The sequence below is a fragment of the Artemia sp. Qi Xiang Cuo genome, chromosome 9, assembly GCF_049724085.1.
Source record: "Artemia sp. Qi Xiang Cuo chromosome 9, ASM4972408v1, whole genome shotgun sequence".
Classification (NCBI taxonomy): Eukaryota; Metazoa; Arthropoda; class Branchiopoda; order Anostraca; family Artemiidae; genus Artemia; species Artemia sp. Qi Xiang Cuo.
In genome coordinates this window covers 27,522,515-27,662,913 of record NC_142802.1, presented here as the reverse complement: position 1 = coordinate 27,662,913, position 140,399 = coordinate 27,522,515, and the positions used below count along the sequence as shown (strand labels likewise).

The following is a 140,399-nucleotide window of genomic DNA, read 5'->3' as shown; positions in this document are numbered from 1 at the left end:
TGGTGGTTGCACTTATAATCCCCATGATTATTTGTGCATTCTTATATGATATGTAAGACAAATAGGTGAGTTAGGCCAAAAATTGGACAAACTTTTATTGTAGTTCAAATACCAGCATGCCATCTCATGTCTTCTGATGGAGATGTTTATATTAAAGACTCCCCCATTCATCACAAGTCAATCTTTTACCAACATGTTGTGATTTTATATGGTAACTATGATGGTTAACTGTGACAGAGACAAATCCACAAATATTACAAGTTACTGGTTTCACATCACCACCATGAATGGAAGCCTTATGGAACCACAGAGCACCCAAAGTATAAAATTGCTTATCATATACATCACATGATTTTGTGATCTTTGTCTTCACACATATGTTGACTAAGGCACTGCTTCCTTTAACTGAAGTTAGAGACAAATTTCATAGAAAATATTTGACCCTTATGCCCTTCAAAAACATAGATAATATTATCAACCCTTTTCAGTATATGAATTTTTTGGGGCTTTACTTCATCTGAATATGTATTTGCTACACAAAGTTCACAACTTTTGTCAGTGATTTTATTTCTTCTATCTAATTCAAAATCAATTGTACCTAACAGCTTGTTGTTTATTTTGCTTTTGTCCAGACTACAAGTTATAGGATTATCATAAGCATTCAACACTTTTACATTCATGCTGATATCATTATGATACCTTATTGTGTCTTCTTCCTTTTCAATTTTCTCCAATTTAATTAAAAATCAATTTTTTTTTCATCAACTATTTTCCCATTCACACCATGTTTGTGTGGATCTGTTCCAAGACAAAATGCAGAAACAATTGGGCTTTCCTTTGAAGATAACTTTGCTTTGAAGATATTTGAGCTAAGACTAAGAAAACCTTGAACTGGAAGTCCACCCATTGCAAACACAATGCCTGCAAGGAAAAAAGATTTTCTTAGTCTTTAGCTGTTAAGATATTGAAACAAGAGAGAATGGAATTTGACGGCAGCCCCAATGTTACAGTGAATTTTGCATTGAATCCCCCCCCCCCCCCACCTCACAAAAAGATCAATCCTTCACAGCTCTCAAAATTGATCTTTTCTGTATCTATTGCACAACTGTAGAATAAGGGGAAGCATATTTGAGAACCTTAAGGCAGAAGCTTCAAGCCCCTTTTTATAGAAGAGTTTGTATAAAAAAAACAAAAGAATAATGTTGATACATTTTCTTTCTTCTTCTAGGGGTGATTGTTTTGAACATATGGTTGTAAAATATCAGCAGACTTCCTCAATTGGAAATTAAAAACATGATTGCCTTTTATTTGTCAACAAGATCATGCCATTCCAAAGTCCCAATCTCCCCCCCCCATTATGCCATAAAATGAAGATCATGGCCACTTTCAGATCATTATGGAGAGTGGCAGAATTTACCCTTGCCACTTTGCAGAATTTACTATTTGCCTTGCTTCATTTTTAGGAATCTACTTGGACTAAGCACGAACTATACAGATACAAAGGGAATGATAGCTCCTATTGTTGTGGTAGATTTTAGCAAAAAATGTTGGTTTAAAACATTATAAAAAAAAAGCAATTTTAACATGGAAAGTCAGACTTTTACATAGTCTTTGATGGAGGCAATCTCCCTCATATTTAGTAAAAATAGTAATTTATTACGTGAAGAAAATTCACATAAATGAAACCTTATTCTCAAAACTTTGTGGTACAGAAATTAAGGTTTAGCAATATTAAAAATGAAAAAAAAATAAATAATGAAAATATGCCTTTTCAAATCAGAATGAATGCATTAGCAATGATGAGAGCCAAAAGGCTAGAGTTTATTATCTAAAGAGCCTCACATGAAACTGGGAGCCAAGGTCTCCCAGAGGCTGGGAAGCCACTTGCCAACAGAAAAAGAAAAAGAAGTACCTCCCATGCATTTTTTCCCTGGCCATTCTGTATTAAGCAGGATGGTTTACAAAATTTGAGAGGGGGCTCATTGGATTGCTTATTAGAAGTTATGGTTCACATTTGAAGAAGAGATTGGAGGGCATCAAAACTTGTGCCCATTTTGTCCCTGGGACCCCTATGGCATACAATCAAAATTTCCAGACATTTACTATCTTCAAAGTAGTCAAAAGGTAAAAAAATGCCTCAACAATGATATGACCCTTGCAGCCCTAGGGACAAGGGCCCCAAACTACTGTGATTACCAATTGTTAGTTGTTCCCCAGACCAAGGGTATCTAATCTTTTGCTGGGGGGGGGGGGCAAGGGGGATAAGAAATGGACAAAAAACATTATCATTTGTCATTTTGAAATTACATGCCTGTAATTCCAAAGGTCAAGGGGACTGCTGTCCACAACAAACTTAACTTGGGGAAAAGGTTCTCCATATGGCCAGAACTCAGCCAGAAGTCCTTGGACAAATGGGACCCCAATGCACAAAAAAAAACTAATGACCAAAACTGCTTTCCTGTGTGGCTTGTGAACTACATCTGTAAGTCCCTGGGCCAAGGTCACCTTAATATAAAACCAAATTTTTAAGTTTGGAGGCATGGTTCCAAAACCAGGACTTGGAAATGGCCCCCCATCTTTATTTACCAACCAGCTTAAGACTTTAAGGAACATTTCCCTGGGCCAAGGGACCGGGCGTAGAAGAACCCAAAAACCAACTTATCAATTTGTCCCTCTGATTGGTCTGATACTAACATCTGTAAGTGCCTGGTACAAGAATAACATTGATATAACTTTTAGGTCTGGGAAGCATGTATCCCCAAAGTCGGGACCTCTCAAACATAGCTTTTTTAACCTGCTTTTTGACAGAACAATATTTGTATGATGATTGTTTTAAACCATAGTCATGGAAGGATTCATCTGTATGATTCAAGATCTAAGTGGACCCTGGCCTCTGCTGCACAGGCGCACCACCAACATTTTAGTAGAAAAGGAGGCACAGACACTCTGTTCTAACTATTATCATATAAGGTAATCCATTGGTAAAATTGGACACATTACAAGGGTTTATGGCCCTCCAATACTCTCCTTCTTCCCTCCATTCTTTTGTGAAGGCAGGAGTGGTAGACCTTGTTTGAATTGGAATCACTCAGTTATTTTCATATAACAAGTTATTGATAACACCCCAATGAAATGCATGGTCATTGAAATCTCAATCTCTACTAATAACATGAGTTGCATGATTTGTAGGATGACACAATGAGCTTCAAAGCAAAATTTACAAGTGGTTCCAATATATATATATATATATATATATATATATATATATATATATATATATAGTTAGGTCAGTTTAAAAATATATAAACTGACCTAACAATAAACCCAATAAAATCAGCAAATTTTGGATATAGTCCAGGGCCATTTTTGGGAATTAGGGAGAAGGCTGGGATCCAGTTTAAGTGAATCACTCTGAAAGCCCAATAGATATTTATGAATGTTATGAACAAAGAATTTTGTTCTTATAGTAATATGACAGGTTGTGAACTGATTACAAACATTTTAACTTTGAACAACTACTATTTAAATTCATATTAAAATTGACTACTTCACATGCATTCACAATGACAAAAAATAACTACAATTTGCAAAGGGTTTTACCAGTGGGAATTCCTTATATAACTGCAATTTTGGTTTGGTACTTAAGCAGTTTCTTTTGTCTCTATATTGAAATCATTTTTGTTAACTGCAGTTTTATTTCTTAGGTATCAGAGCTGTAAAGAGAGCTCCATGGCATTATTTAAATAACTATAAGCATTACTTGGTTAAATTCTTAATTCCACTTTGTCAAAGTGCAGCTGCTGTTAGAGTAATAAAACTGATTACAGTAATGACTCAAAAAATACAGAACATAACTCCTGTTTGGGGCATGGTGTGTCTGCATATTGATCTATGTTCCCAGTGAGTAAAAAAAAACAAGTTCACTAGTCAAAAGAACCACAAGAGAACCCACAGTAGTGAAAAACTAACTAAAATTTATTAAGCTTTTCAAGAGCATGAACTCTTTTATAGCTGCAATTCTGAGTTTGCCACCTATGCAGTTTGTTTAATCTCTATAATTTATTTATATTCTTTTCCCTTCTTTTAAACTTGGGCTTTAGCTCACAAGCACCAGAGATGTAACAAGACCACCAAATCCTAGTCTTAATTATCATAACATTTAGTTCAGTAATACTTGAGTCTTAAGATGTGCAAGTTGATTGGTTTTAAATTATTGTTTAAAAGCATTAGGTAAAATTTACAACATGGGTACCAAGCAGTTACAATATGGACTAAATTGGATAATTAATTGTGTAAATGCATATCATGCTGATAATTCCCAAACCATCCAATTTTTAAACCTGCTAGCATCTAGATCATAAAAGTAGAAAGTGTAAAATTATTTGAGTGAAGTCTCCTTGGCTGCAGGTAACTAGTCATCAGATTTAAAGCAAATTTTGTGCTAACCATATTTTAAAATAAACATGGCTGTCTTTCTGTTAAAAACTTTATGGTAGTTGCTGATAAGAGAAATAATGGGTCCACCTTAGTCATCCACCAATACAGATTGAAAATTCTTGTGTAATTCTGGGTTATATACAGTACAAACTGCCCAGTTTTCTACTAAAAAGTTGTTAGTTGGATGGGTAGGGTTGTTGGCTTCAACTCTGTAATAATACAGATTGGTATTCTGTGCATAATTTACATTAAATAAAATGCTACATGTCTACTTTTCTTCTTAGAAGTTGGCAGAGGGGGAGTGGAAGGGCATGGGTTCACTGTGCTGTAATTAATATAGATTGAAAATTCCTGCCAATTAGCTTAAAATACAGTGTAACATTTCTACCCTTCAGATTAAAAGTTTGTGTGAAGTGTTTGACTGGTCATGACCTCACATAGTGCCTCCATTCATACAGGATGGAAATTATAGCAATTTTCTAATTTTAGCAGGGTATATTCAGACTCTTTTCTGCTAAGATAGGGTTAACTGTAACTTGGAAATAGTTTGTCAGGACATTACTTTTTTTCACAAAATCTGCTTGGATATATCTGCTTGGATATACTAAATTTGATGGTTTAATTTTCTTTTCCCTTTTCTAAAATAATGAAAGTTGTCTTGTTGGATAGAAGAGTAGAGCCAATAAATGTATTTGTCTATTATAGAGCAAGAAAGGTCATGTGTGTTAAGTCAATGCTATATACTTGTTATTGGGACAACAGTTGTATTTTGACAAAGGAAATTTAAAAGTAAGACAAAACTGGTGTGATCTCAAATTTTACATGGTGTAAACTTGAGTGAGTGGACCATAATACATAAGTACCAAAATTCCATCCCCCAATGGAAATTAAAAATTAAACTCAAATAAAATTCTCAAATTTGGAAAGCCTTATTTTCCACAGGTTTTTTTTTTTTTTGGGGGGGGGGGGAGGGGTATTTTCCACAGGGGGAGTATTCACTGGGGGGGGGGGGTAAATGCTGGCCACCCTAATTGCATCATGCTGTAGTAAAAAGAGGTGGTCCAAAAACCCATTGCTATTTTTCTGCAATGCCAAAGAAAAGTGATCTTTCCCAAAAAGAGGTCTTTTACACTATTTTGCAAGGTTTCCTTTTTTAAGTGACACGGGTTTTTAAAGGTCACCAAAGGTCAGGACCTTCTAGAGGAGAAGAAGTGAATGCAGGTACTTCAAAATACCTTCCCAGGACATACTTTAGCCTGTTGGCTAGACCCATCCCTGAAAGTTCTATTTTCCTAACCTAACCCTTTTCCAAGATAGCCAAAAGTAGCTAAAGTAGAATTTTAGGCAAAATACCTTCCCGGGACATACTTTAGCCTGTAGACCCATCCCTGAAAGTCTCATTTTCCTAACCTAACCCCTTCCCAAGATAGCCAAAAGTAGCTAAAGTAGAATTTTACCCCATATTTTACCCACGGAAAGAGTATGAGGATTTTTTTCCAATTTTTCAGGGAAAATAGGCTAGCCTACCAGAAAAGCCATTTGAAATAAATGTATGATTAGGCCAGTTGTGAAGGAAAAATGCTAAGAAAACAATTCTTACTTGATAATATACCAAATATTTTTGTTAATCATTACTAAAAACACTTCATTTTACACAAGTACAATAGGCCTAGGCTACTTCTATTTATGCCACTGGTCACAAGCCTAGCCTACAAGGGTCTATTTTAGATATACAAAGTCTCTTTCCCTACAATTCTTGAGATATTATAAGTGGACCACAAAATACTTACTTTTCTGATTTACATGAAGTTTGCAATAAATCAACTAGAATCTAGAGCAACTATTTTTTTTTTTATAAATTCGTCATGATAATACTAAACATCCGCAACATAAAGAAGAAATTGCTTAAATACTTGAATTGATAGATGGCATATAGAACTAGGGTTTATCAAAGACCTTTAGTCATTTCCACATTACTACTGTAGTAAAAAATTGCAACTAGCGTTTCATTTTACTCTCTTTAGTATTTATATAATAGAGGATTGCAATAAAACTTAATATTATATGTAATATGAACTATTTAGTGTTCAAAACCGGTTTGACGTCACCAAGCAATAGGGAAAACATGTCCCAGCCATGTTTTATTTAAGTTCCATTCTGAAATTATTTACTGCTAAATCTAGAATTCAGTAAGAGATACTTGGTTTTAAGCATGGATACCAACGGTGGTAGGAGGCCATGACCCCTCCCCCTCTGGAAAACAAGAATTTTTATAAGTGTATAAAATAAGAAGATGAAAACAATTATCATTAAATTTGACAATATTTGTCATATTTAAGCAGCGAATACCCCCCTCCACCTTGAACTTTTTTTGCGGCGCTCATTTTTCTAATGTAGACAAAATGAGAAGAGATTTCCTTGGCAAGTGACTTTTATTACAAAAAAAAGATACATATACAAATCGGATCTTTTCCGTTATACCCGAATCTCTATTTAAAATCCATTTGGAATCCACACAAGGTAAACAATTTTGCAACGGATCAAACAATGGAAAGAACAGCAAAAGAATATAATATTAGGGCAATATATGTGTCCATCAGAGGGAGGGGCTGAATTTTCAAGGTAAGGATTATTATGTCGAAAAAGAACACAACAGAAGGAACCTAATAAAACAATTCTCAGTTTGATTTAGTTTTTTAAACATACTAGGGGTATACATGGAGGTATTAAAAGAGTAGGGGTGAATTATCACATCTTTAACTAAAAGAAAAAGCATAAAATTAGTAATATAGAAATGCTTCTCTTTTTGTTTTACTGACGAGTAAACAACAAAAAAATGTATTTTAAATAGTGTTACAGGTATAACGGAAAAGGTCCTATAAATCCACCAAAAACTACAAAACTATGGGAAGGAACACAAAAATCACAGCCAAAGATTAATTAGACATGCATGGTCAAAATTGAAGTGATAAAAATGTCTTGAGTTAACTATGAAATTTAATACAAAAGGTATTAAAGTTGTGTCATAGACACATAGGTAAAGACAAGATGGAAAAAACTGTTAAAAATAATACGTTGAAAGGAAAAGTTAAAACTAGACAAAAAAAAAACTACTTGAACGGGACCAAGAAATGATAAGAACAGGGAAAAGGTGCAATTACTGTGTCCTATGAAAATCATAGGCAACGCTAGAGCGTTACTTACTGATTGGAAATCGAAAGTACTAGTTTCCCATTCTAAGAGCCAAAAGTGATCAGAGGGAAACATGTCCCCCTTCACGCCCTCTTTTCTCCAAATGCATCCGATTAAAAATTTGAGATAGCCATTGTGTTCAAAATAGTCCAAAGATTGTATGACAATGCCTTCAGGGTTTATACAACCCTCAGAGCCAGGGGACAAGGGTTGTAAGTTATAACCCAAGGGCACATCCCCCAGTTTCTTTTTTCTCCCAATTTCTTCAACAACTACATTATTGAGCCTCAAGATAGCTGTCCTTCATTATGCATTCTCAGTTCCATTGACATCTCCCTGGTATGCTATGCCGATGACACACTGAATATCAGCCAGACGCTTAACTGCCTTTCAGAAATATTCTCATGTCTGCAGTCCAATTACGAGAAAGTCGGTCTGAGATTTAACTCCCAAAAGTCGGAAAGTCTTGCTTTACAAGTGGAAGAATGACCCTCCTACTAATATCACACTAGGGGATTGCTCAGTAAAACCAATTGACAAAATAGCATATGAGAACATAATATGACTAGAGGGAACACAACACTACTAACAAAATGAAAGACAACAAGTCATAAATTTCTCATGTGAGCGCTTCGACGACTAGCGCAAGACTGATTTTGAAATCTGTGTAATAGTTACGGTCGCAATTGGTCTGCTCTCCTGAACTTATTGGCCTCGGAGGTTAAGTCAGCAGATACGCTTGTAAAGAAAAAATACACTACATGAGGTACATAATGCCTGGCAATGCATTTGCAACTAATAATAAGCTGTTTCTACATTTAAACAAGAACAAGGCAAAACTTGTTCTAATAAATCTTTGATAACGGACAGCTATAAATTGAAATAGCCAGCAGAAATTTTACACCTCACATTAACTGGGGGGATAGGGACACACAAATCGTACTACCCATGCTGAAATGTGATTTTCCTTGGTTTTCAAAATTGGAGGACAGTAAGCTTCCATGTAAGGGTTTCTAAGCCAATGTATAACTTATAACCTTTGCCCTGGGGACTGTGCGGAGGTTCTCATCCTCAAAGATATAATTTCTGGACTTTTAAACTACGTCAAACTAAATAAATATCTCGAAATTTTTATCGGAAGTGTTTGGGGAAATGATAGGCGTGGGGGGGGGATGGTTGCCCTCCAATCACTTTTGATTATTAAAGAGGGCACTAGCCCTCTCAATTTCCAACCGAATGAGCCTTTTTTGAAGTCTCTACGACGACAAAGGGCCATCTTAAAATTTCTATCAGATGCGTTTCGGGAAGATACAACGTGTGTGTGAGCGCTTGTGCGTGAGGGAGGAGTATCTGCCCTCTGATCACTTTGACTCTTAAGAAGAGCACTATAACTTCTCATTACCAATCTAATGAGCCCTCTCCGAAGTTTATACGACCACCCTTTCTATAAAACCATATATAACCCCCAGGGCGTAACTTACAACCCTTGCCCTGAGGACTATGGGGGTGGGGGGGTTCATCCTTAAAGACATAATTTATGGACCTTTCAACTATGCTGAACAAAATGGTTATCTAAAGATTATGATTGGATGTGTTTGGGGAAATGATTGGTGTAGGGGGAGGGGGGCTGGTTGACCTCCAATCACCTTTGGCTGTTAAAAAGTCCAATAGAACTTCTGATTACCAATCAATAGTGCTCCCTCCGAGATTTATACGACTACCCTTTGTATAAGAAAAACCTTATATCCTTCCAGGGCATAACTTAGAACCCTTGCCCTGAGGGCTGTGGGTTGGGGGGTGCCATCCTCAAAGTAATAATTACCAGACCTTTAAACTACGCAATATAAGATGGCTATCTCTAAATTTTGATTGGATGTGTCTGGGGAAATAATTGTCGTAAGGGGGGGGGGCTGGTTACCCTCCATGAGCTCTTTTTGAAGTTTCTATGATATTTCTTCCTGTAAGAAGTGCCCTGATCTTAACAAAACAGAAATAAATAATAAATTGTGCCCACCTCGTTCTTTACTTAGGCAGCACTATCATGCTGCCTATGATATTTTGTTATGAGATTCTATTATACAGCATTGGAAGTGCCAACTGGACCAGGTAAGCCGCTCCTAAAATTCAACCTATGGGCACCCATGGAGTTGGAGTATCTAGGAAGACTTGGGAGGGGGGGTGTAGAGGACTTCGGATTTTATGTTTGGCGAATAGGATGAAATGGCAAACATTTTTCGATCCCCTAAATCTTTAAAATATTTTTTCACCTGAAAATGGAACTCAGAAAGAAACTAACAATTTTTCCTAAAAAGCTTGAAACTTATATCCGTAAGTCCCTAGGTCAAGCATCCCTTATACAAAAAAAATACCGTAAGAATAATTCTTTTTCACCTGAAAACAAGGCAAAAACATTTTGTCCCGATCAACCGACACTCGTACAGTTTTTTCCATCCAAAAAGAGTAACTAAATTTTATACGTTTGCATAATCCCAAACCAAAAGACTACTAGAAAATTGACTCCCAAAAGCGAATCCGAAAATTTCGCGCCCACAGTTAGACCCCGGCGCCGCACCGGCAGATCGACCGAACGCCACCGACGAGAGGCCCGGTCGACCGTCGCCAGCAAAGGCGGTGGCGTTCGGTCGACTTTAAATTAATGTTGCGGCAATTCTTTATTGCGTCAACCGCAAAGTCGGAGCTTTTCCTTCTCGTGTGGTTTAGTATTTCAATTTTCCTGATTAGAAATCAAGCAGGGCTTGCACTATCCCCAAATTTTCGGACAGTTCTCCGAAAATCTATGCGTCACCCCGAAAAAAAATTTGGTTCCCCGAAACACCGAAAATCCCGCAATCACGGTGCCACCACTAGGGATTTATCACCAATGACTTTCCCTGCCAAATATTACTTTGCATACCATAATTCTGGACTACTCTCTTGTTCGTTAATTTTAGTCTCTTTTGTTACTTTGCATAAAAACCAGACAGATGCAATATGCAATTGCAATATACACAGTTCTTCATATGTTGACAAAAAAAGTATTGTCTTTATGAAATGAGTTTAAATAATTTCGAATGCAGTTTCCCAATTGTTGTTTCTTACATCATTCGTAGTCAAGAATTTTATTTTCAAGTTGAATAGAATTATAGAACGCATTCACTACTATACAGTCTCAGCCTTCAGTTGGATTTTGAAATTGACAGCCGACAGATTGTTTCTACAGCTGAATTGTAAGTTTGCAGAATTTTTTTTCTTTTGCTGTTTTTAGATAAGATTTTATTAATTTTTAATACTCAATTGTTGAACGCCGGATAGAAAGAACATTCTTTTTCCTGAAATATTTTTACCTCCCCCCCCCCCAAAAAAACAAACCCTTCTATTGAGACAAAATTTAGCTATAGACTAAGCTATGTACAAGGTTGGGGGATTAAAGATTGAAACAGAAGTTACCCCAAAAACATGATTAATAAATAAATTGTAAATTATTGCCTATAAGGGGGGGGGGGATAGGGGGTATCGTTTTAAATGATAATACCTCATTTTTTTTTACTGAAAGCACGGATGCCAAAAAGATAATTATTATTTTTCATTTAAAGTGGAGACAGAAGAAAATGATATCAAATTCCCTGGGAAACCATTGAAATATTTTGATAGACCCAGTTCCCCCCATTGGGACTTGTTCATTGTCCTGGGTATTTTGCAATTTCTCATAGGCTACCGGCCTAATTTGGATTTTGTGTGTGCTCCATTTTAATTAGATTCTTTGGATCTTATTGAATGCCATGGCGAATCTATGACTCGGTTTTTCGGTAATTTGAGGTATATCTGGATAATTTTGAAATTTTGTTGTTGTCTTTGTACCCCTTTACTCATACCCTCAATTTTTTTTCAAGGAACACTAAGCTGTTAATCGTTATTTTGCGTGTTTGTTTGAACCCTATAGTGACCTAGTTAATTATTAAGTTTATTATTTTTATAATGTGAGTCTGAGACGGTATCCCATCAAGTTGGTACCCGAAGGGGGGGGGGGTAGGGAGGTATTACATTTAATTGTCGATATCTCGGAATTGTTCTCATTTAAAACAAGGATGCCAAAAAGTTAATTTTTTTAATTTAAAGCAGAGACTGTATTCTATCAAGGTGGTATCCAGAGGGAGGGGGGTAATGAATCTATCATATTTAAATGATAATACCTCGATTTTTTTGAAAGCAGGGATGCCAATAAGTTAATTATTTTTTTTTTAATGCAGAGTCGGTATCCTATGAAGATGGTATCTAGAGAGGGGGGGGGCATAGGGAGCTATTATATTTAAGTGATAGAACCCTGATTTTTTTTTTATTGAAAGCAGGGATGCCAAAAAGTTGAAAGGTTGACACAAATTAAAGAGATTTTCGTGAGTTATACTTGATACAACACTAGTATAGTTTTATCGTCCAAAGGGAAAGGGACATATACGTCCAACCCGTTTTTTTTATTGATGAAACGGGTTTATTTTGAAAACATCCATTCATAAGTACCAGGCAGATTCACACTAAAACGAATTGGTGCGACGAAAGCGATATCGACATCCCCACCTAACGTTGCGCTCGAGTGATAATGGCGCCATTGGTCCAGTGCCCAAATAACATTAAAAGGCCAGGTCATAATAAAAGCTTTCAAATTGGGGGTTCAAGGAGGAGTCTTTGACAGTCTTATGACCTCAGGGTACTAGGTATTGCAACGTTCAGTGGTTTAAAAAATTTGATCACCCCACAAATGATTACCCAAAATATGCACAAATATAACAAATGTAACATTTGGAATATTATAACACTTTTTTTCAAAGCTTTGAAGAAAAACAAAAAAGGCTAAATACGCCTAACTACGCTTGAAAGCTATTTTAAAAAGAAACTCTTTGGAGATTCCCATGGATATGACCACAGCAGAAGCTTTGAGCCTGGGTGGGGATCAAAGAGGAGTCTTTGAGTAATTTGAACACAGGTGACTTATTGTTGCGAATTTCTTAAATTTGGTAATTTTTGTGAGCATTTGGAAATCAAAGATTAAACTCAATAACTGATACTAAGTGTCCTAACATTTTGCTTGGATTAAAAGTGAAGAACTAGGAAAAAAATCTCAACATCTTCCTGGAGCTAATTCAGTCTGCATATTATTTCATTTAATCACATCTAAAATGGTGAGCTTTTCATTTTTTACTTAAGAAAATAGCTGGCACTACATTTTTCTTCATACCGAATAAACCATTAAGTGTTATTTGTTTCATTGTAATTGAAGTGTTCTCATGTGAAGTGTTCATCATGTATTTTTCAATTTGATAAATTTTCTCCTTTTAGATGCAGTTTATAATTTGACTGATATTAGGCATTTATGAGTTTATAATTTGGAATGAATCCCCAAAAGAAAAAATGAATAATACCCAACAGAGCAGCCAAAAGCAATAAAAAAGCAGCAGTTCAGCCTTAGCCTTCATGACATATATTCTATAAAAAAGCCAAAAAAAAACTTTAAAATACATTTTTTTAAATTTTAATTAGAAACCAGTTTTTAATACTAGAATGCTTTTTAGGAATCCAAAAGAGCAAAAAAAAAAAACAATCAACACCAAAGTCGCCCATTTCAACTATTTTAAAGGTGACAAAACAGATACAGACAAAGGGCATTATAAAAAAATTAAGCTTCTAAGTTCAAAGTTATATTCAAAGTTTTTAGCCAGATAACTGACTAATTTTGTGATACGGTATTTGAAGTTTTGTACGCAGTGATGCTCGATGAAAAACAACTACTAATTTTGAAAATTATTTATGTTAAGAATACAGAGCTAATAGATACTTCAACTACTCGTATTATGCAAGGGTTCTGAAACGCCACAGCCATTTCGTTTCTACCAGATTTCTTCTTCTTTTGATGAATAACGAAGAAGACCAGTTTCCAGCCAGCGACTTGTGAATTTTTGAACTCATGAATAGGCTCGAATCTGTTGTAAATTGAAGCTGATTTGAGAAAGGCTGAAATTACATGAAATTAGGCCAATAAAATAGCTATCTCCGGTCGACTTAAACTTCAAAGTCATGTAGCCTGGAATGATGAGAGCTTCCCTTGGTCAAGATATGAAAAAAAATAATATAAAAATAATTAAATAAAAGTTGCATTAGAAGGGGCGCAAGAACTTACGTGGCATATGGACAGGGCCAAGAGTCAAGAGAACCCTACCCCAATAAAGGCAAAGAAATATTGAAAATTGTGTTTTTTTTTATAGGCACGTATTAGTTTTGTCTTTGGTAGGCTTGAAACTTACTAGGCATGTACACTAAGCAACGCACACCTACGAAAAACAATATTTTGAAAGACTAAAAAACATAACTTTTTAGCTATAATAACCTTGAAACACATTTTTTTAAATATATAATAGTTACAACAAAACAAAACATGAACAGATTCTTTTAATACTTAAAAGATTCTGAGAATATTCAAATGTGCCTACGAGGTGGGAGTCAGGATAACCCTATAGAAGGCCAAGTATTGTCCAGATTTTCAATTTGCATTGTTGAAAATCTCCCTTCTAATCAACCTTGAATTCTATTGCAATGCAGAACTTTGAAACTTCTTTCAAGTGCCATTCGCACATGATTGAAAACCAAAACAGGAAGGTCAATTCACAAAGATATAGGGGGATGTGTTTTCCAAGTTCTAGGGGACAATTTCACTGTTTTCGATTTTTTCAATGAAAATACAAAAAAAAAATATTTTTAAAAATTTAGGAGTTGGCTAAAAATCTCGAGGAAGGGGATAACTGCCCCCACTACATTATACCTCCCCACCCTCAACGGGTGCTCCTAAACAAGATATATCTTAAATTTTACCATTTATCATTATAACATTCAATAATCAAACTGCTGAGATCTCCTGGAATTAATACCCTAAATAATAAACTTAGTTCCAGTAATCTGTGTGTATTATATTTAATGTATTATATTTAAGTGATAGAACCCTGATTTTTTTTTAATTGAAAGCAGGGATGCCAAAAAGTTGAAAAGTTGACACAAATTAACAAGATTTTCGTGAGCTATACTTGATACAACACTAGTATAGTTTTATCGTCCAAAGGGAAAGGGACATTTACGTCCAACCCATTTTTTTTTATTGATGAAACGGGTTTATTTTGAAAACATCCATTCATAAGTACCAGGTAGATTCACACTAAAACGAATTGGTGCGACGAAAGCGATATCGACATCCCCACCTAACGTTGCGCTCGAGTGATAATGGCGCCATTGGTCCAGTACCCAAGTTACATTAAAAGGCCAGGTCATAATAAAAGCTTTCAATTGGGAGGTTCAAGCAGGAGTCTTTGTCAGTCTTATGACCTCAGGGTACTAGATGTTGCAACATTCTTGCATATCTACAGTGGTTTAAAAAATTTGATCACCCCACAAATGATGACCAAAAATATGCACAAATATAACAAATGTAACATTTGGAATATTATTACTTTTTTTCAAAGCTTTGAAGAAAAACAAAAAAGGCTAAATACACCTAACTACGCTTGAAAGCTATTTTAAAAAGAAACTCTTTGGAGATTCCCATGGATATGACCACAGCAGAAGCTTTGAGCCTGGGTGGGGATCAAAGAGGAGCCTTTGAGTAATTTGACCACAGGTGACTTATTGTTGCGAATTTCTTAAATTTGGTAATTTTTGTCAGCATTTGGAAATCAAAGCTTAAACTCAATAACTGATACTAAGTGTCCTAACATTTTGCTTGGATTAAAAGTGAAGAACTAGGAAAAAAATCTCAACATCTTCCTGGAGCTAATTCAGTCTGCATATTATTTCATTTAATCACATCTAAAATGGTGAGCTTTTCATTTTTTACTTAAGAAAATAGCTGGCACTACATTTTTCTTCATACCGAATAAACCATTAAGTGTTATTTGTTTCATTGTAATTGAAGTGTTCTCATGTGAAGTGTTCATCATGTATTTTTCAATTTGATAAATTTTTTCCTTTTAGACGCAGTTTATAATTTGACTGATATTAGGTATTTATGAGTTTATAATTTGGAATGAATCCCCTAAAGAAAAAATGAATAATATCCAACAGAGCAGCCAAAAGCAATAAAAAAGCAGCAGTTCAGCCTTAGCCTTCATGACATATATTCTATAAAGAAGCCAAAAAAAACTTTAAAATGCATTTTTTTAAATTTTAATTAGAAACCAGTTTTTAATACTAGAAGGCTTTTTAGGAATCCAAAAGAGCAAAAAAAAAAAAAACAATAAACACCAAAGTCGCCCATTTCAACTATTTTAAAGGTGACAAAACAGATACAGGCAAAGGGCATTATAAAAAATTAAGCTTCTAAGTTCAAAGTTATATTCAAAGTTTTTAGCCAGATAACTGACTAATTTTGTGATACGGTATTTGAAGTTTTGTACGCAGTGATGCTCGATGAAAAACAACTACTAATTTTGAAAATTATTTATGTTAAGAATACATAGCTAATAGATACTTCAACTACTTGTATTATGCAAGGGTTCTGAAACGCCACAGCCATTTCGTTTCTACCAGATTTCTACTTCTCTTGATGAATAACGAAGAAGACCAGTTTCCAGCCAGCAACTTATGAAGTTTTGAACTCATGAATAGGTTCAAATGTGTTGTAAATTTAAGCTGTGATTTGAGAAAGACTGAAATTACCTGAAATTAGGCCAACAAAATAGCTATCTCCGGTCGACTTAAACTTCAAAGTCATGTAGCCTGGAATGATGACAGCTTCCCTTGGTCAAGATATGAAAAAATATAATATAAAAATAAATAAAATAAAAGTTGCATCAGAAGGGGCGCAAGAACTTACGAGGCATATGGACAGGGCCAAGAGTCAAGAGAACCCCACCCCGTGGCCAGTTTCTTGGTTTGGGACGCGGATCAGTGGTCTGACCCTGTAAGCTTAGCCAGAGTCAACCCAGCTCTAAATGGGTACCTGGAGAAATCTGGGGAAGGTAAGCAGGAAGGGTGCGCGAAAGCACAGGATGGCTGGCCCCCCAGCCCCCCATTGCACTTCCTGGCTGAAGGGCCACGAAACGGAGATCAGCACCGCCGGTTTGGATCTTAAGGGTCTAGTGCCGTCATACTTACTTACTTACTTACTTACCCCAATAAAGGCAAAGAAATATTGAAAATTGTGTTTTTTTTCATAGGCACGTATTAGTTTTGTCTTTGGTAGGCTTGAAACTTACTAGGCATGTACACTAAGCAACGCATACCTACGAAAAACAATATTTTGAAAGACTAAAAAACATAACTTTTTAGCTATAATAACCTTGAAACGCATTTTTTGAAATATATAATAGTTACAACAAAACAAAACATGAAAAGATTCTTTTAATACTTAAAAGATTCTGAGAATATTCAAATGTGCCTACGAGGTGGGAGTCAGGATAACCCTATAGAAGGCCAAGTATTGTCCGGATTTTCAATTTGCGTTGTTGAAAATCTCCCTACTAATCAACCTTGAATTCTATTGCAATGCAGAACTTTGAAACTTCTTTCAAGTGCCATTCGCACATGATTGAAAACCAAAATAGGAAGGTCAATTCACAAAAATATAGGGGGATGTGTTTTCCAAGTTTTAGGGGACAATTTCACTGTTTTCGATTTTTTCAATGAAAATACAAAAAAAAAATATTTTAAAAAATTTAGGAGTTGGCTAAAAATCTCGAGGAAAGGGATAACTGCCCCAACTACATTATACCTCCCCACCCTCAACGGGCGCTCCTAAACAAGATATATCTTAAATTTTACCATTTATCATTATAACATTCAATAATCAAAACTGCTGAGATCTCCTGGAATTAATACCCTAAATAATAAACTTAGTTCCAGTAATCTGTGATACAGTAAACTTATATCCATACTTTTAATTTTTTTTATGCAAGCTCGTTTCAAACGCGTCGGGAATTATTTGGAAAATCCTTTATTGATTCACCAGTTGAAAATATTGCCTCAAAAACCTAACAAACTGCTTCAAAATCACTGATGTTCCTTTTAAAGTTAAAAATTAAATGTTAAATTGTGTCACATATGTATTTATTCAAATATATATAAAGAGAGAGAGAGAGAGAGAGAGAGAGAGAGAGAGAGAGAGAGAGAGAGAGAGAGAGAGAGAGAGAGAGAGAGAGAGAGAGAGAGAGAGAGAGAGAGAGAGAGAGAGAGAGAGAGAGAGAGAGAGAGAGAGAGAGAGAGAGAGAGAACGAGAGAACGAGAGAGAGAGAGAGAGAGAGAGAGAGAGAGAGAGCAGAGAGAGAGAGAGAGAGAGGCCCACTGTTGTTCATGGCTGCTCTTATTTGTAAACCCTGATTAGGATTGTGAGTTTATTTTGTTATTGAGTGCTATTAGTGTTACAACAAATAAAAAAATACTGCCCGAAATGAAAGTTGTTTTCAGCAAAGCATTAATGTTACTCTGTTTTGACGGCCTTTAGAGTGTTTAGTGGGGTAGCCCTACACATATTTGTAATAATTTCTGCTTATTTGAAGCTTGAGTTGATTATTCGTTTTAGGTTTCATCTATTCATCGACAGTAATATCTGTTATTTTTTTAGTCTGATGTGATTAATTATTTTAATTTATGTTCGTTCATTTATTCATTCGTAGTAATTCCTGTTATTTTAAGTTTGACTTCTTATATGACTTCATGTCTGCTCATTTTAAGTCTTACTATGCTCTTTACTTTTCTTTAGAATAAACTTTTTAAAATTAATCTGGAAAACAATATAAACCATAAAGAATAGTAACTATCTGAACAACTTTAAATGTTTTCTAATCATAAGGCACAAAACATTGCTGTGGCATTAGAAAGGAATCTTGCAATTGAATTTTGAGCAGTGAAATTTGTGGTATTTGGTGAAGTTTGGAGCAGGCCTTATAATCATAAATAGCTAACATCTCCTACAAATTGCAAACGAGAAGGTAATGAAAAAAAAAAAGTGTTACAGTTTTACAAGGAGTGGCAAAAAAGCTCAATCAGGCAAATTGACCATCATGTGCACATTTACCACGGAGGTATGAAATCAGAAACAACAATGGAACGATTATACGAACTAAAATTTATTTGAGACAATTTCCAGCTGATCAAAACTTTATTAAATTGGTACGCACTCTATATTACGTGCTCTATAAATAATGAAAAGGCTTTTCAACAAACATCACACTTATGGGTATTTTTTTCATCAAGAAGTAGCTATGGGTTTTATTTTTATCAAACTTGACAGATTTTCCTTTGAAAGTGTTTTTATCATTATATCTGAAAAACAATAACACGGCAATTACATAAACTATAATTTATTCAAGACATTTACATGCTGATTCAAAACCTTAGTAGATTGGAGAACTTGTTAATGACTATACCGCTTTATAAATAATTAAAAGACCTTTCCACAATCATTACACTCATGGGCATCTTTCTCATCATGATGTAGCTTCATATGTGTTTTCATCAAAATTGATGAGTTTTTCATCGAATGTATTTTAATTATCCTGTCAAAAAACAATAATACGGCAATCACATGTACTAGATTTTACTCAAGACATTTTCACGTTGATCAAAAACTTTAATAAAACGGTGTACCTGTCTATGACTCCGTAATTTTATAAACGAAGAAAAGACCAGCCCACAAACATCACACTTATGAGCATTATGTTTATCAAGATGTAACTTCATATGTATTTTCAATCGGGCTTTCCCTTTCAAGCCAAGTCCACATATTGTACAGAAGTTTACATCAGGAGTTGAAGGGTTAGTATGCATTTTCACATGTCTGTTAAGGGAACTTCCAATTGAAAAAATTTTCCCACAATATTGACAAATTAATCTAGTTTCACTGTGTTTTGCTTTTGTATGATAAGCATGATGTACTCTAGTCGGAGAAACAAATCCACATACTTCACAAGTAATTGGCTCAACATCACGACCATGAAGCGCAGCCCGATGTACTTTTAGCGCAGACGGTGCAACACAAGGTCTCCCACATACATCACATATATACTTAGGTTGACCTGATTTATTAATTTTCTTGGCTTGTTTTCCAACAAGCCCTCTTACAGATACATCATTTGACTTTTTCTTAAAGCTGGTGTCCGCTATTCTTACTGGTTTTACTTTGTGTATTTTTTTAAGCTCATGAACAGGTGTATCTGTTTCTTCCTCATTTTCATTTACAAACGAAGTTGATTCAGATTCTTCACATCCATTTGAACTACCATCCAAAGCAGATAAAAAAACAGACGATTCAACGTCTTCAGAGTCAATTTTTCCAATGCCATCCGACTTATGTGTCTCTTCTGACTTAATTTCATCATTGTTACAGAAAATGAAACTATAATTGTCATTATTTGCATCAGTTTCAGTCTCATCGCCTTCACTATTTACTGATGGCTCATCTGTGTGACAATCTGAATAATCAAACAGAACGCTCTCTTTGAGTTCTAACTTTGAATCTTCTACGCCAAAATAAGACTTGTTCAAACGATCATTTGTTTGACTTTCCAATTCTAAGGAACAATATCTCTCGTGGACAACCATTTTTCCATGAACAATGTGTTCATGAGGCCCAGGCTCAAAACAAAAAGCACACACGATTTTGGCCTCGTTAGGTGTTAATACAGCTTTCCAGACATTTGAACAAAGGGTAAGATAACCTTCCACCTGAAGTCCGCCCATCACCAGCTTTAAAACCTGAAAAAAAGGAAAGGATTTCCATTGAATACAGCAGGTCAAAAACAATAAACACAACGAAGATGTTTTCTGGGGTCCAGCATATTCCCCCGGAAAATCCATCCGACCATTACCCGTGGAAAAATCTCCCCATACGTAAAAATTGCACAACCAAAGGGAAACAAAGACAAACAAAATGAATTAACAAAAGAAGGGATTATGAAAATTCTACCTCTATTCCAAAATACATATAAAATATACATAAATTTTGTATACATACATATATTTATATGGTGTAGAATCAAGAAGGGACTCAGAATAATTGTAACGGTCAGGAATTTTGATAAGAATTAATACATAAAAATTGGCTTTCTATACTGATTCCAAATACATAAAGTTCATTAAGCTTAACGTTTCAGACCTAACGCCAAAAACCTGATAAAATTTGCCTGATTTTTGAAAAAATGGGGAAAAACACGTACAAAAAGGCAAGTAAAAATTACAGCAATAGCTTCAGTATACAAGAGAGTCCTACTGTGGAGGATTTAAATTCCTATCTGGGAAAACGTGGAATTAATTTTTTTCCCCAGAAGAAAGATCACGGATGTGTCTTCATTTGTTTGCCTTTTTATTTCCTAGGGGTGAATGTATCGAGCCGATAGTCCTATAAGATCGGGACATGGCTCATTCGAACGGAAATTAGAAATTCGATAGTCTTCTTACTGTGGGGGGGGGGGTCTCCTCATTAAAGACATAATATCTGGACTTTTTAACTACGTCAAACAAAATAACTATCTCGAAATTTTGATTGAAAGTGTACAGGGAAATGATTAACGTGGGGGAGGCCCTCCATTAGCTACTTTTGAAGTTTCTATGACATTATTTTCTATATGAAGTGCCATGGCCTAAAAATAATAAAAATAAATAATATATTGTGCCAACACTGCTCTTAGCTTAGGCAGCGCTATCGCACTGCCTATGATATTTTATCTTGACATTTCAATTATACAACATTGAAAGTGCCGATTGGACCAGGTAAGGCTCCCTCTAAAACTCAGCCTATGGGCGCCCATGTACGCATCCCCCAGCTTCTGCAATAATCGGTCAGTAGCATGATAATGGGAAAATGGGCTATATGGTATCTTGACTCTTGCAGCAGGGCGCCAAATGGTCTCTAAGACAAAAACAGTTTTCTGGAAATAGCAATTATCTATAGCACATATTTTTAGTAATGTATTGCAATATTATTTTATTGTTATTAGCCATACATTTATCAATTTAATCATATTAATCAGTTGCAATCAGAGAATCAGAAGATTTCCTGGAATCAGAATTGACAATAAGAAAATTTTATTGATTCTCGAAACAATTCCAATGTCAAGTCCTATTTGTAACATGAAAGACAACTGTAAATTAGTTTTCTATGTATAATCGGCCTATAAATATATTCATTACTAACTCCTTTTATGTTTCTGATTGAACATAAGCTAATTTTCTGACAATATTGAATATAGGCTAATTTCCTCCAATACAAACAATCAATTCCTTATTCCTTATAAATGAGGTCAACCCTGTATAAATTGTCATGAAATGCGCAGTTATGGACTTCCAAATTAAGCACAATACCAAGTTAATCATTTCTGTAAGTGTTTGAGACTGATCTTTGCCAGTTTTGATTACAGCTGTTCTGACAGCCAATCGTAGTTGATTAATGACGAACTTTGACAAATAAATCTTCCGAAGTGAGTCACAAAGGCACTAATGTTTGGCTTGAAACTAAAGGTTCTACTATATATTCCTTCGTTGATGTTAAATTGATAATTATCTGTTATGATGAGATTTCCAAGTATTTATTCCATGTCTGATATTAAACTGATAATTATTTATTATTATGTGACTTTTAAGTTTCGAAAAACAAATATAGATATATTTAGTTTTTTGTAGTTATGGTTGTCAAAAAGTAGCAAAATTTGCTACTTTTGGTAATGACTTTATAAAACTAATTTTTCGCAAAGTTACATCTGCAAAACACCGAACTAAAAAGATACTAAAACTGAGCATAATAAGTTTGCCGATGGTATTTATCGCTTCTGCTGCCCTAGATTTCGGAATACATTCGAGACTCATAAAATGATGTCAAGGACTCAAGCGAATCTATTTGTTTTGAATTCGCCGCTCGTCGTTACATTGCAGCCGAATTTTCAAAAGTCAAATCCCGAACGAAAAGTTGCCCCAGTGTAATAGCGCAAATCCAGAGGGAACCAGGGTTGCCACCAGACCAAAATAAATCGTAACGTCCAAGCTCTTAAAAACGTAACTTTTCCATAACTTTTGATAGGAAAGTCTCTTTTCAAGGCATGGGGCCTTTATTTCACTATCAAGGATAGCACTTAAAAAGGGGGAGGGAGGAGTGTTGCCTGTATAATTTGAAAACTATGTTTTTATGTAATATCATTAAAAAACTTCCCTCCAAATTTCAAAAGGTATCTTTTTTGTATCCTAATTAAAAAATTTGAAAACCACCTCTCTACCTTTCTAGATATTAATGAATTGGAACCTTTTTTTTGCTTTTGCGGATAAATAACTATGCAATAGAAAAACATCAAGTTTATTCTGGTGCAATTTTGCCTTTTTTGTCGAGAAATATTGAATGACACTTTGTTTTTACGCCAGAAAAATGAAAATAAACAATTAAATTGATCTTTTTTCACATTACGAATTTATCGGCTTTGTCTTTCCACCTAGTGGGGGGGCGTCATCTGGGTCGCTTCCATCCGTGTAGGGTGGGGTCGAAGTCGAATGGGACCCGTGCTGGGGCGTCACGTGACATGCGAAGGAAATGACCGTACCACCGAACAATACGCTGGGCGATCTGCGTCGAAAAAGGGGTTTGTGCCGTACGTGACAGGAGGGTCTGATTGCTCAAAAAGTCAGTCCAGTGAAGTCCCTCGATTCTTCGGAGATACTTTGTCTGTGCGACATCGACGGCGCTGAGGATAGATTTTGCAGCTGGTCATATCTCCGCTCCATAAAGCAGCACGGTGCTGACAGACGCATTGTAAATGCGCCTTTTTGGTAAAGCGGCTAATGTTTGGCTTTCACCAGATGCTGCTAAGCCTCCCAACAAGTGCCGATGCTTTTGCCATTCTAGATGTAAGCTCTTTTGTGATCAAGCCATCCTTCGACAGAATAGATCCCAGGTAAGTGAAGTCTTCAACCACATCTACTCGGTTGCTTCCGATGTTGACTTCCTTTACAGTAGAATGGGACGGGGGGGGGGGGCTCAAGGAGCAGAACTTTGGTTTTCTGCCAGATGATCTTCAGTCCAACACTCGAGGCTTCTTCTGAGAGCACCTGGAGAGCTTTGGTGACCTTTTCGACGGTGTTCGCAACAAACGCTATGGCGTCAGTGAAGTCAGATTCAGAGAGTATCCAGTCTCCAAACTGAAGACCGAACTGAAGGCGATTCGTCGTGATGGTCATAACATGGTCTATGATGCGAGTTGATGGGCTCTGGAGCGTTGGCGCAACCTTGCCGGACGCCACTCTTCACCGAGAATGTGGGACTGCGTCTTCCATTGACTTGCACGCAGCTCTCCGTATCATCATAAAGCTTTTCAAAAAGTGAGCAATATTTCTTGGGTAGACCCGTAGTTCCTAGTATCAGCCATAGTGAACTGCGATCAACAGAATCGAAGGCAGCCTTAAAGTTCATAAATACGATGTACGCGTTTCGGTGTGTTGTCGATCAACTGGTGAATAATGAGAACTGGCTCCGTTGTCGACCTACCGGGCATGAACCCAGCTTGCTGGACTCTTCTCTTTCTACACAAAAAGGTGGAACACCTGTCCAGGAGTGACATGGTGAAGAGTTTACCAGGAACGGAGAGAAGCGTGATCCCACGATAGTTGGAGCAGATTTGACGGCTGCCCTTACGTTTCCAGAGTGGTTATATGATGCCAGCACGCCAGTCGTTCGATACGCTTTCCGTCGTTCATACAGCTGAGAAGATTAGCTGGAGCCACAGAATCATCGCTGCAACCCTGCACTTGAGGAGTTCTGCAAAATACCACAGACGCCAGGGGCTCGATTATTATTTAATCGTTTCACAGCATTTCGGATCTCAGAGGTGGTAAACGGTTGCGATACGAGGTCGGACGTAGCCTCGGGTGTGGCCATTGCTGCTTAAATCATATCTGGGTTGGAGTGAACAACTGCCTCGGCGTTCAGAAGCGTTGAAAAGTGACTGCTCCAGGCGAAAAGTTGGCCTGCATTGTCATCCAGCATGCTGTTGTTAGCAAGAAAAACACGGCACGGTGGAAGTCTTCCCTTCCGTCAGCTCGCGGAGGTGTTCTTACAGGGAGCAGGTGTCTCCTTTCCTTGAAGCATCTTCAAGATCGCTGGCTTCCTTGTCAACAAAGGTCTTCCTATCACTGTGCAGTAGGCTATTGCGCAGGCCATTGAGTCGTCTGTGCTCTGGCATATTCTTCGCTCTGCTGGCCTTCCGGCGCAGCTCGATCACGGACAGAGTCTCCTAGAATTGTTCTTGTGTCTGCTGCGGCCAATGGTATTGCCAGCAGAATCGAGTATATTATCTTTAAAAGACTTCCATGCTACTTCAGGGTCGTCCAGAACTTGGAGGCAGCTAAATCGGTTAGATATATCAGAAATATACTTCTGTTGCATCTCAGATGTAGCCAGACTACTCAGATCAAACTTGGTAGGTCGTCTTTCTTGTTCTTGCGCTCGGCGGCGTAGCATCAACGTGGTGATTACCATCCTAAGGTCCTTGTTTCCAAGCCCGGCCGACCTACAAGTTCGGCAATTTGTTATTGACGAGCGACCCGAGATCATAAAATAATCGATCCTCTTCTTTGTCTGGCCGTCATTACTATACCAAGTGTATTTGTGTATATCTCGTCACTGAAAGTATATTCTCTCGTCTCTGTATAATATGCATAGTGTGCATTTACTCAAGGTCTGCCTTAGCTTATTTAGATAATCTCTAGTTGAGATAATCGTTTAGGACTGAATTTAAAACTTACTTTTTGTCTAGATCTAAGACACAACATATTAGATACTTATACAGTGAAGCAAACATAACCAATTTTGGAGCATAGTTAACTTGGCAGTTTATTTCTTCCAATTTCTTGCTTCCCTTACAAGGGTATCTAGGATTTTCCTAGAACTTGGGTTAGGAATTGTTCTTCTGACACTCATAAGATCAGTATCAGTTTTCGGATTGAGCTTATTGCGGATCGGAGTCTTTCGTTTTCAACTCAGAAGACTGACGCTCTGCTCCAGCTTTGGAATGGGGTAGACACGTCAATGTAAGCATAAAATTATGAAAATTGTAAGGAAGGATTAACAACTCCATCTTTTAAATTGGCAACACACTTCCAAAATTTTACTACAGATAGATTAACATCAAAATCCGCCTCACTTATTATAAAAGGAAAATGTCTTCGCTCTGTGTTTATCGTCTCAAGATTGATATGAGGGACATCAAAGAGGGAGGGGGGTTATAATGTAAAAAAAGTGATCATGATACTTGAAAGAGGCCTAGCATAAATTCGAAAGTTCCGGCTCAACTAACCCAGCCCCTGCTCATTGCTCGGGTATAGCCTTCGTTATAACCAATAGTTAGCTCATTTTAACAGTTCCAAATATTTTGTCAATATCAGCTGTTCATAATCCCAAATAAAAGAGCAAGTTTTGCTTATAACCTGATATTATGTCCAACCAATCAGAAGGAGGGGGGGGGCGTCTGTTCCCAAAAGAAAAATACATATATCATCTTATAATCACATAAATAAATTATAAAGAATATAGCTTCTAATATTATTTACCTATTTTTTTTATCATAAATTTTACTTCCTGACTTCAGCTTGCTCCTTCCCCATATAATTTCATTATGACTGTTGACCACAGCATAAATATATACGAATATTCCTATATATTTATTTATACTGTGTTATAGTGCTCGTACTATAACAGTATTTATACTGTGCTGTTGACTGAACAAGATTCAAATTCAACTTTTGGAAGTTGGTCACCATTGACAAGATAGTGTAAAGTCTGTTTGATTTCTCAGTATTCTCACATCATTGCAAATGATAATCTCTTGAAAGAGAATATTATCCTAACTTACTATGCGAGAAAGCGAAATGTTTATTTTCTCATACTAGTAACTGAGTGATTTTGTGATTAAATGTCCTCAATGTGAAAGAATATCGATACTCGTGTCATTGTAATTAAACTGGGAACGGCAGAATTTTTTCACGGGGAAAAAAATAGATTGCTCAGAAAATGTACATTTTATCCATTATTCAAAAGCGTAACATTTCTGTAACATAAATTCAAAGACGTACCAAAAATGGTATGAACGTAACCACGGTAGCAGCCCTGGAGGGAACAAACAAAAACAGAGAATATTCGTGATACTGTACAGAAAAAAAAATATAGTAGACTATCAGCCAAAATCGTTGAAAATATCTTTTTAATCGAAAAATCCCGGTTTTTAGCAAAACTCCCGATTTCTAGCAAAAAAACTCGTTTTTTTTTACAAAGAATCCCGGACACAAAAAAATCCCAGACTGCAAAAGAAATCCCAGACAGGATTAATCCAGGACGGTGGCAACCCTGAGTTTGGGTGCCACGGCAAAATGTGAGACTTTTCTCGATGCAAATATACAGTATCTAGCAAATATTCAAGGGTACCAGCTACTTCAGAGAAATGATCAGCTAACCAGAAAGGAGAAGAGAACCTGCATTCTGCATTGCACAACTCTTTTAACGTTGATTTCACAAATCCAGCTAGCACAAGATTACAAACATTTTGGGGAGGAGAACACAAGGAGTTCATTAAAAGATACAAACATGAATCTTCTAGCAAAAGTCGTTGGAAGATAATTGGAGTAAATGGAAATTTATAATGAAAGCTTTATCATAGGCAGCGCAATAGCGCTGCCTAAGTAAAGAACGATGTTGGCAGAACGTATTATTTTTTTTTATCTTATTTTTTTGTTTCTATACCCAGGCACTTCGTATCGAAGGAGTTGTCGTAGAAACTTCGAAAAAGGCTCATTCGATTGGAAATTGGAGTGGCTAGTGCCCTTTTTAATAGTCGAAAGTGATTGGAGGGTAACGAGCCCCCCCCCACACGCCCATCATTCCCCCAACCACATCCAATCAAAATTTTGATATAGCCATGTTGTTCAGCGTGGTTGATGTCCAGATAGAAAATATATTTTTGAGGAGAAAAATCCCCCACAACCCTAAGGGCCAGGGTCTTCATTTATGCCCTGAGGGCATATAAGAACAATGTTGGCACAATATTTTATTTATTATTTTTTCCCTTTAGAGCAGGGCACTTCGTATCGAAGAAGTTGTCGTAGAAACTTCGAAAAGGGATCATTCAATTGGAAATTGGAGTGGCTTGTGCCCTTTTTAATAGACGAAAGTGACTGAAAGGCAACTAACACCCCTTTCACGCCCACCATTTCCCGAAACACATCCAATAAAAATTTTTAGATAACCATTTTGTTCAGCGTAGTTGATTTCCAGATAAAAATTATGTTTTTGAGGAGGACACTCCACCATTGCATTCAGGGCAAGGGTTGTAAGTTATACCCTGGGGACATATAAGGTTTTTATAGAAGGCGTTGTCGTAGAAACTTCAAAAAAGGCTCATTCGATTGGAAATTCAAAGGACTAGCACCATTTTTAATAGTCGAAAGGGATTGGAGGGCAACTAACCCCCCTCTCGCGCCCACCTTTCCCCCAAACACTTCCAATCAAAAGTTTGAGATAGCATTTGATTCAACGTAGTTTTTAATTCTGTAAATGAGGTCTTTCAGGATGACAATCCTCTCAGAGCCCTCAGGGCAAGGGTTGTAAGCTTTACCCTCGGGACATATAAGGTTTTTTAAAAAAAGTCTTGTCGTAGAAACTTCAAGAAGGGCTCATTCGATTGGAAATTGAAATGGCTAGTGCCATTTTTAATAGTCGACAGTAATTGGCAGGCAACTTGACTTGACTTTTATTTTCAACTAATAATACATCATACTTAGCTGGCACTTACAACACATTTTTTGAATAACATTATCAACAAACGTAGAAATGGTAAGAACGTATGACGTTTTATTAAGCCACTATTGTGACTTGAGCAGCGTCACACAATCTTTTATCATAAACCAAAACTCATTCACTCTTTCTACTCTTTTCATACCATTCAATACAAATTAACTCAATTTAACTTTTTTTTTAACTTTTTGTTTTACAACTTAATTACAATTTAACTTTTTTTTAAATAAATAAATAAAAAAAATTTAATTCCCACCCAACAAAAACTTTTTTAATCTAATTTTAAACTGAAACTGGTTTTCTGACTCCCTAATGCTCTCCGGAAAACCATTCCACAAATTAACTGCATAATCTCTAATTGCAAAACTAGATCGACTCGTAGTCCTTACTTCTGAGACTAAGCTTCCACGACCTCTAGTCCTATGATGATGATAATCAGAATTAAACTTAAAAAAATCTCTAAAATATTCTGGAGATAATCTATTAAGCACCAGGTAAGTAAACACTCCCGCCTGATGGTCCCTGATCTGATGAATATTTAAAATTCTAAAACTAATAAAAGATTCACGCATATGCTCATACTGAACAAACTCACCCAGTACTCGTAGTGCCTTATTCTGAAGAATCTGCAGTCTTTTAATATTTGAAGTAAAATTAGATGCATAAATACAGCAACCATAAACAATAAAAGGATGAAGAACAGTATGATATATATTTCTTAAAACACTTAAGGGTAACACGTGTTTCAAACGCCGCATCACTTCAAGACCTTGTGCAAGTTTAGAAGAAATCATATTTATGTGTTTCTTCCAACTAAAATTATTATCAACATAAAATCCCAAATATCTATTTTCAAAAGCCTGTGAAAGTGACAAATTTTCAAATACTACGGAAGCACTATTTACAATTTTTCCTACCCTACTAAAAATCAAATAATTTGTCTTAGAAGTATTAACAGCAAGGTAACTCAAGGAGGTAAACACCAAAAGGTTTTCCAGCGTTCGGTTTGCTTTATCTTCTAGTTCTTCCAGTGACTGTGCAGAAATCGTCAAAGCAGTATCATCTGCAAATACTGTAACAGTTGCTTCAGGCATGTAGAACCTCAGAGTATCTATGTATACGAGAAAGAGTAATGGACCAAGGACTGAGCCCTGAGGAACTCCACATTTTACAGGATAGACTCCGCTAACGATGTCATCTATCATTACTTTAGTTGACCTTCCATACAAGTATGATTTAAACTAATCCAAGCAAACATCTTTTATCCCCAGACTAGATAGGCGACACAGCAGCAACTCAAAATCCACAGTGTCGAAAGCTTTTTTGAAGTCAACAAAGATCGTTAAAGGAATAAGACCTTTTTCTAGAGCTCCATTGATTACATCCAGAAGATGATGAATAGCAAGGCTTGTAGAATTTTTACTGTGGAATTGAAATTGGATTTCACACAATAGTCCTATTCTATCAAAATATTCATAGAGTCTCTTTTGAACTACCTTTTCATAGATTGTAGGAAAAAAAGGCAATAACGAAATCGCTCACCAACTTAATAGTTCTTGTTTGTTGCCCCCTTTATACGATGGTATTACCTTTGACAGTTTAAGACCACTAGGGACTTCACCGGTCTGGAGTGATAGATTTATTAAGTCAGTTAGACAAGGTAATATATAAACTAGGATAGCATTTACAGCTCTAAGATTAAGTCCATCTATTCCGGCCGAGTTGGACTTCAGTCCTTTCCCTGTGCTCTCGATGTCCTTTGTTGTGCACTTCTCGAACGAAAAAATGCGCCCTTCGCCTCGATTATCAATAAAGGACTTCAACAGATGTCTTCTAGACTTTTTAGCTACGTCTTCCTTAATACTCGCGCCTATGTTCGTGAAATATTTTTCGAATTCATCAGCCATTTCCTGTTTATCAGTAATTTCACTTCCATTCACCATCAGACTCTTTACTCCATCATTATCATTAGTCTTCCCTCTTAAAACCTCATTTCCTAACACCTAACACCCCTTCCAACTAACACCCCTTCCACGCCCACATTTACCCAAATACATCCAATCAAAATTTTGAGATAGCCATTTTGTTCCACGCAGTTTAAAGTTCAGGAAATTATACCTTTGAGCAGGACACTCCCCCTCAGCCTTCAGGGTAAGGGTTAGAAATTATGTCCTGGGAGCATATAAGTTTTTATTGAAATCTTTGTCGTAGAAACTTGAAAAAGGGCTCATTCGATAGGAAATTCAAAGTTTTAGTGCCCTTTTTAATACTCGAAAGTGATTTGAGGGCAAATAACCCCCCTGTCTCGCCCACCTTTTCGCCAAACGCATCCAATCAAAATTTTTAGATAGCCATTTTGTTCAGCATTATTGATTTTCAGATAGAAATTATGTTTTTGAGGAGGACACTCCCCCAGACTGTGATCTAATCGGAAACAAGTGGAAACCCGCTATTACGAATAATGCACTTTGTTGGAAACAATCGGAAACAGACTAACCCGCTAATGCAGAAAGAAGTGGGAGGAGCTTTTTTGTTCGCACCGAGAACGAAGACCAGAAATGATCTGCGATAAGCTTACTGGATAATTATATGAACTGTGCTTTTTTAATAGTTGATAGTCATTGGAGAGTGACTAACGCCCCTCTCACGCCCACCATTTTCCCAAACACACCCACTCAAAATTTTGAGATATGCATTTTTTTCAACGAAGTTGAAAGATCTTGAAATTAGATCCTATAGTGTGATAACTCCCTCAGTGCCCTTATTGCAAGGGTTGTATGTTAATCCATGGGGGCAAATAAATTTTATATAGAAAGTTGTTATAGAAGTTTCAAAAAGGGCTCATTTGATTAGATATTGAAATCACCCTTTTTAATAGTCGAAAGTGAATAGAGAGTAATTAACCCCACTCTCACGCCCAACATTTCCCCAAAAACATTCAATCAAAGTTTAGAGATAGCCATTTTGTTCAACGTAGTTGAAAGTTCTGAAAATTATGTGTTTAAGGATGACAAACCCCCAGAGCCCCAAGGGAAAAGGTTGTAAATTATGCCCTGGGGGCATATAAGGTTTTTATAGATAGAGTTGTCGTAAAACTTCAAAAGGGGCTCATTCAATTGGAAATTAAGAGGGCTAGTGCCCTCTTTAATAGTCGAAAGTGATTGGAGGGTAACTATCCCCCCCTCTCACGCCCACAATTCCACCAAACACATCCAATCACAATTTTCAGATAGCCATTTTGTTCAACGTAGTAGAAAGTTCTGGAAATTATGTCTTTGAGAATGACACCCTCCGCAGCCCTCAAGGCAAGGGTTGTAAGTTATGCCCTGGGGACATATAAGACTTTTATTGAAAGTGTTGTCGTAGAAACTTCAAAAGGGCTCATTTGATTGGAAATTGAAAGAGCTAGTGCCATTTTTAATAGTTGAAAGTGATTGGAGAGCGACTATCGCCCCTCTCACGCCCACCATTTCCCCAAACACATCCAATTAAAATTTTGAGATAACCATTTTGTTTAACGTAGTTGAAAGTTCTGAAAATTAGGTCTTAAGAGGATGACAGCCACCCTAACAGCCCTTAGGGTAAAGGTTGTAATGTATGCCCTGGGGGCATATAAGGTGTTTATAGAAAGCGTTGCCGTTTCAAAAAGGGCTCATTCGATTGGAAATCGAAAGGCCTAGTGCCCTTTTTAATAGTCGAAAATGATTGGAAGACTTTACATTTTTATAGTAAAGATCGATGTGGGTATAATGTATTATTTTTGTTGTTGCTTAGACCAGGGCACTTCGTATCGAGGGACTTGTCGTGAGAACTTCGAAAAGGTCTCATTCGATTGAAAATAGAAAAGGCTGATGCCCCATTTTAATAGTTGAAAGTCATTGGACAGTAAGTGGTCCCCCTCTCACGCCCATCCTCTCATTTGCCAAGTATGTTTAAAAACTAATTATTGGCTTAATATTAAATCAAAATATACCCTGATAATGCTAATTGCCAATAAGACTTCTCCGCAGTATCTAAAGATCGACTGAGGGTATTAAGTTCAGACTTTCGGGGTTACGTCTGCTCTTAAAATTTAACCAAATCAAAATAGCGTAAGTGTATCCAAGCTATCAAAGAAAGTAAGTAGATTTTTTTTGCGAATGGTATCATGTTTTCCATTTCAGGTCAGTTAGAGGAGGTACGAAACTAAATTAAACACTACTATTTGTGACCAGATTTTTAAAAGGGTGTAGATAATTTCGGAGACCACACTGCCTTTCCATGACTATAAAATAAAAGTTCAAAATAGGGATAAAGTCCTTTTTAATAGACGGTGTATAGAAAATTCACAAAAAATACCAGATATTTCGGTCACATATACAGTGACCGTCAGCAGTAGCAAAACTGTTTTACTACTGATGACGGTCACTGTATATGTGACCGAGAATTTCTATACACTGTCTATTAACAAGGATTTTATCCCTATTTTGAACTTTTATTTACTAAAAGGGTGTATGTTGCTAAAAACTGCTGAAAATTTTTCTCCGGCATACAAAAAGCAGGCCAAACCATAAAGTCTTAAAAAACAAAAGAAAAAATTTAAAGCATTATTCTATTTTTCAAACAGTTTCAAACTGTAAGGAGCGACCCGCCTCAATGGTAACCGAAACTCTAGAAAACGGGTTTTTGATACCATTTGATACATCAACAGAATCAGATTTCAATGCTGATTTCAAAAATATAACTTTCATCAAGTTTAGTGCTACCCATCAAAAGTTACGCGCCTGAGAAAATTTGGCTGAATTTAAACAAAGGGGGAAAGACTCCTTAAAAATTAAAGAATCTTAATTAAAATCACACCATCATATTCAGTGTATCAGAGAACTCGACTGTAGAGGTTTCAAGCTCCTATCTATAAAAATGTGGACTTTTGTTTTTTTTGCCAGAAAAAAGATCAAGGGTGCGTGTTTATTTTTTTTTTTTTCCCAGGGGTGATCATATAGATCCAGCGGTCCTAGAATATCGTACGAGGGATTATTCGAATGGACAATAAAAGTTCTACTGCTCTTTTTAAGTGACTGAAAAAAAATGGAGGGCAACTAGGCCCCCTCCCACGCTTATTTTTTTCCCAAAGTCACCCAATCAAAATTTTTAGATAGCCATTTTGTTCAGCATGGTCGAAAATATGATAACTATGTCTTTTAGGATGACTTAATCCCCCGAAGTCCCCAGGGGGAGGGCTAAAAGTTATGAACTTTACCCAATGTTAACATATAGTATTGGTTATTGGGAAGTATACAGAAGTTATCAGGAGGGTTTTTTCTGGTAGTGGGGGGGGGGGGTTGGGTGGGTCGGGGATTATGTTGGAGGATCTGTCCACGAAGGAAGTTTTCATGGGGGAAGGGAAATTGCCATGAAGGGGGCGCCGGACTTGCCAGCATTATTTATTGGTTATTGGGAAGCATACAGACATTTTCAGGAAGGATTTTTTTCTGGAGGGGGGGCTAGAGGAGGAGGTTACTCTGGAGAATCTTTCCGTGGAGGATGTTTCTTTGGGGTAAGGGACATTTCTATGAAGGGGGCGTCGGATTTCCAAGCATTATTTAAAAAACGATCAGAAATTAAATAAAAAAAACAACATATTTTTTGAACTGAAAGTAAGAAGCAACATTAGAACTTAAAATGAACAGAAATTATAACGTATGTGAGGGGGTTCTTCCCCAAGTCAATAACACGCTCTTTACGCTAAACTTTTTTTTATTGCTTTCAAAAGATCTATCTATTATAATTAAAAGGCCTTTGTGATTAAGGGGTTTGTGAATCAAAATATTTTTTAACTTTTAACGTAAAGAACGTGGTATTGACTAAGGGGAGAACCCCCTCATATACGTATTAACATATACGTAATAAAAAAAACAATAAAAAAAAACAAGCGATACGGCTCAATAGTGATCAAAACTTTTAAAAACGGAATTTTGATGTCAATAAATGTATCAAAAGAATGGGTTTATAATGCTGATTCTAAATATATAAATTTCATTTAGTTTAGTATTACTCATCAAAGGCTACGAGCCTGAGAAAATTACCTGATTTTTGAAAGAGGGGGGAAACATACCCTACAAGTGAAAAAATGTTAATGAAAATCACACCGTCAGATTCAGCATATCAGAAAACCTTTTTACATAGGTTTCAAGCTCATATCTGCAAAAATGTGTAACTTTGTTTTTTTTGCCAGAAGAAAGATATACGAATATAGAAGTTAGTTACGTAAGGTAATTTGTAAATTACGTCATAACCAAATTTAGAAACATCCATTTAGCAAAAGAAAAGCAAAATTTTTATGCAAATTTTGTTTACTTATTCAATGACGGTGAGCCAAAATAAAAGCTGCATTAACTAAAAAACGATCAAAAATTAAATAAAAAAACAAGTTTTTTAAACTGAAAGCAAGGAGCGACATTAAAACTTGAAACGAACAGAAATTATTCCGTATATGAAAGAGGCTGTCCCCTCCTCAACGCCTCGCTCTTTACGCTAAAGTTTGACTCTGTCTCACAACTTTAGTTTTTAAAACAATAAAAAACTTTAGCGCAAAGAGCGAAGCTCTTAATATTTGATATAGCCTAGTTTAATATAGCCTAGATATACTGATATTTAGTAATCAAATGGTTAATATCGTTTGATTTATTAAAGTTATAAAAGTAAAAACATTTATATTTTTTCAGTAAAGTGCAAATTTTTTTCACGCCTAGGGAAGGCATAGGGGTTTTGCACCCAACTTATGTTTATTTTCGCTTGTGTTGAGTTTCACTGGGCTATTTGCTGTAATTTCTGTTCGTTTTGGGTTTCATTTTTTTTTTTATGCTGATTTGTGGTAGTTTCACGCTTGGTAGATTATTTGATTTTTTTTTGCTAATTTTTTGTTTAGTGGAGTTCTTTACTTTTCTTTGAAAAACTTATTTTGTGGAAAAAGTTTTTTAATTAATCTTGCAGAAAAGGCAACATAGAAAAGAGACTACAAAAGAATATTTTTAAGAAGCTGTAAAAGGGGCGTTAGAAGACGCAACAGTTGAGTTGTGAGAACCACGTTCTTTTTTGGTGTCCACAGTAAAGAGCCATAAGGCTTATATGGAAGGGGTGGTCGTATAAATTTCGGAAGAGGCTCATTTGATTCGAAATCGGAAGTTCTAGTGATCTTTTTCAGAGTCGAAAGGGATCAAAGAACACCCCCCCCCATCTCTCGCCCATTTCTCCCAAAGATATATGATTGAGAATTAAGACAGCCATTTTACTCAAAATTAGCTCAGAGGTTAAATAATTATGCCTCGCTGTTGACATAACTTCCACACCCCCGGAGGAAAGACTATAATTTATGCAAGTTGCCCATTGTTTACATATAAGGTTTTTTTTATTGAAAAAGGGGGCTATCTTTGCACCTGGGTCTCAAATGCTCAATTCGGGCATAAGGGCAAGGACTGTAAATTATGCAATTTACCCATTGTTTACATGAAGGATTTGTCATTGGGAAAGGGGAAATGTTTGACTCTGGGTGTGTCAGAAAAGGAAAAGGCTAAGGGTATTAGGGCGAAACTCTAGGAAATTTTGAGGGTTAAGTTGAAATAAATCAAAAGACACTACATATGTGCATCCACTTTATCAAAATGGCGCATCTGCAATATCTTAGGAACAGTATTGAGGCGAAACTTTCAGTAAATGCTGGGGAGCGAGGAGCGAATGTCGAACAAAATCAAAACACACTACACGTAGTATAGTTATCAAAAGGGCGTATCAGCAATATCTAAGGAACAGCAAAGGGTACTAAGTTGAAACTTTCAGGGCAAGTTAAGGGGGGTGTTGAAGAGTAATCGGAGGGGAACGAACCCCCTGCCATTTTCAGATGCCCATGCTCAACACTGATAGAAAGTTTGAAAACCCATTTTGTCCAAAATAGTTGAAAAGTCTAGCAATTATGCCTCCGGGGATGCCAAGCCCTCCAGAGCCCCCAGGGCAAGGAATGCAAATTATACAATTTGCCCATTGTTTGACATGCATGATTTATCATTGCGAAAGGGGGGAGCGTTTGATTCTGAGTGAGTCCAAAAATACTAACGGTATTAAGTTGAAGCTTCGGGGAATGTTGAGAGGTTTATTCCCCTAAATCAAAACACATTGGGTGCATCCAGGTTATCAAAAAGGCGTATCTGCAATATCTTAGGAATGGGCAATGAAATTAATTTGAAACCTTCAGAGTCACTAGTACTGTTACTGCTAGACCCCGGCGCCGCACCGATGAGGGAAGACCGGCGGCGGCGGGGCAAAAACAGCGCGCCGCCGGCGCGATCTATGTTGACTGCAAACATAAATGTTTTCATCAGTCTTTCTCAAATCACAGCTTAAATTTATCACAGATTCAAGCCTATTCATGAGTTCAAAAATTCACAAGTCGTTGGCTGAAAACTGGTTTTCTTCGTTATTCATCAAGAGAAGCAGAAATCTGGTAGAAACGAAATGGCTGTGGCGTTTCAAAACCAATGCATAATACGGATAGTTTAAGTTTCTATTAGCTATATAATCTTAACATAAATAATTATCAAAATTAGTAGTTTTTTTTCATCAAGCATTACTGCATACAAAACTTCAAATACCGTATCACAAAATTCGCCAGTTATCTGGGTAAAAACTTTGAATATAAATTTGAACTTAGAAGCTTAATTTTTTCATAATGCCCCTTGCCTATATCTGTTCTTTCACCTTTAAAACAGTTGAAATGGGTTACTTTGATATTGATTGTTCTTTTTTGCTCTTTTGGATTCCTAAAAAGCCTTCTTGTATTAAAAACTGGTTTTTAATAACAGTTTAAAAAAATACATTTTAAAGTTTTTTTTTTGGCTTCTTTATAGAATATATGTCATGTAGGCTAAGGCTGAACTGCTGCTTTTTTATTGCTTTTGGCTGCTCTTTTGGATATTATTCATTTTTTTCTTTTGGGGATTCATTCCAAATCATAAACTCATAGATACCTAATATCAGTCAAATTATAAACTGCATCTAAAAAGAGTATATTGATCAAATTGAAAAATACATGATGAACACTTCACATGAAAACACTTCAATTACAATGAAACAAAAAAACACTTAATGGTTTATTCTGTATGAAGAAAAGTGAAGTGCCAAATGTTATGTTGGATTACGGTTAAGACCGACAGTTAAGTCACCTGTGGTCAAAATACTCAAAGACTCCTCTATGATCCCCACCTACGCTCAAAGCTTCTGCTATGGTCATATCCATGGAAATATCCAAAGAGTTTCTTTTTAAAATAGCTTTCAAGCGTAGTTAGGGGTATTTAGCCTTTTTTGCTTTTCTTCAAAGCTTTGAAAAAAGTGTTATAATATTCCAGACGTTATATTTGTGCATATTTTTGGTTATCATTTGTGGGGTGATTGAATTTTTTAAACCACTGTAGATACGTAAGAACGTTGCAACATCTAGTACCCTGAGGTCATAAGACTGTCAAAGACTCCTCCTTGAAAACTTTCATTATGACCTGGCCTTTTAGTGTAACTTGGGCACTGGACCAAAGGCGCCATTGTCACTCGAGCACAACATTAGGTGGGGATGTCGATATCGCTATCGTCACACCAATTCGTTTTAGTGTGAATCTGCCCGGTACTTATGAATGAATGTTTTCAAAGTAAACCCGTTTCATCAATAAGAAAAAAAAACGGATTGGACGCATATGTCCCTTCTTGTTTGGACGATAAAACCATATAAGTGCTGTATCGAGTATAACTCACGAAAATCTTGTTAATTTTTGTCAACTTTTTGGCATCCCTGCTTTCAATAAAAAAAAATCAAGGTACTATCACTTAAATATAATACCTCCCTATGCTCACCCCCTCTGGGTACCATCTTGATAGGATACCGTCTCTGCTTTAAATAAAAAAAAAATTAACTTATTGGTATCCCTTCTTAAAAAAAAAAAAAAAAATCGAGGTATTATCATTTAAATATGATAGCTCCCTCCCCTCCTCTGGATACCACCTTGATAGGATGCCGTCTCTGCTTTAAATTAAAAAAAATATAACTTTTTGGCATCCCTGCTTTCAATAAAAAAATTTCGATACATTATCATTTATATGTAATACCCCCCCCCCCTCTCTGGATACCACCTTGATAGGCTACCGTCTCAGCTTTACATTAGAAAAATAATTTACTTAATAATTAACTAGGTCACTATATGGTTCAAAATAAACGCAAAATAACGTTAAACAGCTTAGTGTTCCTTAAAAAAAAATTGAGGGTATGTGTAAAGGGGTACAAAGACAATAACAAAAATGTCGAAATTATTCAGATATACCTCATATTATTGGTAAACTGAGTCATAGATTCGCCGTGGCATTCAACAAGATCAAAGAATCTAATTAAAAGGGAGCACACACAAAAGCCGAATTAGGCCAGTAGCCTATGAGAAATTGCAAAATACCCAAGACAATGAACGAGTCCCAATGAGGGACCCTGGGTCTATCAAAATATTTTAATGGTTTCATTTTCTTCTGCCTCCACTTTAAATGAAAAAAATAATTGTCTTTTTGGCATCCCTACTTTCAATTTAAAAAAAGTGAGGTATTATCATTTTAAAATGATAGCCCCTACCCCCCCCCCCAATAGATAATAATTTACAACTTATTTGAGAATCATATTTTTGGGGTAACTTCAGTTTCAATCTTTAAGTCCCCAACCTTGTACATAGCTTAGTCTATAGCTAAATTTTGTCTCAATAGGTTTTTTTTTTGGGGGGGGGGGGGTAATAATGTTCCAGAAAGAAGATTGTATTTTCTATCAGGTGTTCAACAATTGAGTATTAAACATTAAACAAATCTTATATAAAAACTGCAAAAGAAAAACTAATTCTGCAAACTTACAATTCAGCTGTAGAAACAATGTCAGCTATCAATTCCAAAATCTAACTGAAGGCTGAAGCTGTATACTATTGAATGCGTTCTATGATTCTATTCAACTTGAAAATAAAATTCTTGACTATGAATGATGTAAGAAATAGCAATTGGAAAACTGCATTCGAAATGATTTAAACTCATTTCATAAAGATGATACTTCCTTTGTCAACATGTGAAGAACTGCGTATATTGCAATATTTGCAATAGCATATTGCATATGTCTGGTTTTTATGCAAAGTAACAAAAGAGACGAAAATTAACGAACAAGAGAGTAATGAAGAATTATGGTATGCAAAGTAATATTTGGCAGGGAAACTCACTGGTGATAAATCGCTAGGCGTGGCACCGTGATTGCGGGATTTTTGGGGATTCGGGGAACCAAATTTGTTTTCGGGGTGACGCTTAGATTTTCGGGGAAATACCCGAAAATTCGGGGATAGTGCAAGCCCTGCTTGATTTCTAATCAGGAAAGTCGAAATACTAAACCACACGAGAAGGAAAAGATCCGACTTTGCGGTTGACGCAATAAAGATTGCCGCAAAATTAATTTAAAGTCGACCGAACGCCGCCGCCTCTACCGGCGGCGGCGCTGCGACACTTCGGTGGCGTTTGACCGGGCCTCTCGTCGGCGGTGTTCGGTCGATACGCCGGCGTGCCGCCGGGGTCTAGTTACTGTTACAGCGACTACTTGCGACTTCGACTACTCACAACTGTGGCTACTGCTACTTGTGACTGCAGCTACTTTCCAAAAATGTTGAAGGGTATATTGAACAAGATCAAAATATACTATGTACATGCTGGTTGTCAAGAAGGCGTATCATCAATATCTCAACTACGCTCAGGGTATTAGGTTGAAACTTTTAGGGTATGTTCAGGGGCATTGTTAAAAAGTAATTGGAGGGCATCCAATCCCTTACAGAATTGCCCTATTTAGATACTCCCTCTCCACCACTGATTGAAATTTTGGAAAAAAAATCCTTTGTTCAAAATAGTCAAAAGGTCTAATGACTATACCTCTGAGAATGGTAAATCCAACCACAGCCCCGGGCTTAGTGTTTTAAATTATACGATTAACCTATTGTCATGGTTGCAGCAAAAGCTGTAACCTAGTAAATTTCCATATACGATTTATCACTTGGGAAGAGAAAATGGGTGTGTCCAAAAAAGCTAAGGGAGAAAGTTTCAAGGAATTTTGAGGGGGATAAAATCAACTTGTCAAAGAAGAAAAAGAAACCAAGAGAAAAAAATTGTTAGATCGGACAAGGATTTCTTTTCCAAGACAGAAATAGCATATTTACCACACAAAGAGTCCCATCCCTCAGTCACCTCATCATTGAATCTTTTCAATGCAGAAAATGTTGATGTGATTGTAAAACATGGTTACTGTGAACAATTCTATCCGCAACAACCGCTCTCTGAAAATGTTCATTTTCAAATTTATTCCGGCAAAGACTACTTCAGAGATATGACTTCCACGTTTAAAGATTTGCAGGTAATTGTCAAAAAATCTAACAATGAAAAACAAAGCGCTGCCAAGGGGTTATCCTATGAAAATTGTGTACTATACAATTTGTTTAGACAAATAAGCATCAACATAAACGAACATTGGTGAGCACAAGCAACAATCTATCAAACTATGGAAGTTAAATACAATTCATGCCGATGACTCCAGAGTCCTATAAGAAATTGAGGGGTTTAGCCATTGGATATAAATACAAAACCGACACTGACGCTACCAATATAGTTTGAGAGGCGACAACTAGTAATTTACACTTAGTTGGAAAAAAAAAAATCACGAAATATTTAATATACCCCAATGGAAGCCTCCCAATGTTAAGACTGACATAAAATTAAAACGTACCCCATCCATTTTTATTTTGCGAAAGGAACTTGCCACTGTGCCTGATGCAGCAGTCTCTCTCACTTCGGCAATACTTCATGTACAAAAACAACAGGTTCTGTTGCTTTGGTAATTGAAAAATTAGAAGCTAGAGATTAATTAAAGAGATAGAGATAAGAGCAAGAGATTAACGAGCTAGAGATAACAAATTAAGAATATAAAACGGACACTGACGCTACCAATATGAGGTGACAACTAGTAATTTACACTTAGTTGGGAAAATAAATCATGAAATATTTAATATACCCCAATGGAATGGAAATTCATTCAAAACTTGCTTTGATCTTTTTTAAAAAGTGGTAATGCTATAGGATCATGGACAAATTTGAAATGTTTAGACTTTCGTCTCTTGTATGTAAAGCAAATGGAGTTCTACTCTACAATTTATTCTTTGATAAAATCCTACGGAAAAACATGTCTCTCGTCACGGAATCCCAAAGGAAGTTTTAACAGATAATGGAGCCAAATTTATATCAACAAACATTCGAAAATTATACGAAATTATCGATATTAAGCAGGTATTAACCACTCCGTTCCATCCTCAGACAAATGGAGGGACAGTAAGATTTAACGGAACCGTAATTAGTATGTTGAGACGTTTTGTCAGAGATGATGTATATCAATGGGACAAAATGCTTCCTTATGACCTGTTTGCATATAGGGAAACCCCACACCCAGCTACAGGTTTCTCACCCTTTGAAATATTACATGGGTCAGATCCAAGAGGGTTATTAGACATCGTGAAGGAATCATGGGAAAATAATGAGAAAAATGAAGAAACCGTGATAACACATTTAGCTATCGCTGTAAGAAAAATTGAATAAATACCATGAGCTTGCCATACAAGCACAGAGGGAATACACGGAAAAAAGGAATATATGGTACGATAAATATGCACGAATTTGCGGAAGGGGGTGAAGTCCTCATATTGCTACCGGATGGCAATAATAAATTGGAAGTAAGAATGGAAAGGGATCATTTAAGAAAATAAATGATGTAATTTATGTAGTAGAATAAGATGGAACAAGAGTAGAACCCTATCAGGAGGTCCCATTGCCCACCCCTGCTGCCACCTACAACTTTTTTTAACACCATATATGAGCACGAGAACCACGTGGTTTATGGTTTTTGTCAATGAGAATGAAAAAACAGGAATTTTGTCACATTTATGGATGTTTTCTTGGATAGTTATGTGTGTTGGTCGATTTATTTGATGTTTTTCATGGATGTTTAATGGTTTTTTTCAGTGAGAATGAAAAAACAGGAACTTTGTCAAATTTATGGATGTCAACAGCAATTTATGTTCATGTTTTATGTCTGTTCGTTGTCAGTGAGAATGGACATGCTTGACGCGAATGTTATGAGATCGTTTGGCTAGCCTGGCCTGAGAACTTGATTTACATAATCGCTAGGGGAAATTATTGATTCACGAAGGGGAGAATTAAGAAAAATTATGGCTTCTTTAATCTTAGGCCTGAGGGATAAACGTTCTTTAGGTCAGAGAGAAAAATTAATATTCTATTTTTAAATAGGGCTTCATCGATCTTTAGTGTCAGGAATTATAAATGACATCACTTGTTATCTTGGAATTATGCGAGAGTCTAAAGAAATAGAAATTCTATTTTTAAATACGGCTTCACGGAGCTTTAAGTCGGAGAGATAAATTGATATTCTAACGAAACCCTAATAGTTTAGCTAGGAAAATTTATGAGATGAAGAGATTAACGTAGAAAAGGGTTTCCTAGAAATTTGAAATGCGTTAGCGCAGAGATGCCAAACAAAAGGAACACGCTGAAATTACGTTTAGGGATTATTTGGGCAAAACCGTTTTATCCATTTTATGGGATTATTTCGGCGAAACAGTTAGAGACATTTTGAAAGAAGATTTTAGGAAAGGTTTTAGAAGAGAATTTGAGGGTGAAACTCTGTGGTCGTTATAATACACAAGTTCCATTTGAACAGTGTTGTGAGGTCCTCTACCCCAACCCCAAAGGGTTCCGATCCCCCACCCCAACCCCGAAGGAAGCCCCCGGTACTCAAAGGTCAGACCCTCAAAGGCCCTCAAAGGCCCTCCTCAGACCCTCAAATGCCCTCCTCTGGTCCTCAAAGGGCCCCCGGACCCCCAAAGGGCCCTCCGGACCCCAAAGGTCCTCCCCGGGCCCCCAAAGGTCCCCCGGGACCGAGACGCGCCGCGGGCCAGGAATGCGCCGCATGGGGATTTGCCGCAGGGGGATGCGCCGCGGGTCGGGGGAAGCGCCGCAGGGATGCGCCGCAGGGATGCGCCGCAGGGATGCGCCGCAGGGATGCGCCGCTGTTTGTTAGAGTTCTAGTTTACTTTAATTTTAGTTAAGAGTTTGATGTTTTACCTTTGAGTTTCAGTTAGAGTTCTTGTTTAGTTTTAGTTAAGAGTTTAGAGTTTTTAGCTTATAATTTTTGTTGAAGCTCTAGTTTAGTTTAGTTTGAGTTAAGATTTTATAGTTTTAGATTAGAGTTTTTGTTAGAGTTATAGTTTAGTTTAATTTTATCTAATAGTTTGATGTTTTACATTTGAGTTTAAGTTAGAGTTCTGGTTTAGTTTAGTTTTAGTTAAGAATTTAGAGTTTTTTGATTTGATTCTTAGCTTAGAGTTTTTGTTGAAGTTCTAGTTTAGTTTAGTTTTAGTTAAGAGTTTAGAGTTTTAGCTTAGAGTCTTAGCTTAGAGTTTTTGTTAGAGTTCTAGTTTAGTTTAATTTTATTTTAGAGTTTAGAGTTTTAGCTTAGTGTTAGCTTAGAGTTTTTTTGTTAGAGTTCTAGTTTAGTTTAATTTTAGTTAAGAGTTTGATTTTTTTACCTTTGAGTTTCAGTTAGAGTTTTAGTTTAGTTTTAGTTAAGAGTTTGGTGTTTTACCTTAGAGTCTTAGCTTAGAGTTTTAATTTGAGTTCTAGTTTAGTTTAGTTAAGATTTTAGAATTTTAGCTTAGAGTTTTTTTTGTTAGAGTTCTAGTTTAGTTCAATTTTAGCTAAGAGTTTGATTTTTTTTACCTATGAGTTTAAGTTATAGTTCTATTTGATTTTTATTTAATTTTTTATATTTTTTAGATTATATTTTTTATTTTATTTATAGTTTAGTTTAGTTTTAGTTTATAGTTTAGATTTTTAGCTTATAGTATTATCTTAGTGTTTTTGTTAGATTTCTAGTTTAGTTTAGTTTTAGTTAAGAGTTTGATGTTTTACCTTTGAGTTTCAAAGTTTTTTGTGTGTATTTAAGTTTTCTGTGTGTGTAATGTTTTTGTGTGTATGTAAGTTTTTGTGTGTATGTAAGTTTTTGTGTGTGTGTAATTTTTTTTGTGTGTGTTTAAGTTTTTTTGTGTGTGTAATTTTTTTTTTGTGTGTCTGTAAGTTTTTGTGTGTGAGTAAGTTTTTGTGTGTGTGTAAGTTTTTTTGTGTGTGTGTAAGTTTATGTGTGTGTGTAAGTTTTTGTGCGTGTGTAAGTTTTTATGTGTGTGTAAGTTTTAGTGTGTGTGTGTAATTTTTTATGTGTTTGTAAGTTTTTGTTTGTGTTTATTTTTTTGTTTAATAATTTTTTTTTTTTTTTTATGTTTTTGTTTTTTTTTTATTTTTTTTGTTTGTTATTTTTTGTGTGTGTGTAAGTTTTTTTGTGCGTGTGTAAGTTTTTGTGTGTGTATGTAAGTCTTTTGTGTGTGTAAGGTTTTTGTGTGTATGTAAGTTTTTGTGTGTATTTAGTGTGTTTTTAAGTTTGTGTGTGTTTTTTGTGTGTAAGTTTTTGTGTGTGTGTAAGTTTTTTGTGCATGTGTAAGTTTTGTGTGTGTGTAAGTTTTTTGTGTGTATATTAGTTTTTTGTGTGTGTAAGTTTTTTGTGTCTATGTTTGTTTTTGTGTGTATGTAAGTTTTTGTGTGTTTTTAAGTTTTTGTGTGTGTTTAAGTTTTTTTGTTTGTGTGTAAGTTTTTTTGTGTGTGTGTAATTTTGTATTTGCGTGTTATTTTTTGTATGTGTGTGTCAGTTTGTTTGTGTGTTTTTTAGTTTTTGTGTGTGTGTAAGTTTTTGTGTGTGTGCGTGTAAGTTTTTATGTGTGTGTAAGTTTTTGTGTGTGTGTAAGTTTTTATGTGTGTATAAGTTTTTGTGTGTGCGTAAGTTTTTGTGTGTGTGTGTGTAAGTTTTTGTGTGTGTGTGTGTAAGTTTTTGTGTGTGTGTGTAAGTTTTTGTGTGTGTGTAAGTTTCTGTGTGTGTTTGTAATTTTATGTGTGTGTGTGTGTGTAAGTCATTGTGTGTTTGTAAGTTTATGTGTGTGTAATTTTTTGTGTGTGTGTAATTTTTTGTGTGTGTTTATTTTTGTGTGTGTGTAAGTTTTTGTGTGTGTAAGTTTTTTGTGTGTGTGTAAGTTTTTTTGTGTGTGTAAGTTTTTGTGTGTGTGTAATTTTTTGTTTGTTTAAGTTTTTGTGTGTGTGTAAGTTTTTTTGTGTGTGTAATTTTGTTTGTGTTTTTCAGTTTGTTTGTGTGTTTTAGTTTTTGTGTGTGTGTAAGTTTTTGTTTGTATGTTTAAGTTTTTGTGTTTGTAAGTTTTTGTGTGTATGTAAGTTTTTTGTGTGTGTGTAAGTTTTTTTTGTGTGTGTAAGGTTTTGTGTGTGTGTAAGTTTTTGTGTGTTTAAGTTTTTGTATGTGTGTGTAAGTTTATGTGTGAGTGTAAGTTTTTTTGTGTGTGTAAGTTTTTGTGTGTGTGTGTTAGATTTTTTGTGTGTGTGTATTTTTATGTCTTTGTTTTAGTTTTTTTGTGTGTGTAAGCTTTTGTGTGTGTTTTAGTTTTTTTTTTGTGTGTGTAATTTTTTGTGTGTGTGTAATATTTTGTTTTTTTGTTTTTTTTTTTGTGTGTGTGTATGTTTGTTTGTGTGTGTAAGTTTTTTTTGTGTGTGTGTTTTTGTGTGTGTGTAATTTTTTTTGTGTGTGTAAGTTTTTGTGTGTGTGTGTAATTTTTTGTTTGTGTTTGTAAGTTTATGTGTGTGTGTAAGTTTTTGTGTGTGTGTAAGTTTGTGTGTGTGAGTAACTTTTTGTGTGTGTGTAAGTTTTTGTGTGTGTGTAAGTTTTTTTGTGTGTGTGTAAGTTTGTGTGTGTGTGTGTGTAAGCTTTTGTGCGTGTGTGAGTTTTTGTGTGTGTACCCATATCAATTCTATTTTCCTAAAATAATATAAAAATTTCCACTTCAATTCAGATTTTTCTCAAACAGATGAAAGAATTTAAAATACTGTTCTAAATTGTTCATAGAAGATAGAAAAGTTCAAGTTCTCTTCTGAATTTTACCAAAGAACATAATTCAATTCTAATTTCTCTAGAGAAAATAAAAAGCTTCCACTTCAGTTTTAAGTTCACCAAGACATGAAAAATTTAAAGTTCACTTCTAAATTTTTCCGTAGAAGATAGGAAAAGTTATACTATGATTCTGATTATTTTCTATGAAGATAAAAAGTTTCACTTTAATTCTAAATTTTCTTAAATTCAATTCCGACCTTTCTCAAAGAGATGAAAAAATTTAAAGTTCTGTTCCAAATATTTTCCCGGAAGAAGAAAAGTTCAACTTCGATTCTGAATTTTCTCAATGAAAATGAAATACGTTATCGATCAATTCTATTTTCCCAAAATAATATAAAAAGTTTCCACTTCAGTTCTGATTTTTCTCAAAGAGATGAAAAAATTTAAAATACTGTTCCAAATTTTTCATAGAAAATAGAAAAGTTCAAGTTCTCTTCTGAATTTTACCAAAGAACACAATTCAATTCTTATTTCTCCAGAGAAAATAAAAATCTTCAACAGATTATTTTCCATGAAGATAAAAAGTTTCACTTTAATTATAAATTTTCTTAAATTCAATTCCGACTTTTCTCAAAGAGATGAAAAAAATTAAAGATCTGTTCCAAATATTCTCCCGGAAGAAGAAAAGTTCAATTTCGATTCTGAATTTTCTCAATGAAAATGAAACAAGTTATTGATCAATTCTATTTTCCTAAAATAATATAAAATTTTACACTTCACTTCAGATTTTTCTCAAAGATATGAAAAAATTTAAAATACTGTTCCAAATTTTTCTTACAAGATAGAAAAGTTCAAGTTCTCATCTGAATTTTACAAAAGAACATAATTCAATTCTAATTTCTCCAGAGAAAATAAAAAGCTTCCACTTCAGTTTTAAGTTGACCAAGACATAAAAAATTTAAAGTTCAGTTCTAAATTTTTCGGTAGAAGATAGGAAAAGTTATACTATGATTGTGATTATTTCCCGTGAAGATGAAAAGTTTCACTTTAATTCTAAATTTTCTTAAATTCAGTTCCGACTTTTCACATAGAGATGAAAAAATTTAGTTCTGTTCCAAATTTTTCATTGAAGATAGGAAAATTTATACTTTGATCGTGAATATTCAAGTTCTCTTCTGAATTTTACCTAAGAACATAATTCAATTCTAATTTCTCCAGAGAGAATAAAAAGCTTCCACTTCAGTTTTAAGTTCACCAAGACATAAAAAATTTAAAGTTCAGTTCTAAATTTTTCTGTAGAAGATATGAAAAGTTATACTATGATTGTGATTATTTTCTATGAAGACAAAAAGTTTCACTTTAATTCTAAATTTTCTTAAATTCAAGTCCGACCTTTCTCAATGAGATGAAAAAATTTAAAGTTCGGTTCCAAATATTTTCCCCGGAAGAAGAAAAGTTCAACTTCGATTCTGAATTTTCTCAATGAAAATGAAATAAGTTATTGATCAATTCTATTTTCCCAAAATAATATATAAAAAGTTTCCACTACAATTCAGATTTTTCTCAAAGCTAATAACAAAGTTAAAATAATGTTCCAAATTTTTCATAGAATATATAAACGTTTAAGTTCTCTTCTGAATTTTACAAAATAAAACAATTCAATTATAATATATCCATAGATAATAAAAAGCTTCCACAGATTATTTTCCATGAAGATAAAAAAAATTTCCTTAGAAGATAGGAAAAGTTATACAATGATTTGGATTATTTTCCATGAAGATAAAAAGTTTCACTTTAATTCTAAATTTTCTCAAAGAAGTGAAGAAAAGTTCAACTTCGATTCTGAATTTTCGCAATGAAAATAAAATAAGTTATTGATCAATTCTATTTCCCAAAAATAATATAAAAATTTTCCACTTCAGTTCAGATTTTTCTCAAACAGATGAAAAAATTTTAAATACAGTTCCAAATTTTTTCATAGAAGATAGAAAAGTTCAAGTTCTCTTCTAAATTTTACCAAAGAACAAAATTCAATTATAATTTCTCCAGAGAAAATAAAAAGCTACCACGTCAGTTTTAAGTTCACCAAGACATAACAAATTTAAAGTTCAGTTCTAAATTTTTCCATAGAAGATAAGAAAAGTTATACTATGATTTTGATTATTTTCATGAAGATAAAAAGTTTCACTTCAATTCTAAATTTTCTTAAATTCAATTCCGACCTTTCTCAAAGAGATGAAAAAATTTAAAGTTCTGTTCCAAATATTTTTCCGGAAGAAGAAAAGTTCAATTTCGATTCTGAATTTTCTCAATGAAAATGAAATAAGTTATTGATAAATTCTATTTTCCTAAAATAATATAAAATTTTCCACTTCAATTCAAATTTTTCTCAAAGAGATGAAAAAATTTAAAACATTGTTCCAAATTTTTCATAGAAGATAGGAAAAGTTATACTTTGATTGTGAATATTCTTCATGAAGATATGGAGCTCCACTTTAATTTTCGAGTTTTCTCGAAGAAGTGCAAAATGTACAAGTTCTCTTCTGAATTTTCTTAGAGAAGAGAAAAAAAAGTTAGCTCAATTCTGAAATTTACCATTGAAAATGAAAAAGCTTCCATTTCAGTTCCTAATTTCTCAAAGACATAAAAAATTTAAAGTTCAATTCTACATTTTTCCATAGAAGATAGGAATGGCTATACTATGATTGTGATTATTTACCATGAAGATAAAAAGTTTAACTTTATTTCTAATTTTTCTTAAATTCAGTTCATTCATCTAACAACCAAAAACAATAAGTTAGGTTAGGTTAGGTATAAATAAATATTAATAAAAAATTAGAAACATTTATCCATGTTTAAGTTAGGTTAGGTTAGGTAAACTTATCACGAGCGCTCATGATAAGCTAACCTAACCTAACTTAAACATGTTAAAAATATTAACTTAGGGTAGGTTAGGCTAGATTAAGTTAGGTTAGGTTAGCCTACGTACGCGCACGAACGTAGGCTAACCTAGCCTAACCTAACTTAACCTAACTTAATCTAGCCTAACCTATCCTAATTTAATCTTTTTACCATGTTTAAGTTAGGTTAGGTTAGCTTATCATGAGCGCTCGTGATAAGTTTACCTAACCTAACCTAACTTAAAAATGGAGAAATGTTTCTAATTATTTATTAATATTTATTTATACCTAACCTAACCTATTGTTTTTGGTGGTTAGATGAATGAACTGAATTTAAGAAAAATTAGAAATAAAGTGAAATTTTTTATCTTCATGGTAAATAATCACAATCATAGTATAGCCACTCCTATCTTCTAAGGAAAAATTTAGAATTGAACTTTAAATTTTTTATGTCTTTGAGAAATTAGGAACTGAAATACAAGCTTTTTTATTTTCATTGGTAAATTTCAGAATTGAGCTAACTTTTTTTCTCTTCTCTAAGAAAATTCAGAAGAGAACTTGTGCATTTTGCACTTCTTCGAGAAAACTCAGAATTAAAGTGGAGTTCTATATCTTCATGAAGAATATTCAAAATCAAAGTATAACTTTTCATATCTTCTATGAAAAATTTGGAACAATGTTTTAAATTTTTTCATCTCTTTGAGAAAAATCTGAATTGAAGTGGAAAATTTTATAATATTTTAGGAAAATATAATTGATCAATACCTTATTTCATTTTCATTGAGAAAATTCAGAATCAAAATTGAACTTTTCTTCTTCCGTAAAAATATTTGGAACAGAACTTTAAATTTTTTCATCTCTTTGAGAAAGGTAGGAATTGAATTTAAGAAAATTTATAATTAAAGTGAAACTTTTTATCTTCATGAAAATAATCAAAATCATAGTAAAACTTTTCTTATCTTCTATGGAAAAATTTAGAACTGAACTTTAAATTTTTTATGTCTTGGTGAACTTAAAACTGACGTGGAAGCTTTTTATTTTCTCTGGAGAAAACAGAATTGAATTATGTTCTTTGGTAAAATTCAGAAGAGAACTTGAACTTTTCTATCTTCTATGAAATAATTTGGAACTTTATTTAAAATTTTTTAATATGTTTGAGAAAAATCTGAACTGAATTGGAAAATTTTTATATTATTTTGGGGAAATATAATTGATCAATAACTTATTTTATTTTCATTGCGAAAATTCAGAATCGAAGTTGAACTTTTCTTCACTTCTTTGAGAAAATGTAAAATTGAATTGAAACTTTTTATCTTCATAGAAAATAATCACAATCATAGTATAGCTTTTCCTATCTTCTATGGAAAATTTTTTTTATCTTCATGAAAAATAATCTGTGGGAGCTTTTTATTTTCTCTGGAGAAATTAGAATTGAATTATGTTCTTTGGTAAAATTCAGAAGAGAACTTGAACTTTTCTATCTTCTATGAAAAATTTGGAAAACTATTTAAAATATTTTCATCTCTCTGAGAAAAATCTGAACTGAAGTGGAAACTTTTATATTATTTTGGGAAAATAGAATTGATCAATAAGTTATTTCATTTTCATTGTGAAAATTCAGAATCGAAGTTGAGCTGTTCTTCTTTCGGGGAAAACATCTGGAATAGAACTTAAAATTTGTTCATCTCATTGAGAAAAGTCGGAATTGAATTTACGAAAATTTAGAATTAAAGTGAAACCTTTTATCTTAATAGAAAAAAATCTCAATCATAATATAACTTTTCATATCTTCTGCGAAAAAATTTAGAATTGAACTTTAAATTTCTTATGTCTTGGTGAACTTAAAACTGAAGTGGAAGCTTTTTATTTTCTCTGGAGAAATTAGAATTGAATTAAGTTCTTAGGTAAAATTCAGAAGAGAACTTGAATATTAAAGATAAAAGTATAAATTTTAATATATTCAATGAAAAATTTGGAACAGAACTTTAAATTTTTTCATTTCTATGTGAAGAGTCGGAACTGAATTTAAGAAAATTTAGAATTAAAGTGAAACTTTTCATCTTCACGGGAAATAATCACAATCATAGTATAACTTTTCCTATCTTCTACGGAAAAATTTAGAACTGAACTTTAAATTTTATGTCTTGGTCAACTTAAAACTGAAGTGGAAGCTTTTTATTTTCTCTGGAGAAATTAGAATTGAATTATGTTCTTTGGTAAAATTCAGATGAGAACTTGAGCTTTTCTATCTTCTAAGAAAAATTTGGAACAGTATTTTTAATTTTGTCATCTCTTTGAGAAAAATCTGAATTGAAGTGTAAAATTTTATATTATTTTAGGAAAATAGAATTGATCAATAACTTATTTCATTTTCATTGAGAAAATTCAGAATCGAAGTTGAACTTTTATTCTTCCGGGAAAATATTTGGAACAGAAGTTTAAATTTTTTCATCTCTTTGAGAAAGGTCGGAATTGAATTTAAGAAAATTTAGAATTAAAGTGAATGTTTTTATCTTCATGGAAAATAATCTGTGGAAGCTTTTTACTTTCTCTGGAGAAATTAGAATTGAATTGTGTTCTTTGGTAAAATTCAGAAGAGAACTTGAACTTTTCTATCTTCTATGAAAAATTTGGAACAGTATTTTAAATTTTTTCATCTCTTTGAGAAAGATCTGAAACGAAGTGGAAACTTTTTATATTATTTTTGGAAAATAGAATTGATCGAAAACTTATTTCATTTTCATTGAGAAAATTCAGAATCGAAGTTGAACTTTTCTTCTTCCGGGAAAATATTTGGAACAAAACTTTAAATTTTTTCATCTCTTTGAGAAAGGTCGGAATTGAATTTAAGAAAACTTAGAATTAAAGTGAAACTTTTTATCTTCATGGAAAATAATCAGAATCATAGTATAACGTTTCCTATCTTCTACGGAAAAAATTAGAAGTGAACTTTAAATTTTTCATTTCTTGGTGAACTTAAAACTGAAGTGGAAGCTTTTTATTTTCTCTGGAGAAATTAGAATTGAATTATGTTCTTTGGTAAAATTCAGAAGAGAACTTGAACTTTTCTATCTTCTATGAAAAGTTTGGAACAGTATTTTAAATTCTTTCATCTGTTTGAGAAAAATCTGAATTGAAGTGGAAATTTTTATATTATTTTAGGAAAATAGAATTGATATGGGTACACACACAAAAACTTACACACGCACAAAAGCTTACACACACACACACAAAAACTTACACACACACAAAAAACTAACAAACATACAAAAACTTACAAACACACAAAAACTTACACTCACAAACAAACATACACACAAAAAAAAAATTAAACAAAAACACAAACTTATACAAACACTCACAAACTTAAAAATAAACACGAAAACTTACACACACAAAAAAACTTACACAATCAAAAAAACTTAAAAATACACAAAAATTTAAAAACACACAAAAACTTACACACACACAAAAACTTACACAAACATAAAAAAAAAGACAAACACAAAAAAAATTAAACACAAAAATAAAACTTACACACACACAAAAGCTTACAAACACAAAAAAAATTACACACACATAAACTTACACAAACAAACAAAATCTAACACACACACAAACAAAAACTAACACACACATACAAACTAACACACACAAAAAAACATACACACACACACAAAAACTAACACACCAGCGAAAACTGACACACACACAAAAGCTTACACACACACAAAAACTTACACACACACAAAAACTTATACACAAACAAAACTTACACACACACAAAAACTAACACAAACACAAAAGCTTACACACACAAAAAAAACTAAAACAAACATACAAAATTAAAAACACACGAAAAATTACACAAACACAAAAAATCATACACACACAAAAACTTACACACACACAAAAACTAACACATACACACAAAAACTTACACACACACACAAAACTTACACACACAAAAACAAAAACACACAAAAAAAAACTTACACACACACAAAAACTTACACACACACAAAAACTGACACACACAAAAACTTACACACACACAAACAAAAACTTACGCACACACAAAAACTTACACACACACAAAAACTTACACACACACAAAAACTTACACACACATAAATACTTACACGCACAAAAAAACTAAAACACACACAAAAACTTACACGCACACACAAAAAAACATACACACACACACAAAAATTTACACACACACAAAAAATTACAAACACACACAAAAAACTTACACACACACAAACAAAAAATTACACACACACACAAAAACTCACACAAACACAAAAACTTACACACACACAAAAACTTACATACACACAAAAAACTTACACACAAAAAAACTTACATACACACAAAAAACTTACACACACACAAAAACTTACACATTCACAAAAAAACTTACACACACACAAAAACATACACACACAAAAACTTAAACACACACAAAATACACACAAAAACTTACATACACACAAAAAACTTACACACAAAAACTTACATACACACACAAAAACTTACACACGCAAAAAAAAACTTACACACACAAAAAATCTTACACACACAAAAAATAAAACAAACACAAACACATACACACAAACAAAAGATAATAAAAAAAAAAAATACACAAACAAAAAAACTAACAAAAAAAAAAAAAACCTAACAAAAAAAAGAAAAATAAAAAACAAAAAAAAACTAACACACACAAAACAACTAATACACACAAAAACAATTACACACACACACAAAAACTTAAAAAAACAAACAAAATATAAAAAAAAAAAAAAATTACACAATCAAAAAAAAAAACTTAAACACAATCTTAAACTTAAACACACACAAAAAAAAATACACACACACAAAAACTAAAATACACACAAATAATAACATAAACACAAAAAAATTAAAAACAAAAAAAACTTAAATACACACAAAAAACTTTGAAACTCAAAGGTAAAACATCAAATTCTTAACTAAAATTAAACTAAACTAGAACTCTAACAAAAACTCTAAGCTAAAACTCTAAACTATTAAATAAAACTAAACTAAACTAGAACTTCAATAAAAACTCTAAGCTAAAAACTCTAAAATCTTAACTAAAACTAAACTAGAACTCTAACTGAAACTCATAGGTAAAAAAAATCAAACTCTTAGCTAAAATTAAACTAAACTAGAACTCTAACAAAAAAACTCTAAGCTAAAATTCTAAAATCTTAACTAAAACTAAACTAAACTAGAACTCAAATTAAAACTCTAAGCTAAGACTCTAAGGTAAAACACCAAACTCTTAACTAAAACTAAACTAAAACTCTAAATGAAACTCAAAGGTAAAAAAATCAAACTCTTAACTAAAATTAAACTAAACTAGAACTCTAACAAAAAAACTTTAAGCTAAGACTAAGCTAAAACTCTAAACTCTAAAATAAAATTAAAATAAACTAGAACTCTAACAAAAACTCTAAGCTACGACTCTAAGCTAAAAATCTAAACTATTAACTAAAACTAAACTAAATTAGAACTTCAACAAAAACTCTAAGCTAAGACTCTAAGCTAAAAACTCTAAATTCTTAACTAAAACTAAACTAAACTAGAACTCTAACTGAAACTCAAAGGTAAAACATCAAACTCTTAACTAAAATTAAAATAAACTAGAACTCTAACAAAAACTCTAATATAATAATATAAGCTAAAAATATAAACTATTAACTAAAAAAAAACTAAACTATAAATTAAACAAAAACTATAAGATAAAAACTCTAAACACTAAACTAACACTAAACAAGAACTCTAACTGAAACTCAATGGTAAAACATCAAACTCTTAACTAAAATTAAAGTAAACTAGAACTCTAACAAAAAGCGGCGCATCCCTGCGGCGCTTTCCTGCGGCGCATCCCTGCGGCGCATCCCTGCGGCGCATCCCCCGACCCGCGGCGCATCCCCCTGCGGCAAATCCCCCTGCGGCGCATTCCTGGCCCGCGGCGCGTCTCGGGCCCGGGGGACCTTTGGGGGCCCGGGGAGGGCCTTTGGGGTCCGGGGGGGCCCTTTGGGGGTCCGGGGGCCCTTTGAGGACCAGAGGAGGGCCTTTGAGGGTCTGAGGAGGGCGTTTGGGGGGCTGGGGCTCTTTGGGAGCTTGGGGAACCTTTGAGTACCGGGGGCTTCCTTCGGGGTTGGGGTGGGGGATCGGAACCCTTTGGGGTTGGGGTAGAGGACCTCACAACACTGTTCAAATGGAACTTGTGTATTATAACGACCACAGAGTTTCACCCTCAAATTCTCTTCTAAAACCTTTCCTAAAATCTTCTTTCAAAATGTCTCTAACTGTTTCGCCGAAATAATCCCATAAAATGAATAAAACGGTTTCGCCCAAATAATCCCTAAACGTAATTTCAGCGTGTTCCTTTTGTTTGGCATCTCTGCGCTAACGCATTTCAAATTTCTAGGAAACCCTTTCCTACGTTAATCTCTTCATCTCATAAATTTTCCTAGCTAAACTATTAGGGTTTCGTTAGAATATCAATTTTCTCTCCGACTTAAAGCTCCGTGAAGCCGTATTTAAAAATAGAATTTCTATCTCTTTAGACTCCCGCATAATTCCAAGATAACAAGTGATGTTAATTATAATTCCTGACACTAAAGATCGATGAAGCCCTATTTAAAAATAGAATATTAATTTTTCTCTCTGACCTAAAGAACATTTATCCCTCAGACCTAAGATTAAAGAAACCATAATGTTTCTTAATTCTCCCCTTCGTGAATCAATAATTTCCCCTAGCGATTATGTAAATCAAGTTCTCAGGCCAGGCTAGCCAAACAATCTCATAACATTCGCGTCAAGCATGTCCATTCTCACTGACAACGAACAGACATAAAACATGAACATAAATTGCTGTTGTCATCCATAAATGTGACAAAGTTCCTGTTTTTTCATTCTCACTGACAAAAACCATTAAACATCCATGAAAAACATCAAATAAATCGACCAACACACATAACCATCCAAGAAAACATCCATAAATGTGACAAAATTCCTGTTTTTTCATTCTCATTGACAAAAACCATAAACCACGTGGTTCTCGTGCTCATATATGGTGTTAAAAAAGTTGTAGGTGGCAGCAGGGGTGGGCAATGGGACCTCCTGATAGGGTTCTACTAACAAGAAAAAAGGCGGAAGTTTACCATGTGAATTTACTGAGGAAATTTAATAAAGAGAATGAAAAGGGAATCCACAAAGATTTGCAGAAGCGCTGCCTCATAATTTCGACCCAAGAAAATGACGAGGAAAGGGCCCCCTTGGATACAATAGACCCAGCGGAAGAACATATAAATGCCACTGAAAGAATTTTGTCTGAAACAAATCTGGGCCAAGCTAAAAAATACCAATTAACTAAGTTATTCACGGAATTTGCGGACTTATTAACGGACCGAATCGAAAAAAACAGAGGATATGGTACATAAAATGCCGGTAAAAGAAAAAAAACAAAAAAGACAATACCCTTACCGAATGTCAGTAGCTAAAAGGCAGGAAATGAAAAAAAAATAGAATGCTTGATTTAGGTATTATAGAACCATTAAACTCAGAATATGCAGCGCCACTCGTACTAGTCCCGAAGGACGGCTCTATTTTATTTTGCGTAGACTACAGAAATCTGAATAGCATTTCCGAATCAGACATGTATCCAACACCAAGGATGGACTGAACTCTAGAGTCAGTAGGCTCCGCAAAATTTATATCGATTTTAGACTCCAGACAATTGGCAAGTAAAAATACACCCAGAAGATTCAGCAAAAACTGCTTTTATTACACCGATTGGGTTATACCAGTTTAGGTACATGCCTTTTGGACTAAAAGGGGCGCCAGCAACGTTCCAAAGACTAGTAGATTGCATCTTAAAATCATTACCATATACAGGAGCCTACCTGGATGACTTATTAGTTGTTTTTTTTCAAACTCGTTTAATGAACATATAACCTATACGAGACCAGTGAGCCTAGACCAGGCTCAGGAGAGCAGGATTGACTTTAAATGTGGAAAAAATGTAGATTGGTACAGTCACAAACAGAGTACCTTGGACACAAATTGGGGAACGGTATTATAACCCCATTAGGGGAAAAAACGGAAAAAAAAAATCCGAAACGCAGTGGTCCCAAATACAAAGAAAAAAGTTTGGTCGATTTTGGGACTGATGGGATATTATGGTACCAAAAATTTACACCAAATTTTGCAACGATTGCTAAACCATTGACAGAATAAAAAAAAAGGTGTCTTAGACGCCTTGAAATGGTGAAATTTAACAAAATGCATTTGATACACTTAAAAACACTCTTTGTAGTAAAAGAATAATGAAAAATCCAGATTTTTCATTGCCATTTGTGCTGCAAACTGACAGCTCAGATTACAGACATGGGACAGTTTTATCCCAATAATTTGAGGATGGAGAACATCCAATTATATTTATATTCAGAAAATTGTCAAAAGCATATATATATATATATATATATATATATATATATATATATATATATATATATATATATATATATATATATATATATATATATATACTGAAAACTTAAAACTAGATGGGCCATGCCTAGCTGACATAAGTAAATAAATAACAGGGGGGACAAAGAGGTTTTGGACCCATCAGGGAGTATTGGGAGATATTAAATTTCGGGTTGGATTTAAAAAGCTTAGAAAGGAAGCTGGAATTGGTTCTATCAATTTTAACAAGGGGTTCTATCTCTTTTAATTGGGAGGGGCTCTTTGGGGGAGCCACGAATGAAGGACAGTTTGCTCAACAGACATTCATATTTAACCCGATTCTTTGCCCATTAGCCCAATTCACTGTTCTGGAATGAAATCAGCATTTTACACAAACCTTATTCCTTGATCTACAGATCTAAGTTTCATCTTCAGGTATCAATGTGCATTCTTCATCTTATTATCCTGCTTGGAATGGCTCCATTATGTTAAGAATTGGGGGTTAGAATTAACTCTGGCTTGGGCAGAAGATTGCTTGACTAGATTGGCACAATTATTTGCCGCCAATCTTGTGGAGTTCAATTTTCCTAACCTGATGAGGATGCCCATACAATCTGGATCATGGTTTGTTCTGCAGTGGAGGCATGTGGAGGGCGAGAGATCCGGAGCCAAGCTGTGAAAGCAGCAACACAAAAGCTGGTGGAAGAAAGAAGGCAAACGGATATTGTAAAGCTGAAGTTCTGTGTTTATGTTTGTAAGGGTGGACCAGCGTGGCAGTTGGGTGGTCATTTATCTTACGGGAGGAGGGAGCAGGGAGCTCCCTGCTCCTTTTCTTTCTTTTTTCTTTCTTTCTGTCCTGCTTCCCTTTTCTTAATTAAATTTGCTTAGATTTGCTTATAATATAATTTTGCAATTACAAGTTAAAGTCTTGTTGCCAAGCCAGCAATTTCACAATAAGTCAATTTTTGGGATAAATCTATTTCTGTCTGTCTGGACTTGACCATTGATAGTTAATGGTATTCAACAAGTGTTTGATTTTGAAGCTTTCATTTATAGGATTGGCCAGGGTCAATCTAGGGTCCACCCCTACATCAAGTTTCTTTGTGCTAAAGTAGTGATTTTGTTTTTAGTCTGTTTTCAGAGTTTGTAGATACATGTTTTGTTGGAGTTGATCTTTGGGAGATTAAAAGTGAATTATTTTCTACAGATGTGTAAGATTATTTTCCCCAAACCCAGACATGGTAGGAAAAGAGTTTGCAAGAAATACCATAATTAATATATTGACAGGGGGGCCTGTTTACCCTCCAAAGAGATAGCTAGAGATATTAGTGGTGACACAGGTAGTGGCACCCTTGGCCCATAGTTTGGAACTGTTAATTGTTTGATCACATTACCATACCCTAACAAAACCACCAGCAGCACAGGTGTGACGTTAGAGATCAAAGAGTGGTAGCCAATAGGATTCCATATCAAATAGCTGGAAGCCCCAAGGCATCCAGTAAAAACACTGACAAAGAGGCAAGCATAACATTGAAAGCATGTTCTTAACTATTTTATTTCACTTGAATGAATTGCCTCATTTCATTTCACTTTACATATCAGTCTTTGCTGAACCTTGTTGAAGTGAGGATGCTAGGACTGTTTTAAAAATAAAATTTTAGTTTTAATGGTCACATTATAATGTAAGTTTCTTTTATATATTCAATATTCATTTGTGTTTTGCTCAGGACAGCCCTTGGATACAGGGTAAAAATATGTATTTAAGGTTAAAGTTCCCTTGTCTTACAAAAAAATCCCTATTATTCTACTTGTTGTTTGTCTTTTATGATGTAGTAAAGCATAAGTGTCTAGCCATCTCGATCTTTCTCTCATTATAGCTCTAGAAAGCATGATTGAACCACATTTTTTAAACAGCTTACTGTCAGTCAGTTGGGTAAACAACCTGTTGGCAATTTCTCTTGAAAACATCTAGCAAATCTTCCTGTGTTTTTTTGGAGTGTCCATGCTTCTAAATCATACTTGACCACTTTCATCACATTAGTTTCCAATATTCTAATCTTGGTGCAAAGACTTATCTTCCTATTTTTCGAAACATTTTTCAACTGGATAAACACCCTGGGCCTTGGCCAAGGCCGTACCCAGGCAGGGAGAGGGGGGGCTCCCCCCCCCGTCCCCAAAAAAAATTTGTCTGACTCTTAAAAATGTCATAAAAATGGATATAAACCAAATTTTTTACAGGTTTTTTTAGGTTTTTTGTGTGTGTACCCCCCTTCCCAAAAAATCTTTGGATAGCCCCCCACCCAAAAAAAAAATCCTGGGTACAGACTTGGCCTTGGCTATTCAACTGTTAGCATCTTCACTTCATCCATCATCTTAGGTAAGTGAAGCTATCGTAAGTGAAGCTATACTACTTAGGTAAGTGAAGCTACCAACTTGATTGAACGTATTGTTATTCAACATCACCTTTTCACCCTGACTTGTTCCTTGTCTTAGCAGCTTTGTCTTCTCCCCAATAATTTTCATCTAAGATGCTTAAATCATAAGCATAACCTATGCCTAGGAGTGTTTTACTTCCCTAACTGATTCTGTGTGCTATGGCCTTTGCCGTGCTCTTTAGGACAAAGTCCATAAAAATAATCCCTATAAATAGGAATAGCATACAACCCTCCTTAACTCCTGATTTAATGGGAAACCAGCAACTAACCTCGTTTCTTACCTTAACTGCAGCAATGTTATTCTTGTTAATAGCACTAATGGTTTTGATGTATTAATCTGGGGTACCATACTAGAATAGGACCTTTGCTAGAGCTCTTCTATCAACTGAATCAAATACTTACTCATAATAACTGAGGACTAAAGGGGTTCAATGAGTCGTGGAACCCCTTCTCAAAGCTTCTCAATTATTAATCCAAGAGCAGCGAATGCGTCCTCTTCCCTTCTTAAAATCACACTGTTCTTCTCTTAAAACTTTATTTACAGTATATTCAAGTCTAAAAAGTACTATCATACTAAAGAGTTTGCTTCCTACAGAACCCAAGCTAATGCCTCTATGATTACCACACTCAGTCTTATTACCTTTCTTATAGATGGGTTTAATTGGAGTTTTCCTAAAATTGATAGGTACTTCCCCTAATTTAAAAATCATATTCACAATAATATGTAAATTATCTCTAACTTCATAACCACCATATTAAAAAAAAAGCTCATTTACCTCACTATTAGCACATGGGGTCTTACTATTTTTTAATCCTATTAGTTCTGTCACTAACTCTTCCTCACAAAATGGATTTTCCTTTACATGCAAAGCATCACAAACTTTTTCACTCTCTTCTATATATTTTGCTGTAGCTCTATCATGGTTTAACACATTCTCAAAATATTCAGCCCATCTCTCTTTAATTCTTTCCTTATCACTAATTGTAGCACCATTCCTATCTTTAACTGGGACAAGTTCAGATTGACTATCAACTATCAATTTATTAACATGGTAGGACAATACTTTACTATTAATCCATCAGGCTGCATGTTCTAAATCTTCTGCAATGATATTTTAATAATTTTCCCACTTTCTTTAAATTCCACTTATTTTCATATGATCTATCACTCAAATAGTTTTGTACAAGCCCCCCCTCTTCTCTATTAAACATAAAGCATTTTTGTTTATATTCCTATTTCTGTTTCTAGCTTTCTTCCCTAAGACAGCATCAGCAACTTCACAATCTATTTTCCTAAAAATATTATCACCTTAATCCATTTGAGACCCTTAAGCTCCCTCCAGATCTGTAGTGTTCTTGAGTTGATGACTTCCAGTTGAACATCCACTGCTTCTTCTCCCATCCCTTGTCAAGTTGATGTTTGAATGACCAGATGGAAGGAGAGCTAATAGTAGAGTCCTTCAATTCATTCCACTGGTTAATTACTCTTCTTGAAAAATACATCTGACAGATTCTTGATCTGGATCTTAATTTTGATAGCTTCTTTGAATATCCCCTTGTGAGATGATGGCTGGCACTGTGGTTGCCCTTGAAGATGGTGGAGTTTTCCTTTTGGAGTTTATAAGTCAGCATTATATCACTACACATGTGTCTGTAGACAAGGGTAGGTAGTTTGAGCTGCTTGAGACGTTCCTCAAATGAAGCTGGCTTTAGGCTTTTCCTGCACTTTGTTGCTTGCCTTTGGACATTTTCGATGAGCTTAACATCTTGTCAGTAAGAAGGACCAGCCAGGCACATGCCAAAATCAAAATGGGGTCTAACAAGAGCCTTAAAAGGTTTTTTGAATATTGTTGCCTTTCGGCTACTAATGGCCCTTTTGAATAGGCCAAGGATGGAGTTTGCTTGGGAGACAACATGCTGGACATGGCTGTGGAACCTCAACCCTTCATCAATAATCAGACCAAGGTCCCTTGTATTAGTGATTGGATTTAAAATTGATAATGTAGCCATTGGGTTATTAGATCCAAGGTGCAAAATACAGCATTTGCTCGTATTTAGTTGGAGAAGCCAGTCTTCAGTCCAATTCAGTAGCCTGTCTAGATTTTGTTGGATTTTATGTGGGTTAGCAATTCCAAAAAGTTTGGCATCATCAGCAAACAGATGCATATTGTTATCCACATGATTGGAAATATTGTTGATATACATCAGGAAAAGTGTTAGGCTGAGTGCAGTTCCCTGCAGTGCCAAACTCATTACTATGGTCTCATCACAGTAGATTAGCTGGCTGCCTGTCTCAAATAAACAGACTTTCTGCTTGTGGTTAGTGAGAAAATTTATCAGCCAGGCTATCAAGGATGTATTGATGTCAGCAGCAGACAATTTCGAGAGCAGTTGACTATGGGGGTCAAAGGCCTTAGCAAAGTCTAGCAGCAGTAGGTCAACTAGATGCCCTTGGTCAATCAGGATTGCAATTATCTCATATGATTCCAACAAGTTTGTTTCAATTGATTTTCCTGTCTGGAATCTATGCTGCTTGGGTGACAAGATCTTGTTGGTGGTTAAATGTCCAAGCAATGAATAATTTACTATGCTTTCAAGCATCTTCACCACAACTGAGGTTAGGCTGATAGGTTGATAATTTTCAGGCTTGGTGCAGTCACCTTTTTTGAATACCAGAGTTCCAGTCTGTTGGTAGCTCTTTAGGAAGATTCTTGTCAGGGGATCTGCTATCACTTCTGCAATTTCTTTTAGTAGCCTGATATGTATATTATCAGGTCCTGGTGACTTGTTAGGATTCAACTTTTTTAAACGTTTAAGGACCTCTGTAGATGATACTGTGGTGCTCTCCATTGGGGCTTTTATATTATAGTTTGGTTGAGAAGGTAAAGCGCCATCAGGCTCAGTGGTGAAAACTGAGACACATTGGTGGTTCAGTAAATTAACAAGTTTATTAGTCTCTGTAACTTCTCTGTCTTGCTTGGTTATAAGTTTTTTAATACATCATCTACTGTGGTCATGGCTAGAGACATGCTGCCAAATAACTTTTTTGGATTAGTCTTGACTTCATCAGCAAGTTTAGATTCGATATTCATATGCAAGACCTGCATCACGTTTTTAAGTTTGTTCTGGCTATTACAATGCATCTTTTTGTATTCAAGTAATTGATACTGTTTATATTTTTACAATATCTACAGGGAAACTGGTCTTTCCAGGTTATGTTAGGCAGGTTGAAGTCACCTGTAATTAGTAGGCCCCCATGGTGGGTGTCTGTAATCTTGCAGATGAGCTCTGCTAGTTTCCTATCTGTTTTCTCTGGTGATGGTGCAGATTGACTTCTATATACATGGCCAATTCTGACAGGAAGGGGGCTTTTATTTTCAGTAACTGAAATATTGTATATGATTTATAGTATACGATCATTATGTCTCCCAGGTAACTCACAATTTGTCGAATCTGTATGGTTCGACCTATGTGATGACGGCGGTGGAGTAATAACCAGAGTAGGCTGTATTTACAGAAGCCCATCTGCCTCAGATGGCCAAGAAACTGAGCAGACAATAGCAACAATGCTGCATAAAGCAACTATGAATTACACAGGGAACCTTTTTATAGCTGGTGATTTCAACTTGCCTGACCTCATATGGAAGGAGGGATATCCGTATATACCTGTACTTACGAACAGAAGCACGAATCTATTCATAGACTGCCTTCAAGACCTTAATCTCTACCAGATTGTCGAACAAGCTACTAGAGGCCGACTTTTCCAGAGACCGACTCTACTGGACCTAGTGTTCTTACGGGATAAAGACCAGCTTCAGAACATAAATTACTTACCTCCTCTAGGAAAGAGCAATCATATAATCCTAGAAGTGAATGTGTCATTTCATAAGATAAAAAATGATTACATAAAGAAAACTTATGTAGACTATAGGGTAATCAGAAAAGAGCTGGAAGGCATAGTTTGGTCACCTTTACTTCAAGGGGATGTCGACCAACAATGGGCTAACCTAAAGTACGAGCTACTTACACTTCAAAAAAAACACACATCAGTAAAACTCACGCCAAAGCCCAAAACACTGCCGTTCATGAAAAAAAAACTGCCGCAAGAAAAGAAACAGGAGGGGACGGTACTGGAGAAAGTACAATAAAGGAGGGAAGGAAGAACACTACCAAAAGTTTGCGAAAGCTCGAAAAACAAACTAAGAAGCCTAACTAAGCAACTTTACGCACGGTACAAGTCCAAGCTAGCTGATGATAGTAAGAATAACCCAAAGAAGTTCTGGTAGTACGTATCAAGTAAGGACCACAGCAGACGGTCAGTAAAAACACTCAGTACAGATGATAGCAAGGAAGTGACCAACTTGAAGGACATCACCGAACTCCTCAACAGGCAGTTTGCGTCGGTTTTCACCAATGAACCAGATGGTCCTCTTCCTCATAGCCCACCATACGACATCCCTAACCCGATGCCACCTATTCTACTCTCCCCCCCCCTGTCGTCCAAAAGCACCTTAAAGCGCTCGATGTCAATAAGTCCGCCAGTCGTGATAACTTGCACCCAAGACTATTGAAGGAGCTTACCAAAGAAATTGCACAACCACTATGCAATAAATTCCAACTGTCACTTGACTCAAAAAAGGTACCCAAAGACTGGAAGCTGACCCATGTCACCCCAATATTCAAGAAAGGTGACTGCACCAAAGCCATAAACTACAAACCCATCAGTCTGACCTCAGCGGTGTTAAAAACCCTTGAGCGGATTGTGAATGCTGATATTTTGACACATTTCCGTAATAATAATATACCTTCCCCTGACCAGCACGGATTTCTGCCAGGAAAATCGGTTGAGACCAATCTCCTTGAGACATACAGCACCATAACAGATCACCTGGAGAAAGGAATCCCTGTGGACCTGATTTTACTGGACCTAGCCAAGGCTTTCGACAAGGTACCACACAACCATCTCAGATTGAAACTTTCAGCAGCAGGTACCCACTCGGACGTGGTCGATTGGGTCATGGACTTTCTGACTGGTCGGAGTCAGCAGGTTCGACTCTTTGGCGATAAGGTCTTCTCTGAACCATGTAATGTTGTAAGCGGAGTCTCCCCAGTTACTGTTTTGGGCCCTACCCTATTCCCTATATACATCAACAATTTGATGAATAGAACAGAAAACAACATCACTCTCTATGCTAATAACTCCAAGCTGTTTGGGCCTGCACACCAACAAAGTCTGCAGTGTGACCTTCATAAAATCCAAATGTGGGCACAACACTGGCTACTTGAATTCAACACATCGAAGTGCAGTGTCCTTCACCTTGGAAGCAACAACCCCCGTCACCAGTACAACATGTCCAATCCCAACTCACTGGCTAGCTTAGTACTAAAGACAAGTCCCGAAGAAAGAGATCTAGGAGTGCTGATAGATGAACAACTGAAGTTCCACGGCCACTGGCAACAAGCAGTTTTAAAAGCAAATTTAAGCCTTGGACTCCTCAAATGCACTATTACCAGCTGCTCCCGTACAGTCTTTCTAAGGCTCTATAAGGCTATAGTTAGACCCGTTTTGGATTTTGGTACGTGTCTCACCTCCCCTTCTTATAAGAATGACACCAGTCTAATCAAAGGAGTTCAGAGACGTGCCACAAAGTGCATAGCTGGCCTACAAGATCTCCCACACAACAAGAGACTGGAACGCATGCAGCTGCCAACACTTGTCATCAGATGCCGCCATGGTGATATGATGCTGACCTACAAGTATAATGCACAACCAAATAACACTCACATAAGCTGTCAAAACGTTTTGTCAAAACACGAACACTGCAACACTTCTTCTCTGAGCATGTTGTCAACACTTGGAATAGCCTTCAAGCTGAAACGGCAACTGCACCTATAGCTGTGTCCTTCAAGTCCAGACTTGACATGGAATGGAATAATAAGCCATGGAAATATGAGTGGGACTGTCCATCCCACTCAACTACTGACTGATGCCAACTTTATCATAATAAGTGTCTTGCTAGGAGGCTGATGCCACTTGTCATACCCAACCATCTTGCATACTTGATCCGAAGTTGCTGTTGTGTGGTGGTGTCAGCTCTACACCACTGAGAATGGTCTTTTCGGGCCATACCTACCTCGTGGCCACCGCTACCAAGTGGGCTTAAATTGCATCTCTCCAGCAGACCACTCCTATGGCGTGTCACTTGGCCCTAACACAGTGACGAATTTTTGCCATTATTGACCCGGAGCACAACAGATCCAGTATGGACCTTAATTTGCTCCGAAGTGTGAATTAAGGTAATTGAAGAAAATGGTTTCAGCATAAGGGCACCCAGTGGAGTAGCTAATTGTGGTGACAGTGTAAGAGGTTCTGACTTCTGCCAGTTTTCCCTGGCAGCAATAATTGGATGACAAGTTGGATACTGTATGGTAGCCTTACAAACTGACATGCAAATCTAGAAGCTGTTTTCTTGAATTATTGAGACACACCTCAGTCTTGATTTACTTGCTGCTTTCTTTGGTTGAGTACTTCCTTATGGCAGAGGTTCATGTTGAGGATGGACTTGTCTACAGTGGATAGAGAAGTGCTTGGAGATCTACTATCATCAGCTGCAATGAAACTTTCATTTGTAAGGGACTTGTAGGATGATGAGTTGGTGAATTCATGGGCACTAATTGGTGACATAAACACTTCTAGATCATTATTTACACTATGTACAGGGCTGGTATCTGGGGTATCAAACAGTCCATGGGTGGAGGGGGAGGGGGGTAGCTCCAACTTGGATGAATCAAGTCTTTTAAATAATTTTTCCCTGGTGTGGATAGCCAGGTTTGTCTCTCCTAGTTGAGTTTGGCAGATAAGGCTATTCTTTTCTCCTGATCTTCCCAGGATGCATCTGCACTGAAATGAATTTCCTTACATAGCTCATAGGATTTTTGCAGAATATGCCTCTTTATTTTTAGATTTGGGACAAAGAAGAGAATGTGGGGGGGGGGGGTTCTTGTTGGCTGGTTTCAGGTCAATCAATTTACAGTGGTTGCACACTAAGCATCTAATGTTGCATATGTTTGCACCCATAATGCCATACAGCTCTGCAAGTTGTCTTTTGATGAATGTCTTGTCATCTAGTAGGCTACTCCTGGTTGCTGGGGTATACCATATGCAACCACATTAAGTTTTCTCCTCTGTCTATCTTTTTCTTGTCTGAACACTCTTTGGACTTTGTCTTCAAGGTACAAATTAATGGCTTGTTTCAATTTATTTGTTTCCTCCTGCATTGCAGCTCCAACATGTTCTTCAACTTCTGAAATGGTGCATTTTTGGCAACATTTTTCTCAAGATCAGTAACACATTCCTTGACTTCATTTATCTTAGCAGTAATGTCTTGCTTCAGCTCCTTTACTGCACCTTTAACTATTTGTGCAATAGCCAAAGCACTAGGGACCTTAGATGTTATCAAATTTGATATTTCAGCCAATGAGGGGGTGAGGGGCGGGGGTCTGCTGGAGTACCAGAGTGCTTGCAAATCAAGCAGTACCACTGCATGTCTCCAATGGTAGACATTTTTGTGAATAGTTCATATTCAGAGCTGGGCATTTTTAATCATTCAATGCATAGCCATTTTTCATACCCAACACATAACACTGCCTTTGAATGTGACTCAAGACTGTATTTACAGCCAGCACAAAAATCTTGGACTTTTTGGGCTGACTAGATCCTGTTTGCAATCCCATTTAGGTGGCATCCTTTTTTTTATGCAACCATTGTTTCACAAAATCTCACATTAGACAGAACCTGTGGGAAGTGCTGATACTCAAACAGTTTTTCCTGTAAATTTATATTCTAACCATCTTTTGCATTGTTATTATATGCTGTATGTTTTTACTGAAACATTATAATGTTTTCTTGTAAATGTATATTATTTTTTGTATAATTTAGCTAGGGAAAAAGTGTATAAATCATTTGATGCCTTTTTTATACTCTTTCCAAATGCAAAAGCTTATGGCTTACTCTTTTTTTTTTTTTAAATAAATAATCACTTCTGGGACAAATTGCTTTTTAGCTCTCAAAAGGGCTAGTGATCTTTCCTTTGAAATATCATAGAGTTGCCTAAGGCCTTGTTTAAGAGCTAATTTGGGGCAATTTATATTACTGACCTACAAATACGGTGAACATACCACTTGATACCTTTTTTTTATTCTCTTTCTGAATATAATAATCACTTTACTTGGAAATTCAATTTTAAGCCCTTTGGATGATAACTTTATATATTTCTGCTAGCATTGCTCTTGTTTAAACTCGGTTACCCATAAATTGAATCAACTGTGATGAAATAGCAAACCAGAATACACATGGGAAGAGTAAAATTCAGGCTATATATTTCCACAAGAGGGTGGTAGGGGTAAAGTATAGCAGAGCTGTATTTGAAATATGTTAACTACAAGGATTCTGTATATAATGAAGTAATAACTGTTTTTTTCACCATTATGTTGTTTTATAGCCAAAAATAAGCAAAAAGGCATTATTGTTGAGGGTCTATAATGGGCATAAAATTGAATTTCCAAGTAAAGTAATTATTATGTTCAGAAAGAGCATAAAAAAAGGCAACAAGTGGAATGTTCACCTTATCTGTAGGTCAGTAATGTAAACTGCCCAAAATTTACTGTTAATTATTATATCTAACTAGTTTTCAACTAATCTTTTGACTTTACTTCATAACTTAAAACTATAGAGAAAGTAATAAGTTACCTTTTGGACCCAATTAATGGCTATAAATGGAATCTGTCCCATAAATGATTATTAAACTTGGAAAGAGCATATAAAAGGCATCAAGTGATGCATTCACTTTCTTCCTAGCTAAACTAGGCCTATAGGAACAGCCATTGTATAAGTTTACCTATTTTTTTCTAATATTATTAACAATTTTTCAGTATTATTTAATCTAGTAATTCTACTAAAATCAATAAGACAGATTGGTTTTCATAGGTAAAACAGTTTAATCAAACAAGCCATGACATCTACCAAGATAATAAACAACAAAGATATATGCTATATAGCCTGTTATTCAGGACTATAGGCTTACTGGGACTGTTAAAGGACAGAGTGCATTTTCAGGGTGATAACTAAGATAATTACATTAATAAAAAGTATAAAATAAGGAATCAAATGAACTTGTAACCTTTAGGCTTACTACCTATATTTTAGTAATATATTTCCTTTAAAACCATGCATGCAATAACCTACAGCCTCACCCTAATTTCTGTCCTATTAGCCTACATAAAGTTATGCATGGGCTACAACAGGAATATTTAGGCTAATCTGAATTGTTGCTGGGATCTTGTTTTGGTAAAATTCTAGTTTAGCTACTTTTCGCTATCTTAGAAAGGGGTTAGGTTAGGAAAACAAAACTTCCAGTAATGAATCCAGGGCCAAACACATACTCTTGGAAGGTATTGCCAAGCTTCTATGTTAACTCCCTTCCAATTTCTAAGTCCTAAAAATTTGCCTATTGGACAGAGACACCTTTGATTTGGCTGACATACTAGGCTTAGTCAACAACACAAATAGATTGAGGCTAAAATCATTCAAAAATTAACTTAATAGGCTTTATTTTATCTAAAAGATAACGAGATTACAAACCTACCAATATTGCTTAAGTACAATAGATAAAATTGACTGCAGTATTCTATTTCTTTAAAATCGTATTATTTTTCCAAAGTAAAAGAAGGTAGCAGAACAATTTATGGAATTTATTGCTCAAATGCATAAATATCCTATTTTAGGATATAGAAGATTAAAATAAAAGTAACTAGAACAAAGTTTCTCAAAAAATATTCTTACAAATGTTTTGACGTGAGGAAACTTCGAAATTTGGGACTGTAAGGTAATTAATTATAAGGAAACCAAAGGAAAGAGAGCAGAATAGGGAAAAACCAATGAAAAATGTGCGTTGCCCCACTGTTGGCTGCCTGCCAATAGATTTTAACCCTTAATAAGAAAAATATAAGTTTTAATTTGTGACTGAGTGACCCCTTTCCAGTTTGATAATAGTTTTATAATCCAGTTTCGTTATTAATTAGAAAAAACTGTATTTAGAAGGTAATATATTTTAAGCATTAGTATTGTTAAAACTAGTGTAGTAGATTTAAAATTTATTAACAACAAACACTCACAAAAAAATATTTTATTAGAAAAATTACCAATAAAAGCTAAATAAAAATTTATTGTTATTGCCGAAATTTTCGTGTGTGCACATCGTACACACATAATTTCTACTCATTTCTAAGTAAATATACATTCCCTTATTTTTATATAGCTTCTTAAACCCAAAAAGACAATTAGTTTCTTCTTTTTCTGTCATAATTCCTAGATTTGATTTGAATTTTATTCTAAACATATTACTTTCAATAGTTTCATAGTCAAATTTAATAAAATATTAAAGAAATTTTAATTTACTGTTTGAAGTCAAAACCATGTTGATTACACTGTATAATTTTTTTTTTATTTCCAACAAAATGTTATGCTGGACTTTGAACAAGTAAAAAAAAAATCCAATTTTTCTGTTGAAATTGTGACTTGCAGTTTAAATTCCAACTAGTTATTGAAATTATTAAGATTTATGTACCTTCCAGTAGAAAATATATGGTTTTCGAAGTAAATAGGCTATTTTATTCAACATGGTTTGGACTTCAAAAGCAGATTGAAGTTTCTTGAAATTCAGATTAAATTTGACTGTGGGACTGTTGAAATTAATAAGTTCAGCATAAATTCAAATCAAATGCTGGAATTATCATAGGCAGCGCAATCGCGCTTATTAACTCTATAGTTATGTCTTTTCGCTAGTTTCTGATCAACTTAATAATGATGTCTTTTATATTCTCTGCCTACTAAAGGCAGTTTTTTTCCTTGGTTTTCCAAACTAATAATGTTATCTTTTCGCTAATTTTTGCTTGTCGAAGACATTAAAAAGTTTTCCAGCCTTTTCAATAATTTTTATTACTAATTTCTATTCACTAGAATATATAAAGGTAAAAGTTATTTGCTCTCTTCCCCCTTAGTTCTTAAAGACCGAACCCCCTCGGAAATAACTACAATAAGGCTGTTGTTTCAACTTGTCAAGCTCTGAAGGGAATTTTCAACCTAATAAAGTCAACGTTCGCTAAATTTTCAACTTAATAATCATGTCTTTTATATTCTCTGCCCACTAAAGGCACTTTTTTCCTTATTTTCCCAGACTAATAATGTTGTCTTTTCGCTAATTTTTTCTTGTCGAAGACATTAAAAAGTTTTCCAGGCCTTTCGATAGCTTTTAGTACTAATTTCTATTCACTAGAATATTTAAGGTCCGAGTTATATGCCCACCTTACCCTTAATTTTAAGAGATTCATCCCCCTCTGAAGTAACTAAAATAAGGTTGTTTGTCAACTTTTCAAACTTTAAAGTGTTTACTCGCTAACTTTTGAAGGAAGTCATCTGTGCCTGCCTCCTGTTAGCATAATTCATACCTAGAATTTATGTTTTCTTTTTCTAGGCCGAGATCGAACGCCTCATGACCCAATTCATTCGGGAGGACCCGCACTGATAGAAGCAGCCTCCGAGGAGCTAATGACCAGGACCGATGACTTTACTGCCAAATGGTGGAGGCCAATCCCCCCTCGGTAAGTTTTCCATGACTATTTTTGAAATACATCCAAAAGGGTTTATTAGTAGTGTGGCATAGTTGGTTACAGTACCGAAGATATCTTAAAATGCCTCATAATATAATGATGCATTCCGGCGAGTAGTGAGGGTTCTATGAGTTCAAGGGGTCATGGTACCCTTTAATAATAAAATGAAACATTCCGGTGAGTAGTATGACTTCTATACCCTTTATCTCTTTTTAATAGGGCAATGCCTTCCAGTGAGCTAATATGGTCTTATTATTCTTCTAGGTTCACACAGCGTCATTACCAGGGCCCACTATTGAGATCCTGACACCACCACCTCAATTTCTTGACACTTCGATAGAAAGTAAACACGAGGGAGTTTTAGTGTAGGGGTGAGTCAGGATAGTACAGAGTTCCCCGACATTGATTTAGACAGTTTTTTGAGGGATGTCGGCCTTATCAGTGACTTTTTGGACTATTTATTAGAGCAGTTACCAGTAAGCGAAGTCGAGAGGGTGCTATAAGACGCAGCACCCACCCCTCACAGTGACATGGGGGAACAAAGTGTTGCTGGCTTGCCTCCAGTATTGCCTAATTTGTATTTAGCTGATTCCACTTTGCGTAACAGTCATGCGTGAAGAGTTGAGTTCGGTGACCCGTTTAATTCTTTAACAAGTGGTAGTATCCATAAAGATCCCATAGACACAGCAAATCTCCTACGTAAGCATGATCCGGGCACTTCTCGAAAACTATATGCAGGAGATGGGTGGATGGGACAGTATAAAAGAATCCATTACGTTTAAAATAATTTTTTCAAATTCAAGTTCGGGCTAGTTGTGCTAGCATCACATACAGACAAAGATGCAGACGCTTTATCCAGACTTCGTAATTTTGAGGATGTTTTTTCAGATTGGGTGGGTGAAATTTTTGATAAGATGGAGGGCTATAATGAGAATGGAAGTGGGTTGGTAGTTTTATTTATAGAAAAAATAGAGGTAAAAATAACTAAATTTAAAAAGGAGTTTGTTTTAAGATGCGGGAGGAGGAGCGAGAAACCTAACTTAAAAAATATAATGCAAATTTAAAGGGTGCTAAGGGTGTATGAAACTTTCTTTTCAACACGGACTTAGTGTTTCAAATAATCCGTCCTTGTGGCAGCGCATAAACCCGAAAGAAATGCTGTTACTAAGACAATGTTGAATAATTGGCCAGTTAATAGCGATGGGGAGGGGTCTGAACTTCCTGAAGTAGAATTTATCTGTTTAAAGGGTCAATATCAAATTAAATTCAAGGGGATTGACATTTTTGATAGGGGAAATGAACATTTGAAAGTTTGGACTACAGTTTTACAATTTGATGAAGAATATGAAGAAGGGGAAATAACAGATAAAAAGAGAGTAATATATTCCATAAGGGCACCGTCCATTGAGTCCGTGCGCCACTGACCATGGCTCCTTCACGAGCCTGCCAAAGATCCTGAATAATAAATACATTTTTTCCAATTCCACATATTAGCAGGGTTTTAAGTGAGGGTAAAAGGGGAAAGGGCACCTGCTATTACTGTCCAATGTGTCTTTCTAGATTTCATAGTCAATCAAAACTAAAAAGTCATTTAAAGCAGTGTAAGCGTCATGGGTATCAGTCTGTGGAAACGGTTTCATGGGAAAATGCCACCTTGCGGTTCAAAGCCTTTCAGAACACAATGTGGCAGAGCAATAAGGTGTCATTGGACATTGAGGCTGCGCTCACAGATGTTTATGATCCGTCAAATTTGAATCGTGCTTAGGAACATGAAGCCATTGCAATCTCTTTTGCGCATGTGCGAAGAGATTAAAGTAATACCATGCAATTGGTAGATTTTGTTGCGACTTTGGAAGGGGAGGATTGGGTTGGCACAGCTATGGTTGCTCTTACTAAAATAGCAAATAAGGCAATGTCGCGGCTGCACCATACACACTATCAAATGAATCTATCACCAGAAGACGAGATGGCTATTAAAAATCTAGACATTTGTTGGGTTTGTAAGAAGAAAATTTGTGAAGGGGATGCGAAAGCCCGGGTTCATGATCATTTATTGCAAGAAATTTTATTAAGGTGAAGTAATTTTTGGGAGATTGCGCATAAATCGTGTAATTTAAATGTTAGACAGAAACGCTTTTTTCCGGTTTACATGCACAATTCCAACTACGATTTGAAATTCAGCGTTGGTACGATTACAGAAAGGTGAAGTCGTAGATCGGGCATGGGTAGATGGTTCTTTTTCATATAGCATCATACCAAAATAATCTGAAAAGTTGCTAGTCGTAGGATTTAAATGGCAAGGAATTGGTAATGGTAAAGCGTACTTGAATAAAAGCCGTTTCCCTGATTCCTTTAGTTTCTTCCCCAAATCTTAAGTCAATTGATTCAAGAACAGAAAAGTGACGATTTTAAAAGCTTCCACCTCCTCAAACAGCACTTTCCAGATGAGGAAATTATGATTTATTAACATGTAAGGGCATATACCCGTACGAGTACTACAGCTCAGCCTCGAAGCTAAGTGAGGAAAAATTACCGCCCATCGCAGAGTTTTATGATTCACTATGCGATTGTCAATACAGCACGGCCGACTATGAATTTTCCAAGAGCGTTTGGGCAAAGGGAGGGTGTAAATATGGGTATGACTATTGTAAAATGTACCTTGTAAGAGATGTTTTGACGTTGTTAGATGCTGTCTGTAAAAAAAGGATAAAGTTCATGAAGAATCCAGAAGAATAGAATCCAGAAGAATTCGGATTTGGGGAAGTTGGATTTGGGGTATGATTTTTCCACTCCTAATCTGCTGATGGCTTTAATCCTTAAAATTAGTGTAGTCGAAATAGATCTAATCGCTGACGTCGATCATCACCTGTTTGTAGAGCTATCAATGACTGGAGGGTATGTTTCCCACGGGGATCGTATCCTTGAAACCGACCTGAATGGACAATGCACCGGTGAGAAGTCGGACGCCGTATTTTTGGATATGAAGTCCCTTTACAAATCGGCCATGTCTCAAATTTATTTTCTGTGTGGGAATTACCAATGGCTTGACGATCCTTCTGCTCCAGATTTCCTCAAAATTTACACTGTTGAGGAGAATGGACCACAAGGAAGGTTTTTCGAAATTGACGGTGAAATACCTCTGGTACTTCATGGCTCGGTAAAGAATTTTATCCCGAAGGAAATTTTAACAGATAATGGAACCAATTTTATATCGACATACATCCGAAAATTATACGAAATTCTCGGTATTAAACAAGTATTAACTACTCCATTCCATCCTCAGACAAATGGAGTGACAGAAAGATTTAACGGAACCCTAATTAGCATATTGAGACGTTTTGTAAGAGATGATGTAAATCAATTGGACAAAGTGCTTCCTTATGTCCCTTTTGCATACACGGAAACTCTACACCTAACTACAGGGTTCTCGCCATTTGAATTACTATTTGGGACAAACCCAAGGGTAGTGTTACACATTTTAAAGGAGTCATGGGAAAATGAGGAGAAAAATGAGGAAACAGTGATAATCAACTTGCTATGACTGCGATAGAAACTGTATAAATACCATGAAATTGCAAAAAGAGCATAAGGAAAATATGCAGACAAAACAAAAACATTGTACGATAAATCCGCCCAACTGCGCGAATTCAAGGAAGGGGGGGGAAGTCCTAATTTTATTGCAGGACTGAAATAATAAATTTGAATTAAGATTGAAAGAACTGTTTAAGGTAAAAAGAGAAATGAAGGATGTAAATTATATCATAGACCTACACGGAACAAGAAAAAAGGAAGAAGTTTAACATGTGAATTTACTGAGGAAATTTAACCAGGAAAATGAAAACCTCAAGGATCCGCAAAAGCGCTGTCTCATGATTTCGACCTCAGAACATGACGAGGAAAGTGTCCCTTTAGGTACAATAGACCCGGCAGAAACACTGATAAACGCCATTGAAAGGGTTTCGGCAGAAAAATATCTGAGCCAGGCTCAGAAATCCCAGTTAAATAAGTTATTCACGGAATTTGCAGACGTATTAACAGACCGAATCGGAAAAACAGAAAATGTAGTACATAAAATACTATTAAAGGACAAGAAACCAATAAAACAATACCCATACCGAATACCGGAATCAAAAAGAAAAGAAATGAAAAAATAGAGTGACCAAAGGCTCGAGGTAGGGATGATAGAACCATCAAATTCAGAATTTGGAGCACCAGTCGTATTAGTCCCGAAAAAAGATGGCTCCATTAAATTTTGCGTAGACTACGGAAAACTGAATAATATTTCTGAATCAGACGCGTACCCAATACCAAGACTGGATGAAATTCTAGAGTCAGTTGGCTCCGCAAAATTTATATCAATTTTAGACTTGAGAAGGGGATATTGGCAAGTAAAAACGGACCCAGATGATTCAGCCAAAACTGCCTTTATTACTCCATTTGGGTTGTATCAATTTAGGTACATGCCATTCGGACTAAAAGGGGTACCAGCAACATTCCAAAGGATAGTAGATTATATTTTAAATTCCTTACCCTATATAAGAGCCTACTTGGATGATATTATAGTATTTTCAAACTCGTTCAATGAACATCTAATCCATACGGAACAAGTATTAACCTGGATGAGGAGAGCAGGACTAACTTTGAATGTAGAAAAATGTAAATTAGTGCAGACACAGACAGAATACCTGGGACACAAAATCGGAAACGGTATAATAGCCCCATTAAGGGAAAAAACCGAAAAAATTAGAAACGCAGCAGTTCCGACCACAAAGAAAAAAGTTTGGTCATTTTTGGGGTTGGCAGGATATTATCAAAACTTCATACCAAATTTTGCAACAATTGCTACACCTTTGACGGAGTTAACAAGAAAGGGGGCCATAGACCCCATTAAATGGTCACGAATTGAATAAAATGCATTTAATACACAGAAAGATGCTCTTTGTAACGAAAGGATACTGAGAAATCCAGATTTGTCCTTACCATTTGTGCTACAAACTGACAGTTCAGATTACGGATTAGGGGTAGCTCTATACCAAATTTTTGTAGATGTGATAAATACAATCAAATTTATACCAATGAAACAATCTAAAGCATAATTATCTTTTTTCAAAATTGACAAAGTATGACTTGAGATAATTTAGTAGGTAAAAAACGGTAATATTCTGGATATTGACGAAAATATACAATAGTGACAGATCACAAACCATTAAAATGGCTAAATATAATGAAGCCAGATAACCGACGATTAGCACGGTGGGCCCTGTGCCTACAAGAATACTACTTCGAAATAAAGTCAAGACCATGGACAGATAACGGGAACGCTGACGGCATGTCCCGATTAGAATAAAGAGATATATAAACAATAGGGGGAACAATAAAATGTCGGATGGGCTGTGCCTTGAAAACATAGACAATAAGGGGGAAAAAGAGGTCAAAGACCCATGGGGAATAAAAGAAGATGGATACAAAAGAGAGATGAATGACCTACAACGGGTTGGGGGAAAGTTGGGAGATATTGAATGTCGAGTCGGATTGGAAAAATTTGGAAATGAATCTGAAATTGGTATTATCAATTCAAAAGATATGTCGATCCTTTATGAGGGGGAGGAATCCCTCGGGGAAGATCCCCTGCGGGAAGTCGCAAAAGATAGCCATTTTCCTCAATGCACAACTGGCCGACAAGTTGTGATCCCTTTACCGAGATTTTGCCTTTCTGATCTGGAGTCCATGGGGGATACTCTCTCCCAGTCACTTCATACTTCACCCAAACCGTTGTCCAGCAACCCTATTCATAGCTGTTATTCTTCATGGGAATCGACAATTATTTCCGGCAAATTCTATTCAGTGCGATATGTATTCAAATCTCATTTTCAATTAGCATTAACTTATATTCTTAATTTAATTATCCCAGGGGAGGGAACCCAGAAAAAACCGATTCATGGTTCGCTCAAAATTTTACTTCATTCCCAGTAACCCTATCGTTTTCACAGGCCTGTGTATTTTCGGCCTTAGACTATTTGAAATTATACCAAGGGGCAATTTACTTTTTTTTTTATCGAGATTTGGGGTTGTTTCCACAGATAGAAATTAAGAGGCAAGTGCAGCCAATTTTTCACGATGGCTGGCATCATCACATGTGCCAGAAATTGATTCTCTGCTCCTCTCAAATGTAAATTCATGAGAGCAAGAAAATTTTTGTTTTTGATTGTGCTGTGCACAATGAATTTCTATGAGTCCCGAGGAAGACATCCTACAATTGTTTCCAACGGAGGAGGAAGAGAAGCTGCTGAAAGACGAGGAAAACTTCATAGTACCCCATACTACTCGGAAGGGCAGAAACCCTCGCACGGCAGGAGCTCTCAGGAAGAAATGAACCTGGAAGACCTGGAAGACCAGAGCAAGATAAAAAGGAAATTTAGTGTTTATTTTAATTTGATATTGTGTTTGAATTTCCAGCCAATCCAACGGGAATGTGGGTCATTTATCTTAGGAGGGAGGTGTTGGAACCCTTGGTCCCAGTTTTGTCAGATAAATGTCCCTCCCAGATTCATTTCTTTCGGCCCCTTAATTATTTTCCTTCCTTAAGTAATAAATATTAATTTTCCTATTATTTTTTTGACGCCATTTTGGGTCCTCTTAACTGCGTACGTGTTTAATAGACCACGAGGGAGACATTGCGCAGTTAGGGAGATTGGCCAGTAAATTAGTAAGTTCAAGGATTGGCTGGAAAGATTCTTTACCACCCCTAATAACACCCGCCGCGTGCTGCGGCTAGCGGGCTGAGAGAAAAAGTCCATTTTTTAGTTAGTTCATTTTATAACGCGTGATTCTGAATACAGTAAGCATTTTCTATGTACTCTTTAACGTTTCAGCTTAGGTCGAATCTAAAGGGTTAATTAGAAGATCTTATCAGTAAACTTTGGCTTTAGATGTGGCCATAGACCATCCGATCACGTTAGTATACAGAACGGTTGGAGCAACCGCAGAAAAACCACTAATTTGGGGCCAGCGAGGGATCTCCCCCTTCAGTAATTGGCATAGCAACTCTTTGCGCCTTTTTTGCCTTTAAAAGTGGTGACCCCGAACAATAAACCTCCAATAGTCAGCATCATATCACCACGGCGGCGTCTGAAGACGAGTGTTGGCAGCTGCATGCGTTCTAGTCTCTTGTTGTACGAGAGATTTCGTAGGCCAGCTATGCACTTTGCGGCACGTCTCTGAACTCCTTCGATTGGATTGGTATCATTCTAATAAGAAGCGGAGGTGAGACACGTACAAAATCCAAAACGGGTCTAACTATAGCCTTATAGAGCCTTAGAAAGACTGTACGGGAAAGGCTGGTTATAGTGCGTTTGAGGAGACCAAGGCTTGAATTTGCTTTCGAAACTGCTTGTTGCCAGTGGCCATGGAACTTCAGTTGTTCATCTATCAGCACTCCTAGATCTCTTTCTTCGGGACTTTTCTTTCGTACTAAGCTAGCCAGTGAATTGGGATCGGACATGTTTTACTGGTGACGGTGGTTGTTGCTTCCAAAGGGAAGGACACTGCACTTCGATGCGTTGAATTCAATTAGCCAGTCTTGTGCCCATGTTTGGATTTTAAGAAGGTCATGTTGCAGACTTTGTTGGTTTGCAGACTCAAACAGCGTGGAGTCATCGGCATAGAGAGTGATGCTGTTTTCTGTTCCATTCATCATATCGTTGATGTAAATAAGGAATAGGGTAGGGCCCAAAACAGTACCTTGGGGGATTCCGCTTACAACATCACATGGTTCGGAGAAGACCTTGTCACCATTAGTTGTGAAGAGTCGAACCGGCTGACTCCGACCAGTCAGAAAGTTCATGACCCAATTGACCACGTTCGGATGGGTGCCTGCTGCTGAAAGTTTCAATCTGAGACGGTTGTGTGGTACCTTGTCAAAAGCCTTGGCTATGTCTAGTAAAATCAGGTCCACAGGGGTTCCTTTCTCCAGGTAATCTGTTATGGTGCTGTATGTCTCAAGGAGATTGGTCTCAACCGATTTTCCTGGCAGAAATCCGTGCTGGTCGGGGGAAAGAATATTATTATTATGGAGATGTGTCAAAACATCAGCATTCACAATCCGCTCAAGGGTTTTTGCCACCGCTGAGGTCAGACTGATGGGTCTATAGTTTATGGCTTTGGTGCAGTCACCTTTCTTGAATATTGGGGTGACATGGGTCAGCTTCCAGTCTTTGGGTGCCTTTTTTGAGTCAAGTGACAGTTGGAATATATTGCATAGTGGTTATGCAATTTCTTTGGCAAGCTCCTTCAATAGTCTTGGGTGCAAGTTATCAGGACTGGTGGACTTGTTTATATCTAGCACTTCAAGTCGCTTTTGGACAATAGGGGGGGGAGAGTAGTAGATATGGTATTAGGTTTGGAATGTTGTATGGTGGACTATGAGGAAGAGGACCATCTAGTTCATTGGTGAAAACTGACGCAAACAGCCTGTTTAGGAGTTCGGCGATGTTCTTCAAGTTGGTCACTTCCTTGCTATCATCTGTACTGAGTGCTTTTACTGACCGTCTGCTGTGGTTCTTACTTGATACGTACTTCCAGAACTTCTTCGGGTTATTCTTACTATCATCAGCTAGCTTGGACTCGTACCGTGCGTAAAGTTGTTTAGTTAGGCTTCATAGTTTGTTTCGAGCTTTCGCAAACTTTTGGTAGTGTTCTTCCTTCCCTCCTTTATTGTACTTTCTCCAGTACCGTCCCCTCCTGTTTATTTCCTTGCGTATCTCGGGGGTCATGAAAGGCAGTGTTTTGGGCTTTGGTGTGAGTTTTACTGACGTGTGTTTTTTTTTGAAGTGTAAGTAGCTCGTCCTTTAGGTTAGCCCATTGTTGGTCGACGTCCCCTTGAAGTAAAGGTGACCAAACTACGCCTTCCAGCTCTGTTCTGATTGCCCCGTAGTCTACATAAGTTTTCTTTGTGTAATCATTTTTTATCTTACAAAATGACACATTCACTTCTAGGATTAGATGATTGCTCTTTCCGAGAGGAGGTAAGTAATTTATGTTCTAAAGCTGGTCTTTATCCCGTAAGAACACTAGGTCAAGTAGAGTCGGTCTCTGTAAAAGTCGGCCTCTAGTAGCTTGTTCGACAATCTGGTAGAGATTAAGGTCGTGAAGGCAGTCTGTGAATAGATTTGTGCTTCTGCTTCTGTTCATAAGTACAGGTATATACGGATATCCCTCCTTCCACATGAGGTCAGGGAAGTTGAAATCACCATTTATAAAAAGGTTCCCCGTGTAATTCATAGTTGCTTTATGCAGCATTGTTGCTATTGTCCGCTCGGTTTCTTGGCAATCTGAGGCAGATGGGCTTCTGTAAATACAGCCTACTCTGGTTATTACTCCACCGTCGTCATCACATAGGTCAAACCATACAGATTCGACAAATTGTGAGTTACCCGGGAGACATAATGATTGTATACTATAACATGTCTTGAATAGCGCCAACATACCACACCTGCATTCTGAATACTGTAGGTTTGACATGACACCATACCCTGGAATCTTAACATGGGAATCTTCGAGCCTGTTTCTACTGGACTTGGGACAAACCTCAGTCAATCGGACCAGATCATAATTTTTGGAATAAATCACGGATTTCAGCTCGTTCAATTTGTTAAGAAGTTGGTCGACGTTAGTAATTAGAGCATAAAAATCTGTACTTACTCGTTTTTGGTGTTGCTTACTCTGGTCGTTGGTCCCGTTGCCCGGCTGACCCGAGTCCTCATCTGTTTTGCCTAAAGTGGTTGCTGGCGCTTTCGAGTTAGCAGTGTAGTAGCTTCCAGAGCTTGTTTCGCTCTCCAATGAGCTGTCACTAGTCATGGATGAGAGTCTTTCCGTAGAAAAAGCACTAACATGTTCGGTAACACCCATATTTACATTATTTACACAGTTCACAACTTGGAATTCTACATCTGCATCGGGTTCGGAGGAGGGACTTCTCCTCCGCTTTTCGGGTTTTTGACACAATACGGAGGTCACGGATTGCGAGGTTTCGTTCACCACCAGCTATTCTGTCCTTAAGCTCTGCAACAAGTGCTTTATTTCTCTCTTGATCTTGTTTCAATCGATCATGGCGGAACTGTACTGCTCCTTTCCTTGAGAAAGACTCTTTCAAGATCTGTTTTTTTAATTTGAAAGGATGACACAGTAAACAAAAGGGGCGGTGCCGTATTCCGGGTTGGATCACTAGCCTGTATATTCTGCTTTAGGCGACGGAAATTAGTTAAGGGACCGCAATTGATTCCGTACTCGGTTGATAAAAACTACTTGAGAGCGTTAGTGTCATCAATAGAAGCGTCGATACCGTATGCAACAATGTTGTTTTTCCGTGACTCTCGGTCTTTTTCAGCACGGATGATCTGTCGTACTTCGGATTCTAACGACTGCTGAAAGTTAGCACTAAGTGCTCGGACTTCTGCTTGCACAATTTGCTTCGTTTCATCTACGCTACATTTTGAGGATAGGGCCACTTCAACACTATTTACTTTGTCTTTTATAGAACCTAGCTCAGCTCTAAGTGCACTCTCAGTTTGCGCAATGGTATTGGAGAGACTACTCTGAAGGTTTCCTATTGCTTGCGTGATCACAGTAGTAATATCTTGGATAGTAGCTGCGGGTTGGGGAGGGATAATGGATCTAGGGGTGGTCACATTTTATTTGCACCAAGCACAGTCCCAATGGAAACCATTTTTCTCTTGCATTTTCACAAGAAGTTCATACTCTGTATCGGATATTTTCGGCCAGTCACAATATATCCATTTCCCAAACGCATCACAAATTACTGCTTTAAAGTCCTCTTCTAGGTCTGAAGTACATAACAGGCATCTGTCCACATTTTTCTGGGGGCTCTCTCTGGGACGTTTTGATTTTGGCGGCATTTCGGGCACGAACAAATTTTCCACCAACAGGAAATTGTATTGGCAACACCAGTTATGTGTCTTCATGAAAAATGGCCGTTCATCCTAATAACCTATATAACTTTATTTTGACTTTTTCAGGTTTAGCAATTCTTTGCCTTTGCCTGGTTTGAAAAGGAAAATTTCCTTTCCTTTCCTGTTATGTAAAGGAAAATTTCACCATGAATGTTCATGGGAACCTTATAGAAAATAATTTAGTTCCAAGAGTGAGTGGCATCGCCATTCGCTCTTTAAAATATAAATATACAGTTCAGGTTGAGAAAAAAGCCATGTCCACCATATCAGACCAAGTCTATGTACGTGTGGGTGGTGTGAAGGTACTACCACATGGCTATTACCTTACTTCATATCGATTTGATTGTGTAAATTATAGAAAACAAATCGGTCTTGAGAAAGGCTTATAGTTGGGAGAAATGGGGGGGGGGGAGGTGCCGTCTGTGGGGAGAGGAGGGCCGTTTTTTCCTTCGCCAACTCAGCACCGCCTTTTTTTATCTAGTCATTTCCAGTGTTTTATATTTATAATTTTTTTTCGTTGCGCAAAGCGGTAATTTTCAAGTGTTTAATTTTTACTTGTTGCTCTTGAGTGTCATCAAAAGCCTTATATGATGACGTTCGTTGACACTTTCGTCAATAAACGGCACCGCAAAAGAACGTGGTCTACAACAACATTCCGTTTCGGCTCAAGGTCGGCAATAAGCTTCTGTTTTGAAGGTGTCCAATGCATACCTACTACTCATTCTCTACTAATGATAAACTATAGGGCCTCAAAGAGTCCGTAGCCACCGGTCTATTGATGCAGGGGAAAACAAAGTCCTTTACCGAGTCATGAGCCTCCAGAGGTATTTCACCGTCAATTTCGAAAAATCATCCTTCTGCCCAATCCTCTTCCAGAATCTAAATACACGGAAAATAAGGAGCAGAAGGATCGTCAAGCCATTGGTAATTCCCACATGAAAAATAAAAGTGAGATATTGCCGACGGATAAAGGGAATTCATACCCAAGAAAACGGCGTCTGACTTTTCACTGTATTGTCCAGTCGGGTCGGTTTCAAGGATTCCCTCCCCGTTGAAAAAATACCCTCCCCTCATGTATCTCTCTACAAACAGGTGCTAATTCATGTCGTCGATGGGACCTATTTGAGCTTCACTAATTTTAAGAATTAAATCCATCACCAGATGAGGAGTGAAAAAATGATACCCTAAATCCAACCGAAATTCTTCAAGAATTTTGTCTGTATTTTAACAGACAATATCTAACAACGTCTAAACACCACTTGCCAAGTACATTTTACAATAATCCCACCCATTTTTAAAACCTCCGTTAGCCAAAACTCTCTTGGCAAATTCATAGTCACCAGTGGTGCATTGACGATCGAGAAGTGAATCATAAAACTCTGTGATCGGGCCTAGGCTGGTAATATGAATTTCAAATCATAGTTGATGAAATTTCCTTCCATAAATGATCTTGGTCCTGGGATGTTACATGCCTCTCGTTAATATTTTTTTTGCAAACCCAACAAATATCTAGATTTTTAATAGCCACCTCGTATTCTGGAGATAGATTCATTGGATAATGTGTATGGCGCAACCGTGAAATTGCCTTATTTCGTGTTTTAAAAAGAGCTACCATAGCTGTGAAACACAATCCTTCCCTCCCTATGTCTCAACAAAATCTACCAATTGCATGGCATTTATTGAGTCTCTTCGCGCATGCGCAAAAGAGACTGCAATGGCTTCAGGTTCCTTAACATGATTCAAATTTGAGGGATGACACACATCCGTGAGCGCAGCCTCAATATCCAATGATACCTTGTTGCTCTTTGAAAAGCGTTTTCTGGAAGTCTTTGAAGCTCAAGGTGGCATTGTCCCTTGAAACCGTTTCCACAGACTGGTACCAATAACGCTTACAGTGTTTCAAATGATCTTTAATTTTGATTCACTATGCAATCTAGACAGACACATTGGACAGTAAAAGCAGGTCGCCTTTCCCCTTTTACTCTCACTTAAAACCCTGCTAATATGTTGAATTAGAATTAATGTACGATTGATTCAGGATCTTTGGCAGGCTCGTAAAGAAGCCATACCCAGTGTTTCATAGATTCAATGGACGGTGCCCTTACGGAATATATTACACCCTTTTTATCTGTTAGCTCCCTTTCTTCATTTATTTCATCAAATTGTAAAACTGTAAACCGAACTTTCCAATGTTCATTGCCCTTTCGAAAATGTCAATCCCCTTCAGTGTGATTAGATAGTGCCCTTTTAAACAATTAAAATCTACTTTAGGAAACTCAGACCCACCACCATTAACTGCCCAATCATCCAACATTGTCTTACTAGCAGCATCTCTCGCGGGCTTATGCCCATCCGCAAGGACGGAATATTTGAAACACTCTATGCCCGTTTAGAAACGAAAGTGTTGTAAACTTTTAGTACCCTTTAAATTTGCATTATATTTTCTAATTTAGCTTTCCCGCTCCCCCTCCCACCTCTTAAAACAAATTCCCTTTTAAATTTAGCAATATTAATCTCTAATTTTTCTATAACACCCCGTCAAAATTATGCGCACCCTCAAACACACCCTCAAAATTATGCAAGTCTGGGTAAAGCGTCTGCATCTTTGTCTGAATGTGATGCTCGCGCAACTCACCCGAACTTGAATTTAAAAAATAGTTTTAAATACGATGGATTCTATTATACTGTCCCATCCACCCATCTCCTGCAAATGGTTTTCGGGAAGTGCCCGAATCATTCTTACATAGGCATGTACTGTGTCAATGGGATCTTTATGGATACTACAACTTTTTAAGGAATTGAACGGGTCACAGAGTTCAGCCCAATACACATGAATGTTACGCAAACTGGTATCGGTTTAATACAAATTAGGCAATATTGGAGGCGAGCCAGCACTACTTTTTTCCCCCTGTCACTCTGAGGGGTGGGTACTGCGTCTTCTAGCACCCTCTTGACCTCGCTTACTGGTAACTGCTCTAATTCATTATCCAAAAAGTCACTGCTAAGGCCGAGATCTCTTACAAAACTGTCTAAATCAATGTCTGGGAATTCTACACTATCCTGACTCACTCCTACACTTAAACCCCCCTCATGTTCACTTTCCTTTGAATTGTCACGAAACTGAGGTGGCAGCGACGAGATCTCAATAGTGGTCCCTGGTAATGACGCTATTGAATTAGAGTTCATAGAGTTAACAGCTAAATAAGTTTCAATTCAGTCGGATAAAACACATGCTTAAAATCTCTTTAAAACAACTTAGCTTGCGTAACTAACAAGTTTGACCACTACTGATGTATTAGTGAATTTTTATAGCTGTGACGTCAGAATCTTTTAATTAGAGACATAGCAATCTATCATTCAACGAGTGAACTTAATTGACTAGTTATACCGGTCTTAGACTCTGTCATTTGGATACTGCTTGGATACTTGGCAGTAAGTCTGTATTTAATAAAATTCTAAATGAAAACATAAATCTCACCTGAGAGCGGATTTTATAGCTAAAGAAATATGTCGTCAGTCAGCCAGAAAACTTTTGATGATGGAATGAAGGCACTGGGAAAGAAACTGGATCTATTAATTAACCAACAAAAAGAGTTTGCTGTTACACTGTCCTCGATTTTGGATGAGGTTCAGACTTTGAAAAATGAATCGAAGTCTCGAGATGAGAAGACTGCTTGTCTAGAAAGCGAGCTTGAGGATAAAGAATCAAAGTGTGACTCAATCGAAATGAAACTGCTGGAAATCGAAGCAAAATACCAAAAACTTAACTTAATCATCTTCGGATTACAGAAAGAGAAAAACCAATAGACAGTTCTCACGAATGTGTCTACGTTACTGACATCAAAAATGGAAATCACGGATAAAATCCAATTATCACAGTGCTACCGAGTGCCTCAGAAGTCAAATGTGTCTAGCCGTAAGGCGATCACCTCTCCAGTTTTCGTAACAGTGTCGACAGAAAAAGATATTCTATCAATCTTCAGTTCAATATCAAAGCTGAAAGGAATTGGGCTCCGGATTTGCACGGACTTGCCACCCAAATTAAACTCTATTAGAAACGAGTTACTGTCTAAGAGTAAGGAAATGCGTGAGAATGGATCCGCTCAACTCACACGAGTGAAACAAAAAGGGGCTAAACTCTGGCTAGAGTATAAATCGGATTCTGAGTCGCAGTGGGCAAAAGCATAAGAAATATTAAAGGCGACTAGTGTATGATGTTAGATCAATCCCGCTCTAGATTGATAATTGTTTCGTTTTTGTGTTTGAGATATGTTCATTTTTTATTTTGATGTTATTTAGGCTAGCTCGGTTCAAATTTATTTTGATTATTTCTACCCCAGTTATTTCTGTTCTACTTATACCTTCTCAACTTGTGTCTTCTCGAAGGATGATAAGCATAGTTGGTTTCCATGACTCGGCAGTGGTACGGGCTCCTTATCACGCGGGCTTACTGGCGCGGGGTGGGATCTTTCGATTATTACTTAGTTGACTTTAAAGTTTGCGGGTGCGGGGGGGGGACCGATAGGCCGGTGGCTTTGGAGGGGAAACCCCTTAACCTATCTTTACTTTCTGAAACTTTTCGGTCAAAGAGAAAACAACACTTTTTCTAAAATAAAACCGTCATCTTACGTTTCTCCTGATGAAATAAACAGACTTGAAGATAATTCATTGCGAATGGGGTTTGTGAATGTACAAGGACTCATGAGTTCTATTGATGAACTATCAAATTTATTGCCAGCAAATCAAATTGACATTTTGGGGATTTGTGAAACATTTATTAATGATAAGACACATTATAATGTGAAAATCCCGGGATATAAATTCGTTGATAAGAATCGACTAGTCCATGAAAAAGGTGGTCTTGGATTATTTTTGAATGATGGAGCGCAGTTTGAGCGACTGCCAGAACTAGAAAAATATAATGTTAAAAAAGTGTGTGAAATACTGGGGGTTGAATTTCGGCTTGGGACTAAAAGAAATTCAAGTTTGTGTTTTGTATAACCCCCCGTCGGCCCCAATACCACTTTTTTTGCAATCTATGGAGTCTTTACTATTATCTTTTGATTATGAGTATTTTTTATTTATGGGGGATTATAATAGAAATATGTTGGAATTTAATGAAAATACCCATAAAACAGAATTTATTACATTAATGATATCAAATTTACTAATTCCTTCTTGCAAAATTCCAAAGCGTGTTGAGTTGAATAGTGTAACTCTCATTGACAACATATTTTTAACAACACCAGCTACGTCTTCACAGGTTGTTCTGAAGGATTTCTCTGATCATTTTCTTTTAATTTCTGATGTGAGATACCAGATTCATAAAATAAAATCACCAGAAACAGCAACCTGGATTATTAATAAAAAAATCTAGTATGTTTAAAGGATAAACTGCATTTAACTGATTGGTCTCCTGTATTTAATGCTGATGAAATAAACTCTGCGACGGATTATTTTTTAGAGGGATTTCATGCTGCACTTGATGAGTCGTGCCCAAGAGTAAAAAAAAGAAAACGAAATATAATCAACCCATCCAACCATGGATATCGCCAGCCCTTTTGACGTCAATAAAACATAAAAAAAATCTTTATAAAACTTTTATATCTTTCGAGAGTGACGAAAATAGAAGAACCTTCAAAAATTATAAAAACCTACTTTCAAAAATAATACGCAATGCTAAAATGAAATTTTATTTCGATTCTTTTATTGAAGTAAGTAAGCCCCAAAGAAAACTTGGGAACTAATCAACTCATGTTTAAATAGGTCGCGGACGTCTTCTTCACCATCAAAAATACGGGATGCCCATGGTAATACAATTGAAAGGGAACTAGAAATGGCAAATTACATAAATTTTCATTTCGTGTCAATCGGGCAGTCAATAGCTAATAAGCTCCAACATAATATGTCCCATGGGCAATGTAATTATCCTACGTACCTAGGAAGTCCTTCTGAGAATTCTGTTTTTAACTCCGGTAACACAAGAAGAGCTTGCTAAGGTTGTTAAGCTTTTAAATACTGGAAATTCCCCGGGGATTGATGAGTCGTCGACCAATATTGTTAAAGCCATTTTACCTAGTATTAATAAAGTTATGTGTCATTTAATAAATCTGTCATTTAGATCGCGAACTTTTCCGGATTCTTTTAAAAAAGTGAAAGTGTTACCGCTATATAAAAGTGGTGACCGGACTAATTGCTCAAATTATAGACCCATTTCTATTCTTTCGGGTTTTTCTAAAGTAATGGAGCGATGTTTTTATAATCGAATGTATAATTTTCTCTGTTCAAAAGACTATTTTTCAAAAACTCAATATGGATTTAGAAAAGAGCATAGTACGCAGGATGCTATATTAACTATGGTACAATTTATTCACGAGTGTCTGGACAAAAAATGGATACCGGCGAGTATATTTTTGGACCTTGAGAAGGCCTTTGATTCGTTAAGCCATGAAATATTGTTGTATAAATTAAACCACGGTGGAATACGAGGACCAGCGCACGGTTTTATCGCATCTTACCTAAGTCGTCGCTCCCAAGTGACTATGATCAACGACACAATTTCGGATCCATTTCTGTTGTCAAATACTGGTGTCCCGCAAGGCTCAATCGTGGGACCACTGCTTTTTTTAATATATATAAATGACCTTCCATCAGCGACAAAAAACCTTGGTCTGAATGTTCTTTTCGCTGATGATACCGGATCATCACTTACTGGATATTCGGAAGAGGATCTCAATGAGAAGCTGCAAATCGTATTTTCACAACTTCTTGTATGGCTAAAAGCTAATCGTTTGTCACTATATGCATCAAAAACCAAATTTATCATTTAAAGTAGAGTTGGGCAGAATGCACAAGGAATTTCAACTATATTTGATCATGCTACAAATATTCAAATTCAAAGGGTAACTTCGTTCCGGTATCTGGGTATTATTATTGATGAAAATCTGTCATATAAAGAACATTGCAATAGATTACGGGTTAAAGTTGCTCAGGGGGTTGGTATAATGCGAAGGTTTCAGCATTTTTTTCTATATGAAATCCTACGTCTAATTTATTTTGCGTTGGTTCATTCTCATCTTACGTATTGTCCTCTGATATATTTGGCAACATTCAGATGTCATGTGAAACCGATACAAATTCTTCAAAACTGGGCTCTTCTAATTTTAAAGAAATATTTACCATCACCGTCTTCGTATCCTAATAAGAGTAAAACTGAAACTCTATATTTTCTAACTAATATTTTACCTGTTTCACAGATATTCAGCCTCAATTCTTTTTTATTTCAGGTAAAATATGACCGGTCGGAACTACCTACGTACTTTCGTTCGAATAATTTTTTCCCTGTGCAACATGCCCATTCTTATGAAACCCGTCATAAATGGAACATTCAGCACCTAAAATTAAGCACAGAGAGATCACGGTTCTCGCCATTATTTTCAATCACGGGTTCATGGTGTATTCATCTACCATTTATTGATTGCAGCAAATCTCTTCCAAATATAAAAAAGCAACTTCATTCTATCCTTATAAATAATTTTAAGAATTAATAATATATTGAAAATCTGGGTACATTTGATAATATTGTTTTGTTGGGTGTTTTGCCCCGTGAGATGCCGTTCAGCGGTTACCCTTATTCGCCCGTTTTTTTTTGTTTTTTTTTATTGGTATTTTCGGTGGATATTTGCCCGATGTCAGTGGGTTTGTGGGGTAGGAGCCCGTCTATTTGTGAGTCATGGAATAACTGTAATTTATTCTTTTTTTTTCAAAAAGGTTTATTCCAATTAATGTACCGGGTTTTTCTCATTTGACCTTGTGTCTCCGGCGTTTACCCTGTATTTATGTCTATTTTGTACAAATATTTTAAAATTAAAACTTGAACCTTAAACCTTGTGGACCTAGAAGAATAATAAGACCATATTAGTTCACTGGACCAGATTGCCCTATGAAAAAGAGTAAATGGGTATAGAAGTCATACTACTCACCGGAATGCATAATTTTATTATGAAAGTTTACCTTGAGCCCTTCAGCTCATAGAACCCCACTACTCGTCGGAATATTTCAATGTAATATGACGCATTGAAAGGTACATTCGGTGCTGTAACCCCCTATGCCCACACTACTTATAAACCCTTTGGGAAGTAGTTAAAAAATAGTCTTGGAAAACTTACCGAGGGGTAATTGGCCTCTGGCCATTTTGCAATAAAGGTTTCGGACCAGGTCATTAACTCCTCGAAGGCTTCCTTAACCAGTGCGGGTCCTCCCCCAATGAATTCGGCCATAAAGCTTTGGATCTCGGCCTAGAAAAAGGAAAACATAAAGTTTAGGTATGAATGGAGCTAAGAGGAGGGGGGCACAGATGACGCCTTCTAAAAACTAGCAAATATGCATTTTAAAGTTTGAAAAGTTGAAAAACAACCCTATTTTTGTTATTTCTGAGGGGGATAAGTCTTTTGAAACCAAGGAGAAGGTGGGCATATAACTCGGACCTTTAATATTCTAGTAAATAGAAATTAGTGATAAAAATTATCGAAAGGCCTGGAAAACTTTTTGAAGGTCTTTGACAAGCAAAAATTAGCAAAACGATAACATTATTAGTTTGAGAAAAACGAGGGAAAAAATGCCTATAGTTGGTAGAGAATAAAAACAAATTATTATTAACTTGAAAAATTAGCGAAAAGAAGGTTTTATTAGGTTGAGAATTTCCTTCAGAGCTTGACAAGTTGAAAAAACAGCCTTATTGTAGTTATTTCCGAGAGGGTCGAGTATTTTAAAAGCTAAGGGGGAAGGGGGAATATAACCTCCACCCTTATATATTCTAGTGAATAGAAATTAGTAATAAAAATTATTGAAAAGGCTGGAAAACTTTTTAATGTCTTCGACAAGCAAAAATTAGCGAAAAGATAACATTATTAGTTTGGATAAATAAGGAAAAAAACTGCCTTTAGTAGGCAGAGAATAAAAAAGACATCATTATTAAGTTGATCAGAAACTAGCGAAAAGACACTACTATAGAGTTAAAGGCTCTCTGACAGGTAAAAAAATTAGCGAAAAAGACGTTATTGTTAGGCTGAAAAAAATACTTACATCTTCAAATTGCGCTGACAAGGCAGCACTATAATCTTGGACGGACGGCGCTTGGACGTGGGCCCTGGATGGCCCTAGCAGTGCATAGTGATCGGCAATATTACGAGCTTGCACATCCGGGACTTGTGCAAGCGGGACAGCGACTTGCGTAGGTTGGGTAGCAGGACTCGCCGTCATGTGAGCAGCCGTCATCTCCCTTTCAACTTCCTAGCAGACTGCACAGGGACTTGAGATGTGGGTGTAGCTTGTGCAGAGGGTGCAGAGGCCTGTAGTGCGCCCATGGATGAGTTAGGTACCGGAGCTTGCGCAGGTAGCGCTTGATGGGGGGTCATGATTGGGCCGGCATACCTATGACTGATGGTCTTGATACCCTCACAGGGGTCGGCTCGGTGCCCTTTGTCCACTTGTTGGGGGGAGTGAGGGCTAAAAACTCTTAGAAGAGAAGACAGGATTCAGTTTTTCCTGAAATAACTCTACCCACCTTAACGGAGGGTCTCATACATGGGGAAAATCCGCCCTATTTCAAAATTCGATGTGCAACTCTTTTGCCGCTAAGAGGAACTTTTTTAACCATAGTAAGGCTGAAGAATATGGAGTGGTGAGTATCTTAGATCTCTTTTTGCTCTAATATAGTTATAAATGTTTTATACAAGTGTTTCAACAACACACCCTTCTTTATCATTGTCAGAAACCATTCTTCTCTTGCTTAACTTTTTTTTATTTAAGCTTTTAAAAAATGTTATCATTCATTTAAGGAGCAGATAAATTGCTCCCCCCCTCTTTGCACTATAGCTAAACTATAATTTTATGACAAAATTTAGTATAATTCAAAGTTAACCAAACACTAAACTTCATGGTTACATGTAAGAAGGGGGCTAAACTATTTTTCTTGTCAAAAGGGGTACATGTATGCATAATGAATCCATCCCCTTACATTTCACATGAAGAAAAAGTTTGATTCACCTTACATAGCACCTGTTCTAAAGCATCCCTTTAACTCATGCACAATCCCCCACCCTCTTACTTTGAATTGATTTTGAGCACTTTGAGCACAAATGAGAGCAATCACATTTTCCATATGAAAACACTAAGCAGAACTAACACCACCCCCCCTTCTAAATCAAAAGATTTAGTCTTGTTTCTATAGTAAATCTACTCGTTGAATATCACATTAATTTGACCAGAAGAAGCATCTTTTTTTTAAACCATTATTTTGCTCGGTTTAAGCGGTAATTTAGAAAATTCACCAGACAGGATACCCATTTGACGTGTGGCAATAATTAAGGTTTAAACCCTATATACCTGTTTATGGAAATGATTAAGCCAGGTTGAATCGAGCTATTAGCGGTTATTAAGGGTTAACGAAAAAAGGGGAAACATATGGTGATTAATACCTGAGTCAAATAGCTGACGGGTGTTAGCTAGAATACAGAAAGGTGCGTTGAAAATGTAAAAACGAGAAAATTGCACATATTTGGCGAAAGGAATTATTTCTTTTGAAAAGCATTAATTGTTATCGGATGGGGGAGTGGGGTTGGGTTTCTACACGGTAAAAAGAGGGTATTATAAGCTTTAAAACGAGTATAAATAATGCGGTGTTGAGGTTTTTTTGGGGGCTTTAGGAAATACTAAAGAAAGTGACTTAATTCTTGATATGATCGAGACATATTCGCTTTTTTATTAGACTTGTAGCACGTTTGAGAGTCAAATGAATACTGATGCTGTTTCGTCCCCCCTTGAGCATTTATACAATTCCTAGAACACACAGGGGTCTTCGAAGGGAACACCTGGGTTCCGGGAAAGTCGTGTGACTTCAACATGGGAAGGTAGAAAGACAATGCCTGTTGCCAGGGGAAATAGAAACACCTGAATTCAAGGAAAGTCGTCTAGACTTCGACATTGGAAAAACAACTTGGCTTCTACCAGCTGGGGAGGAAAGTTTGGACACGGTTTTCCTATAAAATGGCCATCTAAGTAGTGGTTAAGAGCAAAACAATAGGGGGAGAACACCTGGAAATATTCCATAATACCTGTCTAGACACACCTGGGGGAAAATACCTAAGAATTTCACCTAGAAACAGGGCTTTCGTTGAAACACACAGGAGTCTGTCACGTGGCATCAGAGGGCAAGCCTTTAAAGTCAAATGCTAATTTCCCTATAGCTGCCGTGATGTAACAGGACTCTCATAAACATACACAGAGGTGTGTCGCGTGACGTCAGAGGGCATGTCCCAGAAATTCTATGGGAAAACGGAGGACATGTCCTTGGAAGCCAATGCTAATTTCACTACGGCTTCCGTGATGTAACAGGACTCTCATAGAAATACACAGAGGTGTGTCACGTGACGTTACAGGGCATGTCCTAGAAATTCTATGGGAAAGGGAAGGCATTCCCTAGAAAGTAGTAAGGGGTCACTAATTTTACCTCAATACTTGGATTTAATGATTTACGTGGCAACTTTGATTTACGACACAACTTACAACCCTTGCCCTGAGGGCTGGTGGGGGGGGGGTTGTCTTCAGAAACCTTAAATGCCCCCAGGGCACAACTTTTAACCCTTGCCCTGAGTGCTGGGGGGGGGGGGCTGTCATCCTCAAAGACCTAAATTCCAGAACTTTCAACTGCGTTGAACAAAATGACTATCTCAAAATTTAGATGGGATGTGTTTGGGGGAAAGGTGAGCCTGAGAGGGGGGTTAGTTGCCCTCCAATCACTTTCGACTATTAAAAAGGGAACTAGCCCTTTCAATTTCCAATCGAATGAGCCCTTTTTGAAGTTTCAAAGACAGAGCTTTCAATAAAAAGATTATATACCCCCAGGGCATAACTTACAACCTTAGCCCTGAGTGCTCTGGTGAGAATGTCATTATCAAAGATCTAATTTCCAGAACTTTCAAATACGTTGAACAAAATGGATATCTGAAAATTTTAATTCGATAGTTTGGAGAAATGGTGGGTGTGAGAGGGGGGGGGTATTTACCCTCCAACTTTCGACTATTAAAAAGGGCACTAGCCCTCTCAATTTCCAATTGAATGAGCCCCTTTTGAAGTTTCTTGGACAACGCTATCTGTAGATAGCGTTTTTATGTTTTTTTTTATAAAAACCTTATATGCCCCCAGGGCATAACTTACAACCTTTCCCTGGGGGCTCTAGGGGGTTTGTCATCGTCAAAATTCTAATTTCCAGAACTTTCAACTACGTTGAACAACATAGCTATCTCTAAACTATGATTGAATGTGTTTGGGGAAAGGGTGGGCGTGAGAGGGGGGTTAGTTGCACTCCATTCACTTTCGACTATTAAAAAGGGCACTAAACCTTTCAATTTCCAATCAAATGAGCCCTTCTTGCAGTTTCTGTGACAATACTATCTATAAAAACCTTATATGCCTCCGGAGCATAACTTATAACCCTCGCTCTGGGGGGTGTATGGGGGTTTTTCATCCTCAAAGACACAACTTCCAGAACTTTCAACTACGTTGAAAAAATAACTATCTCAAAATTTAGATTGTATGTGTTTGGGGAAATGTGTTCGGGTGGGCGTGTAAGGGGGTTAGTTGCCTTCCAATCATTTTCAACTATTGAGAAGGGCACTAGCCATTTCAATTTCCAATCGAATGAGCCCTTTTTGAAGTTTCTACCACAATACTTTCTATAAGAACCTTATTTGCCCCCAGGGCATAACTTACAACCTCTGCCCTTGGGGCTGTGGTGGAGGTAGGGGGGGTGTCATTCTTGTAGACCTAATTTCCAAAGCTTTCAACTACGTTTAACAAAATGGTTATCTAAAAATTTTGATTGGATGTGTTTGGGGAAAATGTGGGTGTCAGCGGGGGGTTAGTTGCCTTCCAATCACTTTCGACTAGTAAAAAGGGTACTAGCCCTTTCAATTTCCAATTGAATGAGCCCTTTTTCAAGTTCCTACGACAAAGCTTTCAACAAATACCTTATATACTCCCAGGGTATAGCTCGTAACCCTTGCCCTGAAGACTGTGGGGGGGGGGGAGTTTCCTGCTCAAAGATATAATTTCCAGAACTTTCAACTGCTCTGAACAAAATGGCTATCTAAAAATTTTGTTTGGATGTGTTTGGGGAAATGGTGGGCGTGGAAGGGTTTGTTAGTTGCCTTCCAATCACTTTCGACTATTAAAAAGGGCCCTAGCCATTTAAATTTCCAATCGAATGAGCCCTTTATAAAGTTTCTACGGCAGCGCTTTCTATAAAAACCATATATGCCCCCAGGCCATAACTTAAAACCCTTATCCTGAGGGCTGGGGGGAGGGGGTTGTCATCCTCAAAGACCTAATTTCCAGAATTTTAAACCATGTTGAACACAATGGCTATATCAAAATTTGGATTGGGTGTGTTTGGGGAAAAGATGGGCCTGAGAGGGGGGCTAGTTGCTCTCCGATCACTTTTGACTATTAAAAAGGGCACTAGCCCTTTCAATTTCCAATTGAATGAGCCGTTTTTGAAATTTCTACGATAAAGTTTTCAATAAAAAGCTTATATACCCCCATGGCATAATTTACAACCCGTGTCCTAAGGGCTGTGGGGGAGTGTGCTCCTCGAAAACATAATTTCTATCTGGAAATCAGCTACGTAGAACAAAATAGCCATCTCGAAATTTTGATCGGATGTGTTTGGGGAAATGGTGGGCGTGGAAGGGGTGTTCGTTGCCTTCCAATCACTTTTGACCCTTAAAAAGGGCACTAGAACGCTCGATTTCCAATCGAATGAGCCCCCATTTGAAATTTTTACGACGACCCCTTCCATATGAAGTGCCTCAGGGGAAAACAAATAATAAAATATTGGAGCCGTATGACCTTTAATATAGGTACAGTTTATAGAATTATCCAGTAAGTTTATCGCAGATCATTTCTGGTCTTCATTCTCGGTACGAACAAAAAGCTCCTCCCACTTCTTTCTACATTAGCGGGCTAGTCTGTTTCCGTCAATCAATGAGAAATGGTTACAAAGTGCATTATTCGTAATAAAGGTGTTTCCACTTGTTTCGTGTCCAAGAGAAATCTGACTTGTCTACCCGTGAAAAGATCTAATGCCGCTTATGTTTATATCTGCAAAAACGTTCTCTGGAGCACTCGTACCTTGGTCCGGGTTTTTATAATGGGTGAGATAGGGTATGATCATACTTCTAATTCTATAATCTGTGACTATAGGTAACGCTATAGCGTTGCCTGTGATATATGCTTACTTGGCTTTTAAGCATAAGCAACAAATTTATGACAAGTCCAGGGAAGATTTTTTTTTAAGCACTTTTTGGGTCTCGTTACAAAAATGACGTTCATCGCAAAAAAAAAGTTGTTCCTACATAAGGATTTTCGTTGTTAATTAGACAAAATTGAATTTGGATAACAATATATTTTAACCATTAGTACGGTTAAGATAAGAGTAGCATCTTAAGAAATTTTATACCTACAGAAACTCACAAAAAATGTATTTAAAAAAAGCGATTGTAAAGTTAGAGGATAATTTTTGTACATATATTTCTGCGTGTTCATTTTGCAGACAAGCGAGTTCCACTCATTTAAAAGTAAAAACATATTTCCTTATTTTTATATTCTCTTTTTAAATTCAAGATTCAATTAGCATCCGCCCTTTTCTGTTATAATTTGATATTTGAATTGAATTTATTCTGAACATATTACTTTCAATGGTCCTATAGTCAAATTTAAAATTATATTCAAGAAATTTATAAGTACTGCTGAAGTCCAAACCATGATAATTAATATAACCTATTTACGTTGAAATTACAAATTTCTAGTGAAAAGTTCATAAATCTTAAGAATTTGTTTAAATTCAAACAGCAAGTCACAATTTCAGCAGAAAAATTGAATTCTTTTGACTTGTTTGAAGTCCAGCAAAACTTTTGGTTGGATATAATTATTTTTTACTGTGTAGGGCCTATTGGGCTTATTGGTAAATCCAGGACTGGGTAAACGCCTAGAATCGTCCTATTCATTGTTTCATGTCTACTTTCTGACGATTTCAGGTTTTCTGTCTTCTACAGTTAAGATATTCGTCCTATGCATGCATCAATTAAAAAAAAAAACTTTTCCAACACAATAAGTTTTTCAAAGAAAAGTAAAGAACTCCATTAAACAAAAAAGAGCAAAAATAAAATCAAATAATCTACCAAGCGTGAAACTACCACAAATCAGCATCGATAAATAAATGAAACCCAAAACAAAGAGAAATTACAATAAATAACCGAGTCAAACTCAAAACGAGCAGAAATTAACATAAGTTAGGCGCAAAACCCCTATGCCTTCCCAAGGCCAGAACAAAATTTGTACTTTACTGAAAAAATACAAATGAATGTGCATTGTCAGTTGATATACATATACTGATATTTAGTAATCAAAATGTTAATATTATTTGATTTATTAAAGTTATAAAAGTAAAAACATTTATATTTTTTCAGTAAAGTGCAAATTTTGTTCTGGCCATGGGAAGGCATAGGGGTTTTGCGTCCAACTTATGTTAATTTCTGCTCGTTTTGAGTTTGACTCGGTTACTTATTGTAATTTCTGTTTGTTTTGAGTTTCATTTATTTATCGATGCTTATTTGTGGTAGTTTTACGCTTGGTAGATTATTTTATTTTATTTTTGTTCTTGTTTTGTTTAATGGAGTTCTTTACTTTTCTTTGAAAAACTTATTTTGAAGAAAAAGTTTTTTAAATTAATTTATGTTCGTTTTATATTGACATAGTCTTTTCAGGGAACAATAAAATAATATTTTAAATCTTTTCGTTTTATAAGACTTTATAGTTTGGCCTGCTATTTGTGTGCTGGAGAAAAATTTTCAGCAATTTTTAACAACATACACCTTTTTAAAAATCTGGACACAAATAGTACTGGCTAATTTAGTTTCATGCCTCCTCTAGTTGACCTGAAATGGAAAACTTGATACCATTCGCAAAAAAATCTGTTTACTTCCTTTGATAGCTTGAATACACTTACGCTATTTTGATTTGGTTAAATTTTAAGAGTAGAAGTAGCCCCGAAAGTGTGAAGATAATACCCGCAGTCGTTCTTGGGATACTGCTGAGATGCTTTATTGGGAATTACCATTAACACAGTGCATTTTGATTTAATCTTAAGTTTTTAAACATAATGGGCAAATGGGAGGGTGGGCGTGGGAGGGGGACTAGTTGCCCTCCAATCACTTTCGACTATTAAAGAGGGCATCAGCCCTTTTTATTTTCAATCGAATGAGCCCTTTTCGAAGTTCCCACGACAACTCCTTCGATACGAAGTGCCTTGGTCTAAACAACAACAACAACAAAAAATAATACATTATACCCACATCGATCTTTAGTATAAAAATGTCGAGTCTTCCAATCACTTTCGACTATTAAAAAGGGCACTAGGCTTTTCGATTTCCAACCGAATGAGCATTTTTGGAAACGACAACGCTTTCTATAAACACCTTATATGCCCCCAGGACATAAATTACAACCACTACCCTAAGGTCATCCTCAAAGACCTAATTTCCAGAACTTTCTACTACGTTGAACAAAATGACTATCTAAAATTTTGATTGGATGTGTTTGGAGGAATGGTGGCCGTGAGAGGGAGGTTAGTTATGCTCCAATCACTTTCGACTATTACAAAGGGCACTAACCCTCTCAATTTCAATTTGAATGAGCCCCTTTTGAAGTTTTACGACAACTCTATCTATAAAATCTTACATGCCCCCTGGGTATAAACTACAACCTTTGCCCTTGGGGCTCTCGGGGGTTTGAAATCCTTAAATACTTAATTTCAAGAACTTTCAACTACGTTGAACAAAATGGCTATCTCTAAACTTTGATTGAATGTTTTTGGGGAAATGGTGAGCGTAAGAGGGGGGTTAATTATTCTCCACTCACTTTAGACTATTAAAAAGGGCAATTTCAATTTCCAATCAAATGAGCTCTTTTTGAAATTTCTATAACAACTTTCGATATAAACTTTAATGCCCGCAGGGCATAACTTACAACCTTTGCACTGAGGGCTCTGAGGGGGTTATCATTCTATTAGACCTAATTTCCAGAACTTTCAACTACGTTGAAAAACATAGATATCTCAAAATTTTTATTGGATGTGTTTAGGAAAATGGTGGGCGTGAGAGGGGGGTTAGTCGCTATCCAATCACTTTCAATTATTAAAAAAAGGCACTAGCCCTTTCAATTTCCAATTGAATGAGCCCTTTTGAAGTTTCTACGACAATACTTTCAATAAAAAGCTTTATTCAAATCGAATAAGCCCTTTTTCAAGTTTCTATGACAAAGATTTCAGTAAAAACCTTATCTCTATGTGTATGTATGTGTATTATCTCTATGTGTGTGTCGTCTCTATGTGTGTGTCCTGCCTGTGTGTGTGTCGTCTCTGTGAGTTCGTTGTCTCTCTGTGTGTGTGTGTGTGTGTCGTCTCTCTGTGTGTGTCCTCTCTCTGTGTGTGTCGTCTTTGTGTGTTTGTCGTCTCTCTGTGAGTGTCGTCTCTGTGCATGTGTCGTCGTTGTGTGTGTGACGTCTCTGTGTGTCGTATCTGTGTTTGTGTTGTCTCTGTGTGTGTCTTCTCTGTGTGTGTGTCGTCTCTGTGTGTTTTTCGTCTTTGTGTGTGTGTGTGTCGTCTCTGTGTGTTTGTCGTCTCTGTTTGTGTATCGTCTCTATGTGTGTGTCGTCTCTGTGTGTGTGTCGTCTCTGGTTTATGTTAGGTTAGGTTAGGGCGGTTAGTTGCCCTCAAATCGCTGTCTACCATGAAAAGGGTACTAGCCCTTTTAATTTCAAATCGAATGAGCCCTTTTTAAAGTTTCTACGACAAAGATTTCAATAAAAACCTTATATGCCCCCAGGGCATAAATTATAATCCATGCCCTAAGGGTTGGGGGGGGGAGTGTCCTCCTCGAAAATATGTTTTCTATTTGGAAATCAACTACGCTGAACAAAATGACAATCTCAAAATTTTTATTGGTGGTGTTTGGGGGAAGGATGGGTGTGGGAGGGGGGGCTAGGTGCCCACCAATCACTGTCGACTATTAAAAAGGGCATTAGCCCTTTGAATTTCCAATCGAATGAGTTTTTTTTGAAATTTCTACGACAACGCCTTCTTTAAAAACCTTATATGCCCCCAGGGCATAACTTAAAACCCTTGCCCTGAGGGCTTAGGTGGTGTGTCCTCCTCGAAAATATATTTTCTATCTTGAAATCAGCTACGCTGAACAAAATGGCTATCTCAAAATTTGATTGGATGTGTTTGGGGAAATCATGGGTGCGGGGGGGGGGGGCTAGTTGCCCTCCAATCACTTTAGACTATTAAAAAGGGTACTAGCTCTTTGAATATCAAACTGAATGAGCATTTTTTGAAGTTTCTACAACAACGCCTTCTATGGAAACCTTAGATGACCCCAGGGCATAAATTAAAACCCTTGCCCTGAGGGTTGTGGGGGTGTCCTCCTCAAAAAAATATTTTCTATCTGGATATCAACTACGCTGAACAGAATTGCAATCTCAAAATTTTGATTGGATGTGTTTGGGGGAATGATGGGCGGGAGGGGGGCTTGGTGTCCTCCAATAATTTTCGACTATTAAAAAGGGTACTAGCCCTTTGAATTTCCAATTGAATGAGCATGTTTTGAAGTTTCTACGACAATGCCTTCTATAAAAACCTTATATACCCCCAGACCATAACTTAAAATCCTTGCCCTGAGGGTTGTGGGGGAGTGTCCTCCTCAAAAACATATTTTCTATCTGGAAATAAACTAAGCTGAACAAAATGGATATCTCAAAGTTTTGATTGGATGTGTTTGGGGGAATGAGGGGCATGGGGGGGGGGGTAGTTGCCCTCCAAATACTTTTGACTTAAAAAGGGCACTAGCCAATTAAATTTCCAATCGGATGAGCCATTTTTGAAGTTTTTACGACAACTGCTTCGATACGAAGTGCTTGGGTATGGAGAAAAAACAAAAAAAAACACATTGTGCCAACATCGTTCTTTACTTAGGCAGTGCTAGCGTCCTGCCAATGATCAGCTACGCTGAACAAAAGGGCTAGCTCAACATTTTGATGGGATTTGTTTGGGAGAATGCGGGGCGTGGGGGGGGGCTAGTTTCCCTCCAATCACTTTCGACTATTAAAAAGGGTACTAGCCCTTCGAATTTCCAATCGAATGAGCCTGTGCTGAAGTTTCTACGACAACGCCTTCTATAAAACCTTATATGCCCCAAGGCATAACTTAAAACCCTTGCCCTGAGGGTTGTGGGAGGGTGTCCTCCTCAAAAACATATTTTCTATCGGGAAATCAACTACGCTGAACAAAATCTGGAAATCAACTACGCTGAAAAATCTCAAAATTTTGATGGGATGTGTCTGGGGGAATGATGGGCGGGGGGGGGGGGAGGCTAGTTGCCCTCCAATCACTTTAGACTATTAAAAAGGGCACTAACCACTCCAATTTCAAATCGAATGAGCCCTTTTCGAAGTTTCTATGAAAACTCCTTCGATACGAAATACCCAGGTATGGAGAGAAAAAAAACACATTGTGCCCATATCGTTCTTTACTTGGGCAGAGCTAGCGCGCTGCCTATACTATTGATTGGATGTGTTTGGAGAAAAGATGGGCGTGAGAGGGGGGTTAGTTGCCTTCAAATCTCTTTTGAATATTAAAAAGGGCAGTAGCCCTTTGAATTTCCAATCGAATGAGCCCTTTTTCAAGTTTTCACAACAAAGTTTTAAATAAAAACCGTATGTACCCCTACGACATGACTTATAACCCTTGCCCTGAAGACTGTGGGGGGAGTGTCCTGCTCAAAGGTATAGTTTCCTGAACTTTGAACCGTGTGGAACAAAATTCTTATCTCAAAATCTTTATTGGATGTGTTTGGGGAAAAGGTGGGCGTGGAAGGGGTGTTAATTGCTTTCCAATAACTTTCGACTATTAAAAAGGGTACTAGCCATTTCAATTTCCAATTGAATGAGCCCTTTTTGAAATTTCTACGACTACGCGTTATATAAAAACCTCATATGCCCTCTGGGAATAATTTAAAACCCTTGTCCTGAGGGCTTTGGGGGGGTTGTCATCCTCAAAGACCTAATTTCCAGAACTTAAAACTACGTTGAATAAAATGGCTGTGTCAAAGTTTTGATTAGATGTGTTTGGGCAAAAGGTGGGCGTGAGAGGTGGTTATTTGCCCTCTAATCAATTTCGACTATTTAAAAGGGCACTAGGCCTTTAAATTTCAATTCGAATGAGCCTTTTTTAAAGTTTCTGCGACAACGCTTTCTATAAAAAAACCTTATATGCCCCCAGGGCATAACTTACGATCCTTGCCCTAAGGGGGACAGTCCTCAAAAACATAATTTCTATTTGGAATACAACTACGCTGAACAAAATGGCAATCTCAATTTTTTTATTGGACGTGTTTCACGAAATGGTTGGCGTGGAAGGGGTGTTAGTCAACTTCCAATCACTTTCGACTATTAAAAAGGACAAAATCCACTCTAATTTCATAATGAATGTGCGCTTTTCAAAGTTTCTACGAAAACTTCTTCGATACAAAGTGCCCTGCTCTAAAGGAACAAATTAATAAATAATACATTGTGCCAACATCGTCCTTATATGCCCCCAGGGCATAACTTACAACCCTTGCCCTGAGGAATGTGAGGGAGTGTCCTCCTCTTTACTTAGTCCCCGTTTCTTGTCTCGTTCTTGAGTGTCTCCGTTCTTTACTTAGGCAGCACGAAGGCTCTGCCTATGATTTATACAACAACCTTCTATATAAAACCTTATATTTCCCCAGGGCACTATTTACAACCCTTGCACTGAGGGTTCCGAGGGGGTTATCATCTTAAAAGACCTAATTTTCAGAACGTTCAACTACGTTAGAACAAAATTGATATCTCAAAATTTTGATTTGATGTGTTTTGGAAAATGGTGGGCGTGAGAGGGGCATTAGTCGCTATCAAATCACTTTCAACTATTAAAAAAGGCACTAGCCCTTTCAATTTCCAATTGAATGAGCTCTTTTGAAATTTCTACGACAACACTTTCAATAGAAACTTTATATACCCTAGGGCATAACTTACAACCCTTGCACTGAGGGCTCTGAGGGGGTTATCATCCTAAAAGACCTAATTTCCAGAACTTTCAACTACGTTGAACAAAATGGATATCTCAAAATTTTAAGTGGATGTGTTTGGGAAAATGGTGGGCGTGAGAGGGGCGTTAGTCGCTATCCAATCACTTTCAACTATAAAAAAGGCACTAGCCCTTTCAATTTCCAATTGAATGAGGGGTTTTGAAGTTTCTACGACAACGCTTTCAGTAAAAACTTTATATACCCCAGGGCATAACTTACAACCCTTTCCCTGAGGGCTGTGTGGGTAGGGGTTATCATCCTTAAAGACCTAATTTCCAAAATTTTCAACTACGTTGAAGAAAATGGCTATCTAAAAATTTTGATTGGATGTGTTTGGGGAAAAGGTGGGCGTGAGAGGGGGGTTATTTGCCCTCAAATCACTTTCGACTATTAAAAAGAGTACTAGCTCTTTGAATTTGAAATCGAATGAGCCCTTTTTTAAAGTTTCTACGACAAAGATTTCAACAAATCCTTATATGCCCCCAGGGCATAACTTACCCTTAGGGTGTTGGGGGAGTGTCCTCCTCAAAAATGTGTTTTCAATCTGGAAATCAACTACGCTGAACAAAATGGCTATTCCAAAATTTTTATTGGATGAGTTTGGGGGAATAATTGGTATATATGGGGGGGGGGCTAGTTGCCCTCCAATCTCTTTCGACTATTAAAAAGGGCACTAGCCCTTTCAATTTCCAATCGAATAAGCTTTTTTGAAGTCTCTACGACAACGCATTCTTTAAAATCCTTATATGCCCCCAGGGCATAACTTAAAACCCTTGCCATGAGGGTTGTGGGGGATTGTCCTCCTCAAAAACATATTTTCCTTCTGAAAATTAACTATGCTGAACAAAATGGCTATCTCACAATTTTGACTGGATGTGTTTGGGGGAATGATGGGCTTGGGGGGCTAGTTGCCCTCCAATCCCTTCCGACTATTATAAAGGGCACTAGCCCTTTAATTTACAATCGAATAAGCCTGTTTTGAAGTTTCTACGACAACGCCTTCTATAAAATCCTTATATGCCCCTAGGGCATAACTTAAAACCCTTGCCATGAGGGTTGTGGGGGAGTGTCCTCCTCAAAAAACAATTTTCTATCTTAAAATCAACTACGCTGAATAAAGTGGCTATCTCAGAATTTTGATTGGATGTGTTTAGGGGAATGATGGGCTTGGGGGAGAGCTAGTTGCCCTCCAATGACTTTCGATTATTAAAAAGGGTACTAGCCCTTTGAATTTCTAATCGAATGAGCCTCTTTTGAAGTTTTTACGACAACAACTTCTATAAAAACCTTATATGCCCCCAGGGCATAACTTAAAACCCTTACCCTGAGGGTTTTGGGGGAGTGTCCTCCTCAAAAATTTACATTTTCTATCTGGAAATCAACTACGCTGAACAAAATGGTTATCTCAAAATGTTGATTGGATGTGTTTGGGGTAATGATGGGCGTGGGGGGGGGCTAGTTGTCCTCCAATCACTTTCGACTATTAAAAAGGGCACTAGCCACTCTAATTTCCAATCGAATGTGCCCTTTTCGAAGTTTCTACAACAAATCCTTCGATACGAAGTGTCCGGGTATGGAGAACAAAAAAAAAAAACACATTGTGCAGACATCGTTCTTTACTTAGACAGCGCTAGCGCGCTGCCTATGATATTTTGTAATTGTAAGAACTAATTTCTATTTTATTTTAACTATTTTTGTCTTGTAAGAACTATTTTGGATGTTGTTAGATCTTTTATATATTCTGTAAGAGCTAGATCTACTTTTGTAAGTACTATTTGTATTTCTAAGAATCATTTTGCATTTTTGTAATTATTTTGCAGTTTTTAAGAACTATTCTATTTTCATTAAGAGCATTATTTGGATTTTGCATAATGTATCATGTAATCATGAGAACTATATTGGACTCTGTAATTATTATTTTTGTTTTGTAAGAACTGTTTTAGATGTTGTTAGATTTCTTGTACATTCCTCAACAGCTAGACATACTTTTGTAAGTACTATTTGTATTTATATGAATTTTTATTTGTTTTGTAAAAACTATTTTGCATTTTGTATTAACTATTTTGTGTTTTTTATTAACTATTTTGTATTTTGTGGATTTACTTTGTGTTTATTACGTTTATTTTAAACTTGTGCAGAAGAGAGCTTGAGCGAGCAGGCACAGCCGTATCGGTACCAGCCGGCCATCAGGCTTAAACTGCAGGGAACAGGCATCTCGAGTACTTGCACTTCCCACAAACCCATCAAATTATATATTTTGTCTTGAATTGTATGTGAATGTTTTATTGTGTATTTTTTTTACAATATATTCTGAATGTGAAAAAGTGCGTTCGGTAGCCAAAAGAAGCTTGTTTAAGAATCTATTTTCATTTTCTTAAGAAAGAAGATGTAGCCTTAGTGGATGTATTTTTATAAGACTTATTTTCTATGAACACTTTTGTAAAATCATTTATCTATTTAAAGAAATATTTTGTATTTTTTAAAAGCCTTTCCTTATTCTTCAGAACTATTTTGTATTTTGTAATGGCACAAACATGCATTCGCATCAGTTATCAATGAAGATTATGCAATCAGCATTTTAGGTATGACAAAATTATCTGTATACCTTTCAAGGTAAATTAACTACACGTTTAAGATACAAATATTAACAAGAATTGCTGCTAACATAGCAAATTTTTATTACTTCTAACTGGAGTTTTTATGTTTGCTTAGGGGATGATGCGATTAGCGCCCACAGGCGGAATTTCAGGGGGGGGGGCTTACCTGGTCAAAATTTGCACTTCACAGAAAAAAATATAAATATTTTTACTTTTATAACTTTAATAAATCGAATAATTTTAATATTTTGATTACTAAATATCATTATATGCATATTAAACTGACAATGCACATTCATTTGTATTTTTTCAGTAAAGTGCAAATTTTGTTCTGGCCTTGGGAAGGCAAAGGGGTTTTGCGCCCAACTTATGTTAATTTCTGCTCGTTTTCAGTTTGACTCGGTTATTTATTGTAATTTCTGTTCGTTTTGGATTTCATTTATTTATCGATACTGATGTGTGGTAGTTTCGAGCTTGATAGATTATTTGATTTTATTTTTGCTCATTTTTTTTTTAATGGAGTTCTTCACTTTTCTTTGAAAAACTTATTTTGTGGAAAACGTATTTTTAATTAAATTCTACTCGTTTTGAATTTACATAGTCTTTTCAGAAAAAAAGAAAATAACAATTTAAATCTTTTCGTTTTTTAAGACTTTATAGTTTGGCCTGCTATTTTTATGCTGGAGAAAATTTTTTAGCAGTTTTTAACAACATACACCATTTTAAAAATCTGGACACAAATAGTACTAATTAACTTAGTTTCATACCTCCTCTAGTTGACCTGAAATGGAAAACTTGATACCATTCGCAAATAATCTGTATACTTGATAGCTTGGATGCACTTACACTATTTTGATTTGGTTAAATTTTAAGAGCAGAAGTAGCCTCGAAAGTTTTAACATAATACCCTCAGTCGTTCTTGGCATACTGCTGATATGCCTTTTTGGGATTTAGATTTATCACAGTGCATTTTGATTTAATATTATGGAAACATTTATTTTTTAAACATATTGGGCAATTGGGAGGGTGGGAGTGGAAGGGGGATTAGTTGCCCTCCAATCACTTTCGAGTATTAAAAAGGAATAAACCCTTTCAATTTTCAATAAAATGAGCCCCTATCGAAGTTCCCACGACAACTCCTTCGATACGAAGTGCCATGGTCTAAACCACCAACAACAACAAAATATATTACTAATCACTTTCGACTATTAAAAAGGGGACTAGTCTTTGGATTTCCAATCGAATTAGCCTTTTTTGAAGTTTCTGCGACAACGCCTTCTATAAAATCCTTATATGCGTCCAGAGCATAAATTAAAAACCTTGCCCTGAGAGTTTTGGGGGAGTGTCCCTCTCAAAAACATATTTTCTATCTGGAAATCAACTAGCCTACGCTAAACGAAATGCCTATCTAAAAATTTTGATTGGATATGTTTGGGTGAATGAAGGACGTGGGGGGAGGGCTAGTTGCCATCCAATCAGTTTCGACTATCAAACAGGGCACTAGCCCTTTGAATTTCCAATCAGATGAGCCCCTTTTGAAGTTTCAATGACAACACCTTCTATAAAAACCTTATATTCCCCAGGACATAACTTAAAACCCTTGCCCTGAGGGTTGTTGGGGAGTTTCCTCCTCGAAAACATATTTTCTATCTGGAAATCAACTACGCTGAACAAAATGGCTATATTAAAATTTTGATTGGATGTGTTTGGGGGAATGATGGGCGTGGGGGAGGGGCTAGTTCCTCTCCAATCACATTCGACTATTAAGAAGGGAACTAGTCCTTTGAATTTCCAATCGAATGAGCCTTTTTTGAAGTTTCTACGACAACGCCTTCTTATAAATCCTTATATGCCCCAAGGCATAATTTAAAACCCTGGCCCTGAGGGCTTTGGGGGAGTGTCCTCTTGGGAAGTGTCCTCCTAAAAATATATTTTCTATCCGGGAATAAACTATCCTACGCTGAACAAAATGGCTATCTCAAAATTCGGATTGGGTGTGTTTGGGGGAATAATGGGCGTAGGGGGCTAGTTGCCCTCCAATCACTTTCAACTATTAAAAAGGGCACTAGCCCTTTGAATTACCAATTGAATGAGTCTGTTTTGAAGTTTCTACGACAACGCCTTCTATAAACACCTTATATGCCCCCAGGGCATAACTTAAAACCCTTGCCCTGAGGTCTGTGGGGGAGTGTCCTCCTCAAAAACATATTTTCTATCTGGAAATCAACTACGCTGAACAAAATGGCTATCTCAAAATTTTGATTGGATGTGTTTGGGGGAATGATGGGTATGGGGGGGGGCTAGTTGACCTCCAATCACTTTCGACTATTAAAAAGACAAACCCCCTTTGAATTTACAATCGAATGAGCCTGTTTTGAAGTTTTTACGACAACGCTTTCTATAAAAATCTTATATGCCCCCAGGGCATAACTTAAAATCGTTGCCCCGAGGGCTGGGGGGATTGTCCTCGTCAAGAAGATATTTTCTATCTGGGAATCAGTTACGCTGACAAAATGCCTATATCAAAATTTTGATTGGATGTGTTTGGGGAATGAAGGGCGTGGGGGGGCTAGTTGCCCTCTAATCACTTTTGACTATTAAAAAGGGTACTAGCCCTTTGAATTTCCAATCGAATGAGCCTGTTTTGAAGTTTCTACGATAACACCTTTTATAAAAACTTTATATGTCCCCAGGGCATAACTTAAAACCCTTGCCCTGAGGGTTGTGGGGGAGTGTCCTCCTCAAAAACACATTTTCTATGTGGAAATCAACTACGCTGAACAAAATGGCTATCTAAAAATTTGGATTGGATGTGTGTGGGGGAATGATGAGCGTGGGGGGGGGGGCTAGTTGCCCTCCAGTCACTTTCGACTATCAAAAAGGGCACTATCCCTTTGAATTTGCAATCGAATGAGCCTTTTTTGAAGTTTATACGACAATACCTTAAATAAAAACCTTATATGCCCCCAATACATAACTTAAAACCCTTGCCCTGAGGGTTGTGGGGGAGTATCCTTCTCAAAAACATATTTTCTATCTGGTAATCAACTAAGCTGAACAAAATGGCTATCTCACAATTTTGATTGGATGTTTTTGGAGTAATTAGGGGCGGGGGGGGGGGGCTAGTTGCCCTCCAATCACTTTCGACTATTAAAACGGGCACTAGCCCTTTGAACTTCCAATCGAATGAACCTTTTTTGAAGTTTCTACGACAACCCCTTCCATTAAAAACCTTATATGCCCTCAGGGCATAACCTAAAACCCTTGCCCTGAGGGTTGTGGGGGAGTGCCCTCCTCAAAAACAAATTTTCTATGTGGAAATCAACTACGCTGAACAAAATGGCTATCTCAAAATTTCGATTGGATGTGTTTGACGGAATGATTGGCTTGAGAGGGGGGGGGGCTAGTTGCCCTCTAATCACTTTCGATTATTAAAAAGAGTACTAGAACTCTCGATTTCTAACCGAATGAGCCCTTTTTTGAAGTCTCTTCGACGACTCCTTCTATATGAAGTGCCCTGCTTCAAAGAAAAGAAGATAATAAACTGTACATTGTACCAATTGATCTTATATGCCCTCAGGGCATAACTTAAAACCCTTACCCTGAGGGTTTTGGGGGAGTGTCCTACTCAAAAAGATATTTTATATCTGGAAATAAACTACGCTGAACGAAATAGCTATCTCAAAATTTTAATTGGATGTGTTTGGAGGAATGATGGGCGGGGGGTCTAGGTGCCCTCCAATCCCTTTCGACTATTAAAAAGGGCACTAGCCACTCCAATTTCCAATCGAATGAGCCCTTTTTGAAGTTTCTACGGCGACTTCTTCGATACGAAGTGCCCGGGTATAGAGAAAAACAAAACAAAAAAACAACACATTGTACCCACATCGTTCTTTACTTAGGCAGCACGCTAGATATTAATATGTTATTAATATGATATTAATATGATATTAATAAGAATTGCTGCGAAAAATGATAATTTTTATTACTGCTAAATGGGGTTTTGATGTATGCTTAGTGTATGATACCATGAGCACCCAAAATCTGAATTTCAGGAGGGGGGGGGGAGCTTTCCTGGTCTAATCGTAACTTCCAATGCTGTATAATAGAAATCTCAAAACAAAAATATAAAATATAAAGCAGCATCGTTCATTCAGGCGGGGGGGGGGGTTCTGGAGCCCCCCTCTTCTCTCATATGTGCGCCCATGGATGTTACCCAATACTTTTTTAGTGAACAAGACTTTTAATACACATTCAAAAATCTTACTGCTATAAGGCTCAAAATACTTTGGTCTATATCACGGATCCGCCATTTAAAATATCTAAAAAAGTTCGAACACTGGAATGTCTTACTAAAATTACACTGATTGTAACGTGTTTTATTTAAATTATTTTAGAAAAAAACTTACCTCTTAAAGTTACTTCATATGGGAAAACTTGGGTTCTGGGAAACTTAGCGGAAGATACTCAATACTTTTTCATAATGTATATATATTAAATTTGAGTAAATATAATTAATAGAAATCAAAGAGAGGATTAGTGGCTATAGTAGACAACTAGTAAGTTGGCTACTAGTTTCTCACTTGCTTGGTGGAAAAAAGGAGGCTTAGTGGACCATACTAAATATTTTTTAGAAAATATACATTCATTAAATTTGGCTTAGTAAGAACTTGTTTTATTTTAATTTTCATTAACAACAATTTTTGAAATTTTCCATAATTGTTTTTAATGAAAATTAATCAGAGGATTAGTGGCTAATGGCGATACCTCTATAAAAAAAACGGGACTTGACCTCTACCTCCTGGGTGGTGTGTAAAAGAGGTCGTGCGGAAAAATGATTTTCTTTGAAAGTTTTTTTTTTAGTTTGAAGAAACATTGCCAAAAAAAGAAGGCAGAAAAAGAAAACAAGGAGGTTGTCTAAAAAAGAGAAGCGAATCGGGAAAAGCTGGTACCAATCAGGAATCAAGTTGCACTATACTTCATCCTTTTAAAGACATAGGAAGAAACCAAAGACGACTGTGACGGCAACGTTCTTCTGTTCCGAAGGCACAATCGCGATGAAATTTCCTACGTCACCGCACTTGCCAGCAAGTTATTGTCTATTCCTGCGACTAGTGTGACCGCAGAAAGACTATTTTTGGTGGTAGGCCTGATAGTGACGTAGAAATGGCCTCAGTCCGCACAAAGTGGATAAGTAAATTTTCATTCACGATAACTATAGCCACATCCTTCAGTTTTAATATACCGTACTTCTGAAGTTTGCCTGAAGGAGTTTATTCGAAGTTTTGTATACAGTAATTTTCGAGGAATAAAAATAATAATAATTTTGATTGTTAATTATTTTAGAAATACATAGCTCTTAGATATTTCAACTATTCTGCAAAGATTCTGAAATGCCACAGCCATTTCGTTTTTACCAGATTTCTACTTCTCTTGATGAATAATGAAGAAGACCAGCGTCCAGCCAGTGACTCGCAAAGTTTCTACCTCATGAATAGGTAGAATATCTTGTAAATAAAAATGGGGTTTGAGGAAGACTAAAATCTATTCTATAAATCATATACAACAAATTCCCCTATGCCCCTAGGGCATAACTTACAACCCTTCCACTGAGGGCTCTGAGGGGGTTATCATCCTAAAAGACACTAGCCCTTTCAATTTCCAATTGAATGAGCCCTTTTGAAGTTTCTACGATAACGCTTTCAATAAAAACTTTATATGCCCCAGGGCATAACTTACAACCCGTGCCCTGTAGATTCTGGGGGGGGAAGGGGTTGTCATCCTTATGTACTTAATTTCCAAGAATTTCAACTATGTTGAATAAAATGTCTATCTAAAAATTTTGATTTGATGTGTTTCGGCAAATGGTGAGCGAGAAAGGGGGGTTAGTTGTCCTCCAATCACTTTCGACTATTAAAAAGGGTACTAACCCTTTGAAATTGAAATCGAATGAGCCCTTTTTCAAGTTTCTAAGACAAAGATTTCAATAGAAACCTTATATGCCCCCAGAGTATAACTTATAATCTTTGCCCTGAAGGTTGTGGGGGAGTGTCCTCCTCAAAAAGATATTTTCTATCTGGAAATCAACTACGCTGTACATATGGGTTATCTTAAAATTTTTATTGGATGTGGTTGGGGAAATGATGGGCGTGGGGGGGGGCTAGTTTCCCTCCCAATAACTTTCGACTAATAAAAAGAGCGCTAGCCCTGTGAATTTCCAATCGAATGAGCTTTCTTTGATGTTTCTATGACAACACCTTCATTAAAAACCATATATGCCCCCTGGGCATAACTGGACATACATTGTCAACTTTTATCTTATATACCCTCAGGGCATAACTTAAAACCCTTGCCCTGAGGGTTGTGGGGGAGTGTCCTCCTCAAAAAGATATTTTATTTCTGGAAATCAACTACGCTGAACAAAATGGCTATCTCAAAATTTTGATTGGATGTGTTTGGGGAAATGATGGGCGTGGGGGGGGACTAGTTGCCCTCCAATCACTTTCGACTATTAAATAGGGCACTAGCTCTTAGAATTTCCAATCGAATGATGAATGAAATCAACTACGCTGAATAAAATGTCTATCTTAAAATTTTGATGGGATGTGTTTGGGGGAATGATGGGCGTGGGGGGGGGGTCCTGCTGCCCTCCAATCACTTTAGACTATTAAAAAGGGCACTAGACACTCCAATTTCCAATCGAATGAGCCCATTTTGAAGTTTCTACGACAATTCCTTCGATACAAAGTGCCCAGGTTGGAGAGAAAAGAAAAACACATTGTGCCCACATCGTTCTTTACTTAGATAGCGCTAGCGCGCTGCCTAAAATAATGATTGAATGTGTTTGGAGAAAAGATGGGCGTGAGCGGGGGGTTAGTTGCCTTCAAATCACTTTCGACTATTAAAAAGGGCACTAGCCTTTTGAATTTCCAATCGAACGAGCCCTTTTTCGAGTTTCTACCCCAAGATTTCAATAAAAACCTTATATAACCCCAGGGCATAGCTTATAACCCATGCCCTGAAGACTGTGGGGGGAGTGTCCGGCTCAAAGGTATTATTTCCTGAACTTTGTGAACTTTATTTTATGAACTTTGAACTGCGTGGAACAAAATGGCTATCTTAAAATTTTTATTGGATATGTTTGGAGAAATGGTGGGCGTGGAAGGGGTGTTAGTTGCTTTCCAATCACTTTTGACTATTAAAAAGGGCACTAGCCATTTCAATTTCCAATCCCTTTTTGAAGTTTCTACGACAGCGCGTTCTATAAAAACCTTATATGCCCTTTGGGCATAATTTACAACCCTTGCCCTGACGGCTGTGGGGTGTTGTCATCCTCAAAGAACTACTTTCCAGAACTTAAAACTGCGTTGGATAGAATGGCTGTTTCAAAGTTTTGATTAGATGTGTTTGGGGAAAAGGTGGGCGTGAGAGGCAGGTTAGTTGCCCTCTAATCACTTTCGACTATTTAAAAGGGCACTAGCCCTTTTGGCACTAGCCATTGTGCCAACATTGTTCTTATATGCCCCCAGGGCATAACTTAAAACCCTTGCCTAGAGGACTGTGGGGGAGTGTCCTTCTTTTTACTTTGTCTCCGTTTCTTGTCTCGTTCTCGAGTGTCCCCGTTCTTTACTTAGGCAGCGCGATCGCGCTGCCTATGATTTATGCAACAAATTTCTATATAAACCTTATATGCCCCCAGGGCATAACTTACAATCCTTGCACTGAGGGCTCTGAGGGGGTTATCATCCTAAAAGACCTAATTTCACGAACTTTCAACTACATTGAACAAAATAGATATCTCAATATTTTGATTGGATGTGTTTTGGAAAATGATGGGCATTAGAGGGGTGTTATTCGCTATCCAATCACTTTCAACTATGAAAAAAGGCACTAGCCCTTACAATTTCCAATTGAATGAGCTCTTTTGAAGTTTCTACGACAGCTCTTTCAATAAAAACATTATATTTCCCAGGGCAAAACTTACAACCCTTGCACTGAGGGCTCTGAGGGGTTTATCTTCCTAAAAGATCTAGTTTCCAGAAATTTCAACTACGTTGAACAAAATGCATATCTCAAAATTTTAATTCGATGTGTTTGGGAAATAGTGGGCGTGAGAGGGGCGTTAGTCAATATCAAATCACTTTCAACTTTTAAAAAAGGCACTAGCCCTTTCAATTTCCAATCGAATGAGCCCATTTGAAGTTTCTACGACAACGCTTTCAATAAAAACTTTATATGCCCCAGGGTATAACTTACAACCCTTGCCCTGAGGGCGTTGGGGGGAGGGGTTGTCATCCTTAAAGACCTAATTTTCAAAATTTTCAACTACGTTGAATAAAAAAGCTATCTAAAAATTTTGATTGGCTGTGTTTGGGGAAAAGGTGGTTGTGAGAGGGGGGTTTTTTGCCCTCAAATCACTTTCGACTGTTAAAAAGGGTACTAGCCCTTTGAATTTGAAATCGAATAAGCCCTTTTTTAAAGTTTCTACGACAAAGATTTCAACAAAAACCTTATATGCCCCCAGGGCATAACTTGCCCTTAGGGTGTTGGGGGAGTGTCCTCCTCAAAAATATGTTCTCTATCTGGAAATCAACTACGCTGAACGAAATGGCTATCCCAAAATTTTTATTGGATGTGTTTGTGGGAATGATGGGCGTGTGGGGGGGGGACTAGTTGCCCTCCAATCTCTTTCGACTATTAAAAAGGGCACTAGCCCTTTCAATTTCCAATCGAATAAGCTTTTTTGAAGTCTCTACGACAACGCATTCTTTAAAATCCTTATATGCCCCCAGGGCATAACTTAAAACCCTTGCCCTGAGGGTTGTGGGGGAGTGTCCTCCTCAGAAACATATTTTCTATCTGGAAATCAACTGCGCTGAAAAAATGGCTATCAATGGCTATCCTAGTTGCCCTCCAATCATTTTCGACTATTAAAAAGGGCACTAGCTCTTTGAATTTCCAATCGAATGAGCATTTTAAAGTTTCTACGACACCGCCTTCTATAAAAACTTTATATGCCCCCAGGGTATAACTTAAAACCCTTGCCCTGAGGGTTGTGGGGGAGTGTCCTCCTCAAAAAGAAATTTTCTATCTTTAAATCAACTACGCTGAACAAAATGGCTGTCTCAAACTTTTGATTGGATGTGTTTGGGGGAATGATGGGCTTGGGAGGGGGGGGGGGGCTAGTTGCCCTCCAATCAATTTCAACTATTAAAAAGGGTACTAGCCCTTTGAATGTCTAATTGAATTAGCCTCTTTTGAAGTTTTTACGACAACACCTTCTATAAAAACCGTATATGTCACTAGGGCATAAATTTAAACCCTTGCCCTGAGGGTTTTGGGGGAGTGTCCTCCTCAAAAATACATTTTCTATCTGGAAATCAACTACGCTGAACAAAATGGCTATCTCAAAATTTTGATTGGATGTGTTTGGGGTAATGATGGGCGTGGAGGGGGGGGGGTGGCTAGTTGCCCTCCAATCACTTTCGACTATTAAAAAGGGCACTAGCCACTCCAACTTCCAATCGAATGTGCCCTTTTCGAAGTTTCTACAACGACTCCTTCGATACAAAGTGTCCGGGTATGGAGAACCAAAAAAAAACAGATTGTGCGCACATCGTTCTTTACTTAGACAGCGCTAGCGCGCTGCCTATGATATTTTGTAATTGTAAGAATTAATTTGTATTTTATTTTAACTATTTTTGTCTTGTAAGAACTATTTTGGATGTTGTTAGATCTCTTATATATTCTGTAAGTGCTAGATCTACTTTTGTAAGTACTATTTGTATTTCCAAGAATCATTTTGCATTTTTGTAATTATTTTGTATTTTTTAAGAACTATTCTATTTTCATTAAGAGCATTATTTGGATTTTGTATGAGGTATTTTGTAATTATAAGAACTATTTTGTATTTATAACTATTATTTTTGTTTTGTAAGAACTATTTTGCATGTTGTTAGATCTTTTATATATTCTGTAAGAGCTAGATCTACTTTTGTAAGTACTATTTGTATTTATATGAATTTTTGTTTGTTTTGTAAAAACTATTTTGCCTTTGGTAATTAACTATTTTGTATTTTGTGGATTTACTTTGTGTTTATTACGTTTATTTTAAACTTGTGCAGAAGAGAGTTTGAGCAAGCAGGAACAGCCATATCAGTACCAGCTGGTCATCAGGCTTTAAACTGCAGGGAACAGGCATGTCAAGTACTTGCACTTCCCACAAGACAATCAAATTATTTATTTTGTCTTGAATTGTATGTGAATGTCTTATTTTGTATTTTATACAATATATTCTGAATGTGAAAAAATGCATTTGGTAGCCAGAAGAAGACTGTTTAAGAATTTATTTTCATTTTCTTAAAAAAGAAGATGTAGACTTAGTGGATATATCTTTATAAGAATTATTTTCTGTTAGCAGTTTTGTAAGAATATTTGTGTTTTTTAAGAAGTATTTTGTATTTTTTAAAAGCAGTTCATGAGTTTTAAGAACTATTTTGTATATTGTGAAAACACAACCATGCATTCCCATCAATCATCAATGAAAATCAAGTAGTCAGTATTATAGATATGACAAACTTATTTGTATACCTTTCAAGGTAAATCAACTACAACGTTTAAGATACAAATATTGATAAGAATTGCTGCTAACAATGATAATTTTTATTACTGATAAATATGGTTTTGATGTATGCTTAGTGGATGATACCATGAGCGCCCATAAGCTGAATTTCAGGGGGGGGGCGTACTTGGTCTAATCGCAACTTCCAATGCTGTATAAGATAAATCTAAAAACAAAACTATAAAATAGAAGGCAGCATCGTTCAGCCAGGGGAGGGGGCTGGAGCCCTCCTCTGCCCCCCATTTGGGTGCCCATGGATGATACCCAATGCTTTTTTAGTGAACAAGGCTTTTAATACACATTCAAAAATCTTACTGCTAATAGGCTCAAAATATTTTGGTGTATATAACGGATCCGCCATTTAAAATATCTAAAAAAGTTCGAACACTGGAATGTCTTATTAAAATTACACTGATTGTAACGTGTTTTATTTAAATTATTTTTGAAATAAACTTGCCCCTTAAACTTACTTCAAACGGTAAAACCTGGCCTCTGGGAAACTTAGAGGAAGATACTCATACTTTTTCAAAATGTATATATATTCAATTTCAGTAGAAACGATCAATGAAAGTCAAAGAGAGGATTAGCAGCTATAGTAGACAACTAGCAAGTTGGCTGCTAGTTTCTCACTTGCTTGCAATGTTTACAAGTTATATTTAACTAATCTTAACGAGCAAAAGAAACTGCCGAAACCTCTAAAAAAACGTACCTAGATCTCTACCTCTTGGATGGTATGGAAAAGGTTTTTTTTTAAATATAATACACATATGTGAATTTTATAAATGCAAACCACGGGCTTTAAAGGACGCTTTATGGACCATACTAAATATTTTTTAGTAAATATTAAGTCTTTAAGTTTGGCTAAGCAGGAGATTGTTTTATTTTAATTTTCATTAAAAACAATTTTTTAAATTGTCAATTATTGTGTTTAATAAGAATTTATAAGACGATTCATAGCTCATTGCGATACCTCTAAAAAACAAACACGCCTTGACCTCTACCTCCTGGGTGGTGTGGAAAAGAGGTCGTGTGAAAAATGATTTTCTTTGAAATTGTTTTTAGTTTGAAGAGGCATTGCCAAAAAAAAGAAGGCAGAAAAAGAGAACAAGGAGGTTGTCTAAAAAAGAGAAGTGAATCGGAAAAAGCTGGAACCAATCAGGAATCAAGTTACACTATACTTTATCCTTTTAAAGACATGGGAAGAAACCGAAGACGACGGGGACGGCAACGTTCTTTTGTTCCAAAGACACAATCGCAATGAAATTTCCTACGTCGCCGCACCTGCCAACAAGTTATTGTATACAACAAGTTACAAGTTAGTTGCCCTCCTATCCCTTTCGACTATTAAAAAGGGCACTAGCCCTTTGAATTTCCAATTGAATGAGCCCTTATGAAGTTTCTACGACAACGCTTTCAATAAAAACTTCATATGCCCCCAGGGCATAACTTACAACCCTTGCATTGAGGGCTCTAAGGGGGTTATTCTCCTAAAAGACAAAAATTACAGAATTTTCAACTACGTTGAACAAAATGGATATCTAAAATTTTAATTCGATGTGTTTGGGAAAATGGTGGGCATGAGAGGGGCGTTAGTAGCTATGCAATCGCTTTCAACTATTAAAAAAGGCACTAGCCCTTTCAGTTTCCAATTGAATGAGCCCTTTTGAAGTTTTTACGACAACGCTTTCAATAAAAACTTTATATGCCCCCAGGGCAAAACTTACAACCCTTGCCCTGACGGCTGTGGGGGGAGGAATTGTCATCCTTAAAGTCCTAATTCCCAAGACTTTCAACTACGTTGAATAAAATGGCTATCTAAAAAATTTGAGTGGATGTGTTTGGGGGAATGATGGGAAAGGGGGGGCTAGTTGCCCTCCTATCACTTTCGACTATTAAAAAGGGCACTAGGCCTTTGAATTTCCAATTGAATCAGCTCTTTTGAAGTTTCTACGACAGCTCTTTCAATAAAAACATTATATTTCCCAGGGCAAAACTTACAACCCTTGCACTGAGGGCTCTGATGGGTTTATCTTCCTAAAAGATCTAATTTCCAGAAATTTCAACTACGTTGAACAAAATGCATATCTCAAAATTTTAATTCGATGATAGCCATTTTGTTTAGCGTAGTTGATTTCCATATAGAAAATATATTTTTGAGGAGGACACTCCCCCACAACCCTCAGGGCAAGGGTTTTAAGTTATGCCCTGGGGGCATATAAGGTTTTTTAGACGCCGTTGTCATAGAAACTTCAAAAAATGCTCTTTCGATTGGAAATTCACCGAGATAGTGCCCTTTTAAGTTGTCTAAAGGTATTGGAGGGAAAATACCCCCCCCCCCCCACGCCCATCCTTCCTCCAACCACATCCAATAACAATTTTGAGATAGCCATTTTTTTTAGCGTAGTTGATTTCCAGATAGAAAATATGTTTTTGAGGAGGAAACTCCCCCACAACCCTCAGGGCAAGGGTTTTAACTTATGCCCTGGGGGCATATAAGGTTTTAAAGAAGGCGTTGTCGTAGAAAAATCAAAAGAATTTCATTCGATTGGAAATTCAAAGGGCTAGTACCCTTTTTAATAGTCAAGAGTGATTGGAGGGCAACTAGCCCCCCCTACTCATCATTCCCCCAAACACATCCAATAAAAATTTTGAGATGCCATTTTGCTCAGCGTAGTTGATTTTCAGATAGAAAACATATTTTTGAGGAGGAGACTCCCCCACAACCTTCAGGGCAAGGATTATAAGTTATGCCCTGGGGGAATATAAGGTTTTGATTGAAATATCTGCCGTAGAAACTTGAAAAAGGGCTCATTCTATTTGAAACTCAAAGGGCTAGTGCCCTTTTTAATATTTGAATGTGATTTGAGGACAACTAACCCCCCTCTCCCGCCCACCTTTTCCCCAAACCCATCCAATCAAAATTTTTAGATAGCTATTTTATTGAACATAGTTGAAAGTTTTGGAAATTAGGTCCTTAAGGATGACAACCCCCGCCCCACAGCCCTCAGGGCAAGGGTTGTAAGTTATACCCTGGGGCATATAAAGTTTTCATTAAAGCGTTGTCGTAGATACTTCAAAAGGGCTCATTCAATTCAAAATTGAAAGAGCTAGTGCCTTTTTTAATAGTCGAAAGTGATTGGAGGGCAACTAGACCCCCCCCCCATACCCATCATTCCCCCAAACACATCCAATCAAAATTTTGAGATAGCCATTTTGTTCAGCGTAGTTGATTTCCAGATAGAAAACATATTTTTGAGGAGGAAACTCCCCCAAAACCTTCAGGGCAAGGATTACAAGTTATGCCCTGGGGGTATATAAGGTTTTTATTGAAATCTTTGTCTTAAAAACTTGAAAAAGGCCTCATTCGATTTCAAGTTCAAAGGGCTAGTACCCTTTTTAATAGTTAAAAGTGATTTGAGGGCAACTAACCCCCCCCCTCATGCCCACCTTTTCCCAAAACACATCCAATCAAAATTTTTAGATAGCCATTTTATTCAACGTAGTTGAAAGTTTTGGAAATTAGGTCTGTAAGGATGATAACCCCTCCCCCCACAGACCAGGGTAAGTTATGCCCTGGGGGCATATAATGTTTTTATTGAAAGCGTTGTCGTAGAAACTTCAAAAGGGCACATTCAATTGGAAATTGAAAGGGCTAGTGCCTTTTTTAATAGTTGAAAGTGAAATTATGCCCAGGGGGCATATAAGGTTTTTATATAACGCGTTGTCGTAGAAACTTCAAAAGGGGCTCATTCGATTGGAAATTGAAATGGCTAATGCCTTTTTAATAGTCGAAAGTGATTGGAAAGCACCTAACACCCCTTCCACACCCAACATTTCCCCAAACATATCCAATAAAGATTTTGAGACAGCCATTTTGTTCCACGCAGTTCAAAGTTCAGGAAATTATACCTTTAAGCAGGACACTCCCCCCACAGTCATCAGGGCAAGGGTTATAGTTTATGCCCTGGGGTTATATAAGGTTTTTATTGAAATCTTTGTCGTAGAAACTTGAAAAAGGGCTCATTTGATTGGAAATTCAAAGGGCGAGTGCCCTTTTTAATAATCGAAAGCGATTTGAAGGCAACTAACCCCCCTCTCACGCCCATCTTTTCTCCAAACACATCCAATCAATATTTTAGATAGGTATTTTGTTCAGCGTAGTTGATTTCCTGATAGAAAATATGTTTTTGAGGAGGACACTCCCCCAAAACCCTCAGGGAAAGGGTTTCGAATAAGGTTTTTATAGAAGGCGTTGTCGTAGAAACTTCAAAACAGGCTCATTCGATTGGAAATTCAAAGGGCCAGTGCCTTTTTTAATAGTCGAAAGTGATTTGAAGGCAACTAACCTCCCTCTCACGCCCATCTTTTCTCCAAACACATCCAATCAATATATATAAAAAAATGTGTGTTTTTTTTTCTCCATACCCGGGCGCTTCGTATCGAAGCAGTTGTCGTAAAAACTTCAAAAAGGGCTCATTCGATTGGAAATTGGACTGGCTAGTGCCCTTTTTAATAGTCGAAAGTGATTGTTGGGCAACTAGCCCCCCCCCCCACGCCCATCATTCCCCCAAACACATCCAATCAAAATTTTTGAGACAGTCATTTTGTTCAGCGTAGCTTATTTCCAGATAGAAAGTATGTTTTTGAGGAGGACACTCCTCCACAACCCTCAGGGCAAGAGAATTAAGTTATGCCCTGGGGGTATATAAGGTTTTTATAGAAGGAGTTGTCGTAGAAACTTCAAAAATGCTCATTCGATTGAAATTCAAAGGGATAGTGCCATTTTTAATAGTCGAAAGTGATTGGAGGGAAACTAGCCCCCCCCCACGCCCATCATTTCTCCAAACACATCAAATCAAAATTTTGAGATAGCCATTTTTTAGCGTAGTTGATTTCCACATAGAAAATATGTTTTTGAGGAGGAAAACCCCCCTCCCCAGAGCCCTCAGGGCAAGGGTTTTAAGTTATGCCCTGGGGGCATATAAGGTTTCTATAGAAGGCGTTGTCGTAGAAACTTCAAAAAACGGCTCATTCGATTGGCAATTCAAAGGGCTAGTACACTTTTTAATAGTCGAAAGTGACTGGATGGCGACTAGCCCCCCCCCCCCACGCCCATCATTCCCCCAAACACATCCAATAAAAATTTTGAGATAGCCATTTGGTTCAGCGTAGCTGATTTTCCAATAGAAAATATGTTTTTGAGGAGGACAATCCCCCACAACCCTCACGGCAAGGGTTTTAAGTTATTCCCTGGGGGCATATAAGGTTTTTATAGAAGGCGTTGTCGTAGAAACTTTAAAAGGGGCTTATTCGATTGAAAATTCAAAAGGCTAGTGCCCTTTTTAATAGTCGAAAGTGATAGGAGGGCAACTAGCCCCCCCCTTTCCCATCATTCCCCCAAACACATCCAATCAAAATTTTTAGATAGCCATTTTATTCAACGTTGTTGAAAGTTTTGGAAATTAGGTCTTTAAGGATGAAAACTCCTCCCCCCACAGCCTTAGGGCAAGGGTTGTAAGTTATGCCCTGGGGCGTATAAAGTTTTTATTGAAAGCTTTGTCGTAAAAACTTCAAAAGGACTCATTCAATTGGAAATGGAAAGGGCTAGTGCCTTTTTTAATTGTTGAAAGTGATTGGATAGCTGCTAACGCCCCTCTCATGCCCACCATTTTCACAAACACATCGAATTAAAATTTTGAGATATCGGTTTTGTTCAAGGTAGTTGAAAGTTCTGGAATTTTTGTCTTTTAGGAGAATAACCCCCTCAGAGCCCTCAGTACAAGGGTTGTAAGTTATGCCCTGGGGGCATATGAAGTTTTTATTGAAAGCGTTGTCGTAGAAACTTCATAAGGGCTCATTCAATTGGAAATTCAAAGGGCTAGTGCCCTTTTTAATAGTCGAAAGTGATAGGAGGGCAACTAACTTGTAACCTGTTGTATACAATAACTTGTTGGCAAGTGCGGCGACGTAGGAAATTTCATTGCGATTGTGTCTTTGGAACAAAAGAACGTTGCCGTCCCCGTCGTCTTCGGTTTCTTCCCATGTCTTTAAAAGGATAAAGTATAGTGTAACTTGATTCCTGATTGTTTCCTGCTTTTTCTCAACTCCCTTCTCCTTTTTTAGACAACCTTCTTGTTCTCTTTTTCTGCCTTCTTTTTTTTGGCAATGCCTCTTCAAACTAAAAACAATTTCAAAGAAAATCATTTTTTCACACGACCTCTTTTCCACACCACCTAGGAGATAGAGGTCAAGGCACGTTTTTTTTATAGAGTTATCGCCATTAACCACTAATCCTCTGATTAATTTTCATTAAAAACAACTATTGAAAATTTCAAAAATTGTTTTTAATGAAAATAAAATAAAACAAGTTCTTACTAAGCCTAATTTAATGAATGTATATTTTCTAAAAAATATTTAGTATGGTCCACTAAGCCTCCTTTAGAGCCCGTGGTTTGCATTTATAAAATTCATATATATTATGTATTATATTTAAAAAAGAAAAACTCTTTTCCATACCGTCCAAGAGGTAGAGATCTAGGTACGTTTTTTTTTAGAGGTTTCGGCAGTTTCTTTTACTCGTTAAGATTAGTCAAATATTACTTGTTAATACTGCAAACAAGTGAGAAACTAGCAGCCGACTTACTAGTTGTCTACTATAGCCACTAATCTTCTATTTGATTTTTATTAATTATATTTACTCAAATTGAATATATATACATTTTGAAAAAGTATTGAGTATCTTCCGCTAAGTTTCCCAGAGCCCAAGTTTTACCATATGAAGTAACTTTAAGAGGCAAGTTTATTTCTAAAATGATTTAAATAAAACATGTTACAATCAGTGTAATTTTAATAAGACATTCCAGTGTTCGATCTTTTTTAGATATTTTAAATGGTGGATCCGCTACATAGACCAAAATATTTTGAGCCTTATAGCAGTAAGATTTTTGAATGCGTATTGAAAATCTTGTTCACTAAAAAAGCATTTGGTATCCTCCATGGGCACCCATATGGGGGGCAGAGGAGGGCTCCAGCCCCCTCCCCTGGCTGAACGATGCTGCCTTATATTTTATATTTTGTTTTGAGATTTCTATTATACAGCATTGGAAGTTACGTTTAGACCAGGTAAGCCCCCCTCCTGAAATTCAGCTTACGGGCGTTAGTGGTATCTTCCTATAAGCATACATAAAAACTCCATTTAGCTATACTAATAATTTTTTTTGTTAGCAGCAATTATTGTTAATATTTGTCTCTTAAACGTTGTAGTTGATTTACCTTGAAAGGTATACAGGTAATTTTGTCATATCTATAATACTGACTACTTGATTTTCATTGATGATTGATGGGAATGCATGGTTGTGTTTTCACAATATACAAAATAGCTCTTAAAACTCAGGAAATGCTTTTAAAAAATACAAAATACTTCTTAAAAAACACAAATGTTTTTACAAAAGTGTTCACACAAAATAAGTATTATAAAAATACATCCACTTCGGCAACATCTGCTTCCCTAAGAAAATGAAAATAAATTTTAAAATAAGCTTCTTTTAGCAACCGAACAAACTTTTTCACATTCATAATATATTGTATAAAATACAAGTTACAATATTCACATATAATTAAGGATATGATACATATTTTGATTTGCTTGTAGAAAATGTACGCACTTGAGATGCCTGTTCCCTTCAGTTTAAGGCCTGATGGCCGGCTGGTACCGATATGGCTGTTCCTGCTCGCTCTAGCTCTCTTCTGCACAAGTTTAAAATAAGCTCTGCAAAACAATACTTTGATGGGACTTAAATAGCGGGCTGCTTATGCTTTGTTATGGGTTAAAAGCGTCGTGTGCAGTTGATTATGCCCTCGATACTTTTTGTCTGTTCTAAGGGAAGATTGTTTTTAGCTCCTGGGGTCAATCACACAAAATCGTGCATTATTTTTTACCTTACAAGCAATGTATTTCCACCGTTTCTTTATCTTATTAAATAAAAAAAACAAGTTTTTTAAACTGAAAGTAAGGAGCGACATTAAAACTTAAAAAGAACAGAAATTATTCCGTATATGAAAGGAGCTGTCCCCTCCTCAACGCCTCACTCTTTACGCTAAAGTTTTTTATTGTTTAACAAAATAAAGTTGTGAGACAGAGTCAAACTTTAGCGTAAAGAGCGAGGCGTTGAGGAGGGGACAGCCCCTTCCGCATACGGAATAATTTCTGTTCGTTTTAAGTTCAGGGTGCTAGAATTAAGTTGCGAGTTCAGGGTGCTAGAATAGGTTTGAAAATTAATGTTGGGAAGACCAAATCACTAAGACTAGGAATAAGTGAAGATTAAAAGGTGACGTAGGGTAATGAAAAGATTGAGATCAGGTGGTCAGCTTCACTTGCCTTGGTTGTATTATTACTAAAGATGGTGGGAGTAGTGAAGATGTCAAATGTAGAATAGCCAAGGCTCAGGGTGTTTTTTCACAGTTAAAAAAGTTTGGAAGAATAGGAAGATAAGTCTGCAAACCAAGATTAGAATATTAGAAACTACAGTGATGACAGTGGTTAAATATGGCTCTGAAGCATGGGCGCTACGAAAAGCAGATGAAGATTCTAATAATCTATTAATAAGTCTGCAAACCAAGATTAGAATATTAGAAGCTACAGTGATGACAGTGGTCAAATATGGCTCTGAAGCATGGACACTACGAAAAGCGGATGAAGATTAGCTAGATGTTTTCCAGAGAAATTGCTTAAAGATTGTTCTGGGTACCCGGCTGACTGACCATATTTCAAACAATAGGCTATACGAAAAATGTGGTTCAATACCGCTCTCTAGGGCTATAATGAAAGAAAAGTTGAGGTGGTTAGGGCACGTTGTGCGGATGAAGGATGACAGATTGCCGAAGATTATTCTTTTCGGCCAACCATCTAGGGCTAAACGGAAAGCAGGTCGTCCCCGTCTGGGGTGGGAGGACGTCATAAAGAAAAATTTAAAGGAAATGGGAACTTCGTGGGCGGGTGTAAAAAGGGAGGCTTTGAATAGATTGGGGTGGAGGAGGAGCGGGCGTAGCTGTGCTGGCCTCAGGCGGCTTTGTGCTGCGGTGAGTTGTTAGTAGTAGTAGTAGTTAGATGAAACATAAATAGTTCTAAAAATTAGCTTTTAAATGTGTATTTATCTTTACAATGTATATAGTTATGGGATTTTTAGATTTGGAATTAAGTCCAAACTTTACTTACTGTTGCGTTTTTTTTTATTACCATATCACTTTAAAAGGCAATTTCCTATTTTCCGACATCCCAATTAACGATACCAAGCAAAATTACGCATGAAATCTTTTATGATTTGAAGCAATTGAACAACCGTTTCAATAAACTAAAATACCAACCAGTATAATAAATGATAGAAGATACCGACGGAAAGTAAATGGGAAAAAAAAAAAAAATATCCCATTGGTTAAAAACAACGGGAGGTTTTATAGCACCAAAATAATATAACTTAATTGTTCCATAATCCTTATCTGTAAATGAGGAACGGTGCAATTAATTAGCAGTTTGTTAATTAGATTTGGTTTTTCCTTCATTTTTGTATCTTAATAAGTAAAGCTAAACGATTATTTTTTTTTTAGTATTTCCGAGAAATTTCATGCAAGAAAGCCTGAATTGCCTAAAATGTCACCTCAAGGAATATCTGAGCCCCCTTCACCAGCTTATGATGAACCCCAGCCCAAAAAAGAAGTAAGTAAATTGAAACTTTCTCTAAAACAGGCATTTAAACACCTGCTGTTGTCCTACGATTACTTTGGTGTGTCAAAAATTGTGTTTTATATTTCGGTGTTGCACCTCAGATATGTTAAGAAAGCTTTGGCGTTCCACCAAACTTCAACTTGGTAAATTGCAAAAAACTTAGGATAAATTTCTGCAATCAAAATTCAAGATTGAGTAGAAACAAAAAAGTTTTCTGACTTTTATGCTCCGAAATTACTTCGATGACAAATTAAATACACTGCTTATCAAACAGTTTGAAGTAACGAACTGTAAGCAGCGACCCGGCTCGATAGTAACCGAAACTCAAAATCGGAATATTGATATAAACAGATATATCAGAAGGATCATATTTAATTGTTAATTTCAATTATGTGAGTTTTATAAAGTTTAATCATACCCATCAAAAGTTACGCGCCTGAGAAAATTTGGATGATTTTCGAAAAAAGGGGGAAAGACCCCCTAAAAGTTATAGAACCTTAATGAAAATCACACCATCATATTCAGTGTATCAGAGAACCCTACTGTAGAGGTTTCTAGCTCCTATCTACGAAAATGTGGAATTTTGCATTTTTTTGCCAGAAGAAAGATCACGGATGCGTGTTTATTTGTTTGTTGTTTTTTTTTTTCTTTTTCCCAGGGGTGATCGTATCGACCCAGTGGTCCTAGAATATCGTGGGAAGACTCATTGGAACGAAAATTAAAAGTTCTAGTGGCCTTATTAAGTTACCAAAAAAATGAAGGGCAACTAGGCCCCCTCCCATGCTTATTTTTTTCCCAAAGTCACCTGATCAAAATTTTGAGATAGCCATTTTGTTCAGCATGGTCGAAAATATGATAAATATGTCTTTTAGGATGACTTAATTCCCCGGAGTTCCCAGGGGGAGGGCTAAAAGTTATGAACTTTACCCAATGTTAACATATAGTATTGGTTATTGGGAAGTATACAGAAGTTTTCAGGAAAAACAAAAAAAATTTTTTAAACACGAAAAACGGGTTTTAAGAAATTATTTAGTTTTCAGGAGGTTTTTTTTCTGGTAGTGGGAGGGAAGGGTGGGTCGGGGGTTATGTTGGAGGATCTGTCCAACGAGGAAGTTTTCATGGGGGAAGGGAAATTGCCATGAAGGGGGCGCCGGACTTGCCAGCATTATTTATTGGTTATTGGGAAGTATACAGACATTTTCAGGAAGGATTTATTTTCTAGTGGGGGGGGACTTGAGGAGTGGGTTACTTTGGATAATCTTTCCGTGGAGGATGTTTCTTTGGGGTAAGGGACATTTCTATGAAGGGGGTGCCGGATTTCCAAGCATTATTTAAAAAATGATGAGTAATTAAATAAAAAAAACAAGTTTTTTCAACTGAAAGTAAGAAGGAACATTAGAACTTAAAACGAACAGAAATTATAATGTATGTGAGGGGGTTCTCCCCCAAGTCAATACCTCGCTCTTTACGCTACAGTTTTTTTTAGTGCTTTCAAAAGAGCTATCTATTCTAATTAAACGGCCTTTGTTATTCAGGGGTTTGTGAATCAAATTTTTTTTAACTTTTAACATAAAAAGCGTGGTATTGACTAAGGGGAGAACCCCCTAATATACGTAATAACATATACGCAAAAAAAAAACAATAAAAAAACAAGCGATACGGCTCAATAGTAATCGAAACTTTTAAAAACGGAATTTTGATGTCAATAAATGTATCAAAAGAATGTGTTTATAATGCTGATTCTAAATATATAAATTTTATTAAGTTTAGTATTACTCATTAAAGGCTACGAACCTGAGAAAATTTACTCGATTTTTTAAAGAGGGGGGAAACATCCCTACAAGTGAAAGAATTTTAATGAAAATCACACCATCAGATTCAGCGTATCAGAAAACCCTATTACATAGGTTTCAAGCTCATATCTGCAAAAATCTGCAACTTTGTATTTTTTGCCAGAAGAAAAATATACGAATATAGAAGTTAGTTACGTAAGTTAATTTGTAAAGACATCCATTTAGCAAAAGAAAAGTAAAAATTTTATGCAAATTTTGTTTACTTATTCAATGACGGTTAGCCAAAATAAAAGCTGCATTAACTAAAAAACGATCAGAAATTAAATAAAAAAAACAAGTTTTTTTTAACTGAAAGTAAGGAGCCAAATTAAAACATAAAACGACCAGAAGTTATTCCGTATACGAAAGGGGCTGTCCCGTCCTCTACGCCTTGCTCTTTACGCTAAAGTTTGACTCTGTCTCACAACTTTATTTTTTTAAACAATAAAAAACTTTAGCGTAAAGAGCGAGGCGTTGAGGAGCGGACAGCTCCTTTCATATACGGAATAATTTCTGTTCGTTTTAAGTTTTAATGTCGCTCCTTACTTTCAGTCTAAAAAACTTTTTTTTTTATTTAATAAGATAAAGAAACGGTGGAAATACATTGCTTGTAAGGTAAAAAATAATGCACGATTTTGTGTGATTGACCCCAGGAGCTAAAAACAATCTTCCCTTAGAACAGACAAAAAGTATCGAGGGCATAATCAACTGCACACGACGCTTTTAACCCATAACAAAGCATAAGCAGCCCGCTATTTAAGTCCCATCAAATTTTGTTTTGCAGAGCTTGTGATATTTTAGACTGAGCTTTTATAAAGCCAAATCAACTACCTTCATTTTTTTTTTTTTTTTAATGTGAACTGATTTTTAAGTTTTTTTCTGAAAGCATTTAACCTGATCTTGCCTTTCTACTTTGGTGTTTTTATTGAATGGTATCTTTTTTTACTGTCAGTTGAGTTAGTCCCCATACCTAAATGTATTTAAAACATGCTCCCTAACCAATCTATTTATGCAACTCCAATTGTCCGTTTGTCCATCTGTCTATTCAGTCTGTTCGTTGAGTTTTTGCTCAAGGCAAGGGTCGTAAGTTATGCCCAGGGGCATATAAGGTTCTTATAGAAAGGGTTGTGGTATAAAATTTGGAGGTTGATTATTGGACTGGTAATCGGAAGTTCTAGGGTTCTTTTTAAGATTCAAAGTGATCGGAGAACAGCTACCCCCCCCCCTTTTCGGATTTAGACCAGGGCACATCGTATAGAAGGAGTTGTCGTAGAAACTTCAAAAGGGGCTCATTCGATTGGAAATTATAACGTCTATTGCCCTTCTTAACATCCTAAAGTGATTGGAGGGCAACCATCCCCCTCCCCTACGCCTATCGTTTTCCCAAATGCATCCAATCAAAATTTTGAGATAGCCATTTGTTGGGTGTAGTTGAAAGGTCCAGTATTTATTTCTTTAAAGATGGTAACCTTCTCCTCCACAGCCCTCAGGGCAAGGGTTGTAAGTTGTGCCCCGAGGGCATATAGGTTTCTTATGCAAAGGGTGGTCTCATAAACTGTGGAGGGGGCTCGTTGGATTGGAAATCAGAAGTATTATTGCCTTTATTTTTATAAGTCAAAGCGTCGGAGGGCAACTAGCCTCCTTCCACCTTACGGTCCATTTTCCCCAAATGCATCCGATAGAAATTTGAGGTAGCCATTTGTTCAAAAACAGTCAAAGATCACATAACAAGGCCATTGGGGTTGACAAAATCCTCCAGACCCTGATGGGAAGTATTGTGAGTAAGGGCATATAAACTTTTATTGAAAAGTGGTTGTGTGGACTTTAGAGGAGACTTATTTGATTTGAATTTTAAAGGTCTAGTTGTTTTTTAAGAGTAAAACAAGATGGAGGGTAACTACCCCCAATTCCCTCTTCCCCAAACGCATCCGATAAAACTATGAGATGGCCATTCCATTCAAAATAGTCCAAGAGCATATAACAATACCTTCAGGGTGGGCAAAACCCTCCAGAGCCTAGGGGCAAGGGTTGTAAGTTATGCTCCGGTCATTTAAAGGTTTTATGGAACGGATTGTCGCATAAATCTCGAATGGGGCTCATTTGATTAGAAATCAGAAAATATAGCACCCTTTTTAAGAGTCAAAAGTGAATGGAAGGCAACCAGCCCTTCCCCATTAGCTCAACTTTACCCGAAACACATCCGATCAAAAATTTAAGGGAACTATTTTATTTAGTAGCGTTTAAAGGTCCAGTAATTATGTCTTTGGATGTCCACCCCCCCCAGAGTCCTCAGGTTAAGGACCATAAGCTGGGTAATTCGTTCAATGTATTGTTGAGAAAGGTATGCATGTTTGATCTTTATTTTCCAAAACTAACCCACCAACAACTCACCGCAGCACCAAGCCGCCTAAAGCCAGCACAGCTACGATCCCCTCTCCCTCCTTCCCAATCTATTTAAAGCCTCCTTCTATACACCCTCCCACGAAGTTCCCATTTCCTTTAAATATTTCTTTATGACATCCTCCCACCCCAAAAGGACAACCAGTTTTCCGTTCAGCCCAAGACGATTGGTCAAAAAGGACAATCTTCGGCGATCTGTCATCCTTCATCCGCAGTACGTGCCCTAGCCAACTCAGTCTTTTCTTCATTATAGCCCTAGAAAGTAAGACTGAGCCACATTTTTCGTACAGCCTACTGTTTGAAATACGGTCAGTCAGCCAGTGCTTCAGAGCCATGTTTGACCACTGTCATCATTGTAGCTTCCAATATTCTACTCTTGGTTTGCAGACTTATCTTCCTATTCTTCCAAAAAAATTATTGTAAAAAATAAAAACACCCCAGCCTTGGCTATTCTATTTTTTATATCTTCACCTCTCCCACCGTCTTTACTTATAATACTACCAAGGTAAATGAAGCTGCCCACCTGATCAATCTTTTCGTTACTCGACGTCCTCTTTTCATTTTTACTTATTCTTTGCCTTAGTGACTTAGTCTTCTTAACATTAATTTTCAAACCTATTCTAGCACCTTGAACTCGCAAAGCTTCTGAAGGTCATTCATTTAACTCACACTTTCATTTAGGATGCTTAAATCACCAGCATAATCTATGTCCAGGGGAGTTTTTCCTCCCCATTTGAATCCGTGATCTCCATTGCCTTTTCTGTGCACCTGAAGACGAAGTCCATCAAGATGATCCATATAAAGGACACATATAAAGGATCCATAGATAGAACACAACCTTGCTTAAATACTGATTTAGTACAAAACCAGTGGCTAACCTCATTTTCTTCCTTAACCGCAACAGCGTCATTAACCGCAAAATAAATAAATATGAGCCAAATTCATTGTGAATGGTTTGATATGGGCCTTTACTGAGTTATAAAATCCTTAAGTTCACTGTACTTTTATCCACAGTATCTCTCAGTTTAAAAAGTATCATATTATTAAGTAATTTCCTACCTACAGAGACCATGCTAATGCCTCGGCAATTACTACACTTACTCTTATCGCCTTTCTTATACAGTGGTTTAATTAAGATTTTCCTAAAATCGTTAGGTACCTCCCCTTTTTCAAAAATCATATTCATAATCTTCAGTAGTTTATTTCTAACCTCAGAACCCCCATATTTGAAAAACTTATTTACTACACTGTCAGCACCTGGGGCCTTACTATTTTTTAATTCTTTCAGTACTATCGCTAATTCTTCCTCACAAAATAAATCTTCCTTCACAACCAAGGTATCACAAACTTTTTCATTTTCCTCTGTATCTTTTCTGGTAACTCTATCTTCCTCCAAAAAGACAGAGAGAATCTTGTGAGCCTTTCAGAGAATGTTGAGGGGAGTGGAGCGTTCAACTAAATCAGAACACGTTATCATGGGTGCCCATAAGCTGAATTCCAGGGGGGGGGCAAACCTCATCTAATTGGAACTTTTAATGCTATATAATAGAAATCTCAGAACAAAAATATAAAAATAAGGCAGCATCATTCAGCAAGGGGGGGGGGAGCCCCCCCCCCATATGGGTGCCCATGCACGTTATGTATGTACGGATTCTCAAAAAGAACGAAAATCATGAATGACTGGGTATGTTAATTTGGAACTTTCAGGAGATAATAAGGGGGGGGGGGATCAAAAAGGGAATATTTGAATGTTACTACAATTACCACTAATACAACTGCTACCACAACTAGTACCAGACTTCTTTATTTATAATATAGATGGAAAATTTGAACTAAAGCAAAAGACACTATGAGCATGCACATTGTCAAAAGAGTGTATCTCAAGAACTGATTTGGTTATTAAGTCGGAACTTTCAGAGAATGCTAAAAGGGGAAAATCATCTGATTAAAGGCAACATGTGCATGTTGCTACTAGTACTTCTGTTACTACTTCATTTACTACTACCACTACTACTTCAACTACTACTTCTATTGCAACAACTTGTAAAGGTAACACGTTAATACTGTTGCTGCTACTAGTGCTACCGCTATTACTATTAACACTACTACTAGTAACACAAAAACTACTACTATAACTACTATTACAAGTATGCCTATGATTATGAAGTGACAATTTTCACAACACGCCGTCTGTATGCAGATTGTCAAAAATGCGTAACTGCACTATTTTAGGAACAGTTTCGTGTATGAAGTTGAAACTAACAGGGCTTGTTGTGGGGGGGGGCTAATCAAAAGAAAATATTTGCATCCTATTGGTACTACTTCTAATGATACTACTGCTACTATCATTCTACTGCTACTGCTACTACTACTATCACTAAAGCTAAAACTACTACTACTACTACTACTGTTGCTACCAAAACTGACGGTAATTAGGCAAAAAATATGGGAAATATTGAAACTGTATGGAACTAAATCGAAACACAATATGACAACACAGGTTGTTATGAGGATGTATAAGAAAGGCTTCAGCAACAGATCATGGTATTCAGTTTAAAATTTCAGCGTGTGTTGAAGGGAATGTTGGAGAAACCAAAGGTGCTATGCGCATACTGGTAATAATGCTATTACAACTATTGCTACCATGCAAGCTAATAGTATTAAGGTGAAACTTTCAAGGAATATTTAGGTGAATATTTAACTAAATCAAAAAGTTCTAGTGCCCTTTCTAAGAGTCAACAGATATTTGAGGGCAAGGAGCCCTCGCTCACTCATTTTCCAAACAGATCCTGTCAAAATTTTTAGACAGTCATTTTTTTCAGCATACTAGAACGGTCCATAGGCTAAACTATGTTTCTAGGGATATTGGGTATGTCAGGCCCCACAATTATGAAATCGTCCCATTATGCTTTAAAATTAAATCAAAAGGCACTATATACATGGTTGCCAATAAATCACCTCTGCAATATATTGAGAACGACTGGGGGTATCAAGTTGAAACTTTCGGGGCTACTAATATTACTACTTCGGCTCTTACAATTTGAATAAATTAAAAGAGTGTAAATGTATCCAAGTTTTCAAGGAGCGTAGAAAGATTTTTTTGGGGATGATATTATGTTTTATATTTAAGGTCGACTTAAGCAGATATAAAATTAAATTAAACAACATAGTTTGTGTCAGGGTTAATCATTGGTGACAAAGTTACTCTAACTACAAATAGCAAGCCATAATATGGATTCTTATAAAAGAAAACCTTAAAAATAATTTTTTTTCCAGGAAAAAGACTTTTTAAATAAAAAAGAACAGAAATTAATTATAAAAACTTTTCCACAAACCAAGTTTTTCAAAGAAAAGGAGCTCCATTAAAACGATAATGATCAGAAATAAAGTCAAATAATTTTTCAAGCGTAAAACTACCACAAATTACCATTAATAAATAAATGAAACCCAAAACGGACAGAAATCAAACAGTTCCTGGTAACGAACTGTAAGAAGGGAATGACCCGGCTCAATAGTAACCAAATCTCTTAAAAACGGCATTTTGATAACAATAGATACATCAAAAGAATCAAATTTTAACGCTGATTTCAAATATATTAGTTTCCTCAAGTTTAATCTTACCCATCAAAATTTACGTGCCTGAGAAAATTTGCCTGATTTTCGAGAAAAGGGGAAACACCCCCTAAAAAATATAGAAGCTTAATGAAAATCACAGAATCAGATACAGTGTATCAGAGAACCCTACTGTAGAGGTTTCAAGCTCCTTTCTGCAAAAATGTATGTTTATTTGTTGTTGTTTTTTTCCCCTAGAAGATCGTATCGACCCAGTGGTCCTAGATTATCGTGGAAAGGCTCATTCGAACGGAAATTAAAAGTTCTATTGCCCTTTTTAAGTGACCAAAAAATGGAGGGCAACTAGGCCCCCTCTCACACTCTTTTTTTCCCAAAGTGACCCGATCAAAATTTTGAGATACCCATTTTGTTCATCATGGTCGAAAATATAATAACTATGCCTTTTAGGATGACTTAATCCCCCAAAGTCCCCAGGAGAAGGGCTGAAAGTTATGAACTTTACCCAATGTATACATATTGTTTCCGGGCAAAGTTTAATAATGTCTGACAGGTACTCTCAATCATTAATCAAATTGTTTCCAGGCGAAGTTTAATAATGTCTGACAGGTAATGTCAAGATTGATTGATATGTCACGAAATGGGAATTAATTTGTTGTTTCTAAGGGGAATTATTGATTCACGAAAGGGGAATTAATTTGATGTTTCTAAGGGGAAGCTGGGGAAGAGATATATTGATTGCGTAATCGAAGGGAGAGAATTCCCGAGAAATTGATTACATAATCGGTAGAACCCTATAAGGAGCTCGTGACGGGAATCCATTTATGGGCATAGAATGACGTAATCAACTAAGACAAAAGGATTTCTGAGAAATTAATTACATAATCGGTAGAACCCTATCAGAAGGTCATGACGGGAATCCATTTATGGGCATAGAATGACGTTATCAACTAGGACAAATGGATTTCTGAGAAATTGATTACATAATCGGTAGAACCCTATCAGAAGGTCCTGACGGGAATCCATTTATGGGCATAGAATGACGTAGTCAGTAGAACCCTATCAGAAGGTCCGGTACGAACACATGTGCTGCCATCTACAATTTAGTTTAATGCTGACGGGACATAATTTATTCAAGGATTATCGATCGAGTCTAATGGGGGTCAAGGTCAATCGATCTGTTGTTGTTGTTTGGCCACGTGTAATGGCATGAGGGATGATTTACATAATCGATTGGGGAATTATTGATTCACGTCTGGGTGGAATTATGAAACAATATGGTCATAGAGTCCCTAGGGAGAAAGATTACGTAATCGCTCAATGGCCTCTTTTTCCAAGATCGATTTATTTGATGTTTTTCTCGGATGTCAACATCAAATTATGGATGTTTTATGGTTTTTGTCAGTGAGAATTTGAAAAACAGGAACTTTGTCACATTTATGGATGTCAACAGCAATTCATGTCTGTTATATGGTTTTCTCAGTGAGAATGAAAAAACAGGAATTTTCTCACTTGGATTTACATAATCGCTAGGGGAAATTATTGATTCACGAAGGGGGAATTAAGAAACAAACATGGCTTCATTGTTGTTTGGTTAGCTTAACCTGAGAAATTGATTTAAATAATCGCTATGGAAATTATTGATTCACGAAGGGGGGAATTAAGAAACAAACATGGCTTCATTACTTAATCGCTAGGGGAAATTATTAATTCACGAAGGGGAGAATTAAGAAACATTAAGGCTTCTTTAATCTTAGGTCTGAGGGATAAACATTCTTTAGGTCAGAGAGAAAAATTAATATTCAATTTTTAAATAGGGTTTCATCGATCTTTAGTGTCAGGAATTATAAATGAAATCACTTGTTATCTTGGAATTATGCGGGAGTCTAAAGAGATAGAAATTCTATTTTTAAATACGGCTTCACGGAGCTTTAAGTCGGAGAGATAAATTGATATTCTAACGAAACCCTAATAGTTTAGCTAGGAAAATTTATGAGATGAAGAGATTAACGTAGGAAAGGGTTTCCTAGAAATTTGAAATGCATTAGCGCAGAGATGCCAAACAAAAGGAACACGCTGAAATTACGTTTAGGGATTATTTGGGTGAAACCGTTTTATCCATTTTATGGGATTATTTTGGCGAAACAGTTAGAGACATTTTGAAAGAAGATTTTAGGAAAGGTTTTAGAAGAGAATTTGAGGATGAAACTCTGTGGTCGTTATAATACACAAGTTCCATTTGAACAGTGTTGTGAGGTCCTCTATCCCAACCCCAAAGGGTTCCGATCCCCCACCCCAACCCCGAAGGAAGCCCCCGGTACTCAAAGGTCCCCCAAGCTCCCAAAGAGCCCCAGCCTCCCAAACGCCCTCCTCAGACCCTCAAAGGCCCTCCTCTGGTCCTCAAAGGGCCCCCGGACCCCCAAAGGGCCCCCGGACCCCAGAGGCCCTCCCCCGGTCCTCAATGGTCCCCCGGGCTCCCAAAGAGCCACCGGCGCCCCCAAAGGCCCACCCCGACCCCCCAAGGCCCGCCCCGGGCCCCCCCAAAGGCCCATCGAGCTCCCAAAGGACCAACGGGGTCCCAAAGGCCCTACACCGGTCCCCAAATGTCCCCCAGGCCCCCAACTGTCCCCCCGGACCCCCAAAGGCCCTCCCCCGGCCCCCAAAGGGCCAACCGGCTCCCAAAGGACCAATCGGTCCTCAAGGGTCCCCCAGACTCCCAAAGGCCCCTCCTGTGCCCCAAAGGCCCTCCCCCGGTCCCCAAAGGTCCCCCGGGCCAGAGAAGCGCCGCCGGGATCCCTCCTCCCCCTCCCCTCCCCCTCCCCCTCCCCTCCTCCTCCCCTCCCCCTCCCCTCCCCTCCCCCTCCTCCCCTCCCCATTTTTTAATATTTTTTGTGCATTGAGACGCAGAAGGGCACCCTCCCCCAAGGGTCCCCCAAACACCCTCCCCGGGCCCCCCCAAGAGCCCCCGCTCCATTTTTTTAATACTTTTTTATGGCTTTATTATATCTTTTCTGAACAAGTTCCATTCATAATGTCATTCCTAAACCCATTTTCCAACCTCAAAGAGTCCCCATCCCCAATTCGTAAATATTTTCTTTAATTTTTTAACATAATATTTTTTTTAACTTTTTACGTATCTTAAAATGACATGAAATATGCTTACGGCTCTACCAATCGTACTCTCTGCTTGTTCATGGACACGACGCGGCTTTTCCACTGGTACTCTATGACAGGTTATCGACACTATCGAGTTTATTGCATGCATTAAATCAGTATTTTTTACGCAGTGGAAGGATCAACACAAAATTCATACCTGTAAAAAGTGAAGATGAATTATTCGACGAAAGTAAGTGCACATGAAAAAATCATTGTCGTGTTGAACGCTGACAAGGAGAAATATCTGAACTATGAAACGAGTGCAAGTGGAGATCTTATTGGTAATGTATGCATACGTTGTCATGACAGTGAGGAGTCAAATTCCTTTGGTGTACCCAAGAATTTCCATCATGCAAGTGGTGGATATGCGAGAGTAACATTACCAGAGAAATTAGTAGTCAAAAAGAATGCCAACTTAAAAATAATAGTTGATGAAGAGGGACAACTTCTAGCTAGTGGTTCTGGTAGCATGTTAGCCGTTGGTAGATCTTATCGCAATCCTTCTGGTGTTAGCATTCGAATGAAAGCAAAAGGAAAAAGAAGACATGCATACAGCTGCATCAACATCATAAATCATATCATGTCAATGTGCCAAAACTGCTATCTATGTAAAAATAATGTGACAATAGACAGTGAAATTGCAGGCAGAATAAAAATGACATTAGCAGACAATATCATCAATGAATATAAAGATGAATTGACGGAAAGTGAAGCTCAAGTGTACTAATAATGTATAATAATTTATTTTACATATTTTTATATTAATAATCTAAATGTCCTTATTAAATTAAAAATATCTTATGCTTTATTTTGTTAAATTTTCATTACTTTTAGGGTATTCTAGAACGTCAAACATTCAAAATATATATTAAAATGGTCAGAGATGTAAGAAAAATAATTTTAGAGATGATGATACTACTAGCAGGCTCAATTTTTCATAGAAGATAGAAAAGTTCAAGTTCTCTTCTGAATTTTACCAAAGAACACAATTCAATTCTAATTTCACCAGAGAAAATAAAAAGCTTACTCTTCACTTTTAAGTTCACCAAGACATAAAAAATTTAAAGTTCACTTCTAAATTTTTCCGTAGAAGATAGGAAAAGTTATACTATGATAGTGATTATTTTCAATGGAGATAAAAAGTTTCACTTTAATTCTAAATTTTCTTAAATTCAATTCCAACCTTGCCCAAAGAGTCAAATTTAAAGTTATATTCCAAATATTTTACAGGAACAACAAAAGTCCCAAGACATAAGCAATTTAAAGTTCACTTCTAAATTTTTCCGTAGAAGATAGGAAAAGTTATACTATGATTGTGATTATTTTCTATGAAGATAAAAAATTACACTTTAATTCTAAATTTTCTTAAATTCAGTTCTGACCATTCTCAAAGAGATGAAAAAATTTAAAGTTCTGTTCCAAATATTTCCCCCGAAGAAGAAAAGTTCAAATTTGATTCTGAATTTTCTCAATGAAAATGAAATAAGTTATTGATCAATTCTATTTTCCCAAAATATTATAAAGTTTTCCACTTCAATTCAGATTTTTCTCAAACAGATGAAAAAATTTAAAATATTGTTCCAAATTTTTCTTAGAAGATAGAAAATTTCAAGTTCTAATCAGAATTTTACCAAAGAACAAAATTCAATTCTAATTTCTCCAGAGAAAATAAAAAGCTTCCACTTCAGTTTTAAGTTTAACAAGACATATAAAATTTAAAGTTCAGTTATAAATTTTTCCTTAGAAGATAGTAATAGTTATACTTTGATTTTTATTATTTTATATGAAGATGAAAAGTTTCAATTTAATTAAAAATTTTCTTAAATTCAGTTCCGAACTTTCTCAAAGAGATGAAAAAATTTGAAGTTCTGTTCAATATATTTTCTCGGAAGAAGAAAAGTTCAACTTCGATTCTGAATTTTCTCATTGAAAATGAAATAAGCTATCGATCAATTATATTTTCCCAAAATAATATAGAAATTTTCCACTTCAGTTCAGATTTTTCTCAAAGAGATTACAAAAATTAAAATAACATTCCAAATTTTTCATAGAAGATAGAAAAGTTAAAGTTCTCTTCTGAATTTTACAAAATAATATAATTCAACTCTAATTTCTACAGAGAAAATAAAAAGCTTCCACTTCAGTTTTAAGTTCACCAAGACATAAAAAATTTAAAGTTCTGTTCTAAATTTTTCTGTAGAAGATAGGAAAAGTTATACTATGATAGTGATTATTTTCTATGAACATAAAAAGTTTCACTTTAATTCTAAATTCTCTTAAATTCAGTTCCGACTTTTCACATAGA

General features: G+C 36.6%; 2 protein-coding genes across 3 annotated transcripts in view; one reads left to right on the top strand and one right to left on the bottom strand.

Moving 5' to 3' along the window:
• Window positions 1-18,756: 18,756 nt before the first annotated feature.
• Window positions 18,757-91,210, bottom strand: LOC148948514 (uncharacterized). 2 transcript variants are annotated; one of them, XM_089093962.1, is made up of 2 exons: window positions 91,142-91,210; window positions 18,757-20,355 (listed from the first exon to the last, which is right to left on the bottom strand). In XM_089093962.1, the coding sequence occupies exons 1-2, from the start codon at window positions 91,193-91,195 to the stop codon at window positions 19,192-19,194; spliced, it is 1,218 nt and encodes a 405-aa protein (XP_088950088.1). In that variant the 5' UTR covers window positions 91,196-91,210; the 3' UTR covers window positions 18,757-19,191. The 2 variants fall into 2 exon arrangements, with proteins under 2 accessions (XP_088950088.1, XP_088950089.1); XM_089093963.1 differs by lacking the exon at window positions 91,142-91,210 and adding an exon at window positions 69,984-70,002 and having other exon boundaries at window positions 18,758-20,355.
• A 35,786-nt stretch (window positions 91,211-126,996) lies between these two features.
• LOC148948513 (solute carrier organic anion transporter family member 4A1-like) overlaps window positions 126,997-140,399 on the top strand; it is a 193,796-nt gene continuing 180,393 nt past the window's right edge. Inside the window, exon 1 of the mRNA XM_089094440.1 lies at window positions 126,997-127,127. Within this exon, the coding sequence (XP_088950566.1) occupies window positions 127,062-127,127 (66 nt within the window). The 5' untranslated portion in view covers window positions 126,997-127,061. The remainder of the gene's footprint in view (window positions 127,128-140,399) is intronic.

Excerpts from the sequence above, each read along its gene's own strand:
- LOC148948514 (XM_089093962.1), bottom strand. The coding sequence starts at position 91,195 with ATGACCTGGTCCGAAACCTTTATTGCAAAATGGCCAGAGGCCAATTAC. Across the intron at positions 20,356-91,141 it reads CAGAGGCCAATTACCCCTCG|GTTTTAAAGCTGGTGATGGG; the intron begins GTAAGTTTTCCA and ends CCTTTTTTTCAG.